The sequence below is a fragment of the Amaranthus tricolor genome, chromosome 13 (assembly GCF_026212465.1).
Source record: "Amaranthus tricolor cultivar Red isolate AtriRed21 chromosome 13, ASM2621246v1, whole genome shotgun sequence".
In the NCBI taxonomy this organism is placed as follows: Eukaryota; Viridiplantae; Streptophyta; class Magnoliopsida; order Caryophyllales; family Amaranthaceae; genus Amaranthus; species Amaranthus tricolor.
The window spans coordinates 5,963,517-6,101,953 of NC_080059.1; the positions used below are offsets into that span (position 1 = coordinate 5,963,517).

Genomic DNA, 138,437 nt, shown 5'->3' on the forward strand with positions numbered 1-138,437 from the left:
TGCTCAAGGAGGCATCGCCATGTGAAAGAGTAATTGCATACAAATTTCAATGCCCAAAAGAGTAATGATAGATAACCATTATATATGTTGAGGCCATCACATACTAGCAATTACATAGAGATAATTAAGACACAAGGGAGAAGCCAAGAATCCAAATTAGGGGGGCAAATACCAGATATAATCACAAATTTTATGGTTCAATGTCCAATACACTAAGAAAAATAATTTTATATAAAAACAAGTAAAAATTCTAACTTTTGTTTACAAGTGGGAAGTTTTATAATTCATGACACAAAATTTGTTACATTATTAGTTTAAAAATAATTATAACAAAATATAAATTTTTCTGCTTGTATAAGGATTTGAACTACAAACCTTAAGTTTCATTTTTACAACTTTAGCCACTAAACTTTAGTAACTTTTGTAATATTTGTTCGGCCTTTATATCATATATTCCCACCATCCTAAATTAGTTGCAACATATTTCTTTTTGGGTCATCCCAAATTAGTTGCAACTTTTCCTTATATAAGTAAACTTTTAATTATCAAACCTTAGAATTCAACTTAATATAATTAATCCAAGCTTACTTTATTGCATTTACACCATGTAATTGATTCAATTACCGCTATCAAATGATTCGATTCTATTTTTATTCCCTTACTCATAAAAATCATAAAAAATGAACATAAAACCTTATATTGCAACTAATTTGAGAGGGAGGGAGTATTATAAATGAGTAAAGGGAGCCGAATTAAATATACAATGTGCCGCGTGTTAGGACCGAGGTAGAGCCACATGCATAAAGACAAAGTTGTCACACAGTATCATCATGTCCGCAAAGAGAATTCCAAAACAGAACTAACGCACAAGAAAAGTTATGGCAATCTTTTATAAAAATCATCAATTATAGTGAAAAAAGATACCATGAACTTTCGGGGATAATTTGTCCTAAAAGAATAATCAACTTCAACATTTCAAAAAAAAAAAAACAATCAAATTTGAACAGGTTTTGGGAAGATGGAATGACATCCCACATACAATCTAGGTATGAGAATAGAGAGGTCAATAGACAAGACAATTTTCCCATTAAAGAAAAGCAACCTAAAAGGAGTAGGAGAAATACAAGCATACATTGTGATACATATCAGCACCAACACTAACCATGTCAAAGCCTTTCTCACCTCCAAGTGAAGTCAATTATCTCCCGTCTTCCTCCATAAAGATCTTCTTCTTCTATTCACTTTAATTTAAAGCTAACAGCTCTTTGCAAACTCATTTCCTAATATCACCCAAGACATTTTTCGATCTTTTACCCTTTTAAATCGCTGAGTTTTCCAACTCTTCACCTTCCCTATTGGTGCAATTTGAGGTCGATAACTCCAACCTTTCATTAAATATCCATATTTCAAACTATGCATCATAGTGTTTTTACACATTCAGGACAATCAGTTGTAATGCCAGCGCCTTAAAAATGGATGTATGCCACAATCATACAAGATCTTATAGCTGCATTCCATTTTAACCTCTAGCCTTCATCTAGTAACAAACTATGTTCATTGAAAAATCGAGTGCAGGTTGGATTTCATAACAAATTGAGTGCAGACACGCCATGTAACTGAAGTACTGAACTATTAGGTGAGATTTTTATTGTTGGCTGCCAGCAGCCATTCGACAAACAGGTATAAGGCAAGCTTCAAATCATGGTACAAGAAAACTAAAGTGGAGTCAAAAGTCTTCACCTGGTAATCAGTAGGGTTTTCCTCTTCTCCGCTCAGACCCTTAAACGGAAGCAATTTCACTTTAGGCTTTTCCAAGGAAAAAACCACAGGGATTCCACCTTCAATACCGTAGTCTCTCTTTAATCGATGCCGAACCTGGAAAAAAATTATACAATACTAATTAAACTCAAGATTTTTGAGATTGAAATTAGGGAGACAACTATACTCTAGTATATGCTCAAGATTGGGGCAGAGTGAAAAATAGCTTTGCTGATACGCATGAACTACAGAAGAAACATCAAACCAAAATAAGGAGAGCTACTAGTCCTAATTTTGCAAATCTGAACCAGCAAAGATATGTCGTCTTCTCTAGTTCAGACGCCCTAGTAAATCACCATTAAACAGGAAACTACTGAACAAAAAGATAAGAATAAAGCAGTACAGCTCGTGAAAGAGGGTCATTAGTTGATTCTCTCAAATCAGCCACACGAATTCGAGTTGGATCAGCTCTAGCACCTGCGCCTGTAGCAGATAAAACTTTTAATCCCCGACGAGTACATGCAGCAAGCAACGCTACCTACAACATTGATGAGTCAGCTAATAAGATGAGAACAAAATGGAACCAATAAAACATAAATTCTTAAAACAAATACATGAGACTGTATTGCTGCAGAAATATAAGAAGGAAAACCATCATAATATCACAGATCATAAATGCCAATTTTCATAAATAAGAAATAAAAACCAGTACAGATGGGTTAGTAAAGATTTTGTTGAGTTCATTTCAAAAAAAAAAAAAGATTTTGTTGAGTTCAAAAATGATTGTTCCACGTAACTAAAGCCTTCAATGGTGAGTGATCTTATTTCAACCTCATCTACTTGGAAGAGCAAGCTCATTTGGAAAATGCTTCCAGAAGAAGATGCTCAAAACATCCTCTCAAACTTTACCCGACAACTAGAGTGCGAAATCAAGCTCGCATCGTATAATATTGTCCGAGTTGTAAGGATTTTAAATCTACCAAACCGATGCTACCAGCCTACCGGCATAATAAAGGAGTAAAAACACCTTTTAGGCCGAGTCAAAGGATATCTCATGAATGCAACTGATATTTAGTGATACTACAACTGATCACTCCCTATTCCTGCATCAATGTAACTTTACCGCAATCACAATGGAAACCGCATTTTTGTACTACGCCTAGATCAACCTCAAGTCAAGAGGATTCAATAATTTGGCAACTCACTAAGGATGGGAACTATTGTGTCAAATTAGTGAATTGGTTCTAACAATTGGAAAATGATTCACAAGTTCAAAGCCCATTTACAAAAAATTTTATCCAAAGAGCTAGAACATGGAATATTCTTATGGAAAATCCTCAAAAATGCTCTTTGTCACTCATAACCTGAGACAAAAACAGGTAGAAGTTCAAGTCACTTGTGTGTTCTTAAAGAGAATATCGATAGCAATTAATGATTTAATATGTGCATTCACAAGATGGATTTGGCAGCTTCTCCCCTAGGTATCATTGCCATAGATTACTTTGTTCCTGTCTTTCACGAATGTGTACATAACTCTCTTCTTTAAATCACAGAAGGAACAAAGAGGATGTGGATAACTGGAGTTGGTTTACCAGCACCTTATGAAGTTAGGTGCATTGTAATAATATACTTTCAGAGGGGAAACTTCCCATCCAGATGAAATCCTATAGCTCATAATAGAAGGATATGCTAAAGTTACTATGCTTCATTTTTACTCCTTAAAAAAAGATACTAGGAAACCAATAAACAATATCCTTCAAGACAAAGTATGGGAAATAGTATAAAAGTAACCACTGTTGGATAGTGGAAAATGGAAATACAAGAACAATGTTCATACAATAAAACAGGGCAAAGATTCATTTTAGAAAAAAGGGAAAAGATTTATGTTTCTCAAGATTCCATAAGGGATTTCAAGGATTCTTGTAGGTAATATCACAGGCCAAAGCCTTCCTGATTTCCCACTGTTGGATAGTGCAGATGTGCAAATGCTTAAAAAATCAGGAAGTAATCAAAGTCGGGTGCATTCACATAGTCTAAGGCATTCTTAGACTCAATACAGAACTTAATGTTTTCCCTATTCTCGAAGTTTGAATGACTTATAGCCGTAAGCAAAATGGCAACTGGAAAATTACCTTTGTATCTATGTTGTCAATGCAATCCAAAACAAAATCTGGGTTGCCTGATAATATCTTTTCTTCAGAGGATAAGTCGTACAAAATCACTTGAGCATCAACCTGGCACTCTGGAAAAATTTTTGAAAAATGCTTCTTGAGACATAGAGCTTTTGGCATGCCAACATCCTCACGTGATGCAACTGCATGTCGGTTGAGTGATGAAAGTGAGACCTGTAAAAGTTTTTCAAGAGTAGATTATTACGTGCAAAACATAATCAACTTCATTCTTTCCATTTTACACTGTTGTTTCAAATAAATGTTACATTTCCAAATGACAAAAAGAATATATTAGTCAAGACTTGGAATCCACACCCATTTATAAAAAATAACTTGTGGAAGGAAAAATCAATGACAAAAAAGCAAGGAATGCAACAATGCACTTCAAGACTCCATGATGCCAACAATACAAAAAAACACATAAACTCTCAAGGTAAGGAGGTTTACACTTAAATTTGACTTATTCCATAAAGGTTGTGATGGAAAGAATACCAAAAGAAGCACAACTGCCAAGGTTTTTAAAAGATATCAATGGATCTTTGTAAGGGGTATTTTGACAATGAAAACACACGTACATAAACAGTTGCACACAAACAAAAACAACAATAAAGGAGAGCTTAATGGAAAATTGCAAACGAGAAGAAACCAAAAAAACTAAAGTTCCAATGTACTTGCAATATCATCAGTAGCTTAATACTAAGAAAATTCACCAACAATTATTTGTTAGTGAATAACCTTGTTCCATAAACGATGGTAAAGTGACCTTTGGTCCTGTGAAATAAACTTCTTAGAAAATAGAAAACCCGTAATGGAGTTGTCCTAAACTGGAGTTCTGATACTCGAACACAAAACAGAGAGAAAAAGAAAGTAGATAAAGTTGTATAGAATGTAAACCTGATCAAAATCCACAAGCAGTAGCCTTCCAACTCCAGATCTCAAAAGCATGGATGCAGCATGACTCCCCACGCCTCCAAGACCAATCACCACTACGAAAGATTTTGTAACTTTCTGCTGGCTATCTAGACCAAAGAATTGAATGTTCCTGAATGGTGGAAACAAAAGAGTTGAAAGAGGCTAGATGAATTGATGTAGACTAACAAAAGACTCCTATTCGCTAAGCTTAACAGACAAACAAACGAAATAATGTATCAGTCTGACTCTGAACTAACGAAAGACTCCTACTAGTTAACCTTTATATGTGTTCCATACTATCTTAGACTCAAGCTAGAAAACTGCCACTTTGTAACTAATATCTCCATACTATCTTAGGCTTAACCCTTACTCTAGTCCCATCTACAAAGACAATATTATCCACATACAGCATGCACCATCTTAAGTAGACATTATTGCTATCAAAATGAAAGAAAAACCCTATTGTGTAACCCAGTCATGATAACAAACACTTTTAGTACTCCTCCCTTGTTCTCACTACACGATACATATTCTTGTTAGTAAATACCCTTGATCAAGTCGATACACTTCCGAGTTAAATAATATACCCATTTTTCTTTACTCGTCAAAGCAAGCCACAGTTCTACGGCTACCTTGCCATAGGCCTTCTTTATTGGCATTTGAAGCTTCATTATCTGTCTCATAAGATGACTAGTGACAAACAAAAAAAGGGAATATGAAGGGTAAAACAAAAGAAGAATATCTTTGTACTAATCTTTTTGAGGTGAGGCATAAGGATATCTAGAATTTGGAACCCTAGCACAAAATATCAGATGCAATCATGAAACTACTTTCTTAGTCAATGTGGATAATATCACTATTCAACTAATCACTGGCAAAGTAAAACAATAATTCAAAGTTCGAACACCAGTGTACCTTGTTAGTTGCTCAGAGACTATCTCATCTTGCAAAAGATCAGGAATTACTTGACTTTCCATCCTATGCATATAGCATCCATCTCGATCTTCCTCAAGGATTAATTGTTTGTCTGTTAAGGACACTAAAGTATTACAGATCACATTTAAAGAGGTAAACTCTAAACGTCATCAATGATGCATAACATATTTCAAGGAATAGCAAAGACTCACAACACTGCATTCCAATCAGTTTACTTTCATCCCATATGCGTATTTTTACTCCCTCTGATCAAAGCTATAGGTACAAAGTAGAAATAAGACTTTTCATTAAGTAGCACATGAGAATCTAGTCAATGTTATTGAAGATTACATAACAACGTAACCAAGCATTTGATATTATTTTTCTATAACACAAGTTAACCAATATTTCTATGGAGACATTGTAGAATAACATTCAGTTTTGAGGTGCTATTTGGTATGATGGAATAATTAGATGCATAGCCATAACAAATGCTCCTTTTACAGTCAACTAATAGCATTAACAGAAAAACTGGATTAGGGTCATAAACCATTCTCCTCCACAAATAACACGGTCAAATCTACCCATAATTCTCTCTTCATATAACAAATGTGTAACAAACACGGAATACTCTAGAAGTGCAAAGAATGCAAAGATGAAAATAGTTAGGTGTGTATGTGTTGCATCTGAGGCAACACTGAACCTTGAGTTAACTGAAAAAATTGGAACTTCCTTACCATCGAATTTTACTGTCTTCAAACTGCAGCATTTATCTTCAACCCTTCTGCAAAATAAATTAATTACTTCTTTATCATTTGCAATTTACATTTCATCCATAACACTCCATAAAGACACCAACCACAAAAGATAAAATAAGCATACAGCAAAAAAGAGTCGAAGAGAAACACGACGTACGAAGTTCCAAATATTTCACAACCATACAAGCATACTACAATACACACAAAGGTTTATCAAACATGTTATCATCAATTTTCTTTACCAAATTAATAGTTTTCCACTTTCAGTTCCAAATCAATAAATTTTTTCCATCACATACCCTAATGGAAAACAAGTAACGCATACATTTCATTCAATATTGATATTATTGATCTCTATTTCAACCCGTTTTACATTTACTTTCCCTATTTCACTTAATCAAAATACGGCTAAATCTTACGGCCTGTTTGGTAGCTGGTATTAAACGGTGGTAATGGAAACGAACATTAGTGTAGTTTTTGGTTGAAAAATTTCTTGGCTACCTTGATGGCCATGCTTGTTCAACTTCAATCATCTCATTTTCTTCATAAAATTCATTCCAATGTAACCACTGGGAGAGGTGGTATTAGGTAAAAATGGAAATTTGTATAGAAAAACCTTTTTTATGATCATAGAACAACTTTTGAAGAAATTTTACACTATAAATCATTCCTATTACCACCATTTAGTACTACTACCCAAACAGGTGGTTAATGCCTATTATCATTCCATAACCCACCCTAAAGGCTCCACCACTCCCAAGTCCCAACCCTATTTCTAAGAACATCTCTTCCCCATTGACAATGCAAAAATGGGAACATCAACACAGCGCAAAGCGAGTTCTACACACTCTATGGCATACACAACAATGTCAAAGTCTTGATTCCAATCCCAAAACACACTATAAACCAATTCAAGCTCGGCTAATGGATCATAACAAACAACAAATCAACAATAAAAAAAAAGTTCATAAAAGAAAAATAACTGATGGGTTATTTCTATTGACAAACATCAATCAAGAAACATACTTAAACTATGGTTTTCACACAAACATATAATACAACAGCTACAACAGCAATAAGATTAATGACAATAACAAAAAGGTTAAAAATCGTAGAAGAAAGAAAAGGAAAAATACCTATGAAGAAGCTTGAGAAGAGTAAGAGTAGAAATGGAGCCTATGAATGCACCGGCGCCGATTAAAGTTACCCATTTCAAACGCTCCTCCATTGAATTGGAACTTGTTTACAGTTAAGATTTAGAAAGCTACTCCTGGTTTGAATTCGAATTCACTTTCAGCATAAAAGAGAGCAGTTTCTCATGTTCTTCAACTGCCACCGGAAAACCCCTGAATGCCACTGTCTCCTTGAAGCGCCAAGCGGCCACTGCCAAAGTTTACTCACTCCAAGTTCGAACTGTTTGGACTTTTTGTGTTTTTACTAATTTTTAATTAATAAAATCAAAGGTGGATTAAAATGATTTTTTTAAAAAGAAAAAAGAAAAGTTAGAATATAAAAATTCCACTTTTGTTCGGTTAGATAATAAAAATCTCCTTTTAGAAGTAAAAATCTCATTTTTATACCATTTATTTATTTAAAGTATTTTTTAGTTGTTATTTTTTTATTTAGACGTGTATAAATATGCTCAAATTTTTTCTTGTTATTGTACGATGTATATTTATATCAATTGAGATTTGAGACTCACACAAATCCATATTGATTGGTAACACAAATTATAAAGTACTTTAAATAAATGATGATATAAAGGTGACATTTTATATATCAACTAACAAATGTTTTTTATAAAACCGAGTAATTTAGTATTTCTAACAATAAAAACTCTTACAATCCGAATTTTTTAAATAAAATTTATAATTCTTCCAAACACTTATCGGTTTATTGATATAGAACCACTGAAAACCTCTTGATTTTAGTTCGATTAAAGTAAGACATCTTCAAGATTCATCATCAAACTCATTTATTTCTGGACCTAATAATTAGAGATTGCATATGTTGGCGGCTTATCGATGTCATAACCAATTTGACATCACGTAATCCAATAACACATATACAAATTATTGTATGAGATGGTTTCACCGAGAAACGTGCTTTATACATTGACTAATACATAATATGAGAATATAAACTTCTTAATTGAAGTAGCTTTACTAAAAGACAGTCTCTCATAACCCATAATAAAAAGTTCATAGAAATTTCAGGAGTTCTAACTCATAACTATGATGTGTACACAAATATTAGAGGGTATCCGTACTTTAGGTGGATCGATAAGCCAATGATAGTTTACCAAAAAGATTTGATGTTGAAGCTCAGGGTTGTAAGATATTTTACAACAATAGGAGAAAATATTGAACTAGTTTTCTAACACATGTAAAGTATACCCAGTATTTTACGCCTTATTTATAGTAAATTAATTTTTTATAAATAAATTTAACATATTACTTTTTTTATTAACTTTTTTATATACGGGAGAAAGAGGAGCTCTATGCGGTCGATCACCTCGCACACCCTCAAAGACCACTCTGTTTGTTTTAACTGATAGAGCTAACATACAGTATCAAGCTTCAGCCTTCAGTTGATCGCAACACCCGCAGAATATTTGTCGAATTGTAGCTCTTCTTCCAGCAGTGGAGAAAAGATTGTCCCCGAAAACAAAACAAATTGATAGTACAACGTTACAGCTTAGATCGAGATTTTTCTATCAGTACTCGTCTTAGAAGTTTTCCTGAAGCCGACTTTGGGATGGTGCTTAAAAACGTTACATTCCTCAATCTCTTATAAGGTGCAACCTGTAAAATGAAAGCGAGAAAGTCATTAACCAACAACCAATAAACGGGAATCATTTCATATTGTTACTACTAATCTCGAGTTGGCTATCTACCTGATCTGCTACGTACTTCATGACATCTTGTTCGGTCAAGGTACTTTTAGGTGATCGAACCACATATCCGATGGGAACTTCACCTGCTTCATCATCAGGGAAACTAAACAAGGGAATGAAGAAATTTTCAAGAGAGGTTAAACATAATGCTTATGCTACAACAAGGTTCTGTGGAACGCAAGGAAACGATTAGTAAGAGAAACTTACGGGATCACAGCAGCCTCTAGAATTTCAGGATGTGAAAGAAGAACTGCTTCGAGTTCTGCTGGTGCAACCTAAAACAAACAAATAAGGCAACATACTTTATGTCAACGTACAATTGTACCGAGTAAAAATCTTACATTTTTAAAGCATATAGATCAAGACAAACATATAAGCTACGATTTCCTTTGTTCTTTCTTTGTCTAATGTTTGATCTCGGGAAAAAAATAGCAGCCCTTTTGAACCTGTTGAGAGTAGAAGGTTTCGACAATTTATGTGAAGTCGGCAGCATGTGACAAACAACTCCCCAAAGATGAAAACAAGATCCAACTAAAATGTGGAGATTGTATAAAAACAAAAAAGGACAGGGGATGTGACCTCATAACTGCATAGGCATGGTTCTTTTTAGAGGCGTTCATTTGGTCATCGGGTTAATTTCAGATCAGGTGTTTGGGTCGGTTTGAAACCGGGTTTTGTGTCCATATAGTTCTTTGCATAATTATACATCGTTTTTAATGTCGGGTTAAATCGGATTCAGTTACAAGGTTGGGTAAATTTTTTGTTATCAAGTTTGTTTTGAACACCTCTAGTTCTTTTGATGGAAATTTTTCGGACCTACAAACCAAAAGCTTCGTGATTGATACTTATAATTATTAACATAAGAATATGCTTCATGATCTTGCAAGTTCTCAACTCGTTGAGGAAAATCATCAACAGTTTTTAGAGGAAAACCTTGTTTGTTTAGGAAGGAATGGAAGAAAACTCTCATTTTCCTTCCTAATCTTTCCGCTTTTTAACAAATTTAATTGTTAACAAAATTGAGGAACTTAATCCCATCAAATCCCTACCTTCCCCTCCAAAATTGATATCCAAACGAAGAAAGCCTATCACTCAAAGTCCCTCCCGTTTTGTCCCCTCCAACACTCAATCAAATCCTTGAGTACGCAAGAAATTTAGAGGCCAGGGAAAGCCAAAAGAGCTGGTAGGAAATGGCAATCAATCAATCAAAAGAACTCATTTTCAAAGAAAATAAATAATAGTACAGCTGTTGGGATGCTTTATCCCACATCGATGAAATAAAGATGGTTTGCACGTTTTATAAGTCATTGAAGCCCTTTCTCTTATTGACATATGGTTTTGGGATAATATCTCTTTGGCTTATGAAGTTTGTGTGCCTCGTGTTTCGCAATTATATGTTGGCATTCACAATAAGTCCAACTAAAACTTAACAACAACTCAGGTAATTGTTATGCAATAATTCCAGGTATGCTCATTTTAAATACCTGAAAACCTTTGTACTTAATGAGTTCTTTGAGTCTGTCAACCACATAAAGTTGCCCTTCCTCATCAAAATACCCAAGATCTCCTGTATGTACCCAGCCTTGATCATCAATAGTTGACTTGGTGGCTTTTGGATTATTATAATAACCTGTGCATTGGAATCATATCAAATATCGATTATAAACAATGAACCAAATACGATGTAGGGAAAATTACAACATAAGGTGAAGAATATAACTCTCATTCATTCTATAGTCTGACAAGGAATTCGATTTGCAGAGATTTTAGATGTCTTTTCTCACAATGCCATCCAACAAAGTCTGTGTTCGGAGGACTGCATAAGGCTATTCAGTCTCGCCAGATTTGGTGCCAAATAAACCTTTCAAGAAGCATGGGCAGACAGTTTTGGAAACAGCTGGTTGGGAAAATCAACTTTTACATCCTCTTGAGAGGGGTTAGAGGGGAAAACAAGTGTTAGGCCGTGACAATTCGTCACATAATCACCCCGTGGGCCTACTCGTGTGGACACACCCACGGGGCACCCATGGACTTGGGCCCACAAACCTACGGGTAATGAGTGTTGACTTGCATACACACTTGATGAGGTTCACTATTTCCCAAAACCATATGGTTTTAGGAGGATTACCCATCAAGTATTATATAAAGAAGGAAATGGAGGTAAAAGATGGGGAGGGATTCGGAGGGAGAAAGAATCCCTTGTTTGGATAGCAAAATGGGAGACAAGGGATTTGGAGGGGAGGAAATTAGAAGATTTGATTGATACTTTTTGTTAAGGTTTCAATCTCTCTAAAGTTGGAAAATTTTGAAAGGAAACTCCCATCTCCCTTCCTTTCCCTTCTATTCCCTCCTATACAAACAAAAGTTATTTTCCTTCCATCTCTCCCCCCTTCCTTTCCCTTACCTTCCTTCCCCTTCTCTTCCTTTCTTTTCTCTCTAAAATAGTTATCCAAACATAGTGTAAGAGTCCACAATCCATTATTTTAGCGATGTGGGATCTTCCTTACATGTGAAGTATATCAACACGAGGTACTGTTGAAATTATTGAAAAATGAAAAAGGCCAATTCGACTGATGCAACTCCCAACTAGTCTAAGAACATGGAAGGATAAAAAAGAATGAACAACGAACGAAAAAAGAAAAAAAAGAGCTAAGTCCACAAAAATGTCAAAAAACAGCAGGAGAACAAGGCCAGGTGAAAGTTTCGATATTGTACCATTATGGCATTGACATGCATTTGACTTCCTCAAACTATTTTTTGTTCACCTCTTCACTCAAAGCGAAAGTTGGTTCAAAATTCGTGTTCATCAAGCTTAAGTTTATATCGATCTGCTTAAGCAACAATAGACACTAAACTTTGTCTATTTTCAGGAGACTGTTTGGCTTCAAGAAAAAGTTTTTGTTGGTAAAAGTTTAGTTCTAGGCTTGGAATTACACACTTCTGCAGACCCGACCCATCATTTCCAGATTTTAGATTGTGAACATTATATTAAGCTTCTCTATGGTTTAAAAAAGCCGTAAAAGAGTGTCGCTTACTGTTAAAGATTGTTTAGTCTACATAGAGCAAGTGAAAGGAACTGTGCAAGAATCTTTGTTTCCCCAAATGGAAAAAAGTGAACATATGCAGCACCAAACTAATTATCACCTTTCATCATATTAGGCCCACGGACCCATATTTCACCCAGTTGCTTAGGCGGAAGAGGCTTTAATGTATTGACTTTAACTATCTGAGCTTCAATACCAGGAACCAGTAATCCGATTGAACCAGAATGTCGACCTCCTAGTCTTGGGTGCTCTATAGAGATGATTCCACAAGTTTCTGTCATTCCGTACCCCTGAAAGTAAATACTGAAACTGTATCAATGAACCCACGTACGTACAAGCAAATTACTCGTTCATGAAATGAAGAAAAGTACACTGCAGAAGGATGCCAATTCCAACAACAAGAAGCTGTGATAGGTACTCCACTATTAGTGATTTGCACATTGTTATACAGTATATCCTATTTATGATTACATTATTCCATCAAAAGTATCATCAAATACTGATTGCAATAAAGAATTGTAAAAGAAGTTACAAACCCAGCCCCAGAGTACATGATAATGTTCAAGGTCTTATCATTTCATAATATGCCTTTTAAAAAAAAGAATGACCATTGCAAAGGAAATTAACACCCCAATCTCATTAAATATTTCCGATTGAACCTTGACAGCAAATACAATCTGCAGCTTCACAAAAATAAATACACATGATGAAATGTATTTAATATAGTCAATTATAATCCAAACAAGGTAACTATCAATCTTTAGCCCTATTGAAATAAGGGAGAATTGCAAAGGAAATATCTTACACAATTTTATTATACCAATTCTCAAATGAGACCGTCTCATGATGAGAACATACACTCAATATCTTAATATTGATCACTTATAACCTTAACCTTATATAATTTTTAAAGTGATAATATTTTATAGTTTTAGAGTGATCACTTGGATCAATTTATAAAATGGGTTAATTATATGAGCTCGTCTTACGGTGAGACGGTCTAAAAACAATAACATGCTAACTATAACTAATTGTTGGAACAATATTTTTATCAACCAGTTTAAGCTTCTGAGACCATGATATTCATGGATATGGGTTGCCGCCTTCCTTCCCTGATCATAATTCTTATGAGCGGGATACACCAAGTATGATGATATAATGAAGCTTCTCAGACATTTCATAACCACTTTGCATGAATAGTAAGAATGATAAACAATATACCTGAATAATCAAAGCCTGAGGTACATTTTTAGAACACTCCTGCATTATCTCCTGCCCAAGAGGAGCAGCCCCAGAACCAATATGCTTCAAAGATGAAAGATCATACTTCTTAGCAGCAATATGTTTTGCAAATGCAAGCATAATTGGAGGAACAACCCACAATCTAGTAACCCTATACCTCTCAATAGCTTTCAACATCATCTCGAAATCGAATTTCGGCATACACACAACAGTATTACCTTTCTGCAACTGAGCATACAAAATCACAGACAATCCAAACACATGAAACATTGGAATCACACACATGAACACTTCATGAACAATCCCTTCAAATTCTTGATCACTTATTATCATTAATGAGGCAGTAATGAAATTCTTATGAGTCAATATCACTCCTTTACTTACACCAGTAGTACCAGATGAATACAAAAGTGCAGCAGTATCATTTTGTTTTATTGAAACTTTTGGGAAATCCACATAATCCCCATTAACCAAATCCCAAAAATAGAAAGTAGGAGTATTTGAATTTGAATCAATCTTTCCATTTTCTTTAGACCCTATGATCAAAACAGGTAAATTTAGACCCTTGACTTTGTCCCAAAGTTCAGGAACTGTTACAATCAATTTAGGGTTACAATCCTCAACCTGTTCTTTGATTTCAGAAACAGTGTAAATAGGGTTTACAGTAGTTGCAATAGCACCAGTTGCAATTATACCCAGAAAGGTTACTGGGTATTGAACAGAATTTGGGGCAAACATAAGAACAACATGCTCTTTTTGAATACCTAACTGGGTTAATCGATTAGAAAGGTTAGCAACCATGGATTTGAACTGGGAGAAATTCAAAGTTTCCCCAGAAGTGGAATCAATCAAGGCAGGTTGTTCTGAGTAAGAATCCATGTTTCTGAAAAGAAATGAAACCATATTAAGATTTGGAATTTTGGGTATCGTTAAAGATGGTCTAAGTGATCTGAAAATTCCATCTTTTCCATACCCAGAACGCTCCATAATAGATTGATATGAAGAACGAGAGAAGAGTATGGCGGTGTTAATGTTTAGAGGATTGAGTGAAGGGATTAATTTTCTTGGAAAATGAGCAGTGTAAAGATTTACACCATAGGAGTGATAGGTCTTCCTGGAAATGGCGGTAAATAACTAAATACTACCTACTTGACTTTTTCCTTAACTTGACAATATTCTTAATTTATTCTTAATTTGTATTTATTCTTAATTTTCAGTTTTCTTACTTTTTTTTCTATCCCATTATGCTTTGTTGCTTTTAATTTATTTACTATTTTTACTTATTTTTTTAACAATTAGGGGTATATTTTTATGAATAAGATAAATTTAAGTATTTTAAATACTTGAACTATTTTTTAAAAAAAATGTATTATTGGAATTTTTTTTAAATATTTGAAGGTTTTTTGTGTGACATTTTAACTAAAAAAAGAGGTAGAAATTAGCAAAGAAATGATGATTTTTTAAAATATTTTTAAAAATAGTAGTAAAATTGGACTCATTTTATAGATCTCGAAAATATATGACCGACGGTATACGTGTTTATTTTCATAATTTATTTTAATGAGAAAACAACTATTTTAGGAAAAAAAAAAAAAGGTTTTTTTTACAGCCAATCGAAATGAGTCGCGTGGAAAAAAAGGCTGCAGAGTATCAAAAGTTGTCTTCTCTTGAAACGCATAGATCAATCATGTGGTGAAACGTGACTTGGCTTTGAGAAAAAATAATGGTCGCCTAACATATCAGGTCATCAAGTGATCGATTTCTTCAATATTTTCCATGACCAACCTAATTCTAAATCGTCATTAATAGGATTTTTATTCCAATTTGGTCAAATGACCTCTAAAATGCTCGTGATTACTAATGCTCATAAAAAATGAAGAATTACCCTTTTGAAGTGGGATAATATCTTTTTTTTTTTATTGTTACAATAATAATTATCAATTCATATTGAAATAAAGTTAAAAGAGAATTTAAAGTGAATTTGAGATTATATATAAAATTTTAAAAAGTTTTTTATGAGTTTAAATAATTTTTAAAAGGTACAAATTAGTAAAAATCTAATGAATCTAAACATAGGAGTTAGAGTCCATGAATATTCACACCCTTGGTCAAGCTTAGTACATTTGATCATTCACTTGCAAATACATGATCGATTTTTAAAATTACAATTTTTGCAAGTGAGATATCAAATGAACTTATATTGTTCTTTTCACCTTTTCTTGAATCACAATTAATAAAAGGCTTCATAAATAACAAATGATATTTTAAGATCGACTATCAAATAGGAGTAACAATTAATCTCTACCAAACACGTTTAATTAACTTTGTAATTCTTAATAAATGGTTCCTTTAATCTTTCTAAAACTAAATACTCCCTCCGTCCCTAAGAAATTACCACACTTTCTTTTGTAGTCGGTTTCATTTATTTTGCTATTACTTCCTTTTATAGAAATATCCCCATGACTGTCTTAAATTCGCATCTACATATTTCAACTCTCTTCTAATATTATCTACACAATTTAAGCAGTTTTACTATTTTTAATCTTTGTGCAATATACAACTGTGATAATTTCTTAGGAATGGAGAGGATAAAGTCCTCCGTATGGGAGGGCAAGACACAAACTAAAGTACAAAGATGGCACAAAAATTTTATCATAAGATACATGACTATATGTGTATATAGGATGTTAAGCATAAAAAACCATAACAAATAGACATAGTAAATGCATGTAGCATCATCTAAAGCTAGTTATTCGGCAAATCACAAACTTACATTGTTTGCCAAATGCTTTTCTAACAAAATGGACCAGGTCTTGTAAAAACTAGAATATGGACTTAAATGACTCGGCCATTGGGCCCGGCCTGGCATGTTTTAAAAAGTAATGCAAAATCATAAATTTTCATTTAACGCAGTCTCATCAGGGAGTCTTGTTGAATATTAAATAGTTAACTAATTTAACTAATATATTAATTTTTATACTTAAAATATTTACTTTTGATTGCTTAATATTTAACATGTCATGTTGAATATTACATTGACACTTTAAATATTTTAAAAAACTCATTTTTTGAATTTGAGTTTATTATATGAACATGTCTCACTATAAGACGATCTCATACAAGAGTTGCTTATCCAAGAAACCGTTTTAGAGTATGGCATATATATTATACAAGTAGGAGTATTTGATTACACATATTAACATCTATTATATGTGAGTATTGGATCTTGTCTCAATTGGAGAGCAAATATCATTAAATTGAGATACGAGGTGCACGCACTTGATAAGTCAAGGAAATATCATCCTAAAATCATATAACAACGGGAAGATGAGCTTCAATAACTAATTAAATATACACAATATTTTTAATTCATTAATGTGGGACAAATAATTCCAACATAAAATCTTAAATTTAATTTTTACCCAACTTTTTATTTCTATCGACCTACCTTATAATTAAAAAAACATACATTACAATATAAAACATTTAGTTACACTTATTCATGTGTGATTTACTTATTTTTCTCAAAATATTTTAATATAAAGCCAAAATGCAAAAATGTGTATATTACTTACATTGTCAACACCTTTTTTTGTTATATATTATCCACATAAAATTACAATTTTTATCTTATTTTCTCAACTAAATTACTATCCTTTAATATGTATGTAGAATTCCTCGATAACAAACTCAGGGATATGTACAGGATTTTTTAAATGAAAAAAGAAAGGATAAATAAATACGAGTTTTTTATTTAGGATTTCAATTATAATTCCAACGTAGTAGGACCACAAGATTTAAGGGCTTTTTAGTTGATATTTGACATTTAATTTATTGGTTGGTTAAAAAGAAAAAAATATTTGATAAATGTTAAAATGTTGGCTTTTAAGCCAAAATGAAAAATTAGTTTTTTTTATCGACTTTGGCTTGTTAGCTTTTTTTGCTCTATAAACTAGAAACAAGTATATCTTACTTCCTCCGTTTCATTTTAGTCTCTACATTTGCATGGGCACGAGAATGAAGAAAAATGATTGACCTACACTGTAGCTAATTGTTTACTTTATAGAGTATAATATTTTATTAATATTAATTGAAAAAGAAAAAAGGAAAAATAGGTTATTAGGTTACTTTATAGAGTATAGTATAGTATTTTATTATAGAGTATAGAGTATAGAGTAGGATAAAAATAGAGGTAGGTAGAACTTTAAATGATTGTTTTATTACTAAAAACGGAAATATAGCAAGTAATATGAAATTGCCAAAGATAGAAAATATAGCGGCTATTATGGAACGAAGGAAGTATTTTGCCAAATACTCCCTCTGTTCTTTTTGTTCTTCCCATTTATTTTTTGTACAGTTTTCAAAGCAATTTTCGAGCCTCGATATCTCTAAATAAACATTATAATAAATTATAAAAAGTATATGATAAAAAAATATACATTAAGAAAAATCAAATGAGATCTCACATGGATATATTTTATCATCTATACATGTCTTAAAAATTTTAATCAAATTTCTCTCTCCAAAATAGAATATTCTAAACGGGAAAAACATTAGATAACGGAGGGAGTATCTCTCTAACTAACTGGCTTATTTAGCTTGATTGAACGCTAATGAATATAGTAAAAAAACTTTCAATTGGTTAAAAACACAACTAAAAAAGTTAACAGTAATCAGTGAATAACTAAAATTTAATTTTATCAAACATCTTTCTAAACAACTAACTTATCCAGCAACCAACAACACTTTTAACTAGTCAAACAAAACAAGTAAAAAAATTAACAACCAACAACTAATATCTAATTTTATACCAAATATCTTCCTAAATAACAAGTTTATCCAATTAGGTACTCTCTCAATTCTTAAGATTCTAACTACATTTTTTCACACTATTCATTATACTGCATTGATAGTTAATATCTATAATTATACACATAATACATTCTTTTTTAAAAGTTTATATTAATAAATCTTACATTGTGACGGTCGATGAATTACGCTCAAAAAGCAACGGTTGCAAAATGCTAGAAACAAATAGAGTCTAAAAATCTAATAAAAACAGTCAAAATTTTCAACTAGTCAAACAAAATAATTTTAAAAACCAAGAATGAATAATAATTTAGGGGAATGGGATTGGGGGGAGGGACGAGTGGTATAGTATTAGTGTTAGTAAAGGACTAAGGATGACATAATGTATGTCCTTTGAGAAAATGAAATGTCAATTTTAGCATGTTTTATTGAATCCAACAACAGCCATCTATGGATCTCATTCTTTCTCTTTCTCTTTCTCTTCACTGTCTTTTCTGCCTCTTTCCTGAGAATGTTTTTTGATAATGTGCACCAAATAGCCCTGCCCCTTATACAGATGAGGTAAGCACTCACCACTTTGCAGGCTAGTCCCCCCAATAATACTACTCTTCCTAATTTAAATTCCAACATGTTCGTGTTTTTTTTTTTTTTTTTTTATAAAAAAAATATTTTGGCTTTTTAAAATTGTTAATCATAGTAATATGTAAGGGAAAATAATAAAATATTTTTATTAATAGCAAATTTAAATGAGCAGACAGAATGCTCCTACAACTTAGCCATTTAGCTGATGATTGAATTATAATTTATCGATGAGATGAAAAAAAAATTAAATAGGTAAATTAGAATTAAAGATAGAATATAGGACACACAAAAAATTGAATTATAATTATTTTTATGAGATAGATTTAAAAATTATTATAATTTTTATAAGATAGAGGAAATATCTTTTTATTCTATAATCAAAAATTCACTCATTTTATTAGTGGTCGGAAAATCTCAAGTAATTAAATTTACTTATAGGAAAAAGTGGAAACAATGCAAATACATTATGTCATTTACTAGGTACCAAATGATAGTAAAGAAAATTATTTATGGTGTAAACTTTCATTAATTATACCATGTTATTATTCCATGGTAATGTATCTCCATGGTAATGTAAAATTGATCATAATTTTTATTTTTTTTAAAATTTTTCATTATCATCTAATATCACATCTTTAAATAATAATGTGTTAAAATAAATTTTATAACAAAATTGAGATAATTAAAGTTTACAAATACGCCCGTTAAACTTGCATTGTCAAGAGATTTTCCCACTATAACTGCACTATCACAAACATATTGTATGCGCAATTATAAAGGAGTTCGTACATTTTCCATTTTATTTAACTATAATGTCGCATTCATAAATTCAATCAATTCTTTTACCTCATCCACGTATCTAAATCAAACACTCGTTATTTTTATCAATTGTAGAATAATCTCACGTATTATCTATCGACTCTGAATAATTCCTATTATTGATTATTTCTTAAATAATTCAATCTTTATATATTATTTGCTGATAGCATCCCTTTTCACATTTTAACCAGCTACTGTAGGTACTTACTAGCCATTATACTCATTTCTTCTTCCCCTTTATGCTTCTTCGTTGGTCTTAACCTACTCCTCTTTGGTGTTGAGTACCTATAATAGCCGGTTAAAATATATGAAAAGTGTTATTGTCAATAAATAATACACAAAGATTGATTTATTTATAAATAATCAATAGAATATTAGTAAAGATTAAACAATAAGTTATGTAGTATTATTATGAACAATTTTTTTATAAATCTTTTTTTTAAAAAAAAAAAAAAAAAAAAAACTAGAAAGTAACAAAATGAGCGTGGCTAGGAAGAGCAGGAAAGACGGTAAAAGTGTAAAGAATGACGAAGTAGGATCCCTTTGCTTTGGTCATCATCCTTCGTTGTTCCTTCACCTTAACTTTACTGCTTGGAATGCTACCTACCTTTAATTTGGTTGTGCTCCCTCCTCTTCATTTATATTTTGTCTTTTCACGTCAAAAGTATAACAAAGGCAGTCAAGCCAGTGCTTTGCCAATATGCCCCACCTGAAAATGAACTTACATTCCCCTTTGTCCCTCTCTTTTAATTATGCCACTAATCCCATTCACTTTAAATTCAACATAACTAAATATTCATATTAACGTTACACAAAGATTGTTAGGTGGGGTTGAAATTACAAAGAGCATAGATTATTTCAACTATTTCCTTATGTTCACAATGACACAAAATAATGTTTAATTTTAACTAATGCTAACATTATCTGTGGACCATACCGATGATTTTTCAGGGTGAGTCACGACTAATATTTGCCCATGAAATATTAGATGTACGAGTATGACAAACAACTAATAGGTGATTTAAGTGGCTGATTTTATCACTTATTTTGAACACGCTGGTAAGAACAACATGTTGTATATTAGTTGATTTATAACTACAAGTTGTTTAAATCGATTAATGTGCTTATCACTAGCATTAAATAGGAAGTATGATTTAGCCACCCAATTATATATTCGCACGTAAATAAATTAAAATTATCTAACAATCTATTTTGCTAAATAGCCCGTACATCTATTAGATTTGTTTCATTGCTTTATCCTTATAATTGTGAAAAAAATTCAATGCTATAATTATTGATGGAATTGTGGTGGTGGCTTGAGAGCTTACTACCTGTCTTTCTTAGAAAAGAATAAAGATATTTCATGATTATAAATTCTTTATGCAGTACTTTTGTTGTTATTTATTTTTTTCATTTTTCCTAAATAAAAATTTCACTGAAATATTCTATTAAAAATCTTTCTGTTGATATGTTTTTAGACTAAAAATAACTTTATTTACTCAAAACATTTTACTAAAATTACATCATATACAATTTTATACCAAAAAAATAACATGATTTACTCTTTTTATTTGCGTAGCGTACCCCGTCCTTCTTATTAAATTTTAACAGAAATTTTTTTTTATATTTCTCCTTTTAGCTCATCTTATATGAGACCGTCTCACCATTAGACGGGTCCATATAATTAGGTCATTTCTTTATTGATTACTTTAAGATCGTAAGTGATAGTTTTAAGGTTAAAAGTAATCAATCTATGGCTATAAAAAGCGAGTATTTTAAGATTGTAAGTGATCATTTAACGTTATAAGTCATCACTTTAAGACAAAAGGTATATATTGGGCCGATCTCACCATGAGACCGTCTCATTTAAGAATTAGTGTTCTCCTTCAATTCCAAATTTCCAATTCGTAAGCCTATATTCATTAATTACTTTCAACAATCAATAACTTAATGGATAGAGCACCTGCATGTAGTGCATAAGGTTTGGGATTTGACCCCTACCGGGGGCAAGTATCAGCTAGGGAGTTTCTTAACTGCGTGCATCCCTCTTTACTCCCTCTTTGAGGGTATCGGTTCAAGAAAAAAAAAGCCACCCGAACCCTGACTTGTATGGAATACTGGAATTGTTTTTTTTTAATCAATAATTTAACATTGGAATCTTCCACAGTTTATTATTTTTCTTGGTTTCTTCTCATATTTCAAATGGGAATAACAAAAACAAACGGAGAATATACATTGTTTTATGATTGCAAGTAGGCTGAGAAAAATAAAAGGCTAAATGATAATCAAATTCAAAATTTTTCTTAAAAAGTGATATTTGCTTTCCTTTAGTTCTCCCTGTGAAACAAGTACGGGTATGCATTGTCCGTCACTTTCCCTCACCCAGACCCTACTTTCGTGCGGGATATTGAGTATGATGATGATGATGATATTTGCTTTCCAACTGAAACAAAAATCTGATTCTTTTGCAAATATGTAGTAGTTTAAACACATACAGATGGACATTATTTATGGATATTCAATTATCAAGTTACAAGATCACAATCTATACAAAATACTAATGAAGAAATGATTAGGATACATGTTGACTTTACAATAAAAATTTTCTCGCTCTTTTCATTTTCTTATTAGGAAAATATTTTTAGCATATCATGTAATATCTTTCTAATTAGATTGTATAATTGATTAGTTATAAAAGATTTTAAAACTTTACCTTATTTACTAATTTTTTACCATATACAATCATCTAAAATATGTAATATCTTTTAATTAGAATGGACAACTATCGAATAACATATTAATTATTTATGTAAATTATTAATTTTCATTAAAATAAATTTTTTATAAATTAAGAAAAGAAAATAATTTTAAAAGTTTTTCATAGATAATCCTATATATTACTTACATGGCTATATTAAAAAAACCGCACAAATTAAATAGATTGCACATTAATTATTTAAGTAAATAATAATTAATATTTAGGATAAGATATCGGCGAAATAAAATACAAATGATAATTTTATTACCTATGTTTGACAAGTTTATAATACATAAGTACTTAAATTAAGTTATATATTAATTATTATAGTAATAAATAATATATGTTTTTTAGGCTTAAAACTTATTTTAAGGTTTTTCAAAGACATTGAACATTTAAATTATTTTTATATAATTTTTTATGTGTAGAAATTTTCTATTATTTTATGTAAGTAATTATAATCAATATTATTTAGTGCATAATTTTATGATTATGTTTTATATAGTCTTATATTAATAATATGTATCTCAATCTAATAGTAATACTTTTACAGTTTTTAAAACAAATCAATTTATAGTTTCAATATACTTAAGAAGTTAAGGGTCATATAATAATTTAACTACACATATAAGATTATTAATTTTTTATTTAAATAATTCATAAACCGTGTTTGGCACAAAAATCTATCTAGTTTACATTATTTATTTTGACTTTTCAAAAACACAAATATATGTATATGTATTTTTTACAAATGTCACTATTCTTGTGCAAACGATTTTTTTGACTTTTTAAAAACAAAAATATATAGTTGCTGTAGTAACAAGACTAAAAACCACAACTTCATGAATCATGCAAATAATTGAAATTGACTTGTCTATCAACTTATTAAATTTTACAATTCGCCCCTTACGTAATTAGCAAATTAAATACTACAAATAAAAATAGAAATTTCTTTGTATAGATTACATTTGCTTTTTATACAATTTTCAAAATATTATTCAAATTTCAATGTTTATAATTACGATTAATTAAAAATCACAAAATATAAATATTAAATATATATTGTGGGCTGTGGCACTTAACTCTAGGTGGGGTAGCAAAGGAGCTGCTTTAATGCTTTTGCGCCACAAAAGTGCTCAAATGCCAAGGGAGAAGGGACTCATCAATACTCTTGTGTTCTACTAAAATTAAATTTGTTGTACTTATTTTCTATTTTGATCTTTTCAGGAAATTTGCTATATTTTTTAGGTTATAATTCATAATTTTTATGTCCGATTTTAAGCAATATTTTTAAGTTATTTGTCAGTAATCATGTTTTATATTTAAAGTAATACATCCTTTATTCCATTATCCATACTATATTTAACTTTTTACACAATTTAATGTGTTATTTTGATCAGTTATACATTGAATTATGCACTTCTAAAAATTATTATTAGTTAATATCATGAAAGTATGCGATTAAACGATTCAAACAAGATCTCACTTGCCTATATTCTTTCTTATATATTAGCGCAATATATAAAATAAGCTTGAACAATAAATTATGTCAAAAGTTGTTATGTAGCGAGTATTTTAAATAGGAGGAAGTATAATGTTGCAATAATTTTATCCGAAATTATTTTCTCTTGAAATGAGAAAAATTTATCTTTTAATAAATAAATAAAAAATTATTTTAAAAGATATTATAAAAATAAATAGGACTTTCAATATCTTTTCTCCCTATGAGACATTTTTATCAATTTTTTTTTATTTTTTTAAGTAGCAAATGATAAAAGCAAAAAAGAATTGCAGTAGTAGTACTAAATGAACAACTATAGTGTATTCACCCCACCACCCAAAACCCATTACATAAATTCTCATTAAAGATTACTACAGCTAGTTTTTTTTCATCAAATATATTCTTTTTTACACCAAAATTTTGCTATCTTCCTATCTCACTCTTTAGTCTTACACAAACACAAACCCTTAAAATTTGTTCCATTTCTTACCCAAATGAAGACAACATCACCACTCAACATGTCTAAAGCCAACTTCCCTTGGTCATCTTCAAGGAAAGTCCAAAATGATGAAACATTAGATCAAACTACCCAACAAATAAAGGACACCCTTAAACCAAATCACCCACTTAGTGATGATAATGAGAATCCCAAGAGTTTAATGTCAAAGAGAAAGAAGAAACTACAAGCAATTACTATTTCAAGAATCAAATCAGTTCTTACAGCCCTAAACCTTAAGAAATCATCCTCAAATTTCCCAAATTTAGGGTCATGCCCTAAAATTGTAGGTACCCTATTTGGGTATAGAAAAGGGCATGTTCATTTTGTGTTCCAAAGAGAACATAACTCAATTCCAGTGTTCTTCATTGAACTTGCAACCCCAATTACTAATCTTGTTAAGGAAATGACTTCTGGGTTAGTAAGAATTGCATTGGAATGTGATAAAATAGAGCAAAATCATGATCAGAAATGTAAGAGGAAAAGATTGTTGGAAGAAAAAGTATGGAGGACTTATTGTAATGGGAAGAATTGTGGATTTGCTACAAAAAGAGAAATTGGGGATAATGAAGCTAAGATTTTGAAAGCTATTGAACCCATTTCAATGGGGGCTGGTGTTCTTCCTGGGTTTAATGGATCTGGGGCTGGAACAGAGGGTGAATTGATGTATATGAGGGCCCACTTTGAGAGGGTTGTTGGGTCTAGAGATTCTGAAGCTTTTTATATGGTGAATCCTGATTGTCATGGTGCTCATGAGCTTAGTATTTACTTGCTTAGAGTTTGAGTATATTCAATTTCCCCTCCAAAAAAAAAAGAAGTTAGTCCTATGTTAAATATTGTAAGTTGGAGTAGTGTTTTCTACTTCCTCCGTTGTGAAGTTAAGTGAGAAAATGTCAGTATTAATAGTAAATATAATGTTGCGGAATTAATATTTTTGTTAGGCTTAAGGTTTAAGAACATGTTAACTAGGTGGGGATTAGTACAAATGAGTTGACAAGGTGTTTTTTTTTTTTTTGAATATATTTGGAGTAAGGAAAATCTCATATAGGCCGAAGAGGAGGAGAAATTGATCTTTCTGCACGTGCCGGTTTAGCTTCTTGCAAGTTAATGTGGGTTTTGAGCGAATTGCGAATTTTAAAAGTGAAATAAGCGGTGAATTGTGTTATGCGAATCAGAACGATGGAAAGAAAAAATTTTCAATTACGGATCAAATGATAAATTTTTTTATATTTTGGGTAAAAAGGAAATTGGGGAAGTGGGTTTTTACTGTACTAGTATTTTGTTAGCTTTTTGGGGTGGAATGTAATGGTATACTGGAAAAAAAAAACAAGAAGAATTGGTCTATTATGGACATGATGGTCAAAATCAACTCAATGTAAGATCTTTCATGTGATGCAAATATCTTCTCTCTAATTGGTTTATTATGGCTATTTTTGGTATTGTTTTTTGGGTGTTGTCATCCAACTACAAAGTATGCAAAAATGCAAGTACAAGACTTCCAATTTTCTTAAGTGAAAATTATATTTCATTTAATTTTCACCGTTATTTTCTTTAATTGTCACCTTTCTTCAATCTACTGTGTATTAAAAAAAAACTTTTAATACTAGCGAGTCTATATGTCTTCCTCGTCAAGGATCTAACCCATAGTAGTACTTTCCTACCTTTGGTGAGGATACTATCTAATCATTTTCATGTAGATTACTAGGATGCACATCCAAATCCAAATAGTGTATAATAATTTTATCATGATTTCTTAGAGTTATTTATTGTATTGTAAGAATCCTCTTAATTGAAAATATTAGGTATTGAAGTAGTTGTGAATACAATACTCCTCCAATACCAAAAAGAAGTGAATTAAAAACATAAAAATAAAGTTAAAGAAGTGTGAATGATGACTATTGAGGTTTACTTTCAACACACCATGATTGAAAATTGCTTTAATGCTTGATCTTCATATGTTAATCATAGTGATAGAGTATATAAGATTATTATTCGAGGTCTACTATAATAATGATAGAGTATATAACATTATTTAGGGCTTTAGTTATAATGTCCTACAAGTGTCATCTATCTTCCCAAAAAATGTTATTTTTAGTTATACGCATCGAATATATATTAGTTAGCTGTGAAAGTTACATGGACAAAAATTGCAAACCAAATCAATCTATATCGAATAACAAATACACCAATGATTTGGATTGGAAATTTAATACACTGAAACATTTTGGTTTCGATTAAATTTAAGTCATCTAGACAGAAAATTGAATTTCTAAACTAATTAATTACTTTCATTTTATTACGTGTTTAATAAAAAAAAGTTTGAACTGAATTTGGAAATTTCAAAAGCGTTGAAAATTCATTTTGCGGATGGAAGTTTTTTTGTAAAATCATATTAAATTAAATTTGGCTATAATCCTTCTATTCCTTTTAATTTGCACCATATGATTCAAATATGTGAGATCTTATAGAGTCATATAATACAAATTTAAATAGGTAAGGTGTATGTGTTAGAATATATAACATATTCTAGAGTCTCAATCATCAACTTAAATTTTTAGTTGAGTTGGTTTCTTCAAAGTATGTATTTAATAAATTTAGTTAATGGCTCAATCTTAAGATGACAAGCTTATACTTTTAGATTTAACAAATAAATAAAAACGGGGTTAGATCCAAAGACATGAGAATCAATGTCCAATTTTGAAGTATGGTCCCGTAGAAAGCAAAACAATATAATTTTCCAATAATGGTGGATTTTGTACAATATACAAGTATACTTTATAAAAGAGTTGCACTTTATTTTCAAAAAGACTCATAATAAGGCAATATTTATTACTTCTATAACAATAATTATAATTTAATTGTATTGGTGATTACTTTAGACATTGGTATTTTAAATAAATTTTTTATATGTTCTTATAATCGAACTCGACCTTAATTCACTTTAAAAAGAGTTTAAATTACTTAAAATCAATCTGAATACAAGACTCACCAACCAAAAGCACATAATTCCAAATTAATTCGATAAACTGAATAAATACCTCTACTTTATACCAGCTCTCCAAAAACATAAAGCGTTAACATTACATTAAATTAATAAAATCAATTTAAAAGTATTCTTTAGGTAATACTCATTCCGTTCCAAATTACTACAACATTAGGAATATTGTAATATTTATTCATCTTTCTTATATGATTAATTTTTAATTTATGAGTTAAAACATAGTCAACTGAGATCTTGTCCGATTCGTATTAATACACAATATATTATCTAAAGTTGTTAAAATCGGGATTCTACTTAGAATCGTTTACAGAGGTAGAATCAAATCGGTAGAATCGAATCGTAGAATCGTACGATTCTACAAATAAACTTAAATATATTAAAATATATAGTATCTTATCATTATTATCCATTTAAATTTATGAATTAAAGTTTTTTTGACTTTATTTTTAAGAATATAAAGAAAACTTTTTAATAATTAGTTTAAATCTTCAAACCGCCTAAGAAATTTATTTTTTAATGTTTTCATGATGATACATTTGAAATTTATTCATATAAGTGAAAGAGATTAGTGAAAGATGGTACATAAGAAAAATTAATAATAATTAATTCTAAATTAGTAGAATAGGATCATTAAATCGTAGGATCGTAAAATCGTGTTATGATTCTACATCTAAAAATTTTATTCCAATTAGAATCATAAGACTCTACAACTTTAAGATTCTACCTACGATTCAAGTCGCTCACTTGTTTTTGGATCGTAAAATCGTAGAATCGTAGATTAGAATTGCGATTTTAACAACAATGTATCTATCAATAATTTTTTATTATATATAATTAGAGATATCATAAGTTGAATCAGTTCATTAGAATACGTGAAAAGTTAAACTTTATAAGGGAGTATTTTGAAATAGAGAAAATACACTAATGCTTGTAAGAATACCCTACTTTATACTAGCCCTCCAAAAACATAGTACTTTCTCCGTTCCTTAAATAAATTTTTATTTGCCATTTTATGGTATTTCATTTATTATTTTCATAAAAAATCTTTTTATTTTTTATATTATAAATTTTGGACAAAAATAACCTTATGTATCCTCGTTTTAATATTTTTATAATGCTTATGAACCCCACATATCTCCAACTAATTTTATTTTAGCATTTTTATATTCCTTATGATTTCCACATGTTTCCCATTAGCTTTAATATTTTTTATTAGTTGTGGTCATCATACTTTTCCTACTAACTTTCTTTTAATATTTTTTAATGTTTATGGTTCTCACTTTTATTTCATTAAATTTATTATTCAATTAAATAATGTATCCACCATCTAAAATATTTAATTTTTCTTAATTTTCGTAAATATGCCATATGGGAATTTCATTAGGAAACAAAGGGAGTCGTCAAATACTTCACCCGTTCTGAAATACTCAATACATAACGATTGTTGACACTATTTATAGTTCAAACTTACACTATATATTGCAGCTAATATGTAAGAAAAAATATAATCAAGTGTGATCTTAATTGAATCATTTTATCGCACAATTTTAGAATATTAACTTTTTATAACTTTTAAATATACATAATTCAATATATAAATTATTAAAATAACACACTAAATGTCGTAAAAAGATAAATATAAAATATATAGGTGATAAAGTGTAATCATGAAAGTTCACAAAAGCAAATAAGGAGTAGCAATTTAGGTAGCAGGAAGAAAGAAAGTGTCTCCTATCAAATCTTGATTAGTGTGGGGCTGCAGCCTGCAAGAATATTGTGCTTTCCCATTTTATCATTAATTTTGTCATTATCTCTAATCTGTCCACACACACTAATTTACTCTCTAAATACAAGTATTAGTAATTTAGTATACTCTTAAGCCTTTACTCATGTTAGTAATTACTACTAGTAATTGATTGAGAAGGACCAAAGACTTTTGTATAAATTTGATTTATACTCACTTTTCTATTTTCCTGCAAGATTGCTCTTTAGAAGGTGTCCCAAAAATTAATAAAAATGTAAAGGTTGTTATTTTAGTGGGATAATTTAAATGAGATAATGTTTTTAAATGGGCTAATCATATATTTTAACGTAGAAAACACAAATAAATAATAAGTTAGTAATGAGACATATTTAGTGAAATATATTAAAATAATACATATGACACTTAGGGAGCAAATTGAATACTAATCTATCTATAATCTATAACTATTACTAAAACAAAATACTACTGACATCATCACTGTTTAAAATTGCTTACGTGTCACAATCTCAACAAAAATTTTCCCTCTAACACTCAATGATGATATCATTGTTTTTATGACTACCTTTTTTTATCTGTGACTTTATTACTCACATCATTTATTGTATTAGAAATCATATAGAAGTATATTATTATAAAATCTTTTTTAATTTATTTACTAAATGAGTATTATTACTGTATTGGATATTTTGAGATAGTAAAAACATAATATACTTTTGTTAGGACTTTTTGTTATCTATACAATTGGTCACTTAAATGCAATGCTCTATTCTAATATGATTCAAGTTGTGACTATTTTTATGTAAGTGAAATATATTTTTCATGACAAAAAATTAATTTTTTTGTTTAAACTTTTATAAAATAATTTTACATATATTTTTTGCTAAATTTAGTTTTAAAATGTGTCATTAATAGTTGTAATACATTTATACAAATTAATGTAATTTATGTTGAAAAAATTGTACATGGCACGGGTACTATAAACGCATAGATGTCATGAAGAAAAGGATTAAATATATATGAACGAAAATAAGTTAGACTGTATAGTGCCATTTCAATTTGAAAAAAAATTCAAAAAGAAACTGACAAATATAGTAGATTTAGTGGAAATAAAGAACATGCTTTTACTATTAGCGAAAATTTTAAATTGAAAAACAATACTATGAATAAAGTAAACATATATGGAGATGTTTAATAAATGAATGATAGTTGTTAACTAATTGGTAGTAGAGGTGTTTATGGGTGGGTTTGGGCGGATAACGAACTAGATAGTACCTAAAAAATCCACCTGCGGATTCAAATATTTAAAAGTCCGCCTGCATTTGTGGGCATATTTTTTTGTCACTACCCGCCCATTTTTAAAGCGAGCGGGACTCGCGGATAGGCGGGTATTTATTATATAAAAATTAAAATATAATTTAAATAATAAAGTTAAGTTTTAATAACAATTAAAATATAATATATTGTCCAAAATACTCCAAATACATAAAAAGTCTCAAAATATTCAAATTACATGAATATAAAACATTATGTTGGATAATCCAACAAAAGCATTGCATCAGTGATTTATCTTACTACGGAGTACGAAGTCCAGACATATAGATCTCCAATCATAATAAATAAATAAAATTATTAAAGTGGGTACAAACTCTAATTACTAAAGTTAGGTATGTAGTAGACTAGTAGTACTAGACATTAGACTACTAGTTTCATAATCAATAGAATTAATTATTTAATAACTAATATACTAAACTTAGCGGGCAAGCGGGTATACTCGTGGGAATTTTTTTGGCGTCACTACCTGCTTATTTATCTTGGCGGGCGGGTATTACCCGTCCAAATTTAAATTTCTTTTGAAAAACATTGTCCAAGTCCGCCTGTTTTTCGAGCCGGGTGGGTTGAGCCTGGCGGGTAGCCCGCCCATAAACAGCTCTAATTGGTAGAGGCATTTGGTCGGCTAACTCTATTAACTAATTTGACCAACTAATTTTAAACATATAAGTGAAGCAGATTTTGAACATAATAACAAGCTTTTCAATAAGATAATTACCAAATACTACTATGGTAGTAGTTTGACTACTTAACTATCTATTTGTATTTTTTGGAAGGAATAGGAAAGGGGTGATTAGTAACACAACTATATTAAGTCTGATAGGAGATGTGTATATGTCACTCAAGGATCACTACTAAGGATTTAAGTTGATGTCTTAAGTGTTGGAACCAAATGAGAAAGTTAATGTAATGAATTACAATAATAAAGAAAAAAATCAAAACAAGAATTTAAGGTAGTTCACCAATTAATGGGCTACATTCACCATCTAGCCTGAGATTAATATTAATGTACTTAAAGGAAAAATACAAAACTTAAAAGGAATTACAATGGAGGTTATGTGTAGATAGAGAGGAGCTAATCAGGGAGAAAAACAAAAGCTAGAAGAATGTCTACGTATGTGACTTTGGTGCACTAATAACTAAGGGCATGGAGGAGTATATATGGGGAGAGCAATGTATCAAAGTGAGGCAACAACTAAAACAGGCAGCAGCTGGCAGCATAATACACACATAAACAACAGATGCTTAGCACACGACAATGGCTTGATCGAGCCGCTCGAGCGAGCGGGCGGCCAACATTTTGCTGGTCTATTCTTGCTTCTCCACATACCCCCATGGTCCCCTTTGGTCCCCATTACTCTTATACCTTAGTACTTGCTCTAAATGCCTTCCTTGGAGCCTAAGACATACATCGACCAAGCATACACACAACCAAGTTTTCACTACTATTACTACATTGTACTAATATACTAACTTGATTTTCAACAAACAATCACTATGTGGTACTTCATATATTCTCTTCTAGCTTAACACTTACATAAATGATTATTTTTTTAATCATTATTTTAATTACTAAATGAACCAAATTACCAATAATCATAAAAATATCAATCCTCAAAAACCAATGCTTCACCCTTGAAAAGAAACAATATTCTTGTTCCATTGCATATTGGACTGCTTTACTAGTCTGGAATTGAAACTTAAAGAACTTCTTCAACTTACATAAGTAATCTTTTCAATTATTGAACAAGAAAATTTAGGTTATTTCATTGATATATCGTCAAAATAACCATAGGAAAATGCAATCTTTATATCCAAGTGCTTCGAATCTACAAATATGAGTACCCTATTAGAAAATACGAACTCCCTCTGTTTTCTAATGTTCTTCTCGTTTGAAATAATATTCTACCTTAAGGAAAGAGAACTTTGATTAATATTTTTAAGAGATATTTTAAAGATAAAATATATCCATGTGAAATCTCATTAGATTCGTCTTAATGTATAATTTTTTATCATATATTTTTTATAATTTTTTATTATGCGTATTAAGAGATATAAAGACTCAAAATTTACTTTAAAAATTGTGCAAAAAGTAAACGAAAAAAAAGAGAGGAAGTACTTATTTTTTTACTCATACTCATAGATAAGCCTAAAATCATTTATCAATCACAAATAAAAAATCCTCTATTTGCATGCTTTTCGTCTTTTCTAGATCGAGCCACAAAATTGCTAACTCAAACTAACAAAACGTAATTTCTAGTCTTGTACAAATCATATCATATCATACATAAAACTACCAACTATGTAATTTACGTACAAATCGATACAATAGCATACAAAAATGTAATAATAAGAAAAATCAATTTTTGTCTTGGGTATCATAGATTATAAAAGTGTTGAATTCTCTATCCTAGAGGCATTTATATGAGAAGTTTTACTTATACCCATAAAAAAAACACGGCTAAAAAATCTTTTTGTCCGGGAACAACATGGAAAGGATATGATAGAATACAATATAGTGATCATACTTATATTAATATCATGTGATACCTTATTAACAATGCATGTTAGAATCCAAATTCATGATTTGAGGGCTTTGAGTTTTAACGTACACTATGACTTATGATTATGCAATTTGTCACTAGAAAGTCAAGAAACACAAAGCAAAAGAAGGGCGAGATAAATAATTCCTTTTATTTACTATAAATGTCTTATTTGATTTTTTTATGCTATTTATCAAAAATTTTTAATTTATATTTTTTTCATAAGTTATTATAAGTTAAAATATGAAGTAGTCAAGAGAAATCTTGTTTTATTCTTATCTATGTAATTATTAAAATCAAATTTTATTATAAATTATAATTAAACACAATTTGAGATATTTACGATGAATATGTGCATAGGCAAACGTGCAAAAATCAAATGAGATAATAATAATGAACAATAGGGAATAAGAAAAATTACCTAGAATAATCCAATCCATTCATGATTTTCCTACAATAATCCCACCTATTAATTAATCATGAATAATCTCAATTTTAAAGGGTATTTTCCTATAGTAAATTTGGTAACCGAATGACTTGCTATAACAAGTTTTATTTTTTAAAAAAGATAAATTAAAATAAAATATCAAAAAAAATGTTTAAAAAATTTATGATTTTTTATTATTCATAATTTTTTATGTAAATTTTTAATTTTTTTCTATGATTTTAAATTCATTTTCAGTTTACTTTTTTGGTGAATTACCTACTATAGCAAGTCATCCGGTTACCCAAGTTTACTCTAAGCAAATACCACTAAAATTAGGATTATTCATAATTAATCAACAAATAAAATTATTATAAAAAAGTTTATTCTAGTTAATTTTTCCTAGTGAATATTATTTTTGTTCTTTTATATATTATAGCCAATCCCTCTAAAATAATACTATTCAAATTAAAAAGCTTATACTCTATATTTAAGTTAAATGTTGTTATTTGAAAAAGGAAAGTATTAGGCTCCTCTGGTGGGTCTAATGTTTTGAAGAAAAGTAAAGCAAATGATAAACTGACACGGCAAACGAGGATTTGGGGGGTTCTGATTTCTGAATGGAGTAATGAATATCATCTGCTCATCATTCTTCCTACGTCAAAAGTTTGTTGCTGCCTCCCAATTTCATTTCTTAGGCTGCCCGCTGTTTCCTACAATTATATACTTCTTCGGCTTCAATCATACTTACATTCCAATAATAATTTTATTGTATAATAGCATAAAGCAGTTTGATTGTGAGCATAATATTTGTTTTTATTATGCATAATTAGAGATATTAAGAATTGAATAAGTGTATTAGATTGCGTGAAAAACTAAACGTTGCAAGTAAGTTAAAATGGAGGAAGTAAAAGTACTTTTACCATCAAGATTTTTTTTAATATAGTCCGATCCGAAGAAGTAACGTCAAGTATAAATTAGTGAAAATAAAAAATAAGTAAAAGTGATAAACGAATTATTTTTATAGAAAAGTGAAAGATATGTATGAATGAGAATTAAAAAAAATGTATATTATAGCTAAAAATGAAAACGAAGCGAATTCAATAAGATAGCAAAAAAAGAAAAATACTAATATTTTAGGACCACGAGAATATTTTGCCCAAATAATTGTTTTTAAGGGTCTTTTTGGAAAATGGCTATTAGTTGGATTAATTGGCTGTAATCAAAAATAAACATGGATCTTGGATTTTAAGGATTTAGATCCGACCCAACTCAACTCTAATTTAAGGATTTAAATCTTCTTATTTTTGAATCCTATGAAATCAGGACAAATATAAGTTTATAACCTTAAAGTCCGGGTCCATAGCCGAAGTGAAAAAGATGTCCACTCATACCATTTCATCTATGTGTTATTAAACTAAACCCCTATGTTAATAATAAACGGGTTTAGTCAATACAACTTTAACATATTTAGATTTAGATAATTGCATCAATTTCTAAAATCGTATTTCATGTTTAATGTTTTACTTTAGGATTGCTGAGATAATATCCACTAATACATACCTTTTTGATGTAAATATCCACATACTTTCTTCGTTCTGAAATACTTGTTACTGATGATGACATGTTCAGTGCAAAAATGTCACTATCAATAGCAAGCAGTGGCGAAACTTAAATAAAATTTAAGGGGGACGGAGATAATAAAAAAAATAAAATCAACTAAAATATAGCCAATCAATAAAACCAAAAATTATAATGTAAATTTTGAATCAAAGTAAAGCTCGACGTACTTTTAGCATTTTAAAATTATCTATAATGTCATTGACACTATATTTCTTTACTATTTGTCTCTAAATGTATATTATTGAACTCTCAGCAAGAAAATCATCGCCCATTTTGTTACCAAGTCTTTTTTTTTTACTATTTTCATATTTAATTTTTTTTGTATGAGTTTTCAGTGATTAAAGTATTCACTTATTCAAACTAATTACTTTCTCCTATTCATAGATAAAGGGACATTTGAATTTTGCACAAAAACCAAGTAGGGGTAGGGGGCCACTTAAAAGTGGGTGAAAAACTCTTTTTCCAGGCATTGATACGTATGTATTGTTGTGTTGTTGTAGTAAGGGTAAAAGGGTAAAAAAGAATTAAAAAAATAGAAATGGGACATAATCAATAAATTGACCCAATAAGAAAATGTCTCTAAATCAATGAATAGGAGGGAGTATTAAATAAAGATAAAAAATTCAAATAAAAATATAAAATAATCATTTATCCTTCAATTATGGATGATAAGCTTAATTTTTTATTTTGTCGATTTCTCTTAAATCGCTTGCTTCTTTATTGTATTTTTCAATTGTTAAATGATAATTTCATTTCTAATTTGATAATCTATAATTACTTATAAGATTTTTTTTAATTATTTTTTTCTTTTAATTATATTGCTTTTATTTTTTTTTGACTGAAATTATAAAAAATATAAAATGACGTATACTATAAATAAATTTGCCGAAAATCTCAGGGAGGCAAAGCCCCTACCCGCCCCAACAAAGTTTCGCCATTCGTAATAAGTATAATGAAACAGAGGAAGTATTATATACCATCAAAAAGCTAAACTACCATAATATTGCTAAATTGAATAAAAAATAAAACATATTGTCAGAACATGACATTATGTCAATTTTTTTTTGACAAGTGAATTTTTTTAACACTAATTACTACCTTTATTATTGATCATAATATTTTGATCAAGCAGCTAATTTACCTTGAGCTTTTCAAATGGAAGCAAAAAGATTTTAAAAATATTGGCAGAATATAATAATGAATGACCAAAATGTATACTATATATTTCTCTCTTCTAAATTACTTGCAACAGTAGAAATATTACATTATGTATTTGTTTTCTACAACTTGTGATTAGTTTTTAATTCTATAAATTAAAACATATAGTAGTTAAGTGGATCTTATTTAATTCGTTTCAACGCAAAAATTATTAATATCTATTTTTTAGAATTTTTTATTATACATAATTAAAAATATTAGAGATTTTATTAGTTTATTGAACAGCGAAAAAGTAAAACATTGTAAGTATTTTAAAACAGAGAAAATACAATTGTTTACTTTATTTTTAGTAAATAGTTAATTTTTTGAAGAGCATGTGCTACATAATTATTTTCCAACCACTAATGTCATTTCATTTCTTAAGCCTATTTTAGAATAAAGCTGCTATTTGAATATTTTCACTTTTTTATTACATTATATCATATGCTATGCTATAATTGTATGCTATGATATGATAAAATTTTTCTATTTGTCAAGTCTCATTAGACGCTTAATGTTAAATTGACGACCTATCTCACCCGCTTAATGTTAAATTGACGACCTATCTCACCCGCTTAATGTTAAATTGACGACCTATCTCACCCGCTTAATGTTAAATTGACGACCTATTTCACCCTAAGAAGGTCTCATACAGGTGTTATTCATTCTTTTATATTTTTAGGTTGAATGAAAAAGGCTTATTTAAGTTATTTTTAATGACATTATTACCATATAATCATGCAGTCATTATTTTGTTATAAGCTATTAATATCGATTATTACAATTTATTGGAATACTATCTTTATTTCATGATATCAGTAATTATTGCATATTTCTTTAAAATTAATTTATATTTATATCTATTTAATTTCCCTACTAATATTAGTATACTTGGTTGTGAAAAAATCAGACGTAATTGTAGCATTATTTCTAATATAAGGTTTCTTTAGTATTTTAAGGTTTTATATTATTTTATAATTTGCAAACCAATTATACTTATACTAAATGAAAATTGTAAATTGTGCAACCAAAATGAATTTATGAAAACAATCCATAACTATTATGTAACTTTTAAAAATATACTTTCTCCATTTCAAAATACTTCTAACGTTTGACTTTTTACGTATGGACTATTTAAACTTCAATATCTCTAATTTTGTATAATAAAGAAATAATTAAAATTTGATATTAATAATCTCTAGAAGAGTTAAGCAATATCCCACTTGACTATGTTAAAAATTAATCACAAATTAAAAGTGATAAATAAATAGTGCATTAGCTTGTAACGTTGCAAGTAATTTAGAACGATAGAAGTATCTTATTAAAAAGAATTCAAAATATACCGCTTCATCAACCAAGTGGTATCTTGATTTTGATAATGTTTTATTTTTAATCTATAAGTTAAAAACATAGTTAAGTAAGATATTATTTGATTCGTCTTATTATAAATTTTATAAATATCAACTTTTTAAAATTTTTTACTTAAGCACAATTAAAGATATTTAAGATTGAAAACATACATTAACACATGTGTCATAGTGTTGAACGTTGTAAGAAGATTCTTGGCTATCCACCTACATTCAAACCTAATACATGGAGAAGACCTACTGGCTCAGCTCATGTTGCACATGGTGATTCTGATCCTGACATTGATGCTCTTGTAACTACCAAACTCACCACCGGTCAATACAAACATCTCTTGACTTTTCTTCAGAAAGAAGCCTCATGTTCCTCTGACCCTCCTACTACCAATGCCCTTTTTGCAAGTACATCTTGTTTTGTTGCTCACAATACATCTTCTTGGATTCTTAATAGTGGTGCTTCAGACCACATCACCTATGATCTCACTCTTTTTCATTCCTATACACCTATTCGTGCTCAAGATCATGTCATTACTATACCAGATGGGAGAAAGGTTCATGTTCAATGCATTGGCACAGTGTGCCTTAGTAATGGTGTTCACTTGAGAGCATGGAAGCCTTGTTGGTTATTTACATTTTTTTCTTGGCATGGAAGCCAGTTATAGTGATAAAGGCATCATTCTCACCCAAGAGAAATTTACTAAAGAATTGCTCGATGATAGTGGTTTCACTGATATTAAACCAGTGCTCACTCCTTTGCCATCTCAACTCAAGCTTTCTGCTCTTCAAGGAGTTCCTTTACCTGACCTCACAGTGTACAGAAGTCTTGTTGGCAAGCTCAACTTCCTTACACATACTAGGCCTGATTTGTCTTACTCTGTGCAAACCCTCAGCTAGTTCATGCAGAGGCCTACTAATCATCATTTGGCTGCTCTCAAATATACTCTTTCTTATGTGACTACTACTGCTGGCCAAGGCATTGTCCTCTAGGGTTCTAATAACCTCAATCTTCAGGCTTTTTCTGACTTAGATTGGGCTTCTTGTGTGGACACCAGGGAGTCTATTACTGGCTATCTTACTATGTTGGGTAATTCACCTATTAGCTGGAAGTCCAAAAAGCAATCAACTATTTCTCGTGCCAGTTAAGAGGCTGAGTACAAGGCTATGGCCTCTGCCTCTGCTGAAATGACCTGGCTTATCAGGCTCCTTCATGATTTTGGTCTCACTGATCTTCAACCTGTGACACTATTTTGTGATAATCAGTCAGCAATCCACATTGCTAAAAACCCCATTTTCCATGAACGCACGAAACATATAGAGATCTATTGCCATTTTACTAGGGAAGGGGCTCATCCAGCTGTCTTATCTCCCTACTCATCAACAATTGGCTGACATTTTCACTAAAGCCCTTCCTTCATCAAAGTTTCAAGATTTTCTCTCCAAACTAGGTGTCTCTCCTATACCACCTAGTTTGCGGGGGGTGTTAATAAGCACATCAATACTCCATGTTAGCAATCCGTGTGTAATCAACCCATGTACACCAATATGAAGCACAAAGTTAGTTAGGCATGTAACTAATTCATAACAAAATGTTGTTAGCTTTGATTTCCTTGTATATATAATCTCCTTTTCTGTGAGTTTGCAAAGATTCAACGCATTTACAACTTTCTGAGTCAAGCCAACTGGAAACCCGATGATGGTTCTGATAGTAGAATTTGGGTACCAACAGGAACCGATGATGGTTTGTGGATACCCCCCGGGGAATGTGTTCTGTATGATGACGACAATCTTTTCAGCTCAAGGTTGCACGTTTTATATCAGATAAACTACAGATCCAAATTGCTTGTTTTTTTCTCAAAAGCATTTGATGTTCAAAGCAGGCCGTCAACTGATGATTATTGCAGGCTTCGGAAGGATTGGCAAAATTCTAGGCGTGTGATATCAGTTTGTGAGTGCTGTGCCTTTTGGAGCCATATAATTACTTTCTGGAGCGAGTACACTGAGAAAATAGTTTCCGAAAGTGTGACTGAAATTCCTGCAGATTCCAATGGCTCAAAGAATCTTTTACTGCTAAGCAAACTGGAAATTTTCATCCCCGATGATCTTTTATTGGCTGATCTTTTCGAAAAGTCCTCTCCGTACTCTTTGTTTGCTTGGTTTCCTACGGAAAATCTGCATTCAATTCCTGTAGCTAAGCCTCTTGATATATATTCAAAGATCGGGGTCAGGAAAATTTCTAATTCTGTTAGGATCTATCTGCCCTGAACTATGGAGAACTGATACAGGCAGATTTGAAAGATGCTTATATTGTGAAATGGCTAATCATGATCATTTTAGGATTTTTAACCGACCCGTCACTGAATATAGATGTAAAGCAAAGGCGTGACACTGTTAATATGCTCCTTAAATTGAGAGTGTTTGAGACTCGAGATCCTGTCAGAATTACCTACAGTTTGAAGATGAAGTCAAGCAACATCACAGCTAGCACGACACAAATGGTGCGTTGGGAAAAAGAAGAATCGGAGTTCTTTATCCAGAAACTGGACACGCGGGTTTAGAAGTGTGATAGAATATGCAACAAAGTTTTCCGAGGTGGTGTCTCAAGGATTGCTTGGGGACATGGATAGTCATGCATACAGACTTTCTGAGCTCATTATGTACGGATTCTTGATGGATTTTGATGAGGATGGGGTTTCTTATTTTATGAAATCGAAGAATTTGCAGATCGTTCCAGAGGATGAGAAGTTTTGAACCTCTGACTCCCAAGGTAATGCATCTAAATTTTTTTATCTCAAAATTTATTTGTTGGGTATGTTGTATGTATGATGGTACAAGCTCTCATACACGGACAGGATATGCTTGAAACAGTAGGGGCAGAAGTCACTTATGTGGAGGAAAATTTACGATGAGTGGAAGAACACAAGAAAGGGAATGAGTCTTTCCTCTTTTTGTGGATTCTTTCGTATTAGTTGCGACTTGCGAGTACTTCCGACCCTCAAAACCACGCTTAAGCGGGAGCCACTTGGCAACAGGGTTATAACATGTTGTGTGTGTCCTGTTATATATTGGCCAACAGCATACTTAAAACTAAAACTTCTCTGAAGGAACAGTCATGAGAGATCTCAAGCCGATGCAGAAGTATAAAAATGATTAATCCTTTCAAAATTTGTTCTTACTGCAGCGTTCTGGTATTGCTCCTCATTTTGGTATTGCGCATATTGGTTGCTCCTCCGACTAGTTTTGGTATTCATCATTTTGGTTGATCCTCCAACTCGTATTGGTATTGCTCATTTTGGTTGCTCTTTTGACTCGTTTTGGTATTGCTTTTCTTGGTTGCTCTTTCAACTCGTTTTGGTTGCTCCTCCGACTTGGTTTGGCATTGCTCCTCCATAATTTTGTAAACAACAAACTACTGCTTCAGCGAGTATCGAAAGCTCCCAAATTAAACTGTGAATTGAACTTTTGAAGCCTTATACAAATTGATATCTCAGGGAATGGAGGAGTTGTAATTGACATGCCTTTTTGCAAAAGGTTCCTGGAACATCTATCTGATTTTTGTACAAATATATTGATTCTATATGTTTTAATCTTAGCATTATTAACTTAGTTAAGTACTCTTTCTTAAAAAAAACCCTAAAGCCTTTTTATAACGTGAAACAATTTCATTTTAATTCTTCCTTCCTAATGAAATCTGACATAGACTAAAACGTGGACAAATTAACTAATAAATATAAAAAATTCAAAACTATATTAGAATAAACAAATAATGAAATAAAATTGGAAAAATTAACATTAACTCTAAAATGAAAATTTGAAATAAGTAAGAAAAAAATATAAAAAATTTACACAATAGCCAACTTTGCAAAATAATTTTCAAGATAAATAATTTTTTTTCCAAAGCTGTGGTTTGGGGTTGTTTGCTGTTACTAACAGCGAACTGATGCGAACTAAAAACAGGATCCTTCTTTTTTGACCTTGTTTGACCAGATTTTAGCTTTGTTCGCTGTTACTAACAACAAACAAACTATTTGCCTTTTTTTGAACCCTCTGCATTGCTGTTACTAAGTGCGAACATGCTAAACCTCTGATCTAGGAAAAAACTGTTTAATTTGAGAAATAGTTTCAAACATTGGCTATAATGTGAATTTTTTATACTTTTTTACTTATTTGTTTCAAATTTTTCACTCTAAAATTTGCTATAATATTAACTCTAAAGTTTGCTATTGTAGTTATGATGCAGCCTTACTTATGACTAAAGGGTTATCTTTTGAATTAAAAAAAAAGGTTGTTTTATAATGCGAAAAATTTAACACTAGACATGATAAATTTTCATTATAAAATTAGTATACATGATTGATAAATTATATGATCTATTTACCTTGAAAAAAAAAAGATAATGTAGGAAGCATCCATCTAGCCTCTAGGGTTTGGTTGATACAAACAGATGCACAAAATTTTGTATACAGTGTATACTCTTATTGTGAATATATCAACATAATTATAGATAGCATTCACTTGTAAGTTGGAAGTCTTGAAGCGAACTTTTGTATAATATAGTTTACAGAAAAGATGGAGCTTTCATCGACATGTTTATATTCTCATATATAACGGGTTCACAATCAAAATTTCCAAACTGTAAATTGAAAATTGTACTTGTTCAAGTAAATCGTTTTCAGTTATTCAAAAAAAAAAGTAAATTAATTTCGTAAGTTTATTTTTATATCACATTTCCTAAATGAAAAGAATTAAACACAAGTTAACGATTCTGAGAAATTCAAAGCTTGATGTTCATGAGCAATGTCGAAAGGAGCAACACACCATTCACAATAATTTACACAGACAAAGGAATGCTTTTCTGGTTGATGGAATTGTGAGATGTTATCTCCCAAGAATCAACCTCTTGTTCTTCTTCAAGTAGAATGAAGGGTAAAGAAATCTCCTGGATCATCAACTCACCACAAAACGGGCATTCACTAGCAATTGCATCATCCAATTGAGCACGGACCTGTCGATGTCATTAGTCACATGTCAGATGAACAAGACCTTAATAGGCTGAAGCCATACAAATCTCAACCTGGATAAATGAATTTGGATGATGCATAATTCTTCGCTAAATATGCAGGAAAGCAAAAAAGTCAAAGCCACTTTCAAAGTCAAGAACGAGAAAATAAATCGACCAGTTCAAAAGTTGATTACAATAATAAAACTCATCATCTGAACGTCTTCGATTTGTTGATCCTAATTAACCACCAAACAGTGTAAATGCTCATTTACACAATCCTTGTGAACAGTAAGGATGGAAAGAAAATCACAACAGGGCTCAAGATTGTGGTGGGGTGGTTGGGTGGGAATGATTAGAAAACTATTACAAGTTATAACTACTTGCAAAAATATCAAATATAAGATAAGATTAAATAGTAACAGTATGCCACAGTATGCCATTACACACATTAGAAAATTGGCAGGGACAATTAAATTGTGTGGATAAGATTAAAAAGTAAGAGAAAATAAAAGATTTCTAGATGAGATTTAAAGAAGGTGGTAGGACCGTTACCCATATAAAATTGTAGCAAAGTTAAAGGAACGGATTGTAATCTCTTCAAAGCAGAGTACTGCCTACTCGTATTGTCTATATGGTTATCTCGTCTAACAATCAGTGCAGGTAAAACTATAGCTTTGATTACTCAATATGACTACTACTTGCAAAATATCCAACGTAAGATGCTATTGCCTATTGTTATTTTACCTGGATACCATACAAGTGTAAGTGGGTCAAACGCATGATTCAACATTTTCGAGTTGAATCCTTAAAAATTGTATATTGCTCTATAGTTACATCTAAAGATTTTACAAATATTAAAAAAAAATCCTTGACCATTTATCTCAACGCTAACTTGCTAAAATCGAAAATGGATCAACCCAAAAACAACCCTCTCGCCCGTTTTTACAAGTCTAAGGGAGAGCTTATTGACAAGTAGAATACTACAATTTATATCATCCCAATCTGGACCATGGGGTGTAAATAAAGAGTAATAATACACTCTAAAATGAGCCAAACCCCTGGTGTATCAATTAAATTGGAATGGAGAAAATAAAATGATTAATAATAACACCTAGATAGCTTTTGAATTCTTATTCACTAGCAAGCAGCAAAATCTACACATGTATGGTTCCCAAATACTGCATAGACAGGTTAGATGAATTCAGCATACATTTCATAACAGATGTTCAATGCTTCTACCCAACAACAGTGAACTATATGCAGGGTATAAGAATATAAGCGTGTCTAATTACAAAAAATTGCAGATTTAAAGGGAAGAAAGCAAACCTTATCGACTTGATTTAAACTAGTAACAGGTTCAGGAACAGTTACGCTACTGTCTGAACCTCTTCTCGTTTCACCAGTCACCAAAGTCAGCTGCTTTTGAAGATCAAGTATATGCTCAGCCTGCAAGTTTTGTGGGCAGTTAAAAAATCACAAATAATAACTGAAAGTTCAAAAAACAACCCCCATCCCAATAAAAGCTCTATTTTTGATACATTTGTCCCTCAAATGCTTGTTCATCATATCCCAATGGATTGAGGAGTTAAAATAGTTCAACAAATTAAGGTAAGAGATCAAATCAGCGCAAAACATTACACAAACAGTGTCAAGCCAGAACAGATTTGTAAACTAGTCTGAAATGGGCAATTGTGTGGCCTTAATGCACTATTCCTTCAGGGAAGCTAGGTTTGAGTTTCACATTTGCAAACAAGATTTACAAAAGCCAATTATAACAGTATTGCAAGCATCCAGATTCCAGAATGAAGCTTTACATAAAAAGGACAGCCCAAAATATCGAACAACTCAATTATCTTTTGCAAAATTGCCCGAGTAACCCTACAGAATTTTTGCACAGGTTCTACTTTTTTTTTTTGTCAAAATTTTCAGCCAAGTAGTCAAATACGAAAAAAGTAAAACCTTATACCAAAAACATTAAAGAAAATAGGCCATTGGCTTATCCCTTCTAGGTAACAGATCAATCTCCAAATAGAATACTGATTATACGATCTGCTTTCCTCTTTAGTTCTGGATCAATATATATCATCAAATGTCACCCTTGTCAAGTCTACAAGGATAAATCACTGTACACATCCTCTCACCCATAAAACTTTTGATAAAAGGAAGAAGTATAATTTTTATGTAAAGAACTCCCAAGAAAATAGGAGCATGCCACATCTTTTCTTGTTAGAGGCGAAGCCACATAATTGTGTATGGGGTCATTATATATATATATATATATATATATATATATATATATATATATATATATATATAAAGAAAGAAGTTAAAGTGAGAACCATTCTTATATGAGAACACTAAGAACCAATCTGGATGACAAAAAAGTGTTACTCTTGTACTAAAAAGGTGTTACTTTTAGGCAAAAAAGTGTTACTTTTTTTGGAATAAAAAATGATACTTTTAGGCAAATAAGTGTTACTTTAAGAAAAAAATTTCTGAAAAAACTCACAAAGTTGTGTTACTTTTTACATAAAAAGGTGTTACTTTTCGAAAAAAAAACATGCTACCTGTATTTATATTTTTTTTTCTGAAAGTAACACTTTTTTGCTAAAAAGTACCAAATTGTTTTTAAAAAACAGAAGTAATATTTTTTTTGTGTAAAAGTAACACCTTTTATGTGAAAAAGTAACACATTTTTATCGGAAATATTGGTTCTCACGGTTCTCATATAAACTTGGTTCTTATTGGAACTTGACTCTCTCTCTCTCTCTCTCTCTCTCTATATATATATATATATATATATATATATATATATATATATATATATATATATATATATATATATATATCATCATACCCAATATATCCCGATCATAGAAAACTATGGTTAGGGTCTGGGGAGGTAAGAAAGACGACAGCTCATACCCAAAAAGGAGAGTGCGGTGAAAACCAATTAAAATGGTAAAAACTAAAAACAAGTCTACATAAAAGTTTAAATAGTGTACATATTTCGGTGGCAATTTAGTAAACAATTGGACATTTGCTAAAAGGTGCACATACATGATTAAAAGGTGTAAGTATTCGGATGGTAGTTTACATGAATTTTTTTCCTTGACAAAAATATGTACACCCTATAAGATAGTATTTACGCCTTTTGCCACAATAAGTATATCTCAGTTTGGTTTTCAGTTTTCACCACTTTAGTGGTTTTCACTTGATCCTGCTCCTATATATATATATATATATATATATATATATATATAGGGTCAAATTCCAGTGAGAACCAAACTTATATGAGAACCGTGAGAACCAATCTACATGATAAAAAACTGTTACTTTTTTATAGAATATGTTTTACTTTTGAGTGAAAAAATGTTACTTTTTTTTAAAAAAAAAGTTGAAACTTTTTGGCAAAAAAGTGTTACTATCAGAAAAATTTTCAAAAATCAAATTATACAAAGTAACACGTTTTTTCCGAAAATTAACACTTTTTTATGTAAAAAGTAACACCTTTTTGTGAGTTTTGTTCAAAATTTTTGTTTGAAAGTAACATTTATCATCTTTAACACAAAAACTAACACTTTTTTTTACCTAAAAATAAAACCTTTGTAATAGAAAAGTAACATTTTTTTGTCAGATAGATTGGTTCTCACGGTTCTTATATAAGGATGGTTCTTACTAGAACTTCTTCTCTCTCTCTATATATATATAGGATCTAATAGGAAGGGGTTTGAAAGTAAGAAGAATAGGAAGGAATTTTATCCGTTAGATCTTAGATCAATGGTCCATCTTGCACGCGGTTTAGAACAGAAAATAAATTGTGATGTTTTCTTAATTAATATGTGATACTTTTTGTATAAACATGTGTCACTTGAAATTATAATGTTTTCTAAATTAATATGTGATGCTTTCTTCATAAACATGTGTTACTAGATCTTCTGTTAAGACAACTTTTTTTAAACTGCTAGATCTTAATCAATCAACGGTAGCTACTCCTTTCTATTTTGACACCCCTTTTTATTAGATCTCCACCCTATATATATATATATATATATATAAACAACACTATTGGATTATACGCACTATAGATAACTACAAATGTACTTAAAATTGAAAGTAGTAAATGCTATAGTGATTATTCTCAATCAATTTGAATGATTATAAATGTCAATAGGCTATGAAATTTTTTTATATCGAACAGCTAATAGTTTGTGAGCAAAAATAAATTAATTTTTTTCTTAAATAACTATATAGGCACAAATTTTAAAGTTCACAGTGAATAACTTTTTTGACTACATGTTAAGACTGAGAAAAGGGGATTGCTAGGCGAGGGGGCAACGAGAATCGAACCTAAAACCTTACCTAGGAAAAGTGGTATATGCTCCAACTGAGACAAGACTTAGTTCTCTTAATCAAACAACAAATATTTGACACTTCTAAGCTTTATATATTCATCCTTTTTAATTATGGTTATTGGACATGGTGTATATTACTAATTGCAAAACTTTCGGTTACATGATAATGAATTTACTAATGACTTTGATTTTGAGTGTTTGAACCCACTTAATATAATGTCTGGATCCGCTAGTGTTTCTTGTCCTTACAAGACAACTATTGGCTTCTCCTAAAGCTTTCATCCAGCTAAATAGTGTATAGGTCTCACCATATACAATGGTCAAATCAGTAAGATCAGCTGCATAATATCCGTAAATACAAATATGATCACAAAGCATAGGTAACGACACTTACTTGTTCTGGATTAGTACACCGTGTAATATGGGCAATCAGACATTGTGCATGAAAAGCATGACCACATGGGAAAACATAGAAAGGAGCCATAGGCCCAACAGATGCATAACCCCTTGAGATCCCAGCATCTGCAGCTAAATTTAAGATTCGTCTTCGGCAAACCTAAAACCATCGAAAAAAGATAACTCAGCCTAAACATTAAACTTGACATATGATGTCAGGAATGACTGAAATTGTCAAAGGTCACATAACTTATAAATTTTATTAAGTTTCTTGTAGAAAATACAAGGACAGGTCAAGCATCAAGTTATCAAATCACCCTTGACCCAACGAAAGCTAAGTATTCATGGTTCCATGGGATATTTAATTGAGCAGAAAACTCTTAGTCAACAAAGCTGAAAGGAGAAGCAAAGTTCCAGAACAATAATACAAACAAAAAATATATCACATGTAATGAAAGAATTTACCCCACAATCTTCATCACGCTCAATGATTGCATATCTCTGAGCAAGAGCACCGATATCATTCCTTATGTTATCTGCTCCACGAGTTGCATCATTCATCTCCTCTTTTAGAAGTTCAATTTGCTTGTTGTAATCCTCAAGTGATGAGCAAATTGCCTCCTGCAAAGCAGCAGAATGAATGATAATTTAGCAAGAGAAACTCATCAATGAAAAAAAAAAGTTCTAATAAGCTTGCATACCCTGAAATCATCAATTAAAGCAAAGTCTGGAAAGAATGGTAAAATATCCTCGATTTTCAACAGGCCATCTGTTTCCTTCAAGAAAGCAATTGCCCTCCGTATATTCTCCCTCTTAGTTCCCTTTTCTTGCTCAACAACATGCTTCGCAATCATGAGCCAAAGTTTCTTTCGCAATTCTTCATCATCTTCAACCTTGTCAGCTTCAGCCATTGCAAGCTCTGGGTCAACCTTAAATCCAATATAAGATCAGAATCAATAAAACTAAAAGCATCCAAGATTATCATTATTCTTGGGTGCTTCACAGCAACTAAACCAACCAAATTTTAAATTTAAAATTCCATATGCTCCTACTTTTGACCAAATTATAAAATAACAATTTGGATTAAATATGAGATTTACCAAACAATGCCAAAGTTGCAAACTTGTAATCCCAAAAATAGGGTCGACTACATTAAACAAAAAAAAATCAATGTGAGAAATCGTGGCTAATGTATATTATACTTTAATCAGCTGTATCACATACTAATGTACAACAAAAAAAAATCATTTCCAATTATCTACATATATTCTCTTTCAACATTTATTCATTTACATTCAGATGCTCCTCCAAATTCTAATGCTTCATGTCATTCTACAATATCCAATACATCTTCCGTCTAGTTCTTCCTCTTCAAAACTCCACAAAATTTCAATATTCAACTTTTCTATCATGTGAACTTTTAGGTCTTTTTTGCATGTGGTCAAACCAACATAAACAGTTCCCTCAATTTGTTTTCAATAGACGTGTATCAATAGCGAAGCCACCAAGCGCTGAGAGAGGTCTGTCCCCTGGTCCAAATATGCGGCTTATTGTATTTTTAATCCGCCTCCCCCCACTAATTATATACGTGTTGATTGAAGAATAAGTAGAAAGATGATAAGAGAATGAAAGTAGCATAGACAAGGAGTCAAGCACAGCACCATGCACACAGAGATATTAGAATTTTAGAAGAGGCTGATTACAAATACAGGTCAACAGTATACAAGTTGAAAGCTGAGTGTAACCAGTACAAGTAGAAAGACAAGAAACAGTAAACAGGCTCAAAACAAATATAAACATTACCTGTAAAGCCAGAGCAACAGCTTCTTCATGCATAGACATCATACTGTAAATGTGAACACAGGCCCGCATCCTTTTCTGCTTAAGGCAAAGACGTAATGCATATTTAGGGTCATAAAAGAATTCCGGGCCATTTTCCTTTCCTTTGTTAAACTTGGATTGCAGAAAACGCAGGAGAGCACCATCATCCTCCTGGACAAGGTCAAAACTCATATCAGCGCTATGACGTAAACAAAAAGTCTTAGAACAACCAAAACTTTTGAAGTATAATTATAAACAATAACAGTAACTAATCACCAATAACCTATGGCAATTGGCAAGTTATCAAAATCTTATGCAAGTTTTCTTCAATGATATCATGCACGTGGGCAGAAACAACAGCTGCACAGTTTATATTAGCAGTTTAGCACTCAAGTTAAAGACGTCAAACTCCAATGTATACATTAGCAAGGTTGTGCGCCCCATTTCTTCTTCTAGTTTCAATGACTAGTGACTAATGAGTTAGGACTAACAAGAGAATGTACTATAGCTGAGTCATACACCACATGATTTTCTCTAAACCATAAAAATTTGGTACTCTGTATACTAATTGAGTTTTCAAGTTCTCTTATATCCATTAGAAACATCACAACATAAATATACAGTAGATTTGTGTGTCCAACTAACCAATGAAATTCTTCAAATCAAATGACAATCTGATAAGTGCTAGTGTTTACCAAAAATATACTCTAATCTGATCATCAAGAAATTGGCTAACGACTAAAACATGTCAGCATGGAACTATAAGCCATAAGATATTCCTTTGTGCCCTATTTACCAAAAACCGGAAACTTATACCCAATTGGAAACTTTGTACCCAAAACTCTAGATTAACGTTTTGGAGACTTTGTTCCCTAAACTCGAGACTAAAGTTCTAATGAAAAAATGTTTCAATATACAACTGATTATAATTTTATATTATAAAGGACCCCATCATATGAACCCTTCATTCTAACTATATTATTCATGATCATTTGCAGTAAAAACTAATTAATAACCATATCGTATTTCCTTCTCTCCATAATCATGAGCAACGAAACGAAGAAGAAACTCTGTAAAACTTATATTTAACTGATCATTCTAAAACTCAGAAATGCATACAAACCTGTTTAGCATACAAAGAAAGCAACAAGTTATGAACCCCAGGGTCCTCGTTATTCAAATTATGAACACAGTGCTCCAAGTATCTGATCACTTGATGAGTCTCATTCCTGCACAAATTAGCATGAACACAAATTAATACAATATTATACATGATCTTTGTTCAAAAATCAAATCCAATATACATATGACTAGCTTTAACACAGAAGCTTGTCAGAACTATGTCATGCCAGCAATGAGGAAAATCCAGCTCATTACCTATAAAAAGTGTGGTAAGAGCAGAAATAATAAGAAAGGAAACGGACAGCTGTTAGTAGCTGTTATAGGTCTTAACTGAAATAACAGAATTCTGTTGGGAATAAATGTTAGTTACTGAATTCTGTTAGGAATAAATGTTAGTTACTGAAACAGCTACAAATCTTTCTGGTTACCATTATGCCATTGGGCCAAAGTATACATACCCATGATGTAATATTTTAGGGTTGTTGTTGAAGTAATAAAACTCTGTTGGAGTCTTGCAGCAGTCGAAGTACGCCCTACCTAGTTGATCTCTTATTTTCTGTCCATCTTACTTTCTCTCAGAATACCCACTGGGTACAGGTCTCGGAGGCAGTCTATCTCAAACTATTGTCTGGAAAAAACTCCTTTTGCTGATTTTTGAACAATGAAAAACCAACAATAACATGTGATAATCTTAGTGCCAAGTGGCCTGTGCCTAGGAGTTTGAGGGTCGGATGTACGTCTTATCCATGTAATAACAAAGGGGTAGTTTCCAATACACTAAAACTTGAAATACTCGATAAAATATCATGAGAATTCAGCCTTTTCTACATAACACACTAAAAATGGAATATAAGGATACTCAAGAGTAGAAAATAAACTTTACTTTGCATGTGGTTCACTTGAATAACGCATCATTGCAGGAATCAACTTCCTTGGATTAAGATCTTTCCTTATCATCCATGATTCAACAGTTTCATAAGCATCAAGCATAATAAGGTCCGGAGCAAATTTGTACTGCAAAATATCACCAAAAACCTTTAGAAATAGGTAAGCAGGCTGTCGAATACTCGAATACAATGCAAAGTAGCCAAAGAAGTAGAATAACGACCTCCATTTGACCAAGTTCCTTTTTCTCGGTCATAAAACGATCTCAACATTCCCTTTCTAGACCTTTCTCTCTTTCTCTCTCCTATAGGTTTCTTATCAAAAGTGTGTCATTTCTCTAAGTAAAATACATTGTGAAATGGAGTATGCTTCCTGACTCTACGCCGAAATTTTTTTAATTAAATTATGATTGAAGATATAAATAACATCCACACAGAAGAATGTTGAGGCACAAATCGTTTGGCACATACCTGCAGATGTGAGGAAACACCAGGCTTTTCAAGAACTTCCAAGGCTTTCTTTGCTTCTCCTTGCTAGAAATGAAGTAACCAAAAAGGATAAATAGTCAGTACAAGAAATGGATGTGGCTACGAGCCCAAGTATCCGGTAGTATTTTAATGAGAAATCCTTGACGTTGACCTATAATGAAGTGTCCAAGTATCATTCACGCATTCAAGTATCAAGAATTGGACACACATGCACGAGGTAAATAAAGAGTCCATGATACTTTTAAAAAGACAATATAGTTTTAACTTATAAGAAATCCACCTGAATATAATGGTGAATTACAATCTCATACTCGCCCTTCAAACTAGCAAAGAACACCAATTCGTCCGCCCTACCATAGCTGAAGAAAAAATTTAGGGTTAATCATGGAGCACATAGCAGGAAGGAAGAATAAATCATTTGAATATTGGAGTTTGCACCAATAAAAAAGAAAAGATCATGTCTTTCAGCAAGAAAATGGTTATCAACTAAACACTGTTCAGTCAAATATCAGCAAACGTGAGTTTTAAAAATAATCAAAGATTCACTGTGTTTCAAGGAAATTTAGCCACAAGAATTTTATAAATGAAGCTTCCAAACAAGGCCTTTTCTCATCTAAGGTGCTCACAAGATAGGAACTAGCTAAGCCATTCAGAGAGCAGTCTTCTATCACTCCTTAAACAGATGCCAAATAATTTCCTCACATCACATATTAGAATACAGATTCTTCAGACTTCTGACTTCTGAGTAGCTGATCCAGTAAATCAAATAAAAAAAGGAGTGCATAACAGCAACAAGAATTATGCCAAAGCCTAGTCCCTACAATATGGGACAAGCACACTTTATTTGAAGATGAAATTTATCAACATTCTTGTACTTCCATTTACACTAGAGTTCCCTACTTCTAAATTCAGTCTTTGGACAAGAAATTTTACAAAAGTATTGCAACCACAGAGAGTAATATATCATCTAAATGATTTTAGACAGAGTTCATTGACTGATGATGCGTCCAATGCTTATTGGTGAAATTTCTTATCTTTAAAAGAGAGTGAAATTTTCTCCCTCCTACCCCTTTCTCTACTCTACTCCCTCTTCCGCACTCAGTACTATTGACATCCATGCATGAATGAGTTCAAAATCCAAAAAGTATCTTGAAGGCCCAATATCTGATTGGTCTCTTTACTGACTAGCACCAAGGCTGTCTGCTAGGTCCCTTAACCAACTAGAACTGTAGGTGTCTAGGGAATGTTAGCCACAATCACTATCTGAAACTGGGTCTACTCATTGTCACTCCATATTGCTACATCTCAGGCAAGACAACTGCAGGATGTAACTGGAATGGAGTCCAGATTTGAAATCATTATGAAAAAAGAATTAAGAGTGCAGAAGAAATCGAAGGTTCACCAACTTCATAAACATAGAATACAATACCTCTCCAATAACTTCAATGTGGTAGCTTCATCCAAAACATCCTTAGAATCACTCAAAAAGGCACAGAACTCTTTAATAAGTGACCGATACTCAGAATTATGATCACCTGAAGTATCATCTTCCAACAGAAGCCGGTTTATCTACAGAAAGACATAGATCATACAATAAATAATGTAGAAACTCAACAGACCTATAGTAGGAACAGTTTTGGAAAACCCATATTCACACACTTTTATATGTGAGATAGCATAGCACAAATAAATACCCTAGAATTAGATCAATCATATCAAAATTTAAAACAAGCAAAGAGTCCTCTTTGTTATGTCGATAGGGCCAAATGTTTAGTTCTTTGGTATTATAATAGATTATAGTAAAATAGTTCATTAAATCATGTACATTTCTTATTTATGTTAAGTTCAACATAATGCTTTCTACCAAGGATCAATCGAATAAACCTTTTTGTTATTGCTAACACTAACAAGGGTAAGATTACGTACATCCAACCCCCAAACCTCACCCTCGGTGGTAGCCATTGAATGGCATTGGGGGAATGAAATGTTGTTGAAGCGTCCTCTATCTAAAATTTCACATATTCAACACTCAAATATTCCAAATATCAAAGGCGCATTTACTCATACCAGTTTATATCATAGAAGACACTTTCCTTTGAAATAAGTAATTTTGGGTAAAAAAAAAAAAGACATGCTCCTTTTCTGCTCAAGGGTACATTTTTTCCTGCCAACTTAATAGATTATAAGGAAATGTGTCAACAAGGGCATCATTTCAAAACTTTAAAAAGACTAGGCATCTCTGTTTGCTAGCCGGTCCCTCAATAAGAGTAAATGATATCAGGAAGCCGGATGAGCTCTTGGAAATTGGAATATTAGCTAGTTTTCTTCTATTTAGATAAAAAAATATACAGATAAAAAATGAATGAACAAAATACATCTTTAAGAAAAGACCATAAGTGCTCCAAACTATATAGATGATACTAGCCCCATTATTATTTGGTAGCATCATGGACCCATAAGACCATAAAGGCACACATAAAATTAAGTCTATTATATCAGACAAAAAAGAGCCTATATTGTAGTAAGATAAATCCAAAGGTTGTATTGTAGTGAAACCAACCTTAAGAAACTCCCACTGAATTAATCAAAATTTAGAATTAAATTTATTTTAAACATCCATACACTTCAGTTTAATGCAAGGCACATATAAATTCCAAAGTGACTGTTTTTCATTTAGCATGTTCAAACTCCCCAACAAAGACAGACGATCTTTGTGGCAATAAAATGCATCAACTAACTTGGAATGGAGATAAGATGCTGAAATATCCTGACCCTTGCCAGACCATTCAGAATTTACTGTCAACAATCACTTCCTGCTTAAACTTTTCCAAGATGGAAGAACGGAAGTAAATGTATGGACTCAACATGTAACATTAGTTATTTTCTCTAGATACAATCTGAACTATTAATATCAAATCTACAGTTTCCAATTGCTCTCATGCAAAAATAATTCACACATACAATAGGTATTTTAACATGAGCTTTTTCCACACACCCTTCCATACACAGACACACATTTATGATTCGCCATACAAGTAGCAATATGCTTAACTTTGTATTTCTTAGTTGTGATTCTTCTCATTTGCACACTATGTCCCTAACTCCCTATCTAACACACTATTTCGATTCTTAATATGTTTACTATGCATAATAAAAAAATAAAAATTGATATATGCATCAAGAAGAATCCAACGAGAGCCCACATGACAATATTTATTCTTATATAAACGTAAGGAAGAACAAACAGAACAAGATTAGTTGGTGAAAAGTTGTTGCTATCCAGACGTAGCAAACAAAAATAAACAGAAGTGGTCTTACAAAAGAAGTAGAGAAAAGCCTTTATTTTTCTGATTTTTTTACTAGATTGACAAAGTTTGTAAACATTCACATGGATTTTGGATCCTTTCAGTAATGCCTATGTTTATGTGATATCTTTCAGCTAATTATCACTGAGATTACTATATTTTCATAAATCAAACATAATACATTATTTAGGCCTTCTCCCCTATTTTTAAGAGCTTGCTATAGCCTCAAAATGAAACTCGAAATATTAATAGTGATCATATCTAACCAGATGAAGCATAGATAAGAAACATCCACAACTTCTCAATCATTCATACGATAGTCGATTAAACATAAAGCATTCCCAGGATCAAGTCGAAAAAATTAATCAGATCCAATAAGAAAATGAGGACAAGGTTAACATATTTACACCAACAGTTATAACGTCTAACGCAGCACCAGCCACCATAAGAAATTTTCAACTGAATTTTTGAACCACTTAAAAATTGCAGCCAAGAGTAGAGAATGGCAAACCTTATCCAAATATAGTTCAGTTGTCCACGTGGCAATCATTGTTATTTGGCATTTATCATCTTTTGAAAGACTGTCCAGCTTCCATAACAAGAAGGTCCTCAAAGCATCCTACAATGCAGCAAAACCTGAGAATTTACATCTTATCTGCCAATGCAACACTTCAAATGACACTTGATTTTGAATCCTTGTATATATCATACACCCATGACCAAAGTTCTAGTATTTATATTCAGCAAGTACTATCAAGGAAACCATGAAGGTTAACAAAAAGGTGAAGTTGCATCATCAGCAATGGTTTGCCAGAGCTTTGGTTCTATTGTCCACCAATGGAAGTGAAGTCGCTGGTGCACGTGATTTACCTAAAGTGATATTTCGACAAAGAGAGAAGGATAGGAGTATTTATTAGTTCTCTCTGTGAGCTCAGGTATTTTGTTTACTCACCATGTGAAAGGCTTTTCTGTTCTTCAGATATATCAGAAATTACTGGAGACCAAATACCTATATATATCCTTCTAACCCTACATATTATAAGCTGCCTTCTCAATCAGTGTGTGCAGATAACTGGAAGGGGTGATGGCATGACGCTGATCATATATGGGTGATCAAGCACGTTTGTGTATGTATGATCTCTTTTAAGAAACAGGACCACAATTTCATCAAAAAATCAGGAGATGCATATGTATTTGTTGAAATGCATATTTACCTGTTCATTTGCACTAATAAACTTCAAAGTGATTTCTTCAAAAGAAAGTATGTAGTTGATCTGAAAAAAATTATCCGGTCAGAGCCATTCTAATTTCTAATAGAAGAAACAGCTAAAAACAATTGTATACAAGCCTCAACAGAAGCATTCATCGCAAAAAACTTTCAGCTCATGCAAATTTAGAAAAATGAAATATGTTCGTCTCTAAAAGTTTTTGTTGCAATGAGCATATGTTGACACCCCTGTGTCTTCTCTTCGTCACAATTGTGGTCTTACTCTTACTATATAGTATAAGAGAGTGGGAACTGTAGAGTATAGAACCAGCTGCACTGGAATCCATAAATTTAGTCTACTGTCAGTTTGTTTGTACTTGAAGATGTGGTTTCCTGAAAATCTTCTCATGCAATTAGCTACAGTAGTTAATTGACACATAATCATTGTGCAAAATTGCAGTTTGGTTGCAGCCACAGCAACAGTCACAAATTGGCTTCCGCGGTCAATGATGATGGTTTAGCAGTTGTCACGGCCTATACTTTTGTCATGGAAAGCTCAAAAACCATTGCAATAGAGTCGTGGTATGATGATGCAAATGATACTAAGCACATGATACCAACACTCTGCTTCCAGAACAAGGAAGCCTATATTGCAGATTTGCAGCTTAAATTGCGTCTAGAACTTTTCTTGGTAGAAGTAATCAAAATTCAGCTAAAGAAAGTCGGAACAAAAACTTAAAAGATAAAAGAAAAATGCAGCAAGCAGCCAAACACTCCAAAGTCCAAACTTATGACATGAAAAAAGCTCGATAGAAAACTACTAATTCTCCAGAATCCATGTAGCTTATTTGCTAGAACTGGGTATATTTTTGCACTACGGTCCAGGATTTTGAACCATAATAATAGACCTTTACCTGTTTAACTAAAATAGATATAAATTTATAATTTTTAGCATAATATTAAAGGTTTAATGTTAATTATAGTTCAAACTCTTCTATTCCAAAGTTATTTATACAAAAAATTCACAAGTCTAACATAAAATTGATTCATGGCCATACGTCAATAACAATTTTTAGCTTAATAGACGCAACCCGACTAACCATTCAATTAAACACGTACAGTTGGTATAGGATCTTCACAATGTTATTTCTCAATAACTTTGACATGATATGATACGATACAGCTCTAATACTAAAGGAGCTACTTCAATCAGTTTTTCAGCAACATCAATGAGATATGCACATGAGTGTAATACAAAGCTCAGAAGTCAGAATAGACTTGTTGGCGTATCAATCACACAAGTTGCTAATGATCAAAGTCCCAAAGGCGAAAAAGTCAAACTGTTCTATGTTCCATAATGTTTACTTCAAGAAAGATTCAATGAAGAGCCAGACCTAGCTTAATCACATTGAACATTTGATTTAGTTGTTCATGTTTTAGTTAAAGCGTGTTTTCATCTTGAAGGTTCTATTAATTAAACCTTTTTGTGCTTGTTTTAATTCATAGCCTGTAGCTATAGCTGTAATATGCTTTAGTTTGCTAAAGATTAGTTAGTTATTTAAGCCAAGGATACATGAAGTCGAACATAGCAAATGAAGAAGTCACTCCATGAAGAAGTCAAGCTCTCAACCATACGTGCATAAAGGAGATTATAAGAAGAGATAACTATGTATGTGTGCATGGAGGAGTTACAAGAGATTGCATTTGAAAAATTACAAGTTATGCCTTTTATTGGACATGTACAAAAACAGACTTGGGAGGGATTTCTTGCCTTCTCTAGTCTCAAATCATTCAAAAACAAGGTAGTTATGCAACTTAGCAAGTTTTCCATAGAGAAGTTGAAGAAAGTGTGCAAGAAAGAGTGGAAGGAGGCACTTCATAAAGTTTTGTAGCATTCAAAGAGGTTGATCATATTTCCCTCTCAAAGGACATTTAAACTTTTAATTCTAAATTCTTCCCTAATCCCTCCAAAAGGTAGTTACTCTATGAGGAGAAAATTCAGAATTGACTTCCTTCCAAAGATGATCACAAAAGTAGAAGGAAATTACAAAACCTTCCTCCCATGAGTTGGACATGTAAAAGTAGTTAGGAGATCATATGGAGTTGCATAACTTCAATAAAGGAAGTTACACCTAGGTTTCACGTGTAACCATTGTTTTCCTTTCTTTTGTTTTCTTTTTTTAGTTATCCTATACATATGTACATATGGACAAATGTAATCCCTTAGTTGAAGTTTATTTAAAATTCAGCATTTGCTTAAAACCAGGACTTACTTTTAGTTCCTTGGATTAGAACTCAAAAGTAAGAAAGTCTCTTTGCTTAGTGTGAGCGGTGTGGCGTCACACTTGTGAATTTAGGAGCCTTTAAGTCTTCTTGTTCTGGTTAGTCACACCCAAGCATACAACAAGACTCTTCTTAGAAAAATCTCTTTATAACATAAACCATGATGGGGTAAGACTGTACATATTGACCTGGACTCCTTCCCTGCCAATGGAAAGATCATTAACAATTGGTGGCTGTTTCCTCGCCTCTAATATCTTTAAGCACTCAAGAGTCTCATCCCACTAGCCAAACAATTAATGTTGATTCTCTAATAACAAAGAATAACACAACACTTTTGATGAGTACTCAAGCTCACTGAAACATTAAAATAAAAAGTGAATGACATAAACCTTTGCAAAGAAAGATGCAGCTCTCAGAAAATCCTTGGAGGAGAAAGCAGCTTCAGCCTGCACAACAGGGTAGAATCCAATTAGGCACCTGAGTATGGAGCAGGAAGCCTAAAGGTACATGCATATCCAAAATAATGAACAGCTTTCATCAAAGGAGATAATCATTACACCTGTGCTAGATAAACTTGATCTCTTTGCAAAGAGTCACGACAATGTGCTAAAGCTGCTGCATACTCCTTCATGTCCAAGTAAACTTTCCACATATACCGACCTTCATCATTGACAGAAACCTAAGAAATAATTATTTCAGGTGATCAAATTTAGTTATTATATGAACTATAAATGGATGATCAAGCAAAAAAGTGTGTTTCCATTGACCAAACCTGGAAGATAGAATTCTGATCATATGCATAAAACAGACCAGCAGAAGCATCACTACAAAGGCCTAAAATACCCTTTGATGATGACTCTGATGTCAGATCAAAATGAAGCTCCTCTATGATTTGTTCACTGGTTCGGTTCACAACCTGCAATGCATTATAAGAACTTCAAATTGATACAAAATAGCAAACATTAATAGAAACATATTGACCTTTGAGAAAACTAAAGCAAAACTTTCTAAAAGCAACCCTGTGATCCTTGACACTGAAGCCATGACAGTTTTTAATTAGCTTTGACACTATGGAGTGGGTGGAACACCATACAATAGCGACAAGGGTAGAGCTGATCATTATTGGCCCCAACCCAAAGCCAGTCTAGAAGTAGGCTTGGCGCCTAAACCCAACAGGCTGACGCATTAGAAGAAACAGCTCAAGGGTTGATCACTTCTTTCTTTGAAAGGCTCCCATCTTCAGAACACTCAACTAGGTTGTTGATCCTTAGAGAGGGTACGCAATAACCACCTCAGTTTCTCAGGGTCAGATATTATTGTAAAAATATTAAACATTGAACTATACTAAACAACAATGTCAAAGTTGAGATCCCAGCAATAGAAAATAAATCAATATGAGATCTTCACTAACAAAGATGCTATGAACTGAGATTTGGATCAAACAGATAAATAGCAGACGAAGAAGAAGAGAGAAGAGTACATTGCAGAAGAAATAAGATAGATTACAAGAAGAGCTGTTTTTCGAGCAACAGAAACTCCAATACCAAAATGGTACTTACAATTTTCAGTACACCTTCTAGTACTGAATTGTCACATTATAATATTATAATACTGGATTTAGCTAAATGCCACCTCATTGAATACTAACAGATTCATTCCCCTAAATTATTCTCTTTCCTGTTACGCTTGCCATCAGAGTGCACAGCTTCTGCCCAAATCAAGCAGCGTCAGTCATTGCAGCTTCAACTGACTTTGTGGTGCCCACATTCTGTTTCTTCCTCCTTTGGTAGGTGACCTACTGCCTTTCTTCATTGAAGGGCACAGAAAAAGCTTACACTTTATTTAGTCTTATCTTTAATACTAATTAACCACTAAAAACATCAATTTGTATTGATCATCCACATATATTCCCTTCTTCCATTCATATCTATCTATAATTACATGCTCCAGCAAAACTCAATTATTCATGTCATTTTTCATTCTTTTATATCTAGGTTATCTTCAACCTACCTCTTCCTCTTCTGAGCTTCTCAAAGTTATAACATTTCACTTTTCTAAATGGTGCATTTTTTATCTTTTTTTACTCATGATCAAACCAAAGTACACAGTTATTCTCATTTTGTCTTCCATATTTACAACTTCAAAATCCTTTTATAGATCTTCTTTTCAAATTCTAACCTTTAGGTATATCCACTCATTAATCACAACAAACACACATCAACTTCCCCATCTTTACAAAGATTTCTCCTAAAAGTCAAACATTCCATGCATGTCATTTCGTACTATTAAACTGAGAGGAGTGGGGAGTGCCAAGTGGCAGTGCAATAAAAAATTTTCTTTGATATTAGTGGCAGACCTCAATCGCATAATTTTTGGATCGCTGCTCTCCAATTGCACCACGTGCAACGGATAATATACTGAACATCTCGATCAATATCTTCATTCTTGTGAATTAAATCTAAAGCAATTGAAACACTCATTTGAAAGGAGCTCCTTTGTATCTAAATTTATAATGCCTATACCATCCTTTGTGCCAAAATAACATTCTATATACTTTGTCTTTACCCTATAGTCATCTGCATCATTTTCATTGGTCAATAAAAATCATGTGCAAAATTTTGTCACTACATTTTCTCTTGTTTGATTGATCCCACGTTCAACTACACAATTGCTAAAAAGCGAGTTGCAATTGGAAGCGAAACTGAAATTTCAAAATCAGAATAATAGCAGAAACTAACACATCATAACTCAATTACAACCAACCATTTAAATGCGAAAATCACTGTAGCAGCAGAATCATACCTTAACTTTATTGCCAACAAGAAGCAAAAAATGAAATTCAGAGATCGCAAGAGAACTAGGTTTAATTGCTTCAGCACCATCAAATAACTTCGCATAATCCAGTAAGGCCTTGTTCTCCACAAAATTTTCATCACCATCCTGGGAACTATCCAAAACATTATCAGGCAATCAATGTGATTGAGCTAAGATATGGGAAATTACATATGACGGAAGACAGTAAATAGCTTTGTATTATAGATTTCACTTCATCTTCTAGAAAATACAGTAACTTACTATCAAAAACAATTTGACATAAACTGTTTGACCTACAAATACAATAATCATAAATAAATATCTGCAATCTTAGCTAATTTGAGTAAAACCAGTGAATTGCATAATCAAGAATCATTCAAATCACTGGCATAATGTTCATTACTTTTTGGAAAGATAAACAAGACAGTATATTTAGACATGATCAAATAAAAAGTTTGAGAGTTCACCTATGGCTTGCTCCAAAGTTCAGGTCACCATGGTAAATTCCAGCTCCAGAAAGCCATGCAAAATGCACTGCTCTTTTATGCTTTATAAAAAAATGCAATTCACTGCGAGATAAATGCAATTCACTAAGATGAGATTCAAAGGATAGATTACTATAGTGAATATAGAGGTGCAAAATATTTTCGACCCAATCGCTTGGTTCTCATCCTTCTTCACCAAATCAAAATTATACTCAGCTGGTCCTAGATGTCATTCGCACATCCTAAAAGCACCTGGGAATGTGATCAAATACTCTCCACGCAAAAAATATCACAGCCCTAGGGCCTACATGTATGAAAAAAGAAAGAAAAACGGAAATCACTAATGGATGACAGCGCTTAGAGCACTTCAGAGTCCAGATATCTTCATTCAAAGATATTTGATAATAGATCCAGTTCTAAATGTTTGACCGATCTGAGCTCAGAGTAATTCATTACAAAAAGAAAAAAAAAATTTGGGACCCAGTCACCAAATACTCCACACAAAGAAGGATTTAGTGCTCTTTCCATATAGTACTTCAAACTAATAGTAGGATAAGTTCGAGAGGTTCTCCACGCCTACAAAAGCATTAAAATACCTATTGACATTTTCACCAGGGAGCTCCATAAAGCGCACAGCTCGGTCTTGGTAATTTGCAAAGACACTCTGCAAATGAGTTTATAAGAACAAATACAATCAGAAACATATAATCTAATATGGGTGAACAGTTCAAAAGTAAACTATGAACTAAAAAAACAACTGAATTGTTAGATCGCTAAAATCAAAAAAGAGAAGTTCTTGACAAATCTAAAAAATAAGTTGGGCTCTTCGCATTAGTGTTAACCCAAGCATCATACAATTCAAGCATATTTCTGATCGACCAATATATGGATGTTTGGTAACTTTTAGGTTGGCTTTCTGGTTGACTGTGTTTGGTAAATGGCTCTGGCTTTTAAGCCAAAATGAAACAGATAACTTGGTTGGCTATTTTCATTGGCTTTTGGCTTAATGGTTTACTTTATCTCTAATAAACAGCCACCCGACAGTACCTAATTTTATCAAACATATTCTTAAATAATTGACTTATTCAGCTAGCTTAAAGCAAACAAAAGAAACCAAGTAAAAAAACCAACAACAATTAGCAATTGGCCAAACAACCATGTTTTTGAGCCACAACAGTGAGAATCAGGTAATTTCTCACAAGAACCAATTACTGGTCAAATAAGCCAAGTAAAAAATCCAACAACAATTAGCAATTCACCAAACAACCATGTTTTTGAGCCACAAAATTGAGAAATAGGTAATTTCTCACAAGAACCAAATACCAAGTTCGTATACACCATAAATCAGTCAAAGGATGATGGACCGTCAGAAAATTTATCTTAGAAACTCCACATTGGCTACAAATAGACATGGAGAGAGGGGAATTACTATTGAAGTTAATAGTTATATCTAGAAGGATGGTGGATGTAGATTTAAAAAGTTTAGAGGCCCATACACACCGATCCTTTACAATGTACTTATACATTATAAGTATAAAACAATATAATGTCCATCTAAATAGGAGAAATTCAATTACATACCCGTACACTACAACATATTTTCAGATTGGAAACATCTCCATCAAGGCGTCTAACACTGATTCAAACTTCATTTAACTTTTAAGGGGTTGTAATTGAGAGGTTACTGAGCAGGTTATGAGCTATTGAGATAGAACGTGGGAAATTTTAGTCGAATAATGAATATCCAAATGGGCGGTGCAAAAATTTGAGACACAAAGAGTTGCATATGACCTTCAATTGGAACTTGGAATTGAGAGGAGCAAACAAAGAGGAAAATGATTTGAAGAAACAGAGCAAGTAAGGATATTAATAGAAGAGGAACAATTCCCTTGATAGTAAAAGCTTTTCTCTTTTCTAGGAGACCATTAGTTCAAGCTTACCTCCAATGAACCAATCCCTGTATAAGAGTAAAGTCGCCTTGGAGTTACTGCCATCACATAATACCTAGTCCCTGTGCTAATGCTAGCTGTTTCCATCTAGAAAAAGTCAAATCACACAAATAAATCAGATACAACAAATACTAGTCTTGCAATGAGCAATGGAAGTTTTAAAGTTCAACACCCTTAGTATTAGTTCAAAACTTAAACATCTCCTCCAAGCTGCCTTTAAACCATAAATATTATAAGAAAAAAATATAATGGTTGATTTTAAAGTCTCCAACGTTGGTTGACTTCAAAATTGCACAAAAAGAGATTGTGAAAACATTCCAGTGGAGAAAAAGGAGTTGAACAACATATGACCAGCTCAGCAACTTTAGCAAGCAGAAAGGAAAGAACAAAATAATAAATAAACCAACCTGTATACCCATAAAAGCTTCTGGAAGCTCTGTAAGTTCATAGAGGAGCTTTATGTACTTCTCCCTTTTATCTTTCTCGTCCACGGCCATCTCATAAAGCTGACCGTTACCAGTACCAAGAATGATTTCCTTGGTTGAGGCTAAAATGACAACAAAACAAAACAAAACAAATTAAGTAAGGTTAAATATTGAGGCATAAGAAATCTAGATCATAAAAAGTACAATACGAATCATATCCAAACCAACACATCCTCGTCCAAAACAAAGCCAGCAGAGACACTATCATAAAACTAACAGACTTGGATGAGGTAGAAACATGAAATTTTTAATATGAAGTCTTGAACTAACCTTCTAAAGATTATTAATATTGATAAGAAAACTTAATGTGAATAAAAGAACCACACACCATCATATAGGCTCAACTAAGGATATGACAAACTATGGTTTGCATTCTTTTATTATACCAACACAGTATTTTGTGCAACCTTTTCAGCAAGATCCACATTTTATCATAGCTTAATTTGAGTTTTAGCCCTAACTAACTCTAGCTTGTATTTATGGAGCTTTTCTTCGCTCGTCTTAGTGGTCACGTCCTGAATGGCATATGGAAATTGACAATGAAATCACCAGTAAAAAAGTCACAAAAAAGAAGATATGATGGTATTGAACAAACAGATCTCCTGAAGTGCCTATCCGCTGGTTAATACTTGTCACCTAAAATCCTTTCGATGAACTTGTCTCAAGTCATTTTTGTATCACTATAAAACTTCGACAAAAACCCTTAATATTAATTGGATTAGACGAAGATATTGATGTTTCATTAAACTCTACAGCACACGAGCAAACAAATTAAGCCCTAATATGCAGTTTATAAGAATTTATGATTTCATTTAGAATGCTAGCAGTCATCAACAGGAACATAAAATTGTAAAGCACTAAAATAGATACTCCCTAAGTCCCCATGGAATAATTACTCAAAGATTAAATAATGGTGGAGACAATTGAATTGTGTGGATAGAACTGAAAAAATGGAAATGTTGGCAAACTCATGGCGATAGAGAGAGTATATACAATAAAAACCACTTCTCAAGTTGTTTTAAAAAACCAACAGATTCAAATCTAAGTTGCGGTCAACTCATGTATGAGACCAACAACAAATGAATTATCATAGGAAAGCCAAGGGAAAGAATTTTCACATATTCTAGCAAAGAGAGAAGAGAGAGAGAAGAGAGAGGGAAGAGAAGAAACTCTTTTTCTAAATGTAAAACAGTTCAAACCAACAACAACCCACTACATCAATTTCATTAAGTGGAACCCACTTAAGCTCCGGCCAAAGCTAGGTTGAATGTACTGTACATAACCTTACCCTTGAAATAATAAAGAGATTGTTTCCAATTGACCCTTGATATCAAACATCATCTACATGTCTACAACTTCACATGAATATAATTTAACAAATCATTGAATCCTACCTTCGGTTATGTGCTGTCTATTCCACGCAACAGCATTCACGACAAGGCCTTTCAATTTACTCAAGACACGGGGTTTGTTCCACTTAGCATGTATATAGAATGTTTCGGCACCTCCATCGCCAACAACTGTTGCAATACAGTGGCTCCCACCAGGATCAACAAAAACTCTGTGAATAGACTGATCCCCAGTTCGACCACCAGCAAGATCAATACCTAGCTTACAAACAACGTAAGAGGTCCACCTTAAGCATCAAACTTAAAGTTCCATAACAAGCATCAGCACACCTTGAAATATCAAGAATTATACATTAACACAGAATTCACCTTGAAACAATCATGTCACAATGAACATCTATTATAACAATGTGCATTGAGAAATTTTAGTTTTACAAAAGCACTATGGTGTTTTCAGCTACTACAACAACATCACATTATCCCAATGCCATCAAGTGGCACCCACGTAGGTGTGATTTAGGAATTGGATATATGCAACCTTATCCTTGTTAGTGATAGTGAATAAAGAGGTTGTTTCGATTTACCCTAAGTAGGAAAAATTCATATGCAACTACGCACACATAAAGTAAGATACATTCAACTTAAATTCTTGAAAGTGTGAGAACATTGATCATTGCCTAAACTAAAACAACCAATTACATTTTACATAAACATAATTCATAATTCTTGCCGTGCATTGAGCCTCACATATATCTGAATTATAGTGAACCATACGTACCATAAGAATCTCCGAGTCCAAAATCATGACGGATCATCCAGCCTTTACTAGTTCCCCAAACGGTTACATCATTACCAGCAGCCATACAAGTAACAACACCATGTCCCTTAGCAGCAAATCGTTCAAGAAGATCGACAGTAAAAACTTTACCGCCTGAATCCATCTTATCTTAAAATAATCACAAACAATGCAAAAGTACCTAATCAAAGATTAATGAAGTAAATTAAAACAAAAAACTAAATTTCTGATCAAAAACAACCTACAGGTTTCAATCAGTTTCAATTCAGCTCTAAAACATCAAAATTGGCACCTCTAAAACTGAGAGAGAGATTCGTGCGGCAGAGGACGGAGGAACAATGGCAACAAAAGGCTGATCAAAATTTATGCACGAAGATCTGATGATTTTCTGTTTGCAAGTGAGATAATCACGATGGATGAAGAATGGGGCTTTTGAATTTAAGGATTTTGATAATTTTATTTGGCTTTTTTTTTTTTTCTCTTTTTCTTGGTCATTTGACATGGATCTAATCATCCAAATTGTAAATAATAAGTCAAAAAAATAGTTTTGCCTAAAAAAATGCTAACTTAACTCAATTTTTTAACATATGCATGGAGTAATAACCAAATCAATCCATTATTTATAAAGTACTAGTTTTTTTACATCCAATAAAATTTCTTTTGTCAATGTCGTGATATATGTGGCCGGAGAATGAAGATTGTTTCAGGCGTCGACATAGAAACACTAAGCAAAGAATTAGTCGAAGTTAGAAATGAATGGAGCATAAAGGTTGTGATATGACCAATACTAGATTGGGTAGAGTGTATATATATAAGCACGTCAATGAATCAAGGAGATTGTACCATTAAGAATGTGATCCTTCTATCTATTTGATGTTTACTACTTTTGTTTTTATTTTGATTCATCTCTTAATATTAGGGTAATTTGTCAATAAATAAATCAACTTTTGTTCGATCCGTTAAAAATAAATTCACCTATTGATAATATTTAAATACATCCATATATGTAATATAATTGCTGAAAATAAATCTACCTATTATTTATAACAATCATCAAAGCTGTTATGTGATTAAACAATTAGAAATAAAGAATGATTGAGTTTATTTTCAGAAAATTATACCAAACTACTTGGATTATTTAATAATAATCAATACGCGGGTTTATTTTCAGCGGATCGAACCAAAATTGATTTATTTTTGACAACTTACCTTTAATTTAATATATTTATTTTTGTTGTGATTTAATATTGTCTTATAATCTAGCCCACAAACATATTTTCTCTTTTTATTTTATCCCTGATTTATGTCCTTAATGTCGTCTATAAACTCATTATCTCTCTTTATTTCGTTCTATCTATTTGTTCTTTGTGCAATTCAAAAAAAAACTTATAACATACTCCATATAATCTGACATAATTGAATCAAAAAGAAAAATATAGGAGTAAATTTTAAGGGGACAATGGGAAGTTTAATAATGTAATAAATGTGATTAAATGAAGAGAAAAAATGAATTTCGTGGATGATATTAAATGATAATTTGAAAATGAGAATGAGATTGAAAAAGGTGGTGAAGATGGACTTAGCATCCACCTCAATTGGAGTAGGTATGTAAATTTGGTGGATATTGGATATGTGGATATGTATGAGGTCTTCCTCACCAAACCCACTCGAACCACCCCATACCTACACAATCCATGTCAATGTACTACTTTATATCAATTATATATACTTTTATTTAAAACCTTCGACAAAAAATTAAGAATGTTAATATTATTATATGATAGTATAAGGTTTTAATAAAATTAGATATATATTAAATATTAAAATTTGTATGGAATTGTGACTTTATGGAGCACATATAATATGAATATGGAGTAAATATGAAGAGAGTATACGGATTGATTATATTGGATATATAAGTTTGAATGCATTAATATAAAAATTCAATCCATTTTAAAGCGGTGGTTAAATGATATTTTAAATATGGAACGACACATCAACCCGTAGGCCAATTTTACTACTTGTAAAGCCATAAAATCCAATTCTAAATAAGAAATAAATGAAAAATGAGTATCTAAAATAAATTATGTAAATTAAAAGGTTGAGACTAGAGAGAACCAAAATGGCAAAATATCCATGTATCAATGTCCAAGAGATGAAAGGACTAGTTTGGCATCTCCACGTCTACTAACTACTAAGTTCGCCAAGCCGCCAACAATGCTTATGCAAGGAACTAGCAAGGGCATTGACATCAAATTTTTTGGTAATGATTTCTAGATCAATTTTTTGATTTTATTCATAAATTTTTAATTTTTATTCTTATTTTATAAAGCAATTTTTATTGCGAAATTTTTTTTTCTTTTAATTTTTCGCAAAGTTGTCAAAATAACTTTTTATCTTCTATATATTGCTATAAAATCTAAATGCGCAACCTAGTTTTTTTAAAAGTATACTACATCTTTATAAAATATTAGTTAATTATTTTAAATAAAAAGAATATTTGTAGAACGAAGTAATAAAGAGAAACATGAAACTGTAGAAATATTTTTTCGAATTATCGAGTTGATTTTAAATTTCAAATCGATTTAAAATTAAATTTTATATCCATATTAATATTAGTTAAATTAAATTCAATTATAAAATCAAATAAATATCGAATTATTAAATCTATTTTAAAGTCTAGTTGGCATTATAAAAAATGTTCTTTTCCGAGTCTATGCCCTCGCAGCAAAAAGTCTTTAAAAGCGAAAAAAAAAGAACATTTTACTTTTAAAAAAGAAAAGGCCTTCGTCATCTATTATTCTTCATTTTCAAAATAATAGAGGAAAGAAAGGGGAAAACGCCTCTTTCTTCTTCTTCTTCTTCTTCTTCTACTCCATAATTGGATATAATTTCCTACATCGAAGCAGCTCAATATCTTTTAATTGTGGGAAGAAATCGAAATTCGTCGAGCTGCTTCATAATAATTGATTGATTATTTGTTACTTTTGTTGTAATTTTTGATTTGAAATTGAATTAAAAAGGGGAAAAAATGGTGTCGGCAAATAAAGAAATGGCGGTGTACTGTTTTGATACTCTCGTTGCTCATTACAATAACAGTGATCAACTTCCTTCTCCTGCTTTCGAAGAGGGTGAACAGTAATTTCCTCCCTTTATTTTTTATTGGGTTTTCTTTTATTGATGGATTTATCAAATATTTGTATTGTTATTATTTCATCATCCTTTAATTATGTAGTATTCTGTTATTTTTGTTACTTTGTGTTTGTTCGAAGCATAAACATTGGTTTTTTCTACTTGCATGCCTTTCCTGATTTCTTTTTTTTTTTTGTAGGAGTAACACTTAGTACCATCAATTCCCTTTATTGGAATTTGTTTAGCTTGCTCTTGGGAATATGTAATTCATTTTAAATTATATATTTCAATATAAAATCATAGATGAACGATTGAGAATGGATAGTTTGTGTAGTCATTCTCAAATTAAGAGTGCCCAATAGAGATTCTGTTTCGATAAAAAAAATTTGGAATTTGCCCAAGTACAAAATTATTATTTTTTTTTGCCAAACACTAAATTTGAGCCAAATTTTGTATTTTTCTAATGATAAAATGGTTCCAAACACTAACATTAGCTAATTTTGTTATTTGTTATTAAGGATATAATTGAAATGTTCTTATTTTAATTTTATCTATTATATATTGCTTTGTTTTTGTCACAATATCTTTTCAATAAATGCAATAACTAAAGTCTTCAAGTGGTGTCTGGCAATTGGCCGTTAAGTTGTAGCTGGTTCAGTTGGGTTGTTTTACGTCCGTCAAAGAGCTGCCTTTTCATTTTGGCTATTTTGGCTTAAAAGTAAACTATTCCATTTTGGCTTTAGAGTAAACTCTTCCATTTTTGCTTAAAAGCTTAGCCTTTTCATTTTTGCTTAAAAATCAGATCAAACTTAAAAGCCATTTATAACAATTTTCGTGGATAAGCAACAAAGGTAAAAACCAACAATAAGTTGAATAAATAGTCATTTACCAAACATGACCTTTAACTAAATGTTTAAAGTTGAATATATATAGTAAATAGGTGATAAGTTTGAACTAACTACATGTTTTGTAATTGTTATGCTGTGGTGTTGTGTGCAGCCCGTTGTTTGTAACCTGGAACAAGGTAGTTAATGGAGGCGAGCCTCGTCTTCGTGGCTGCATTGGTACTCTGGAACCTCGTGCATTAATCAATGGGTTCAGAGACTATGCTCTTACTAGGTATTATTTGATATGTCAGTTGCATTGAGTGAGGGATTTTGCATTACTGTAAACATCTGACGTTGTAGTTTCTTTGCTTTCTTATGCTTTTTTTTCCCAGCTGCTTATTCATGTCTGGTGCTATATAATTGCAAAGTAATTGGCTATTTCAGTAATATGGTGTGATCCATTGAGGCAGAACTGTTGTCTTTCTGTTTTTTGTGGCTTGTGAACAAGAAAGCCCTGTATGCATTGCAAATTGGTTTCCCAATTTGCTCACAAGGAGTTCTTTATTTTTATCACCCTTTCATGCTTTTGGGGAAAGAGGGCGTGAGAATCTTTGAGGCGATCACGGTGTCGCTGAAGTTGCATATGATATCAAGATCAATGTGAAATAACCTCATTGTTATTGAGGTTATGCTCATCCGATCTGCTTCTGGGTTGAAGCCACTCAGGCTTTGGGGTAATGGAATGTTGTTCTAGTGTAGTTGTACTGACGATATATTTATGGCTTAGCATACTAGTATAGTGCTCGTATCTTTTGCTCAACTGAAATCATAGAAACTGACTCAGTGAGCTCTACTATTTTAGTGCTTGTTTCTTTTGCTTAAGTTAACTCTGTGAGTTTTAATTTTTTTAGTTAACATTTACCGATGTCTTAAATTTTCTATCTTGATTTTCTTCATTCCTACTACTGTCTAAAACCTTTTTTTTTCTGATGGAAACTGGTTTTATAAAGTTGAAGAGGACAGGAACTGAGTTATAATTTAGTTTTCTTCCACTGTGCTGGTGAAAACTCTTGCCTGTAGTCTTTTCAAATTCAAAATCAACTTGAGAGTTGAGACTCAATTTGCAAATTACCTCAATTGGTTATATTGGACATTTCAATCTCAACACCTTTTTGACATTGGACTTTTTTGGAGATGAAAGTGAGTTTGACAGCTGACAGAGAAAAGATTATGATAACAGCAAAAATGCAAAATTTGTTAGTATGGGACTCTGGTTACAGTCTGTCTGTTGATGTCACCCTTAACAACTTATTTTACAATTCTTATTCCTAATCAATAATTACTTACTGAACTGATTAGCTGATTTAGACTTGTATTGATCATGGTACTTGTCATGCTCTTTGGCTCTTTGTCAGAAATTTCTGCATGCTTACCCTCTTATTGCTTTTTCAGAGTAATGTATCATACTAATGTTCTGTCTTTTTCACCCACCTCATTTCTCTGAAACTAAATGGTTGTCTGTTTGACCTATATATTATGTCACAGTGCACTGAGAGATCGCCGTTTCCCCCCGATTCAAGCAAAAGAATTACCCCAATTACAATGTAAAGTTTCAATTTTAACTGAATATGAAACTGCTGCTGATCACCTTGACTGGGAGGTGTGTGCTCTTCTTCCTTTCTTTTTCCGTATAAAATTATAAAATTGGATTTTGTTCAATGATCCATAGTGTAATATGATACGCTAATCTTGCACATCGCAAATCGAAGAAAAGCACATTATGTTTTTTTTGGCTATTTTTGAGCCATTGTGAGCTAATCGCAAATTTATAAAGCGAATCAGCAAAGGTATTATGTTAAAGTATAATCCATCAATGCTATTAAATTCATGTAGTCATCTTTTGGGTAATTTCTAAAAATAGGCATTCTTTAAAATTTTCCAAATATGCTGACATATTGATTAAAACAAATATACAATGAGCTGTGTGAGGGGTTTTACTTTTCAAGTGGTTGAGCTTGCTGGTTAGAGGGTTGATTGAATCAGGTCTGTTACTCTTTTCTTAGTATGAGGGTTCCTCTGTGCAATTGTCACTAATTTCAAATATCTGAACAGACTCGTCTTTTCTAATACTGCTGTTGTGTTTGGGATGGGGAATGGGGGTATAACTATATTCTTATACTTTCGCCTTTTTTTGCTCTCTTTATTTGGGGGGTGAGGATGCTTTATGAAGCTACTTGTGATTCCTGCTACAACTACAAGTGATGCAACATGCAAGTGCAAAAACAAGGCGACATCATATCGTATCGGCTAACTTGTATTTTGTAAAGGTTCTCAAATCTACCGTATTGATACTACGACTCACATCGTAGAGGTGTAAAAGCTAAGGTCGGTTGAAGGGATATCTCATGGTCTCGTCCAATGTGTTTATAGTTTGTACAATAAGCACATGAACCCCGTCACCACATCACTATGATTGTCACCGCAATCATGGTTGAGACCACATTTTTGCACTATGCAATTATGGATGCAACTGCCTAGCTTTGTACATCTGGCTTCTGCGAGTTCTGATTGCCTTTGAAGAAAGTGGTTATTTTGAAGAAAGGCAGATCAAGTGCAGACGTTACAATTTTACTGCAGACCTTCCTTTTCTTGGGCAAGGGACTTGGGGGTGTTGTTGACTTTTGATTGAATAATCCAATTAGAAGGAGCAAGTGCCAGCAGAAGGAAGAATCAGTGGAATTTGATTTCTGGTGATTATGGATTAGGGAAATGCATGTCCACAATTTACATTCTCTTCGAAGTATTATGTATAAATTACAGCATGAAGTGACCAATTTTTTAAATCTGTTCTCCCTCATGTGAATATAGCATGCTGCATGGTCATAGTTTTGTTATGTTAGGACTTAGGATATTTCTTCAATAATATTGGCCTGTTGATATATGATCTGTTCTTTTGGCAGGTAGGAAAGCACGGTATAATAATTGAATTTACTGATCCTCACTACAATACCAGGCGAAATGCCACATACTTGCCTGAAGTTGCTGCACATGAAGGTGTGTTGCATATTGTTAGTTGTTTCCAAAGCGCATTATTTATTTAGAATATATTATTATTATAATACTTGTTACTACTTAATGCAAAGCTGGCCATATTGAGGGATCTTATTTTCTGTGAACTACCTTTTATGCACACTTTTTTTTTTTAATGTAATTTTCAAATAAAGCTAACATGGTAGCAGTTAAGTTTTTGCTACCACTTGATGGGGTGCACGTCAACTAGGCTGCAATAACTAAAATATACTGAACTTGCAAGGTAATTTGTCGATTAAGAACGGTTAAGGAAGGTATCTGAATAAATGAAAATAAGCCGCCAATTGGAATGGATACGAGGCACTTCTCAAAATAATTGAAGGATTCCATGAGGTGGTAGTTATATCTTATTATGAGGAGCTTAAATAGAATTGGATTGAAATTTTGTACAAAAGGTAGTTATTTTGATTATAAGTGTGTTTTAGACTTACTTATGGGAAGAAAAATCCTCTTATTAATGGTTGCATGATATTGAAAATTTCGGTCCAAATTTCCTGATAGTTTTCTAGTCTTTCTCAAGTAAGCTACCGTGGCATTCGGGTGGACAAAATACTACTCTGTGCTCTCTCCAGAGAACGAAACCCTATTTGTGTGCAAAATAAATCATACTTCCTTTCCCAAGCATGAACAACCGACTTTTTGTGGGAGTTTTGTTTGCTAAATGTTAAAGTGAGGCGTAGGTGAAATGCTATGGTAGGATTTAGCTTGAGCAATCTTTGATGTTGTGAATCAATGTAATGTCTTTAAACAGGATTGGTTTGTAGGGAATCATCGAAGTACAATTTGGGTGAATATAAGTAATTTTCGATAATAAAGACAGATATGTTATATTGCCTTATTATGTTTGATGATAATGGTAGCTTTGTATGATGACTAATGTATTATAAGCTCAAATAATGGTGTCATTAATTTTAATGCTTTCAGGTTGGACAAAAGTCGAGGCTATTGACTCTTTAATGCGAAAGGCGGGTTACAATGGTGTTATCACAGATGCTTTGAGAAAGCGCATTCGGATGACTCGTTACCAGAGCACAGCATTTACGATGCACTATGGAGAGTATATTGCGTATGTGAAGAATACCCGAGGCACTCTACCCCACTATTAACGGGTTGAAGCTTGGCAATTGATCTAACTCAATTTGCTTTCTCTTATCTTATTTCTTTGAATGAATTTCATTGAAATTCTGCTTTATCTTTACTTCCACATAAAGCCCATTCATGGCTGATTTGAAATTCTTAAAATTGGAAGAAAAATGATTACTTTATGTAATGTAAGTGGTATGATATTGGAGTAGATTCCTAATTTTCAACTCAAAATTTCTAAATGAAGCTTGCACTATTTTATTAATCCTTTATTCCTTAATATGTATTCTAATTCTATATTCTTAAACAAGGATTGCCTATAAATAACTAATGACCAAATCCAAATAATGAAATAATCTTGATTTGTAGAGTAGAAAATAGCTTGACTTTACATTTTAAGAACAAGTTAAAACATGGGATCATAAAAATCTCAAGCTTTTCTTGCGGTATCTAGAGAATAATTATAGTCTGATCTTTTGGCCCACCTTTCTCTTAAGTTGTAGCTTCACTAGTGCTCGGAGTTTCTCCCTTTTTAGTTCGAGCAACTAAAATTTTTGGGTCCTTTAGTTTCAGATCATTCTCTTCCATTTTGGCTTTTGGAGGAAACACCTCAAACATAGAGGGATCTAACACATCTCTTGAACAATGAAGGGTAATACCCAATTTCTCTGCTTCATCCCAAAGCTCTTTCCCTCTTTCAAAATCACCTCCCCTACAAAGCTTTGGTATCAAAACATCATACACTGGACCATAATCACCCACTGAGTTTATCTTCATACAATCAAGCAACTCCAAAGCATAATTCACTCTGTCAACTCCACAAAGAACACCAATAAGATCATAGTAAAACTTCATTGGCGGCACTACCCCTTCTTCTACCATCATATCCACCATCCGATTACCTTTACCGAATCTTCCTGTCAAGTATAACACTCGAATAGCAAGATAGTAGCTAATCCAATCAGGAACACAACCCCATTTTCTCATCAATTCAAAGGTTTTGAGTGATTCTTTCACTCTTCTAACTCTACCTAAACAAGATAGCAAGATGTTGAAACTTATTGAATTTGGTATGATCTTGTATGTTCTCATCTCCATAATTACATTTAGAGCTTCTGGTACAAGCCCAGATGGGTTATGTTTTAGATTATGCTCACAGAGACACCTTAGGTACGTGTTGAAGCAATAAAGATCGAGGCTAAATTTCTTCGATTTCATCTCTTGGAGTATTCTTCGAGTTTCCTTTACATTTCCCTGCTTAGACCATCCATATAAGATGCTCCTATAAACACAAAATTCGACACCAGATATCTTATCCGTGTGATGATATACAACCCCTTCTGCCCTTTTCGCGTGCCCTTTAGCACAGAGTGCATTGACAATAGCAGTGACAGTAGTTTTGTCCTGTGAGCACTTGAACAGATTCAAGTTCTTGAAAATTCCCAATGCATCATCTTCTCTCCCTAACTTAACAAAGATTTCAGCCACTGTACTGAAAGTATGGGCTTCCAAAGCTCTCTGATCATTACGGAGATTTTTCAGCAAAATGTCTACTGCTCTATGATCCTTCTTCTCAGCTAAAACTCGAACAACATGGTTATAATCCTTGTCCTCTAAAGCCGAACCCAAACTCTTGCAAGACCATGTGAAAAACCGAAGCAATCGTCTTGTGGGTGCTTCATTTTTGCAATGATTTATCACTTGCAGAACCAGAGAAGGGGTCAATTGAACTTCACATTTTCTAAGGCTTGATTCCAAGTCATCTAGACCACCAATTGGAGTACAAACAAAGCTGCATAACTCTTCAAACCCAGGTAGGATTAATGGATTAAGAGGAGGAGTTTCCAAAGTGTTGTATAGAGAAAAACCAAAGTATTTCAGACGTCTAGTTTTTTTATCATAATGGTTTCTTAGGCAATTCATCGAACAGTTGGTGGGCGTGAATCAAAATAATTAGGTCAACAGCAGATTTACGATAGACTTAAATGAAACAAACATCTAAATGTCGAATCATTACTGAAGTTTAAATAAAATTTTCCATGATGTTGATGAAGCTTCTACCCAAATGAAATTGAGAGCGAAATGAAGGTAACATGGGATTTGCATGAAAGCGCCGCAATTGAGAAATTGACGAGAAATGGGAATACTTATTTTGAGTAAAAATATTCGATTTAAAAGATACTTCAATTTTGCATTGAATTAACAATGGAGGAATATACGGAGAAAGATGAATAGAGGTAGAAGAAGACTGGAAGTGTAGATTTGCGGAGGAAGATGGAGTTAATGAAGGTATTCTTGTAATAACACAATTTATCTTGAGCTGAAGATACAATTAATCAAAGCAAAATTGGTAAAATTATTTATCGGACAATTTTAGCTTATGTTGACATAAATTGATTAGTTAACTGTCAAACCAATTGATAAAATTCAGTGATCAAATAAGTCACTTAATCAGCTATCAACTATTTAACGTTTCCAAGCACCCCTTGTTATGATGAGAACCATACTTGTTTTGCATTTTCATGGCTGATTGTTATGATGAGAACCATACTTGTTTTGCATTTTCATGGCTGATCAATGATGTTATATCATTAGAACAAAGTCTTACGACTTTTTTTTGTTATAAGTCTTACGACTTTTTTTTGTTATAAGATAGGCTGAGAGAAAGAAAGTCAAGACTTCTACGTTTCCTTCCTCTTTTAAGCTATGCTTATCCTTTATATTTTCTTTTCTACATTTGTTTAGTCAATAGTAATATTAAATGGTGATAATGTGAAAGAGTTTTAGTTAAAATTTCAATGAAATTAGTATCTCGTTTCTACGGTGATGAAGCTCTTATCTTCATACATATTTTTACATCGTAGTTTCCCAATACTACCTTATAGTTTATACCTCATTCTCAAGTGGTAATAGATGTGAATAAATTTTTGTGAGAACAAGAATTGATAAGAGTAGAACAAGCATGAGTTTAAATCTTGTCAAGTAATTATTCTAACTAAATTTCAATGTATTTTCATTATCAATTTTATCATTTAGTACCAATAATTAAATAGTTCGTTATGCTTGTTTCCTATTGTTTCTCATGATAAGGTTTTCTATAATTATTAATGTTATTATGTTACCACTAACCGTAACCTCCTTATCTTCTTTGATAAGAGTATGGTCTATTGTCTTCCAAACCTTTCTAGACCCAATTCGTAGCTTCTATGAGCGAGATATACTGAGTATAATGACGAAGATGATGGTCGTTTTCTTAGCCATACTAGTGACTAAATCTGGCTAGTTTTGCATTTTCAAAAAGCAATAAATTTGTATTCTAATACACCATTTATTCACTCTATATAGCAAAATTTTGAACAAGAATGAATTTAGTGAATTTCCAATGTCATTCAAGCAGACCACAATTTGTGATTATCACTTTCGAGTACGGCCGGTTGAAGCCCCTTTCTGCTACTACAGCTCTCTTGTCTCCAATCAACTTAGCCACCCTGAAAGTTTTGAAATCAAGCAAGCTTTTTCAGTTCAAATTTAGACAACATTCAATATGTAATGTAGTAGTTAATATAATCAACAAGTGTATCTCGTTACTTCTCTTTTCTAATTACTGATTTTTGATATTTACGTGCATTTCTTATTCATGTGAAAGCTGCACATGATATTTGTTATCAAGGGTCAATCTGAATCAACCTTTTTGTTATCTCTACAAGGGTAAATGCTGCGTACATCCAAATCCCTCACACCCAACCATTTAGCGACCATAAGTCCAAATATGTTTTCTTTTCTAATCTATGGGAGTTTTTATGATCCACAACAAGTAGTTAGTTTATTACGTTAAACTCAAAAGAAGAAAGTATACTCTTGAATTTTTGGGGTGTTGAATGTTAGCTTTTATATTGGCTTTTTGGTTGACTTTTGGCTTGGTTAAATAGCCTACAAAAGTATTTGGTAAAATAGTTACTCCAGTTAGGTTTTTATTGGCTTTTGACTTATTGACCCCCACTTTTTCTCTAATAAACAACCAACAGCCAACAGCTAAATTTATCAAACATCTCCTTAATCATATTTACTGAATTGTTCTGCATTACCTGAAATAAGGAGAGCTAGTATTTTCTTGCACAGTCTTAACTTGAGCAACCTTCTCCACAACATCCATTCCTTCAATCACTTTACCAACAACCAAAGCGGACGAATCAAGCTCAGGCGAGTCCTTTATAGCAATAGTAAACTCGGTCCCATTTGGCTCGATCCCGACCTCCTCCTGATCAATCTGAAGCTTCCCTTGTCTAGCAACCAACTTCATTTTTGGTGGCGGTTTCGTAGGATCCCTTACAATAATACTAACTGTTCCTGCTAAGTTCTTAGTCCCCGGAACTTCCTCATTCTCTCTTTCCCATTCACCAACCAAAGTATCATTGCTTAAGCTCTTCCCTGTTCTATTAGCAAGTTCAGCATCCACCCCATATGACCTAATCCCACCATGTTGAACATAATTTGGCATGATTTTTACAAACTCTTTTCTTCTATAAGTTATGCCTGCTTTCCCACTAACAAGATCACTGAATCTAGCTGCTCCAACAGGCACTTTTTCATCATATAATCCTATCACAATCCTTCCTATTGGCTTCCCATCAATGGATATATCTAAAAATGCCCTTTTTGTTTGATCCTTATTAGGACTAGTTTCTGCTACTTTCTGCTCATTTTCTCCTTTGTTATCTAATGGGTTTTCCTCTGCTTGCACATCAGACACTTCTCCTGTGGTATCCTGTGTGTTTTCCTCCGCTTGCAATGGGTTTTCCTCTGCCTGCACACCCGAAAACTCTCCATCACTATCCTGCGTGTTTTCCTGCGGTGGGACAGGATTTTCCTCAGCCCGAGCATCCAACCGAGAATATGGGTGTAAAGTCTGTGCAGTCAAGAGCAGCAGTGAGGAGTTGGTGAAGATTGTGAGGTCTCGACGTGAAATTTTACAGCATTGTTTAGAATTTACAGCAGAAATGCTGGTGTGTATGATCTGATTTTGGGTATGCAGAATCTGTGTAGTAGATTGTATGAACTTTAGGTGTTGTATATGCATCATTTTTGTAGTTCTAAGGATGAAAATGTTTGTGTATGAATATGATCTGGTTCAATAGTGGGTTTAATTTTGCTCCATAAGTTTTGTTTTGTTTTGTCAAAGAAAAATACTAGAAATGAAATTGTGGATAAGATGAAGTTCATTACTGTTGTGCATCAGCATATGACGTTCATTTCACACCACAAAGAGAGTGTTGGTAGGACATATTCTGATTTCCTTTTCCTTTATGGACATCTTCTGATTTCATCTTTCCTATACGTCCGATTGGCCTCAATATTTTTTTTAATTATTTAAAATTATATACAATTAAAAATATAAAGGATTAAGATAAATATTAGATTGCGTGAAATAAAAAGGGTAGCAACTAATAAAATCAAAAGTATGATTAAGCATTGAAGTACTAAGTTTGTGTTTATAACTTGTATTGATAATGATTTTGTTGTTCTAACTTTAGGTGCAATATGAAAAGGACATAGTGTGTATCAATGTAGAAAATTATTTTTAGTTGATTGTTAGTAAAAGAATAAGATTAGAAGGGACACACGAAAGGACTATTTGGGTTGCTTGAAAAACTCTTGTATTTTTGTGGAATACTTCAATTGACTGAATATCCCACAAATTTTATAGATATTCAATAGAGCTATTTTTATTGGTTAAAAATATATCACATGAAAATGCTTTTATCTTTTATCACCTTAGATAAGGGTATGGATCGTCTTCCAACCTTCTCAAACCTGATCATGGTTTTCATGAGGTGATATACTAAGTATGATCATGAAGTTAATAATATCGAATGAAAATAGCTATCTGTAAAACCAACAGTGGAAACATTAGTATCAATTAGTACGCTTTTATTTTCGAATTTTTTTCGACAAGCAAGAACATCCAAGTACCCAAGTTAAGAATGTTGGAATGTCAAAAGCAATCATTGTAGGAAGATGAAAGTACGGTGATGTCTATATTAAAACGGAAGAGTCGACATACTCTAAAGTCACAATTTAAATAATGATATCAAAAACATCACTAGAGAAGCCATTTATGTTGATTACTTGATTTGATAATGTGTGTAGAAGACTGGAAACTACTCCCCCTTGGCATGGAATGGTGTGTTAAGTGCCTCTTCATTTTTTTTTTTCTCCATTACATTTTAACACCTAATTTATTAGTATGTATATATAAAGCAAAAGGTAATTCAACCCAAAATAGTAAGGAAGGCTTGAAGGGTCACCAATCACCATTCCTACTCCAATCAGAATGGGCAAGAAATTATGCTGTAAAGAGGCACCAGAAGTGGGCATCCAAATTTGTGTATTCCTAATACATGAATTGAGAAAAGAGAGCACATAATTCAGTTTATCAGAAGATTGTATACAACATTTCAGACTAGCATTATGGACACTTGAAAACCTGAACAGTAAGTCTTTCTAGCTCCACATCCTTGGAAATCATCTTAAAAGAAAGTGTGATCACTGATAATTTCTCACTCAGAAATACCCAACACCTTTCAGCTCATTTACAGATGGCAGACTGAAGTCGCCACCATTTCCAAGAAAGACGATACGGCCTGCAACCACCAAATCACGATATTAATTAATACATCATGAAAAAAATTCTTGCGCATGTAAAAATCCAAATCGATTAAAGTTGATCATGGTAATAGACAAATAGTTTGAAACTATATAGCACATCTACTGCAAGCGACAATCATAAGGAAGCTCATAATTGTCTTCAAAGGCTCAGAAGTCACACCTTATGTACCATTGCCTAAAACGAGTTAATTCACTCCCTTAAACAAGATAAAGTTTACATAAGAGAAAAGAAGCAGAGGGGCAAAGGCAAACAATACTTTATGCGTAAAAGTGGAAAATGACCAAGAAAAACTTCAGAATACCAATCCAATTCTTACCATTTCTCCGAATCGCAATTTCCCTCACACGTTTGACAAGACCAGTTACTTGATCAGTAAAGACTTTTGTCTCCAGATTTCCTTCCAGGTAAAGAATTGAACTAACAAAAAAGAACCAAGCACCAATGTCAATTTTCCACCAGAATGAGCCATGCAATAGAAGCAAGTACATTATACAAAACCAATACAAAGACACATGAGTAGATGATAATTGATAACAATTAAAAGTACATTAACCAGAATGAGATCAATAATAAAACAAACAAATTGTACGGTACTACATTGATAAAAGCAATTGCCAAGGTGATAATTTTAAATACGATCAAGTTCATTTCAAATAGGGATCGGTTTACATACTACCAAACTTGGTAAATCCCAGAAATGAAAAAAAAATGGACCTATATTAGCATGAACTGGGGAAGGTATAGTGTCACTATTTGTTCATACAAGTTCCTATGATACAAGGACTCTTCAAAATATGGACAATATTGATATATAGAGAGTGAATAAAGCTGATGCATGTATACCATCAATGATTATAATGCCCTATCTAATAAGGTGCAAATATGGTGCTTCAAATTTTGATGATTCCACATCATCCGAATAGAAGCAAAAGTTCCCATATGGCCATGTCAATCATACATATTACAGACAGACCTTGTATGACAGACAAAGCAAGAATGGGCAAATTAAGTTTTTTCACTACGAGTGTAAGCCACAAGCATAGTATTCCCGTGTACTTGGTAAGATTGAAACCAAAGAAGTGAAGACCTATGCTACTAAGATCTTAGTTTTAAAAAAGTGTGCCAAAGGCATGAGACATGAAGCGTGTGATGGGTTGGGCGCTTTCATAGGGCTAGGCAATGCAATTCCTTGGGGAAAACGCCCAAGTTCATGTGATACTCCAAAACAATCATGGTAATGGCAAATAATGTGTACATTGGATCCACACACTTTGCATAACAGCCCATGGAAAATTTTTATGTATTATCTGCTTCACAAGGCCTTCACTAAAGAACACTCTTATTTGATAAATTTTTGAGCAAACTATTTTTTTAGTTGATTGAGTATCGACAGAAGAGTCTGCTCTTCATATATGGATAACTAATTATCTTAGTATCTTAGGAAATTCAAGATTTTTTCTGGATAAATTTTTTTAGCAATAATGTAACTTTTCTAAGTTGTAGTTAGTGATAAAAATGGGTTACATGAAATTACTTTAACAAGAGAAACGCATCAACAATCATGATACCAGCTTTAGCCCTCAAAATGAAGCTATTTTCAAGCTGCATAAAGTCTCAAGAATAAATAGTCCACAACGATCAAGCACACATTGGATCTCTTTAAAACCATGACTTTACTAGGAATACAAATCGCTATCTCTTTCCTAAAAAGTCCAACTTTTTACTTCATTCCCTCTCAAAAATACCAGCAGAAATCAATCATTACCAGCATGCCAAGACAAAAGTCTAACAGAAAAGATCAGAAAAACTAGCAATGACACAGATGAAAAAAAGAATTTACCCAGGTTGAGCATGTTTTACCAATAGATCACCCAATTTTTCAACATAGATTGCAACACGATGCCATTGGACGTTACAGCGATCAGCATATTCCCTTGGTTCTTCATTAGGAAATGGAATTCGTTCATTCCTTATCCCTCCTGTCCCAATAGTAGTAAGTGTCATCGATTTCCCATTTTTCAGTCTCTTCTGTAAAGGTGTCTGCCCGACTTGTCCAACCAGTATTGCCTATTTCGAAGCATTTGTTAATCAATTAATCAACAAAACTATTCTAATAGACAAAAAACCTCCATAATTACATGTTCACATATATTTTGCAATATAAAAAATTTTCATGTACTGTAAACTTTGACAATTAGTATTGCAAAGAATTATATCTTTAGAACACAGTTTTCTGAGATTCATCAGCAATTCCGAAAAAGAAAAAGATAAAAGAACAACTCCAAATCTCCAATCAAATAGATAAAGAAAAGAACACAAAAAACTAACAAGACCTTGTAAATGCCGATGTCTAATCCTTCTTCAAAGACCAGATGAGAGGCAGAACGCTGCGTAGTTGATTCTGAATAAGTTGAAGAAGAATCGGAGGTGAAAGAACCTAAACGAGTAGGGGGTGACTCACTGGTTTCAGTGTCCGAGTTGAGAGCGCGAAACTCGTTTGGGGATGAGTCGGAACTGTATTCGGTAGTTGAAGGTCCATTGGAGAAGAAAAAATTGGTAGTTCGTTGATGATAACAAAGAGGTTTTTGATTGGATAAGAGAGTTCGACAAAGTGTTCTGGAAATGGCTGCCAATGAATTCGATGTCGCCATAGATAGCAAGCTTTGATTTCTAAGTTAAAGCTCTAAAACCCTAAAACCCTAACAACAAGGGCCGTTTTATCATACCATATGTTGTTAATCATTATATTCTACCGATTTTCCTATACATGTTTTTTCATTAATCATAATCTTTTAATTCTTGTCCATTAGGTTATTTTTTATTTCATTACACATTACTCGATTTATTTATTACATATCATTTTCCTTCGTTGCTTGTAAATTATGAAATAAATTTTTTTTTTTTTTACTATTAATAGTTTTAAAATGGTTGTTCATTATAGAATCTGATTCGATTTAAATTAATTTTTAATTATAAGTTTATTTTGCTGTAACTTTTTTATATTATAATAAGGCGATATAATCACCTACAATTAAAGAGGGAATGGAGAATTAAATCTTTCTGATGGATAGTAAAAGTTCTAATGGTATCCATTACATTAGTGTTGAATGTTGATAATGATCGTACCCTCATTTCATCGGATATAACTTAATAGTAGTAACTCTTTTAATTAAATTTATCATATTTTTCATTTTTATGAGTACTAGTTTTACATTTTCTATTTTATTCCCTTATTATTAGTACCTCTTTTCATTTGATTCATATATCAAAATTAATGAAATAGCCTTGTCCATTTAGATTAAATTCAAAGATACTTAAAAAGAATGCCATCATTGCAACATAATTAAGGGAGTATTTGAGATATCAGTTTAAGCAGCAACTTAATTCATTCAATGAGACTAAAATACTATTTTTGTAAAAAATATCATTGTTTGATTTATATAATAGCAATTTAAATAGTATTTAATAGATTATATAGTTATTTTCAAAACATTACAACTTATAGCATTTCCAAATTAAAATTAAGGATTCAAGATTTTCTCTTCAAAAAAGCATTCTCCAATAAATAACATAACCGCTGCTTTTACCTCTACAATATACTGCCTCCTATTCCCTTTAAATGTCTCATTTAGTTTTTCAACACTATTCATCAATCACTTGTATTATGTATTTTTTTTATCTTTTATTCAAAACACAATCAAGTGGAATCTTGTTTAGTTCATTTTATTGTAAATTTTATTAATATCAACTTTTTATAATTATTTCTTTATAATAATTAGAGATATTTAAAATTAAAATAATATATTGACAAATCTACAAAAACAAAATGAAAAAATGGGACATTGAAAGGGGTAGGAGGGTATATATACAATTACAAGTCTACAACTACTCACAAAACCCTTATAGGGTACACTAAGACATGCAAATCTAAACTACTACTATGTATAAATCTCAACAACTAGTTTCTTGAGGGATCGTCTCTTTGAAAGACATATCTTAAATCCAGCCCATTAAAAATTAATATCTACTTATCGTATTCTTAATGTCTACTTACCGTATTCTTAATGACTACTTTCAATATCTTAAATGTCTATTTACATCATTTTTAATGGCTACTTACATTATTCTAAAAAATATATAATAGATCGATCCAATTAAATATGATCTCTCAAAGAGACCGTCTTACAAGAATCTGTGATATCTAATAACTAGACAACTTTATGTATCAAAAAAATACACTTTTACACATAATAATTAAAATAACAAATTTTTTTCATTCCTCAAAATAAAGTCACATATTAAGTATATTTGCTGAAAATAATAACAATATATTTATTTTTTTATTTTATTTTATGATTTAGAGCAAAGCTTGTGTAGTAAGATGCAAGCTTGCGGTTCCAATTCACTCAATCCGTTTCGTTGCAGAAAACTCTCTTTATGAGAATCATTTTCGAGCCGGCGGACTATCTGGCTGCATTCTTCTTTAAAGGTATGGGTTGCTACCTTCCTTTCCTCCCCAAAATCTAATCATAAAACCTATAAGCGAGATATACTGGATACGATGATGATGATGCTAAAAATAAACTCAATTATCGTGTATAACTAAGTTAAGAAATTAGAAGAAACAATAATTAGATATATTTTTAGCAATTATATTACATAAGTAAATTTATTTAAAAAAAAAACAATAATAAAATTTATTTTGAGTGTGTTAAAAAGAGCTTGATTTGTTTTTGCCTTAAAATAATTATCCTCATCTTGTTTGCACCTTCCTCCATCTAATCCATCCTGATAAAGACAGTAAGACACCCTTTTCATTTCCGAACTTAATTTTATACACACCCTCTCTCCCTACTCCCAACACTAAAACCCACAACAATTCATCTCCACCCATCAAATTACAAAAAATACTATGAACGAAATAGAGCACAGAAAAATTGTGGTAATTGTAGAAGAATCAGAAACAGCAAGAACAGCTTTAAAATGGGCACTTCAAAACTTGGTTCGGTACGGCGACGTTTTAACCCTTCTTCATCTTTGTCCTTATTACCCTCCAAGGTCTTCGCGTAACAAGAAGAAAATTAGACTTCTTAGATTAAAGGGTTATCAATTAGCTCTCTCTTTCAAAGACATTTGTACTTCTTCCTCTTTCAATGTAATTAATTAATTCACTTTTTTTTTTAATATTATTTTTATATTTGCGATTATAATTTATAAATTAAAATTATAATTTATTTATTATACAGACAAAAATAGAGATAGTGGTGACAGATGATGATGCAGAAGGGGAGAAAATCGTGGGACTGGTTAGAGAAATGGGAGCTTTTGCCTTAGTTCTTGGCCTTCATGATCGTAGCTTTTTCTACAGGTATTTTTTTTTATATATTTTTTTCTGGATGATTAATAAATGTCCAAAATAAAAAACTTGTTTTACTGGTCACAACTTTCTGTATTTTATCCGTATAGATTAAAATTAAAGGCAGAGTAAAAATTTGACGAATTTTTTAAAATTTTTCGTGTAATTTTAAAAATTATATATTTTTCTAACAACTATATATCTTTAAACACTTAATATTTATTATGTAATTTATTAAGGCCTTTAATATTTTGGATCTTATATGATCGAACATGTTGAACATGAATAGAACCTCTTCTAATTAAAATTAAAATACAAATTATAATTAATCAATGAATTTTGTAAAAAACTAAATAAGAAAGAAATGAATAAAGGAATATATATGTTAAAAGATAGAAAAGAGAAAGAAAAGAATAGTTGATGAAGTTGATTTGAAATGGTCCCTAAAATGGAAGAGATTAGAGTAGAGAAGAGTAGTTGAAGAAGGATAGAATAATTAAATTAAATTCACATGAATGAAGTATAGAAATAGGAATATTACTCTTAAGTTATGCTGGAGTTACCGTGAATGTCAGCATATTAACGAAAAAACACAAAATGTACACACTTTATAAGCCGAGGAGATATATACCATCCCAAAATTATATGACAACGGAAAGAAAGGCTTCAATAATTTATATAATGTGCATATTATTTTTAATTTGTCGATATGAAATAACTCATCTCAACAATTACTTCTGTTTCATTATACTTGTTATTGATAATAATATTTTCTTATATAATATGTTACAATCGAACGCAAATATTTAAAAATGGAAAGTAAGAAGTATAGGAAACATGAATAGGATCATCAACGATAACAACTCGTTTGCGTCAAGAATCCTATTCCTTTTCACGCGCATTTCAAATTTTTTTTTTTGCTTTTTTTGCTTTGAAGAGTTTTACTAGTATTGTGAGTCTATAATATAAGTTTAAAATGAACTTAGTATATTATTATTTTTATTGTGTATAATTTTTTAATACTCCGGTTAAAAGTCTACAGTTCTCACTTCTTAGTTCTTAGTCTATTAAATCACCTTTTTTAACTGGTGCCCTTTAAATTTAAAGTTGATACCCGTTTTTTAGTGTAAATTAAATTTATACAAAACCAACTTTTAATTGAAGATAGAGTAAAAGTTAAAATTTTTTTAAAGATTCTGTGCAATTTTAAAGATTATGATACTTTTCTAACAATTTTGTTTAAATATATTCTATGTAATTTAACATTAAGATCCCTAATTTTTTAAGGCGGCCCTATGTAATCGAATATGCTCAGAATCTCTCCTGCCCTCGATCAGTGCACTAACCCAAAATTCTCATAAATGCCAACTTTATTTAACTATTTGGAGTAAGAGTATAGTGGTAAAATATGTAACAAAAACTAACAAGCAGTCATGATAAGCAGAATATTACTCTTTTATTTTCTTTGAATTTGACGTACTTTAATTACCTTTTTTTTTTACTTTGACATTTTTTTTCAAAAGGTCTCATATCTTCTCTTAAGATTTTATTTATGAATTCGTTCTCTGATCTATTCTTCTCGTCTTTATATTTTTTTTTCTAATTATCTATTTTTGTTATATTCTCCGAATTCTAAACAAAAATTAATAAAATAATTCTATGATACACTATAAAACATAATCCAGAGCTTTGATCATTACCTTAATTTTTTATTTTAGATGATCCCTTTGAGATAATATAATAAGCTAATATGATGAAAGATTATGAGTTCATATCCCATTAACTCGATCTTACAAAGCGGAAAAATTAGCATCCACACTTCTAGCGCCCAATGTAAATGGACGTGATAAAGTCTATAACATATGCAATATTTCAACCATTAACTTAAATTTATAGTCGAATCGGTTCCTTGATAATGAGACACTACAAAAAAAAAGCAAACTTTCAACTAGACAAAACAGTTGAAATTTAGTCGGTATAGGACTATGCCGACTAAATTCTGACTAACTTTGTCTAGTCGGCTCAGAATGGTCGGAAATTTGCTTTAGTTAGTATATTAGTCGGAATTCCGACTAAAAAAGCGGTGGTAGGAATTTTGTCGGAATTCCGACAAAATCAGTTGGTAGGAATTTTGTCGGCATATTCCGACTAATCTCCAACTAGCCTTCAATTGCAAATTTCCGACAACCTCTATGGTCGCAGATTAATTGGAATATTAAAAAATCAAAATTTTCTTGGTTTTCAGAAAATTGGTTTTTATGATATTAATTTAAGTTTCCGACTAATTAATAGTAGGACTTTAGTCGGAAAAGTCAAACCACAAAATTGACTAAATCTGACCAGAAAAAGGCGGCTAAGGATTCCGACTAAATTGCTACTAAATGTTAGTCGACAAATGGTCGAAAAAGTCAAAAATGAAATTTGACTGTATTCAACCAAGAAAAGGCGGTTATTTCTTCCGACTTAATTCCTACTACTTTTTAGTCGGAATATAGTCCGAAAATTTTATTATTAAAATAATTAATCTGGTCAAATGTGGTTAATGATATTGACCACTTTTGACCAGATTTCTTATTTTATCGATAAAATAAATTATCGATCAAACAAAACAATAAAACGATAAAAATAAAATTAAATACGGACGAAACTAAATATATATACAAATATACAAAAAAAATAAAAGTATTTGCCAAATAAATTATACAATTCCAAATTGTTCCCAAACATAATTCAACATTAAGAAATTTAAAAACAATGGTTTAGCTGGATGGTGGAGGCGGAGGAGGTTGTTGGAATGCCGAGTTAAACTGAAACAACGTGCGCACAAAGGATAGCAAATGGTTCACCTTTTCCATCGTTTTGCGTTGCGCTTCCACAAGGGTCATTATCTAAGACTTCCTGAAGATGATCTAGTCTCTCATTAACCATTTGGATCGGTGGAGGAGTGGCTTGGTGTTGGAATTGCGGCGTCACAAACTCGGCACAATAATGCTGTGTCGCGTCTCCAACACCATAGACAGCCTTAAAGGGCTTCTTCTTCCTTGGCGCCTGTGATTCGATATTTTTAACGGCGTGAAAATAGGCATCGTTCAAACGCTCGACAGGCGCATCTACAGGGAGAGGTGCAATGAGGCGCTTGTATTCATCCTAAACATTTAAATAATAAATTTGTAAAAATTTAGGCAGAGTTTCCTCTGTAAATTAACAAAAACCAAAACTTAAGTAACCCCTGAAATATAAACCAATATAGATTACTATATATCTAATTCGAAAACAGCTAAAAATCCAGTATTTCCTCAACATCCAATATCAGTTATTCTAAAGAATGTTCTAAAACAGCTAACCTACCAAAAGCTAATCTAATTTTTTAGGTTAACCAAAAATGCTAACCAAAAATAAGGTAGATAAGAAATTAAACTTACACTTATTCCTCGGACTTCTCATTGACCCACTGCAAACCATCTCTGGTTCGCACTTTATGAGTGTGAAGAAACAACTCATAAGAAGAAGGCGTCCTTTGTTGCTCTTGCTCCTGAAATTAATTTCATGAATGATTATTATATATATATATATATATATATATATACATATATATATACATATATATGTAATATATATATACATACATATATATATATACATACATATATATATACATATATATATATATATATATATATATATATATATATATATATATATATAAATTAAATAAATGAACTTACAGAAATTAAAACTTATACCAAAATGCGCAACATCCTGCGCGCAGACATCGAACCGCCGGCATGGGTGACTTCCGCCGCACCCTTTTCTTCCCTCCGGCGGCGGTTCCTTCTACCTCTGGACCGATGAGATTGAAACTCTTCGGACTTCCAGAAACCGACCCACCTTTCCCAAATCTCCTTCGCCACCCAGCTCGGCTTGTAGTCATCATTTTTCTCATAGGTTTTCCTATGAGTAAAAATAATGTCCTTGTACCGGATCTTGGCCTTCTTCTCCCACTCCCTATACACTAAGGGAGTAATAGAAGGATCCCAAGACCATTGTTTCTGAAACGACAAGAGCAATTAGTATATTTATAAGAAGTTACAATGAAGTCAAATAGATAAATGATAAAGTAGTTATCCTTACTTGAAACTGCTGCTAGTAGAACTCGATTGTTTGTCTGTCTAGGTGCCTCCATGCCCATCCATTAGGATCTTGATAAGCCTCAAAGGACCTACACGGATGGAGGTGGCTAATTGGTTGCCACCGTCTGTGGCAAACCTTCAAAAATCAACAAGTTTTAATTACTTTATTGACTGATTATAACTATCAAAAAGCCACAAATAATAAAACGTACCCAGAATTATCAGGCATCTATGGGAGGGGTGGTCGTGTGTGCTCTACCGCAGGGGAAGAATCTTCGCGCGGCGGTCCCTGTGGAGTGGCAGACTCTGGTGGACGTCGCGAACCACGCAACGTCACCGGAGAAGGAGTGACCTCCTTCCTCATAAATTCATTCCTCAGAATATGCTCCTATGATGCTTCTTCTGTAAGATATGCATTACAGATCGAAGCCTCAACATGTGCTTTATTTTGACGTTAAGCTTTAAATGTCGAAGGTACCTGTAATTTTTGACATTAAGCTTTAAATAGTAATAATTAAGACTTGCTGACTTGTAACTTAAATAATTTTTAGTTTTAAAATTTACCTCTCAAATGGATACATCCACCTGTATTGTACCGGACTAGCAATCCTTGCCTCGTAAGCCAGATGAACAGGGAGTTGTTCCATGACATCAAAGAATGTTGGAGGAAATATAGTCTCTAATTTACAGAGCACCATTGCAATTTCCTCATCCAACCTCCACATATCAGCTGCAGAAATCTTTGAAGAAGTAAGACTTCTAAAGAACAAACTAACTTCTGTTAGAGCTTCTCATACTTTAGCTGGCAGCAATTCCCGAAATGCTATGGTAATTAATCGTTTCATGAACACATGACAATCATGACTCTTCATCCCAAATATCTGATGTTTAGCCATTTCGATGTTCCTGGCTAAATTTAAAACATACCCATCAGGTAATCTTAGAGTTTGAAGCCACTCTAAAAGGCAACCATTTGTTGTCTATTAAGTGTGTATGAGGCCTTGGAGATGGTTGAACCAACTAGATGCAATTCCGAATGGATGTCGAGCTCAGCTAAATCTTGATGTGCCTTCAGATGAGCTCAGCTAAATCTTGACGTGCCTTCAGATGAGCTCAGCTAAATCTTGATGTGCCTTCAGATGATCCTTAGTTTTTCCCGGCACACACATCAAAGTGTTGAAAATGTTATTAAAAAAGTTCTTCTCAATGTGCATCACGTCCTAGTTGTGACAGATCATGTTTGTTCTCCAGTATGGTAGATCCCAAAAAATGCTTCTCATCTTTCATCCAACACAGTACTTACTGATTTCAGCGTTGTACTCAGATGCATCATCTTCAAATACCCGTAAAAACCCAAAACGATCCAGCTCCTCTAACAGTAACAACTCATTTCCCGTACATATGTCGGGTCTAATATCCTTCTCAACAGCTCCATGACTGAAATTTATCCGATTTTTGCAATACGGGTGTCTCCTATTTAAAAATCTTCTATGTGAGTCAAACCAACTCACTTTTATGTTGTGTCTTAAATTGACGACTTTTGAATCATCCATACAGTACGGACAAGCGTGCATGCCAGATGTACTCTACCGCGACATCATCGAATAAGCTGGAAAGTTGTTGATTGTCCATATCAAAGCCGCACGAAGTTGAAAGTTCTCCCTCTTAAATACGTCGTATGTCTGGATCCTATCTTCCCACAACAGCTTCAATTTGTGTATCAGTGGCTGTAGGTACATGTCTATCTTATGTTTTGGATTGTTAGGACTGGGGACGATCAACGTTAAAAACATATACAGTTTCTTCATGGACATCAAGGGAGGAAGATTATATGGAGTTAATATTATGGGCCAACATGAATATTGTTATCCCGAGATGCCAAATGGGTTGAAGCCATCTGTATACAACCCTAGTCTCACATTTCTTGTCTCCCTAGGAAAATTCGGATGGGTCGCGTTGAATGTCAATTAGGCTTCACTGTCCGAGGGGTGACACATCTCTCCATCTTCTGAACGGTGCTCCGCATGCCACCTCATATGACTAGTGGTAGTCGTAGAAGCATACAGCCGTTGTAGCCTAGGATCGAGGGGAAAGTAGTGGAACTGTTTTCTAGGGGTCTTATCTGTTATCCATCTAGAAACCCCACAATCATCGCATTGTTTCATACTCGCTGTGGGGCCCCAATAAATCATAAACTCATTAATACAACAGTTAATCCAAGAGCCGAAATTTTTTTTTTCGTATCATAAAAACTGGATGTCATCCAATTATCTTTCGGCAACACTTCAATAATCAATTGACAAATTTCATCGTAAAGTCTCTCGAGAATACGAAAGTCCGTCTTCAGATTCGCCATCCTTCCTATTATCGACATCTGAGTATGAGTTTCGCAACCAGGGTACAGAAGTAAGTTGGCGGTTTTTAACATTTCAAAGAACTGTCTTGATTGAGCGTTCGCATCTTCTTCAATATGTAAGGGCGAGTGTGGTACATTAGCGACGACATCATCATAATGAGGTAGAAAATGATGATGTGTATCAGGAAAATTACTCTCTGCTGCATCGTACACCATTTGTGCATACGGATTTTGAACTGCGTTCTGCTATTGCTCTACCGGAGCCAACACATTAATTGGTGCACCTTCATGACATTTATGCCGGTACCAATCATAGTAGTTTTCAACAAAGCCCTTCTTTAACAAATGATCTATAACGACTTCTAGAGCAAACAGTCTACGGTTATCATACCGTTTACACGGACATCTAACCTCATCTAGTTTTTTTCTTTGCAAATTGTATAAATTCTTCGACCCCTTCTAAATATCTAATATTATAAACTCCTTTACCACTTCGCTAATACATCCAACATCTTTCACTACGTAAGTCCATTACTCTGCGAAATAAGTAGCACGTATAATATTAAAACAAAAAAAAATAATCTTTAACAAATGGTCGGTACCTGTAAAGCTGAACCCAATAAATAATCACGTCAGAGCATCTTTGATTGAATTTCAAATTTTGAAATTCAAATTTCCGACCAACTTGTGACTAAATAGTAGTCGGTGTCTGGTCGGTAAATGTTTTAAAAAAAATTTAATAAGCTTTTAGGACGGCCATTTATTCGTAAAAATTGAAAGTACTAAATAGAAATAGTAGTTTTTCTTAAATATATCCTCGTATGTACTATAAAAAAGTGCAAATGTTAAATATTTGTTTCTCAAATCTAACAAAATTCAGCATTGGAAAATTTACTTATTGGTTTTGTTGCAAGATCAAATTTTACTAATAATAATTTGCGAATGAGAGCTTTAAAAATACGCTCTTGTACGAATTACAACCTTAAAAAATAAACATACGGGCCATAATTAGCCCAAGAGCGCAATTTGAAGCTCCAACTCGCAAAGAATTATTTTACTACTTTTAGTAAGATTTAATTGTTGCAACTTAACGTAAGTAAATAATAAGATGCTAAATTTCATTAGATTTGAGGAACATATTTTACTCATTTCTAACACATTTTTATAATACATATACAAGAATGTAATTAAGAAAAATTACTATTTCGGGTAAGTACTTATAATTACTACAAAAAAATGGCCGCACCTAAAAGCTTATTAACTTTTTTTTTTTTCAAAATAAATACAACATACATCATACCATATAAAATAATGCATATAACAAAAATATAACTAAAATTAAATTAATGAAAATATAACTAAAATTAATGTACGGATAAATAATGTAATTAACAGAAAAAAAATATATCTTAATATTGTAAAGAATACTTGTTAATTTTGAGAGATAATGTAAATATAATAATTTTATATGTAAGAAATTAACGTATTTAGGAGAACGAAAGTTTTATATAGTGTGAGATGTGAAATGAGTGAAAAAAATTATTCGTTGGTGGAGGGTATTTATAGAAGGAATTCAAGATCTTCCGACTAATCACCAACAAACTTCCGACAAACATTTCCACTGCAAAATTACTGACCAAATTCCTACTATTTCGTCTGTCAGAATATTTCAGACCAATTTATTAGTCGGTAAATAGTTGGAATTTCCTACCATTTAACAGTTAGTAGAAATTTAGTCGGATATTCCAACTGTAAGTGTTTAGTCGGTATTTTGGTCGGCAAATTCTGATTGTTTGGCGGTAGTCGGAGATTTTAGTCGAAAACTTGCATTTTCTTTTTTGTAGTGAGAGTACTACTTCATGATAATTAAATAAAGAAAAACAAACCACCTCAATCAATGAATTTGCTATAATTCTTTTCGATTAGTCCATAATATTAAATATTCATATACTTCATATTTTAGCAACGTTTCTAGACTCCATGTGATAGTCTCACCATTTTTATACTTCATAGCTCTTTATTTCATCTCATTACACATTTTTAATACGAATTAAAAAATATCTTCATCTATTCTTTTATATTTGCTATTAATATTAGGCTGTGACAATTTGTCACTTGATCTCCTCATGGGTGTGTGGATACGGGTATGGGGCACCCGGAGGCTCGGGGCTCGGGCCCACAAATCTACAAGGAATGAGCGTTAACTTACATACAACACATGATGACTTTCGCTCTTTCCCAAAACCACATGTTATTAGGAGAATTACTCATCAAATATTATATACAATTCTACAATCTACTATTTTAGCGATGTGAGATCTTTCTCACATGTGAGTATTTTCAACAATTAATATTGATATTTTTCAAGTAAACATGTCACTATTAATTATAAATATTTCAAAACGAAGATAGTACAAACTATTAGCCAATGTACCTTCTCTATTTGAATACTCTCATAATTAAACCTTAAAATTAAGTGTATACCCTCCCAAACACAAAAAGGAGTATCAGAACGTACATTTGCTAATAGCCAAATGAAGTAGCACATAAAAATGTAATTTATACTATTAAATAAAAAAATAAAAAATAAAAAATTTATTTGTTTAAAAATGATTAGGTAATAGGGCAGTAAACATTTCATTTATTTAATTTAATATGGAGGTTGTGGTTTAATTAATCACTCTAGATCGTCACCGAACCCTACTTTTGGAGTACTTAATGTTCTTAGGTAGGAGATTAAGAATTAGCTATTACTCCTAATCAAAACTTCAGTTGTAATCTGTATCTAATTAAGTTAATTCCAATTTTGTTAATAATATTATAATATTGGTTATTAAATTTAATATTTTAAACGAATAATTAATAAAAGTAATTATAAGATTTTTAATTCAATTTGTGTTTTATTAATCTCTGATTTTCTTATTTGACTCCTTGAGTAAACAATAAATTAAATGGACCAATAAAATTGCTTTATTCATTTTCTCAATCAATTAGAAAATTTTTTTATAAAGAAAAAGATTCTTAATACTTATAACAAAAAACACCTAAAACAGAATACATAACCAACATTTTGAAACCGAAGGGTAGTAATTCAAGAGTAGTTTTTCTTTTTATATTTATGGTAAATAAAGAGATATTCAAAGTTAGATATATGTTTGCTTGATGGTTGTACCTAACTTTAACTTATGATGTTGTAGAATTAATGTTTAGTTTAGTAAAATCCAATATTATTGAGTCCAATAAAAGTATTTGATTTAAAATTATTTTTTTATAGTTGAAATAGTTGAATTTAGTTCAAATAAATAAGCGAGGCAAATTCATATAGACAGGTTAGTATGTAAAATAAGGTCAATTAAATGGAACAAATGAGTAAAGGTTTGACTGTTTGAGCACGGAAGAATTAAAATTATTTGACTTTCGAGAGGTAAATGAAGATATAAGGAAAAGAAATAACATAGACCATGGTTTTGGGAGTTGGGATTGATCAACTAATCCAATATGATGATCTCACAAATATGAACTTTAGCTTGTTTTTGTGTTTCATGACACTTCAAAATGCACATACATACAACTTACAAGCATAACCAAACAATAAACTTATAATACTTTTATTGCAAATTTTGGATCATTTATAGATCATTTAATCAAGTGAGATTCAAGTAATATTAAAATTTAATGAGGCCAAAATAATGGAATAATAAGTTACCAATGAGTGAGCCTCATAGGAATGCTTAACTAAATCCCCCTTTTTTAATTTTGATGGATGTAGACTTTGATCATCTTATTAACCATATATTCATACCTCATCTTAATCACAACAATAATTGTGAGACGCTCTTTATACATCAATTAAATAGCCCAACTAACATAATTATTAATTAATACTTCCTCTGTCTTATTGAATTTGTATCATTCTTTATTTTGGTCTGTCCCATTTAATTTGCATTATTTTTATTTTTAGACAATGACCCACCACTTTCGTTTAATCTCATCCATACATTTTAACTCTCTTTTATTTCATTCTCTCTTTATTTATCACCACTTATTTAAAACTTATCCACTTCCTCTTTCATGCAATTCAAAGAGGAGAGATGAGTATATACGCTTCTTATTTTAAGATTGTCTCATCCACAAACGATTTCTCACAAGATTAGCTTCATCCTAATACTCATTTTTCTATTTTTATAAGCAATTTTTTTCAATTTCTACTATATATGGCCGGCCATTCTTTTTCTCGCTATGTTAATTCATCATCTCTTTTACATTTAATTTTTCTTGAAGAATAAATGATAGTATACGTTTAATTTTTAATGAAATGTTTTTTTTTTTTTTAAATCTTGAACAAATAAAGGTATGTTAGTATATGACTTATCTTTCTTCTCAAAATTTCTTTTATTTTAAATTCAAATAATTGAATTTGGAGAAGAAAAGTTTACACCGAGACGCAGGGGCACACATATATGGACATGTTCACATGTTAGTTTTTTGGGCAATAATTGTTATGCTACCCATTAATTAGTACTCTCTTTGTTTTTATAAAAATTATAACACACCTTTCATAATAATGAAGAAAATGGTGAGAATAATTATATTGTACGGATAAGATTATATTTGTAAAAAAATATAAAAAAAATATATAGATGAAAATTAACAAAAATAACGAGAATAAAGTTATTGCAAAATAAACAAATAGATTGATATAAAAATATTGGCAAATCACAAGGAGAGAGGGACTTACAATTTTCTTTTTAATCCCTTCTACCCAATGTTGTTGTTTGTCTTATAAAACTAATTTACATCAAAAACAATGACTAACTGTTAAATAGGACTTAGGACTAACTTCGTGTACACTAGAATTACATAATGACATTAAGATAATAAAATATATTATTTTTTTTCTCTTTTATATCATATACGTGTTGATAGTCTAATCTATACTTAAAATATAAAGGTAAATTTATTTGAAATATATGAATTTTAGGATTATAAAAATCGAAAATATATCTTTTATGTTCATAAGAAGTTAGAAAAGAGTAACTCCTATTAATAATCTTATACTAATTTTTTTGACCTTGTTTATATAACATTTTAAAATTTTAATTAAAATTTAAAAGTACAAAATTAAACTAAAACATCAGTTTATACTAAAATTTTTGCCACTAATTTAAGATTGGACGCAATATATTTGTAAAAAAGAAAATGGATAATGATCATACGATTGGAATGTGGTTTAACGTGGGTGCAGATTGGCAATGAGACATGATAATATTACAAAAACATTAAACTGCAAAGTTCTAACTATCAAGCAATCGGCTAGACGAACAATCCCTTTGTCAGGTTCAGGTTCAGGTTCGAGTTCAAATTCAGGGCAACTGATGAAATACAACTCTTCCTTTACACAACTCGAAGCTTCACTCAATTTAGAATTTACTCAAATTGAAGTTGCTCCGTTGCAGTAAGATTCCCTCTTTTTTTTCCTTTTATCTTTTTAAAATATCAGTCCTAAATTACCTAATATATCGTGAACGTATAACCATCAAATTAAACTTATATTTTTAGTTTCATTTTACATGAATTGCCAATCTGACAATACGTCATTAGTTTGAATTTTATCCGCATTATCACCATTTTGAATGCAACTCATTTGTGCAAATTGTTAAAATTTTGTGCCTTATTTTATGTTATCTTTGGTTCTCTTGATTTAGTTTATGTTCCATGCTCTGTAGTTTGGATTCTGGACCAATTATTTGAAGCATTATTTTATTATAAAATCACTTTAGACTACAATCATTTGATGTCTCATTTTTTAGGGTGACATTATTGTCATTTAGTATCCAATAATGACAAATTATGGTAATTGTTACTTTTGTAGTTTTGTTAAATTATAAATTCTAATCATATCATCATAATCATAATCATATTCTAAATCTTCTACTGATAAAAATATAGAAAAATGACAAATGTAATTTTCTAAAAGCATTGACACAGAAATTTAAAAATACTTACTTAAAAATTAAATTTAAATGTATTTTCACATTCTCAAAAACATGCATTGCATGGACATCTATACATACTAGTGCATTTATAATATTTTGATAATCCTCTCAATTTGCTATTTTTTGATGGATGTTACGTTATATTTGATTAATTTATAAACATCGACCTACATATTATTCATAATCTCGTCTACAAAATCAATATCGTTAGTCATCTAATAATCAAAACACTTAATTAAATTCCTTACACAGATTTGTTCTTGTGTTTGTAGTCCTTGTTTGGATATATTTGCCTCACTTTGTATTTTTTATTGAAAGTGATCATAGGATTCTTTCATGTAGTTGCTAGAATAAGCAAATCCTACATACATTAAGATAGTAACTATGTATGTACATGCATTTGCAAAGATCCAAATTACACACAATCTGCAAATGTCAGGCATATGCATCTTTTTTACTTCCTTTGAGATCCTTACAATACAACACTAGTGTTTCTTAGCTAAATTCAAGTTATTTGCACCAATTTGGACCCATCAATTTTAAATTTTAAAATCGGACAACTCGATCTAGATCTGAATGATATGATTATTTTTTTAAAAATTTAATGAAAATTTTATCATACAATTATATTATTGAATAACTACTTTTTTCGTCAAATTAATTTGAGTTGATATTCCATAAGACCTTAGCTTTAAAACACTTTTTAGGCTAATATAATAAGAAAATCTAATTTTAAAATTTCAACAAAAAAAAAAAAAAAACCATTGTGTTTTTAGTTATTTTATTGCAACAAAAATAAAATAATAATAAATCTATGATTATTGGGTTAAATCTGACCAATTCTAAACAGATTAGACCGACTAATTTGACATGTTTTGCACCATAATTTGGTCATACACAGCATCCATGTTACTTGTTCCATTATATCATGTAATGTACTTAAAATTTTGACACATATAACAAGCTTTAATAATGCAACATTGAGAGTAAGACATTACTAAGTAACAAATACTTTCCTCATTATTTCTTTTTACTAGCAACATTTCTAAATATACGCATGTTTATGTATTTTTTGAACAATTTATATCTTTAGTTACGTATAAATACAAAGTCTAAAATCTGCGAATATAAAAAAAGGGAGAAAGTATTCATGTATGTTTATTGAAATGCAGACTCCCTGATATAACTCCACAGAAAATACCATACCAAATATGTCCAAGCCCTTCAGCAATTATATGGAGATCTAAGAAGACTAGGAGGAGACACAAGTGACAAGACCAACTCTATTTCCTACTTTATTCATATACTCTTTTTCTTTATTTTAAAGTTTTGGGTTTCTTTACTACTCCATTATAGTCTTTTTCTTGCTCATTATTATCTTTTTTTTTCTCTAATATGAATGATACAACTGGTTTTAGTTAGTTTTCGATTTGTTAGTTGGTGCAAAAACTCGTGAAAAAAAAGCGATGGAGAAGTTAAATCATGCAAATGGGTGGTTTTTTTGAAAGTGTTGTTATTTTATGTTTGTTGCTTGTTGTATGACACTTTTTGTGCAAGGGTGAAGTTGGGTATGTATAAGGCAACCAATCGTATATAATCCTTTAGATTTAAAGGTCTCGTAATTTATATATTAGTATAAATTGCTTTTGCCTCGGCCTTTGTGTATGCATGTAAGGCTGAACAAAATTTGATCTAAATTGCAAACCAAACCGACCAAACCGTAGTTTTAGTATGTGTTCTGATTTACAATCTTAAACGGTCTGGTCCCTTTTTTTTCAAAATAATTCAATTTCCGATTTGGTCTCAGTTTTTTATCTTTCAGAACATACTAGACCCAAATCATAATTTTTTCCAAAAAAAAATAATAAATCACTACCTAGATATTTCGAGATTTAGTTATTTTTTATAGTAATATATTACAATTTATTATTTGGTGATTATTGATGCAGAATATTTGCATAAACATACATAATAATTTGAAAAAATATAAAAATAAAAAATCGTAAACCAGACCAGACCAGGTTGTCGTAGAACGGTTTGGTCTGATCCAGTCTCACGACTTAAATGGTCCAATCTAATCTGAAAGAACCCTTATTTTTTTTATTTTCTTTTTTAAAATGTATTTTTAATAAAACAAATAAAAACTTCAAAATACAAAACCACATCCCACCCATCCAACGAAAATTTGAAAAAACTAAAACTTTTTCAATAAATTTTTTAAACAAGCATGGAAAATTTAGTTTACAAGCATGAAAAATTTAGTTCCCAAACTAAGCATCTTAAATTAGAAATTGCCCGTTATCACTAACAACATCTTAAATTAGAAATTGCCCGTTATCACTAACAACGGGCAATTCATGAGTCATGACTACCTTGGTTGAAACTTGAAAGAGAAAGAAACATCATCTCCAATCTCCATGACTACAATGGTCGAAGTTGGAACAATTTCTTTTTAAAATTTTCCAGATATTATATAAAGCTTGAATCTTTTAAGTGCAAAAGATTTAGGAAACCTAATCTTTCCAAATATTTCACAATTTGTTGAGAAAATTTTGAAAGCTCTACTCTTCATGTTGCAACGATAAAACTTATAATTGTCTAAAAGTAGCCACCTCCACCACCAAATGCTAACTAAACAAGGAATGATTTTTTTGAAAGTAGCAATTTGACCTAATCAAACTAGCAACTAATTGGTCAAATACACCCTGAATTTCTCACAAAATAATCACATACTCTTCTGTTCCAGCCATTTACTCCATTACTTTTCACACAAATACACACAAAGACTAAAAATACTGTAACCGTCGCAATTGCAATCATGGAACGTTGATGCAGTAACGGGAGTAATACGGTTAATATAACGCCTAAATATCAATCGAAATCAAATCATATCCCTCGACTCGGCTGAAAACACGGTTTTTTACACCTTTTCAACACGAAAAATATCGGTTTGTATATTTTGAAAACCTTTACAACGCAGCCGATGCGATGCGGCCTTGTTTTTACACTTTAAGTAGCAGGATACTTAGAAATAAGAGGAATAAAAAGAGTAAAAGTGGTGTCATCCAAAAATAGAAATGAGCAAATTCGAGTCCACATCATATCCTAATAAGTAGTGAGTAGCAACTATTTTAGCAAAAGTTGCTTAAATAATGATATAACTTATTCTAGTTCAACTAACCAATTTTACAAAAGTTGAAGGGTACATGGACAATGATATTATGTCAAATAATACTGGTATCAAAACTGCTTGGTGCAGAAGTGCATCGGAGTATTCAGTCGTAATCAGGATCAAATTTGCGACATATAAAATGAAAGCTGAACCAAATACCTTTACATTAGTTAGCATGTTGTCAAAGTACGTAAACCTTTGCACATCAGAACAAATGCTCCTTCCGATATTCACACACAATCACTGGTACACTTGTAGGTGGAACCTGATCACGACAAATTAGATATTAGAAACTATCATACTTGTTTCAAACTCAGAGATTGGCACTAATTTATCGTTCTTTGTTTCATGGTTATAATGATCATCACCCGAAAACTACAAATCACATTATTTGTTGTACCGGGGAATGGAAAAAGGCGAAATTGGATCAGACTATAGGAGACAGCTATTTGATGTGGTTTATCATTAGGAGGCACAACACAGTTCAAGTCGGATCAAACTATCAGATTTTGAAATTGAATTAGGGTCGGATTCAATCTGAATTTCCATGCCTGCTTTACATACTACAACAGCTAGTACCAGAAAGATTTTGCATTTTTGAAGGGCTCTATCATTAACAAAACAATGCCAAAGCCTTATCCCCAAAAGATTAGGTCGGCCATTCATGGGTTCAATAAATATTTTAAGTACAATGATATATCTTTGAGATGCATAAGCTCTGTGTGTGTGTGTATAGAGGAATTAATTGGTTCGATAAACTTGACAAAGATTCAAAAAGGCACATTAAGTCGGTTATATAAGTTGTAATATTCTGAGGAACACCGAATAGGAAACTCATATAATAAGCCTATTTCATTATTTGTCATCTCAAAATTTCATTTTTTAAGAGTATAATCGGAGGAATACTCTAAACTCAAAGAAAAAGCATTATTATTTATACATACCAAGCCATAGTCCGTAATGATCAATGATATGTAATCTGACGGAGTGGCATCATAACTGTAAACGGCGTCAGCATCAGCAATATCATTAGGTTTGAACAGGCAAAATTAATTTCTTTATGCAAAAGATCAAAATAAAACAAGATACTCACAGCAAATTCAGGAGTTGTAAGTTTTTCATATTCCTATAATCCTCTAAATAATTTACATCCTTTTTGCCAGGCACCTTACACATAGCATCAGGATCACCTGCAAAGAACACGCTCATCATTAGGAAATTTAGATGGAGCCTTCAAAAGTATCCTTGTTAAGCATTTTTCATTGGACAAGTGCATTACCAATTTCATTGGAACATATGGAATCAAGTAGTACTCTCTCATGAAACTTATAGGCTTCACAACAAACTAACACTGGAACACGAAACGAATGAGCAACCATAGCAACACATGCTGTTCCGATCCTTGAATAAACAGTTCCATTAGAAAATATAGACGCAGCGCCTATAAAAACTCTCGTGACTTCATGCATGACATTAGAAATAGCATTAATATGAGTGTAAGTACAGCTCAGACCTTTTGCAACCAGCCTACGAAGCAAACCTTGACCTTCAAACTTAGGCCGTGAATCAACTATTACAACCCGAAATTTCTTCCCCAGATCATGAGCATATATCAAGACCATTTCAACAACACTGGAACAGGCATAAGTAAGAAGAACATCACCGTCCCTTATTTTGGTGGCAGCCAATTGCATGATAACCTTGTCTGCTATTACTATTTTTTCATTAATGTAACGATCAATAGCGGAAGACAAATTAGCTTTTGTCTCTGATTCCGAAAGACTTGAGGGTAACTTCGCAATGTGTGTCTTTAGGTACCTTATTGCATTACCCATACTGATAGAGATAGGCCTGCATTCGTTCAGGAATGACACATAGCTACTGATCCTTGTGGTCAATTCCCTAGTTAGACTTTTATCTGCTGGGGCGTTAAAGTCTTCAATGGCTTCTTTAAATGCATAGAGCATCACGATACATCTTGCAGTACTACCAGATATATTGCCTGACAAATATTGCATACCAACCTGACACAAAAATGCAATGTTGTTCAAGCAAATAGCAAGTACATGTATGTTAACAATTCTAATTAGTTTTCTTTCGCAGAAATTTTCCAATCCGCTTTCTAAAAGTGTAAGACACAGCAATCAACCTCCATAAGCACACTTGAAAATGTCATGCAGTTGGTGAGCTGTTTGTTAACTAAAATGTTCTAATTTCAGGGCTTTGTTTTTCTTTCGCTTATTTGCAAATTTAGCCAGACAGATGTAAATACTCTCTGGTAGAAGAGTATAACTCAAACATAATTACAAATATCATTCAGTTCCTAGTGCCTTAATAGTCCTCCCAATAGACCAATTAATGTAGAGTTCGAACAAGGAAAAACTGCATTTATTAATTTTTAACCTTATAGGCGGCTTGAAAGGTGAAATAGCTTTAAGGGCTATGACTAAACAATGGAACTTGAATTTGTACTCCATTCAATATAAAATCAACTAATCCTAATTCCTAAGTGACTCTCATTAAAGAAAATATAAATGGAAAGTTAGTGGAAAAAATATAGAGACTACAACTAATAAAAAATATTTTTATAAAGTTAGTGGGAAACACGTGGGAACCATAAAGAATATAAAAATGTTAAAAATAAATTTAGTGGAAAATATATGGGAACCATAAGCATTTTTAAAATATTAAAATAAGGATGAACAAGGTTATTTTTGTCCAAAATTTGTGATATAAATGGAAAGATTCTTTATGGAAACAACAAATTGAACACCTCAAAATAGAAAGTGGGAACTTCTTTAAGGAACAGGGGGAATACTTATTAGTTATTACTATATTGAATATACTTAAAACCTATGTTACTCGGACTCTTCATTTTGCTTCACGTACCCGTGTCCGATCCTTGATCCTCGGACAATGGTATCATAGTTACATGGAACGTGGAACGTAGCCATGTTTCGTGATCCGGGAACGTTAGTCCCCAATCACCACGAAACGCGATCCAAATCGCTCAAGGTGATGTCCCGGTGTTAAACACCTTTTTAAAAGGTATTTTGGCCTTTATTTACAAATTAAAGAAAAAAGAAGAGAAAAAAAAACAAGATGAAACCTAGAATTCTAAAAATATTTCACATGAAAATAATTTCTTAAAACCAATTAATCATTTTAGTTTAATTTTGTTTTCAAACATATATTTTATGCATAATGTATCTCGTACCCAATCGTTCCCGATTCAATCTAGGTTACGTTTCGTGTTCCAGTTTTCGTTCCCTGTTCCAAACCGAATGTCGTTCCAAGCAACAATGATTGGTATGGCACTTAGACACTTCATTTTAGGCGTAGAATTAAGTATTTAGACGTATTCGATACTTGGACACGTACCAGTATCCAACATCAGTACCCGAGTCCAAGTAACATAGCTTAAAACTAAAACCAATATATTTTATTCAAATTTTTGTATAACATTTCAAGTAACGTGCACTATAATTACGCTTATATTGTTATGGAAAAAGTACATAAGATTTATTAAGGTAGGCGCGGCATAAATAAGCCAAAGGCACAACACTGAAGAGTATGGGTTGTGGGCTCAGGTTGTGCCGCAGGCTCACCATTCAACTTTTTTTGGCTAGACACAGGTACAAGCAACGAAGAACACTTGGATCTTGCCTAGGACTAACAATTGAAGCCCACTAGTATGAAAGCACGACATAAAGCATGGTATGGCACGACACAATCCAATAACACTAAGTTTTGGTACATGCAATATTAAATTTTCAAAAAAAATTGAGAACATATAAGGTCAAGGATCATACTGAAGGCATTTTTTAACTCGAAAACCAAACTTTTTGATACCCCACAACTAATGTTGGTTACTCCCTACGATTCAAAAAAAATACAAATTTGTATTGTTCCCATCGGCATGGAGTTAACAAATAGTTACCAAATTCGAGTGAACAATGTCAAAGTGAGTAGTGAAAAATAATAAGGTGAGAGAGAGTGTGTTATAATAAAGTCAACGAAATTGAGTCAACATTGAATATCATGAACGTTCTATGTAGCCAAAGGGAATATAGCATTACCAAAGTTCGAGTAGCTAGATAATATAACAATTAACATTTAGAACCTTGTCCGATTACCAGGTTAAGATGTCTGCTATTTTTCTTAATACTAATAAAAAAATAAAATAAAATCAAAATGTTTGGTAAATTAGAGTACCTTGCACACAGCAGGATGAACTGGATCCAGATTGAAAAACTTAGAATCTAGATCATGGAGCTGATTTCCATATTCATACTGAGGTAAATGCCGAAAGAGCTCAACTCTGTTTTTAGCTTCAACTTGCTTAACAAGAGAACGCTTTTTAGCCTTTTCCACTCTGTTCTTCTCATCATACTGCATCCGAGGAGGAGGGATATCCTTTCTCTTCTCCTTCTCAGTTGGACGATCACCTCCTTTTGTTTCAGATACAGGCAAGGAAGATGTTGCCTGAAGAACATCTTTCTTTTGCGAATGCGGCTTTAATGCCTTTGTCGACTTTTCAGTGACACCAGCAGCCACACCTGAAATAATCATACCTAATTCTGGGTTAGAACTCAATAAATGGCAATACATACAAATCTTTCCTGAAATAATCATACCCAGAAAGCAATTCTTAAGATACTAAATTTGTTTCCATAATCAACTCTATTAAACTAATTATCCCTTCACAAAGAAAATAAAGATGGTTTGGCTTATCACAGATTCAAAGTCTCTAGTACCAAACTTTGAAACCTCTTAAGATAGAGAAGGACTTGAGAGAGGCTCCCAAATCTCAAGACTCAAAATCCACATACCTCTGCTGAGCAACTTCTACTAACATCAAATCTTTAATCCTCTCCAATACAATTTTCTGCAATATTTAAGAATTTATCTTGTTTCTTAATATTTTAGCCTCAATGAATGGTTTATCTCTAAATTCGCATCAATTCTGATCTGGTCATTTTTGAACATACCAAACTTGCCATCATGTATGGGTCAAGCAAGTTCCATGATTAGAAAATAACCCTAGCCACTCATCTCACACAGTATCTGTAGTCACTGTACCCTCGTCATCAGCTGAAGTGTACGTACAAAAATTCTTGCTGCAAAAAATCCCTCTTTCCCATCTCAAGTCAACAAGTCACTAGCAGGCATGGCCCATTGTGATGAAAATCTCTGGCAACTTAGGCCTTTTCTAAGCCATTTAAGTCATAAGTTTGGGAAAATGGCATAGCACTCACTCCTGTTTCATTATAATGTTAATAGACAATATTTGTAATTTTTGTCGCCATTTTCTAGGAGATGAAGGCCATATTAATCGTGTTCATGGAAATTACACCAGAATCAAATTGTGGCCTCCTTATGTTTGTGTCTGGTGGTTCTGCTTAATTTGATTTTGTCCTCACTGATTGTGGTTTTGTGGTGCCTTCTATAAACAGGCTACTTTAAGATAATAATGGCAATTTTGACTTTCTAATGGATATTGCTGTTGAAACTTAAAAGCTCTAATGAATGAGCAAATGCTCAGAGAAAGCAAAAATACCTGTGTAACTAAGTATGATGGGTCACAGTAGCCCAAAAAAAAATCACACACACTTATATACACCATACTGTCCTTTTATCACCCAAAAGAAAGAAAATGAAAAAGTGTCTGACCTTTTTTAGCTGATTTGGCAGCTCTTTGTGCTTCCTGTAGAGCACGCCTTTCAGCTTTGCTGGTTTTTTCCTTCAATGGTTTTGATGCTGGATTCAAGCCCTCATTAGACACTTCTTCATTCATTTTTGCTAACTTCTCTGTGTGATTGTTTTCATTACTAACTGCAATGTGGATCATGTAAACAAACATGCATACTCACTGTAGGCGATTTATAATGAAAGTCATATGGAGTTTTTGCGACTTATGTACCATAAAAGAAGGATAGAAAAGGATCAAACAAAAACCCAAAACAAATAAGGCTACAGATAATAATACATTTACATATACTAATATATGGTACGCTATAACAACTAAAAGTGAATTAAATTCCATAATCGTGTATTGATCAATTCTATTTTCTAGTCAATAAATAGACCATGATGACATATTCCAAACATCAAGTAATAAAGCCACATAATTAGGGACAATAACTTTGTTATCACAAAGGGAAAAGTTACATACATCCGACCTCCAAACTAGAGCTACTTAATAGATTTTGGTAATGGTATGTTGAAATGTTAATAACAATTTAGTTTGCACAATAACAAGACAAGGTTGACGCAAAAAAAGTGAGTATCACATACCTTCATACATGGCTTTGACAGGATTCATTAAGCTACCAAAACACAAGCAATACAATCACAGCCAGAAATAAAAATGTTTGCATGAGATCAGATTTAAGAGGAATGCAATTCCCTCTCAACGAATAGCTCCCAAAAGAGGAAATGGTAAAGAAAGTTCACTATTCTCAGAATATCTTATCAACAAGAATCAAGAATAAACCATAAAAGAGAAAAGCAATCTCATTGGGTAGACATTGACAAGAACTTAAATTCAGACCGCTTGTAATCCCTTAATATTCCCAGTTATGCCTCCAAAAAAGCATCGAAAATTTCACGTTATCATACTTATTAAAAAAATTGCACAAAAACCTTAAGAAATGTAGCATCTAGAGTATCTTTCACACCCTCCTGAATGGAATTTTTTAAACTTCCCCCCACAAAACCTCACATAATTTTCCCCATCAATAAAAGTCAACTCTAACATGGGATTGATTTCAGAGCAAAGGAATTGGTCAAAACTTGAATCTTTTTCTTCATACTTACTTGCATTGTTACAAAAACCCCACTTGCCAAACTAAGCACAAACTATTTCAATTCAACCGATATAGGAGTAAAAACTAATCAATATAATACCAATTTACATATAATGCCCATCAGATTATCTCCTCAAATCTCAACCCATAACTTGAAAAACCCTAATCCCCAATACACATAAATATCTAAAAAAAAAATGAACTAACCATGATTAATAACAGTAGTTTCATCGTCGGCAGTAGATTCAGGATTAACAGGGGAATTAAGCCCAGACATATCAAAAGCAAGGCTATACTTCCCAGAACTACTTCGAACCCATTCTTCGGAATAATCAGGGTGAGTTGACTCGGGGGAAGAACCGGCTAGGTAAGAGTGGGAATCGTCAAAAACTCGGCGAGCAGTAGAAAGAGGAATAGGGAGAGAAGTAGAAGCGTCAGTAGGGAAATTAGAAAGAGGAATCATGACAGGAGAAAGCGTCGAGTTTTCGCCGGCGCCGGGAACGGAAGAAGGAGCGTCGGTATGAGTATGAGAAGCGTCGAAATTGAAGGTGAAACCAACTTGACGGATTTTAGGATCGATAATTGACCTATTTGGGGGTATTCTTCGAGGTTCCATTTTCTTTTTTCTTTTTTTGGGGAACTAAATTTTTGGGTGAAAGTGAGAGAGAGGGGGGTGATTTGGAGGAGACTCTACTCGGAGGTAAGAGAAAGACAAACTTGACTTTGCTTGTTTTGTTTGTTTATTGTTTTTCTTATTTGTTTGTAGATCATTGGCAAACGGTTGATAACTGATAAAGGTTATTCTGTTAGTTGATAGTTGTTAGTTGATTATCGATAGGTTGATTGAAGTGGACGTTTGGATTAATTGCTTCTATCAAGTGATTTGACCAGTTCATTTTGAACACGTTAGGAGAGCATATTGTTGTAAATTGGCTGATTGCAATAAATTGTTTTAGCTAAATAATTTAACAAACATTAGCATTCGATGATTTGACTACCTAACCATTTTATTTATATGTAAATAAATAAACTAAAATTGTTCATCGGTAATGAATATGCATTTTGGGATTAATTTTAATGAAATATGTTATTTGGAGATATATGTTTTCCTTTATAACGTTTCATTATTAATCAATATATCACTAAGTGCTGATTGATGAAAATAAATTTATTAAAAAAATGTTTAATGTAAAACAAGCATATGATTAGAAATCCTTTATAATGATTTTTCTAGTTAAATTATATTTAAATTTTTATTATCATTACTACCATTTAATTAATATTAACAATAATATATGTGGTTATTAAGGAAGTTTGGCAATAGGAGTGAAATTGTGAGAATCAAGCGTGGGACTAAGGTAGGGATCGTTAGATTGTAATTAATCACATTAAAGTTATAAACTATCATATTATATCTATAAAATTTGTCACTTTAAAATAAGAAGAGATCAACGTAAGATCATAATTAGTCAATTTTAAATTATAATTGATCATTTTAATCTATAATAGAAACAATCACTTTAATTATAATTAATTACTTTAAAATTATAAATAATTATTATTTTAAAACCATAAGTTTACATCACATCACCTCAATATTAGAATGACCATCAACAATTTGTGAACCCATATAGCATTGTTACACGTGCAAGTTTGCATGTCCCTAACACAATACATACCCACATTGATCCAACTCTTAACGTGTCATCCCTCCCCTACATAGCATTCTTCCCTTAATGGCCTAATCTTCTCCTATTCCCTTGGCAATTGGCATCAATAATGGCCATTACAACCACTACATCTACATTACACACCTTCTTACGCCGCCTTCAACACACCTCCGCCTCTAACTCCACCCAACATCTTCCCCTCCTTACCCTCCTTATCTCCACCGCCATATTCCTCCTGCTCGCCACCCTCACCCTAACCGCCACCCTCATCGGCCTCGTCTTTTTCGTTCTCGGTCTCATCGTTTTTGTTCCCTTCATCATCCTTTTTAGCCCCATTTGGCTCCCTATTTTTGTGTGTGTTTTTGTTCCTCTTCTCGGATTTGTATCTCTTTGTGGGTTTGGTTTCGTCGCCTTGGCTGCTTTGTGGTGGGTCTACCGGTACTGCCGGGGGATGCACCCACCAGGTTCCGACCGGTTTGATTATGCTAGGAACAGTATTGCCAATACGGCTCGAGGCGCCAGGGATTATGCTAGGGAGTATGGTGGGTATCTTCATTCTAAGGTTAAGGATGCGGCCCCTGGTGCTTAAGTCATGGCGCTTTTAAGTCGGGGGTGGTTTAGAGCATGTTAAGATGTAAGATCGTATAGGAGCCTTAAATATTTTTTCGTTTTCTATATAGTTTTAAGGTTCAAAATTTTGAGACATTGTAAAATAAATGGGATATGAAAATTACTCATCCCGATTTTATATGTTCTTTTCAAATAAAATTTATGAATTTTAGTGTTAAACTTTGATTATAATTTTTGATTGATCTATAAGGAAAAATATATTTATGTAGAATCTTATTAGATACGTCTTAATATATATTTTTTAAATATCAATGTTTTTGAAATTTTAGAACTCATATAGTCAAAATTATTTGATTTGAGTCACCATTAAAAACAATCACCACCTTGACGAAAATTCATAGTCAGCAAACGATCTCACCAACACATAGTGAATATATCTCAAGCCAAAACCCGATGCAAAGCTCATACATAAGTCATACATCACGATAAGTCTTCAACTAAGTCTCATCCCGAAAAGTCTTCAACCAAGACTCATCACACACTCGTCATCAAGTATAACAACTCATAATGCTCCACCTGCATCACAAGTTTCGGGCAAGCTCCACCTTAAGGCCAACATGCTTACAATAGGAGCTCCCCAACACCGCCCCAAAGGGCCTACTGAATCACATAGTAATCAATATTTAGCAAGTCTAAGCAATGTTTAAACTTACTAAATGGAACAAACTTAGTAAAGAAATCAGTTGGGTTGTCAACGGTCCCGATCTTCTTTACCTTTACCCTCTTGTCAGTACGCAAGAAATGATACCTGACATCAATGTGCTTGGTCCGATCATGGTGTACTTGGTCTTTAGCTAAGCAAATGACACTTAGACTATCACAATACACCGTAGCAAAATCCTGTGCAATACCCAGTTCACCTACAAGGCCTTTGCGCCATATAGACTCCTTAGCTGCAGAAGTTAAAGCCATGTACTCAGCTTCACTAGTAGACCACGTAACCGAAGACTACAATGTAGACTTCCAACTAACCACAAAACCACCTAAAGTAAACATACCCGGTCACCAACCTCCTGTTATCCACATCAGCTGCATAATCAGAATCACTATACCCAGTTACCAAACACTCCTTACCATTCCCATACACAAGACCAATATCAACTGTTCCTCTCAAATAGTGAAAAATCCTTTTCACCCCCTGCCAGTGCTCTCTCCCAGGTCGAGCCATGAACCTACTCACAACATTAACAACGTGCGCAAAATCCGGCCTAGTACAGACCACTGCATATATCAAACAACCAACTGCGTTGGCATAAGGGACCCTAGACATATACGCCAACTCCTCCTCGGTTAGAGCTGACATAGACAAAGACAATTTGCAACTCACAGATGTTGGTGTACTTTATAGGCTTCGATTTCTTTATCCCAAAACGAGACAAAATCTTTTCGATGTAACTTTTCTGAGTCAAGAAAATTTTACCCTTAGCCCGATCCCTATAAATCTCCATACCCAAAATCTTTTTAGCTGGACCCAAATCTTTCATGTCAAATTTCGAGCTAAGCAACTCTTTAAGTCTAGCAACATCAGATTTATTCTTTTTGGCAACAAGCATGTCATCAACATATAACAACAGATAAATCATGGAACCATTATCTAACTTACAATGATACACACAGCAATCATACGAGTTTCTATCAAAACCATGCGAAACAATAAAAGAATTAAACCTCTTGTACCATTGCCGAGGAGATTGCTTAAGTCCATACAATGACTTTAGCAATCTGCATGCATAGTGCTTTTTCCCTGGAATCTCGAATTCCTCGGGCTGTTTCATCAAAATCTCCTCCTCCAAATCACCATGTAGGAAAGTCGTCTTAACATGTAGCTACTCCAGCTCAAGGTCATAATGTGCTACAATTGATAATAGCACACGAATAGAAGTATGTCGAACCACCAGTGAGAATATCTCCACAAAGTCAACCCCTTCTACCTGACTGAACCCTTTTGCAACTAGCCTAGCCTTAAAATGAACTTTCTCAGATTCAGATGACCCTTCTTTCTTCTTAAAAATCCACTTGCACCCTATAAGCTTCCTCCCCTCTGGTACCTTCACAAGTTCCCATACTCTGTTCTTGTAAAGAGACTGCATCTCTTCACCCATTGCAGCAAGCCATTACACCGATTCACTACAACTAATTGCTAGTTTATACGTGGCAGGTTCATATGACTCTATATCATCAGCTACACTCAATGCATAACCTATCCAATTCTCAACAAAGCAATTTCTTCCTTCCATCTCTTCAATCAACCTAACAGAGTAACAGGCTTCTTGATAACTCGTTTAGGTTTCTCAAGAATGGTGTCAGAATGACTAGATGACTCCAGATTAGACTGCTCCACCTCCTCCACAGAGTTCAAAGAATATGGAACAACCTCAGGTTTAGGAGTACTCGGCACTGGAACCTCAGTATCATCATCAATAAACTGCACTCGAGGTAAATCAGCAATGGATGACTGATGTACCTCAAGTACTCCATTTGTCTGCAGCAAGTTCTCCTCTTTTTTTCCCAATTCAGAAGACTCCGAGCTCTTCTTGGAATATATGGTGCTCTCGTCAAAAGTGACATCCCTACTAAGGATGACTTGACCCTCCGAAGGTGAATAGATCCTAAATCCCTTCACACCATCACCATACCCAACAAAACACCCCCGTCTTGAATCGTGGATCCAACTTACCCTCACTAACACGATAATAAGCAACACAGCCAAAAATCTTGAAATTAGAGAAACTAGGCAACCTACCACTCCAGATCTCAAACGGGATTTTGAAGTCAACTCTCAAATGAGGACCCCTATTGATGATATAACAAGCTCTCATCACAGCTTCACTCCAATATTTCCTCCCAAGCCTTGCATTAGAGAGCATGCATCGAACTCTCTCAAGTAGTGTCTGATTAACCCGCTCTGCAACACCGTTCTGCTGTGGTGTCATCCTGACGGTATGATGCCGACCAAGACCCTTATCTGCACATAACTAATTAAACTCCTCTTTGCAAAACTCTAGCCCATTGTCTGTTCGTAGCTTCTTGATCTTCCTACCCTGTCGATTCTCCACCAAAGCTTTCCATTACTTAAAAGCTTTTAAAAACCTTATCCTTTGACTTGAGCAACCTAAGCCATATGTATCGGGACTTGTCATCTACAAATGACACAAAATAGGGAAAACCTCCGATACCTTCAACCCTAGATGGACCCCAGCAATCTGAATGGATATAATCGAGCACATCATCAGTAATGTGAGCACCCTTGCTGAATTTTGACCTGTGTTTCTTCCCAAACACACAATGCTCACAAAATTTAAGGTTGACAACCTTGATCCCGGATAGTAGACCCCTCTTAGTCAATAGCTGTATCTCCTTCTCCCCCATATGACTAAGCCTCATGTGCCAAATCTTGGTCATCTCCTGGTGAGACACTGATGCGCAAACCGCAGAATTAGACAGTGTGACACCCTCTAAGACATAGAGGGTGTTCCTCTTGATACCCTTGAGTACCAACTCCGAACCTTGATAAATAGACAACTCCCCATCAAAAAACACTCCATTGTACCCCAAATCATCCAAGGTACCCAATGAAATCAGATTCTTCCCCAAAGTAGGGACATGCCGCACCCTAGTCAATGTTAACTTTCGCCCATCACTAGTTCTCAATCTCATGGACCCAATACCCGTAATCTTACAAGGTGCATTGTTACCTACAATAACTTTACCCCCATTGCAAGACTCATACGTGTCAAACCAGTCTCGATACGGACTCATATGGAACGAACACCCCGAATCTAGAACCCAGTCATCAGAAAGATTCCTCAGACTTAGCAGAACTCACTAATGCCAAGTCTTCCTCCGAATTATAGTTCTCCTTCGGTTTTTCCTCAACTACAGCAACTTGGGATTTGCCCTTCCTCACCGGATAATTAGCCCTAAAGTGACCCGGTTCCTTGCAGTAATAACAGGTTTTTCCCGCAGTCTTACCAGATCCCTCATTGCCGTTTTCAGCACCCGACCAAGTATTGTTGCCCTTGTTAACCCCCTTCTTCTTTTTAAATTTCCCGGACTTAACAAACAACCCACTGCCTCTCTCCCCATTATCACCTATAGCTTTATGACGAAGTTCCCTAGTATGAAGTGCTGCCTTCACTTCTTCTAGGGTCAGAGAGTCATTACCAACAACAAAAGACTCAACAAAATTCTCATAGCTAGACAGTAGAGACACAAGTAAAATCCACGCAGTATCCTCATCATCTATTTTAACATCTAAGTTACGCAAATCCAGAACAATAGAGTTAAGTTTTTCAAGATGTTCCCGTAAGGTAGTACCTGACTGCATTCGGAGGCTGAACAACCGCTGCTTCAACAATGATTTGTTGGTCAGCGACTTAGTCATATACAATGACTTCAATTTCATCCATAATTCCGCCGTTATAGCCTGATTAGCGACCTCCGTGATGATATGATCATCCAAACTTCGAAAAAATTGTAGAATGAGCCTTTTCCTCCATTACTGCTAATTGCCCGTCAGTTAATCCGTCCTCCGATCCCGTAGTAGTACTCTTTGGAGCCAATGGACGCCAGATTTACTGCTGTTTCAACAGAGCCTTCACTTTATTTGCCGTAGCCCGAAACTTTTTTTCCCGGTAAATTTCTCGATTCTTATTGTAGAATCTCCAGCCATTGTTTCACTCAAAAACTCTCCAAGGACTTAAACCTGAGCTCTTGATGCCAATTATTGTGCGACAGCGGAAGCAAGATCGATGAACAATAATGAAACAATAAGAAATTCAATGCAAAAAATAAGAAAATGACACAAGAGATTTAACGTGGTTGACTATCAATGTGATAGCTACGTCCACCGGCACGATATCAAATAATTTCACTATGATTGCATATAATTTACAAGATGAATTACAATCACACTCACGTATTATAATGGCTCTCTTGTGATCTCTCTCAATTTGTGAATCATCATGTATTAGCCCTTAAAATGGGAGTTTATATACTAATGCCCAATAAAAGGAAGTTATTATATAATAAACACAAAGTAATTGTCCCCAAAGACACCTCCCGTGAAAAGAAACCGCCATTTCGCGAGCCGTGTACAACTATGCGAGCCGCGAAATGGAGACAGAACGCACTCCACGCCCCGCGGACCTGGACAGTAGCTGCTCCGTATCCCGCGGATTACTTTTTGACCCATATTCATGTTCTTCAATGGTGCTTGCTAATTTGGTCACCATTAACAACATTGAACCACTCAGTTTTGATGAAATAATGTTAAGAAAATATTTAAATAAAATGTCGATTAAAAAAAAAAAAACTAATGTCACGTCAATAAAAAATTTAAGTAAAATGCATCCACTTAGCGGGTTTTAAACCCTGGTTGATTTTATTTTGGATTTTAAGTAATTTCAATTAATCTCAATAACAATCCACAAAATCTGCCTATGCTATTATCCCATGTTGTTTGGGGTACATGACCAAGTAATGTGGCTATATGAATCACATGGAGACTATTAACAACATACTCTATGGCCAAAAAGTATCTCAATTTAGTTTAGTCTTCAAGACTTAATTTAATTTGTTGTTGATCCCATTTACTCCTTTCTGTTATTTTTTTCATTTTTCACAAATTTCAAAGTAAAGTTTAAACCTCAATATCTCTAAATACGCATAATAAAAAATTATAAAAAATACATAATAAACAAATATACATTAAGACGAATTTAATGAGATCTCACATAAATATATTTTATCTTCTAAATATGTTTTAAAAAACATTAATCAAATTTCTCTCTTCTTAAGGTGGAACATTCCAAATGGGAATAAGAACATTAAATAATGGAGAGAGTATGAGATGGTAAAACAATATAATCAGCTAGAAATGTTTATTCGGGTTATTTGGTCAATTTCAAATTAGATAGTTCGAGTCGGTTTAAAATCGAATTTTGATTTATTTTAGTTTTTACAAAATAATAAACACATTGTAAAATTTAGGTCATATCAAATTCGATTACAAGCTGGTAACTATCAAATCATCAATTGTATTTTGAAATGACCTTTATCAACAAAAAAAACAAAATGCAAACTAGTAGAGGTTAATTGTGATAGGAAAATCATTTGTTGCTCCTTGACATACCCTGATATTTGTCTTTACTTTTCAATGTAAATTTTGTACTATATTAATGTATTTTAGACCATTAACTGAAATACTAATTTTTTCTTATCTAAATTATATATTTTAAAAACGGTAAATGTAATCTGGGAATATAAAAAAGTTCTATACTATGATTGGATTGTCAATTAGTAGGAATAAAAAAGTACATTAAATACGCCTTTAGTATAAATGTATAACAATAATTGAAATTGTCATACAAATTTAATAATTAATTAAATAGTTGAACAGTTAAAATATATATATATATACTAAAAAAGGTGGTAACATATTAAATTAAATTTTCGACTATTTTAAATAGTCGGAAATTTTCGTTAATACTTTGTGTTAATCGAAATTTCTGCCTAATTTTGACTAAAAATGTATTGGTCGGAAGTTCCTACGACTTTTCTTACAGCACAATCAAATAATCAGATTTTTTCGACTAAATTTCCAACTAACACAATTTATTCGGAATTTTTTAGAAACTTAAAATGAGAAAAGGAGAGAAATTACTCATCCTTCATTTTTGACTATTTTCCTATTATTTCTAAACAAAATTTTGGTCCAAAAAAAAAATTATTTCAGACTTTTCGATTGATTTTCAACCAAATTTTTGTCCGAAAAAAAGTTTTTTTCATCTAAGATTTCAATAAAAAAGCTTTTTCTGACTTTATTATATAATTTTTAATCATTCATGATAAACTTAAAAATTTCATTTTATTTTATTAAGCTTGATAAAATTTAAAGAACTAACACTAATGACTATACTAATACGTCTAAAACTAAACTAATATAACTAATAATACACTAATAAATACTACATTATACAATTACGACTAATAATATAAAACTAACACTAAACTAATATTCTCCGAGTATCATGAAAATGATGATGATATAATATGATGAAGAAGATGATGTGATGATGATGATGATGGAATATATGTGAATCAAATAATACCTTTTTCTACTGATTGTTTGAAACAAATATCAGTTCTTTCCTTATTTGTGGTTTAAGAAACTAATATTCTCTCCACAATTGTTCTATTTAGTTTTTGCATACTATCCAATGCACTAATTTAATTCTAAATATCTCTAATTGTACATAATTAAAAATTATAAAAATTTAATATGACGTGTATATTTAAGAATAAAATACAAATTAAGAGTGATTGATAAATAGTATAAATAAATTAATGAGATATTTTGTTTCTAGTAATTGTTATTTATAACAATTATTGATTTATCTTATCTTACCATTAATGGAAGAATATGAAAAAATTGCTGAAGACAACTTTTAATTGATTATGAAGAGACTAAATAAAATGAATGACAGAGAAGTGTTTTCCAAGTCCATCTAAATATTAGTTGTTAATTTATTACCATTAGTTTGATACAATTACATTTAACAATAAAATAATATTATAATATTTATGAAATAAAATTGTAAAGTTTTTCATAAAAGTCACTACTATAAATAAGTTTTCCCCTGCTTATACATACTCGAAAAAAATCATCTCCCACAAAATCCAATGGCAAGAAAGAAAACAAAATTAGCATACATAGAAAACCCGACTACCAGAAGAACAACCTGTAGAAAAAGAGTGAAAGGGCTTTTAAAAAAGGCAGGAGAATTAAAAATCTTGTGTGATATTGATGTTTGTGTTATCATTTACAATTCTAAGAATGATCAAATCCCTGTGGTTTGGCCTTCTTCTGAGGCTGAAGCCAAAAGAATTATCTCTGAGTACCAATTAAGATCAGAGTTTTATCAGTCTCAAAGAAAAGTTGACCAAAAATCATATGTTCAACAATATGTAAACAAAGTTATTGAGAAACTGACAAAATTACAAAGAAAAAACCGAGAAATGGAGATGAAGAATCTTATCGGTCAACTTTTTCTTGGGAAAGCTATAGAAGAAGTTCAACCATTTGATATTGTTGATTTGCTTTCTGCCATTGATGATAAACTTAAAATGGTTGATCATCAAATTAATGTTTTAAAAGAAGTTCAAAAGGTTGATGATGGAGTTGGTCCTTCTCAAATACATTATATGATCCCTTAAATTGTGTGCAGGGAGAGCTATTTTTGTATTACAAGTTTTTTGTTTAAGCCACCAATCCATGTTTGTCATTGTCTTAATACATTCAATATCATAAATACTGAATGTTGTTATTGTTGTCGTGTATACAATCACTTATGAGTACTTTATGGGTAAGAGCCAAGTATTTAATTTGAAGTAGTATTTAGAATCATGAAATTTGTTGTAGATTTTTTTTAAATTGTTTGTTATTGTCATATATCCAATATCATATATCTTAAAGTAGAATGCTGGTGTTTCTGTTGTAAGTGTCACAGATGATAAGAAAATTTTACTTACTTTTAGCTTTTTATTGAATGAAGTTTTTATCTCTTATGGTATGTTTGGATTGGGCCATTTCATTTGAATTGATGAAATTGGCCCAATTTCATTGTTTGGCTAAGCTGCAAAATTGAAATTGAAATTGGTCCAATTCCAACCCAAGTAAAAAACAAATTTTTTATTTCCAACCCATACCTTCCCTAATTTCAATTCCTATTCAACCCAAATATTTTGTTTATTAAATATATATTAAAGTTACTTATCTTGGAAAATATTTTGACACTTTGGCTATTATGTAAATTTTTCATATTTTTTTGGCTTTTCATTTCAATTTTTTTTTTAAAAAAAAAGGTTCAAAATGGGCCCATTTAAGCATTTGGGTCGACCAGTCTAAAAAAATACAAATGACCAGTGAATGGGATAGTGAATTGGACTTCATGTCCACCAACAAGAATCACCCATAAATCCCTTGGGAGTAAGAAAATTTGAAAAAAATAAGATTATTTAACAACTTTATTTCAAAAATAAGCTTCGTGAAAACTTTATTCCCAAAATAAGCGTACGTACATCCAAACCTAGGCTTGGTGTAATGTCACTGTTACTAATAACGAAATAAAAAAAATAGTAAAGTCTCAAGTCGTTGTTAGTAACAGCGACTCTAAGGTTGACTGGTCAACTCCTTAATCTCGTAGGTTGGAATGAGGAAGTAACTGAAATGACGAAGAAGAAACTTAAAACACATTAAGTCGCTGTTAGTAACTGCGATTTGAGGCTTTACTAAATTTTTTTTTAAAAAATTTTTTTTAAAATTTTTTTTAATTCGCTGTTAGTAACAGCGACATTACACCAAGCCTAGGTTTGGATGTACGGACGCTTATTTTGGGAATAAAATTTTCACGAAACTTGTTTTTGGAATAAAGTTGTTAAATAATCATATTTTTTTCAAATTTTCTGAGAGTAACTCCACAATTTTTGTGATAGACGGTCTCTCTAATAGATGCATTAAATATATGGGCTAAATAACCCAACTAATACAAATTAAAGTGAAAATAAAAATGTGAACTTCTTGTTTTGAGGTCGCTTATTTGAAAAACGGTCTCTTATAAAAGTAGTTGTTTACTCTGGTAAAGCAACTACTTTTGCTTAATAGGTAGCAATGGGCCCATTTGATCAACGGTAATAATTAGCACAAATTCTTGTGAGAGGCGGTCTCTTTGAGAGACCATCTCTAATTGAACCAAACCATTATATATTTTTTAAAATATTATAAATAGGCATTAAGAATAATGTAAGTAAACATTTAAGATATTAAAAGTAGGCATTAAGGATATGGTAAGTAAGCATTAAGAATAATGTAAGTAGACATTAATTTTTAATGGGCTGGGCTTAAAATATGTCTCTCAAAGAGACGGTCTCTCAAGAGACTAACTGAATAATTAGTGGCAATGGAAATAATTTTGTAGTGTAAATTTTCATGATAATTCCCATGATAATGAACGTTTAATCTTTAAAAATTTAAATTTAATATTTTTGGTTGAATGTAATTACAAGATTATCCAAACAATGCTATAGAATTTAAATTTGAGAATTCAATTCCAATATTTTCCAAAAAACTATGTGGATTTGAAATATAGGAATTCAATTCTTTGATTTCCAGACGAGATTGAGGAATTGGAATTGGAATTTAAATTCATAATTTCAATTTCTTGAATTGAATTACAAAAATTCAAATAAAATTCGTGTTTTCAAACGCTACCTTAAGTTAATTTGTTTGTTGGTTTTTTAAAAATCATGTAATATGTGGGTTTTAACAGGGGTATACAAAATAAGATATCAAATATAACTCAATTCGATATTTTGTATATTCGATTTTTCAGATAGTAAAAAATGTTTAAATGGTAGATTATTCAATTTGCATTTCGAATTTTCTGGATCAAAATTATCTGAATATTTGCATTTCAAATTATCTGGATCAGAAAGATTATTCAATTTAAATGGTAGAGATATTCAAATTTTATGAATATATAAATATTTAAATATATTAATATGAAATCTTATTAAATTTGTCTCAATAAACATAATTTTAATATCTTAAATTGAAAATTGTGACTCAAATTATATTTGAAAATTATGCAAAAAGTCAATGTTACAACTAAAATGAAACGGAGTAATGTTTTTCATGTATTCAATCCTTCATATCCTAAATTGCTCATTGTAAGGACATGCTTGTATCGAAAGTAAATAATTAAGAGAAAAATAAAAATTAAACCATAATAATAAAGCTAACAATAGGTGAATATGAAAGGGTATATATGAAAGAAAGATGATAGAATGGTGTGAGTAGGATGAAATAAAGAGGATATTATTATTTTATTGGGAGTGAAGGGGGAAATATTCCCCTTCTTTCCCACTAAATAAATATTTACCCTAAAATGATAAGTCTAACTCCTTAATTTTGAGAATCGAATATTATTTTAGTTGTAGAGTAAATACCATTTTTGAAGAAATATTTAGAATTTGATTCTCAACTTATGTTTTTGTCCCCCTCTTTCCCTCAGCCTGCGGTATAAGATCAATTTCTCTTTCTTATTATTTTACAACTAATTGTTACCTCGAACAATAATTAATTTCTTTTAATTTTATACTTAAAATTGTCACCTCAAACAATAATTAATTTCTTTTAATTTTATACTTAAATAACATATAATTTTTATTTATCAGTATATATATATATATATATATATATATATATATATATATATATATATATATATATATATATATATATATATATATATATATATATATATATATATATATATATATATATATATATATATATATATATATATATATATATATATACCCATAACAGGCATCTCCTAAACATATAATTACTTTATTTTTGTTTCCTTCAAAAAGTCTTCGGTTATAGGTTTGATGGGTAGCGTTCCAAAATTTGGATATAATATTGCGGCATCTATCAAATAAAGGTCAACCAAATAACATAATTTAGTTCAAATTATAGTTCAAAATCATATTCTTTTTAAAAATCCTAATTTCTGTTTGCGCTTAATATATATATTTTTATTTTTTTTATTATATAGTAGACTTCAAAAATAGAGAGAATTACTCGAGAATCGATACCATAACCTTTTTAAAAAAAAGTAATACTTACTATAATTGAAAAAAAAAATTCAATTTTTTATTTTTTGCGCTTAATATAGTTGTTCTTGCATGTGTTGCTTATAAACAATTTGCAACATTTAAATTCTAACCTATTGATAATTTGGAATTTACTACAATTTAGTCTATTTAATAAGTCCAATTTTTTGCACTTAAAAGCACTTTTTTTTTTCTCCATTTTTCTGATTCGTGGTGAACTATTCCAAAATACACTTAAGTTAGCTCTATTTATTAAGGAAACATAATATTCTATATTACCCTTCCTACCTTTTATATCATATGTTAACATATTAGTCTCCTTGTAATCTTCTTACTAGAATTATCTCCTTCTTTGACACCTTTTATTTGGGAATGTATAGCTGTGCATATTCATAAATACAGTTTGTTACTGTATTTGGTTCTTAGCTTGTATTATTTATAACAATTTCCAATGAATGAAATGAATATCAAATTACCAAAACCTTTACATGGTATTAGGATCGATCTACACCATCCAAACCATAGCAGCAACTTCATCATCCCAAATTCCTAGTGATAATCTAAAAAAGCCTCTACTCTCTCTCTACCTTCATCATATTATCAAGCTTAACCCTACAAACTACTTATCATGAAAACTTCAAACTGAGGCCATTCTATTTGGCTATGACTTACTCAAATTTATTAATGGCACATATCAGTCCCACTCACCCACGATTACCACGGATGAAAAAGAAACCACTAATCTTGATTATAATTTTTGGCTTCGACAAGACAAATTGTTAATTGGTGCTCTCATAGGCACACTTGATCATGATCTTGATTATAATTGGTCCTCTAAAGCCCTATGGGACTCCCTTGCTCATACATATGCTACCCCGAGCCACGACAACATCAAGCAACTAAAAGATAAAATTAAAAACATTAGCAAAGGTTCTCGCTCCATCACAGAGTATATGCAATCAATCAAAGTTTGTGTTGATAAACATGCCGCTCTTGGAAAAGCTATGGATGATGAAGACTTGGTAACCTTAATGCTTATTTAAGTTACATTCTCAATATTTGCAGAAGTTCATTACTGCTACTAAATACTTGGTAACCTTAATGCTTATTTAATCAAATTGAATTAAGCCTCATAACTTTACCATCATAGCACATCACAAGATCACAACAATAATGACAACTGATATATGTAAGGGTCTGGTTAGGTGAGGACCGTAGTCCTAAACCTTAACTGTGGTGGGAGTCGTCACTCCTCTCAATACTGTTATGCTCGAGACTTCACAGGATGGGTTTTTCTCGGACCCCCTATCTGACACCGCATTTTACGTGCCGGCTAACACGGACGCCGGGATTTTACATGTCGGTCCATGGTTCGACTTTACCTTACTATCAGAGTCATACAATCAATATCATGCAATATCAAACAAGACTGTAAACCGAAATATTTTACATTCTTATAAGTCAAACTTCCACTAGTCAAAATTTTGACAATTCTACCGTTTTAATATAAACAAATTACTAGTATCTAATAAATTAATATTAATTAAATAACAAATTTTCGTAGCTATACTAAGATTCCTGAGGCTAAACTAAATCATTATTATGTCATAAATAATCATAAAAGTCAAGAGTAATATTAATAACATATTTTATCAAATAATCAGTAAAATAGTAAAACGGATCTATCATAACTAAAAAAAAAAACATAATCCGACAAGTTATTAAAGGTCCAAAATCTAAATGAAATGAGTTTTCGAGAAAAACAACGCTAAGCATTTTAACAAATTTGTTTGACTATTTTACCAATAAACCGATTAAAAATTTATCAAAACACCAAGATGATATGAAATCATTTTAAAGACATAAGTTTATTTAACTAGTAAAATTCATATATATCTATATTATCATATTAATCAAAGATTTTCATATATATGACTTTTTTTTTTCGAGTGTCCCAAAAGTATTATTGTTTTGACGAAAATATTACTTAACTGGATATGACTTTAATATTACCATGTAAAGTTTTAATGATTAAAATAAAATCATGTTGATCATACTTTTATATTATGGAGTAACCATAAATAAATATCATATAACGAGAGAGTTAAGAAAATGTATACCATTTTCCTCCGACGGTGGTGCTAAACCAAGTAAGAGAATAATAATAAGAAAATAAGAACTCAAAGAAATAAGCTCCAATAGAGAAAGTCTTCAAGGTTCCATGCTTCAAAAAAGTAGATCTTCAATCACCCAAAAGAAAATGATATCCAAGCTCCAAAAGATAATACTTGACTTTTTAAAAGTTGATGATTATTGGCTTAAGAAGTGATAAGATCAAGCTCCATCTTCATTTGATTCTTCAACAAATAAAAAGGGTATAAAGTTTGTAAGATGTTAATGAAGTGAAGATATAAGAAAGAATGGTAGAAAGATTTGATGATGGGGGTGCAAGTGATCTCATGGCTAAGGAGGGGTATTTATAATGGATTTTGGGCAACTTTTTAGTTCATAAGATTGTATGAAAAAGAAGGTTAACTTGTGTAAGTGATTTAGAGCGTGTAAGTGAATGTGTAAGAGTTGGAGTGTGTAAGTAGATGTGTAAGAGTTTGGAGTGTAGAAGAAGGTTAACTTGTGTAAGAAAGTGGTGATAGCTTGTGTAAGTGATGAACATTATGGATTGATGTAGAAAGGTTTTTGGTTCATCAAATTTTTGTTCTAGTTTATACTAGTGAAATTGTTTTAGATTAATGTGAAAGTATGATTAAGGTTTGATTATGAAAATATGATAGTTTACTTAGAAAATTTTAGTTAAAACTATACTTAAAGTTAATAAGAAAAATATAGTTAATTTTTAGGTATAAAATAATTAAATCAAAGTTGTAAGGTTAAAATGATAAGTAGTAAAGTTAGTTTAAGGAAACGAAATTGAAATGTAACGTTTTAATAAAACCGTAAATATAATATTTAAATTTTACTTTTCGTAGTATAAAATAATAAAATAATATTTTAGTGCTTATAAAGAAATTTAAGAATATATATACATAAAAATTTTTTTTTTTAAAGTTTAATATTTGGAAGAAATTACAAAAATCGGAATAAAGTTTAGGAATTAAAGGTGATTTGAATTAGATAACCAAAGGATTAGGAATTCGAAAAGAAATTTCGGAATAATTAATCGAAAGATTAAGATTAAGAAATTCGAACCTGTTACAAATATAATCTCTGTTTCCCAACTTTATAGAGATAATTATATATCTATACTTTTCTCACTAAATTTCTTTTTTGTCAAGGACACCACTTCACAGCAGATTCTCTTCCAAGGTCATCCTAGTCATGGTACCTACTCCATTCGCTCAACATAATATCTAGAGTAGTGCAAAAATTATTTAGCTTCTTTGTGTTAGACCCGCAGCTACAAGTAAAACGTGCACTAACAATAACTTTTTTATTACTATTTCTAATTAGTATTCTACTCACTTTGTAGACAAATCCTTTTAATTTCATCTCTAAATCATAAAAAATGAAATAGTAAAATACAATATTTTGAAAACTCTTAAAGACATATCATTCTATATACGTGTTTATGTAATAATCTATTTTCCTAGTAATTATGATTTGCAAGAATCAGGTTTATCTTATATTTCCTTAAAAATAAAATGAAAAAGGTTGAAAACAGCTGGTAAATTGAATCTGAAAATACTAGATGAAATGAATGACAGAAAAAGCTTATCCTAATCCCACTAAATATTAGTTGTTTACTTATTTCCCATTAGTTTCATATAATTATATTCAGTAATATAATATATTTATAATATTTATCAAATAAACTTCTAAAATTTTTCATATAATTCACTACTATAAATTAGTGTCCCTTCATACCCTAATCTACACATTTATACCTATCTTCCCACCCTGTTAATCCCTCTCGCTCAAATCCTTTGATTCAATTCTCATTGCCTTTTTTCTGACCCCTTTTTCTCAACCTATTATGTACCTGAAAAATTTTTCACCCCAAAATCCCAATGGTAAGAAAGAAAATAAAGCTAGCAAAAATGAAAAATTGTGCCACAAGAAGAATCACCTATAGAAAAAGGTAAAGATTCTAATGAAAAATGCAAAAAAATTAAAAATCTTATGTGATGTTGATGTTTGTGCTATCATTTATAATTGTAATGACCAAACCTTTGTGGTTTGGCCTTCTTCTATGGTTACTTGGAACCCAAAGAATAATGTCAAACTACAAACTAAGACCAGAGTTTGACCAGTCTTAAAAGGGAGAGTTGACCATAAAATCTTATCTTCAACAATGTGTAAATAAAGACCACGTTGTTAGTTATTGTCGTAAATATGATCCCTTAAATACTACATGGGTGTGAGCTATTTAACTGTATGGGAATAATGAAATTTTGTTATAGATTTTTTTAAACCAGATTGTTTTTTATTGTCGTACATTCAATCCCTCAAAACTGCATAGGTGAGAGGTAATGAAATTTGTTAAAGATTTTTATAAACTACATTGTTTGTTATTGTCGTATATTCAATCTATAAAATCCCATGTAGGCGAGGACCGTTTAACAGTTGAGATAATGAAATTTTTTAGTAGACTGTAGTTTTTGTTGTAACACACATGTACATTATAATAAAGTTTTATTTATATTAACCTTTAGTTGAATGGAGTTTTATCTCCTAAGTTGAATTAGTTCTTTGTTTTTGCGACATCATGTAATGATTTGAGTAATTTTTGGGTTTTCGCTTCAAACTATATTTATTAACAATTAAGTAGGTCTATCTTTTAAATAGTCCAACAACAACTAAACTTGACCAATTGAATCAAATTTAACTCATACTCAATTTATGGATTTAAATCCTAAACACATATAACTTGACTCATCCCGTGAACCCTTTTAGATTCAAAAGATCTAGATCCAATAATCTTAAACCTGATAGGTCAGAGCCTATTCCTGTTCTTATAAAAAATTATCAATAAGGGTCAATTGTATTCAAATCATATCTAACTCTTGAATTCTATCCAACCGTAATTTAAAGATATTGTCTAATTTAAAGATATTGTCCTTATTTTTTGATATTCAATGTGTTTGGATCAGGAGTCTTAGCCTAATAAGAAAATGACATCAGCCTTGAATAATCTATCACCATGGAATGAATCATTTAATTGGCTTTATCAAATATCATTTTAAGTATGGATTGTCGTTCCAAAATAAATGCTTAAATCTAAAAACGTCCAAAACAATTTAAAATTACATATATACGAACAACAAAAACAACGCAACAAAAATACCTTAACAAAAGCTGGAGATTAAAATCCTCCACCAAAAAACATATACAACCCAACAAAGTAGGATGTGCATAGAATTAAAATCTTGTTGTATTGAAAAATATTTATATATAACGCATGTATGCGCGTTCACAATCTAAACTCTTTAAGCTGATACATGTGGGCATGTGGCTGTCCTTTAACGTGAGAGATAACCTAAAATTTTAACCACTTGAACTAAAATTTCAACCACTAAAATAATCAAATATGTAATTTAATCTAAATTCTTTGATACTTTAATGGTTATAATTCATAAAAAAAAATATTTAAATTATAATTCAAAAAAGCCTTAAATCTTAAAGGTTGTAATTTATTTCTTTTAATTATTGTTATTTGATACACTACTACAATGCCCAAAATCAAATAGCCCACAATAAGTGAGTCGATATGTTGCTTCCACTATTGATAATTTAAGTTTAAAATGTCTTAATTTTAAATCATATCCTACAATACTATAAAAAAATTGTAAAATTTCAAAATGGTGATTTTATAGACCTTTGTCAAATAGAGTATTATTACAGGTTAAAATGTGATCTGTGTAACTTTTAAAAAGATTTTATTATGAATACATTATTATGATTTTAAGTATCATATCATCATATCATATCATACAATAATATAAAAAACTGTAAAATTTCAAATGGTGATTTTATAGAGTTTTGCAAAATAGGGTATTATTATAGGTTAAAATGTGATTGTGTAACTTTTAAAAAGATTTTATTGCATTAATATAATTTTATGTATTTAAAATAAGTTTTCAAAAATATTTTATAAGATCAAATATGTATAACTTATTTATATCCTACGGAAACTTTACATAGCTATGCATGATTTTGTGAAAAGTATATTACAAGTAATATTTTGGAGACAACTATTAACTATTATATAAAGCAATGCATATCTTTCATAATATAAAATATTTATTTAATTTAAATAATTTTAATATTACATTTTGCAAATATCATAATTTGATAATTATATATGCAATTGCCTCTGTTTTTAAATTTATATTTATATGTATTTTCATACCAACGAATTCGTGCATAACATAAGTTTGTATACTAGTAAATTATATCTTTCCGCTTAAAATAAGTACATATAAGCATATACTTGTGTGTGTGTATATATATATATATATATATATATATATATATATATATATATATATATATATATATTAAATAATTAAATATAAGAATAAATTATTTTTATAAGTTAAATCTCTTACAAAAAAAACTAAAAAAAAATATATAATAACATCATAAAATGATGGGGTGTTACACTTAACCCATCATATATGATATTAACTTTGAATTTAAAATTTTCAAATAGTATGAGTTTGAACTTGTGTTTGATACTTAAAATGAGTGAATTTGTCTAAAATCTAGACCTATATCAAATACGTCTCTAATAATTCAAGATTGGTAAATTCAAAAGTAATATGTTCAAGTAGTATGGTCAGATTATTTTTTTTTAAAAAAAGTTGTTTAACACAAACATATGCTGAAAAGGAAAATCAATTATGTATTTTTAAAAACATAAAAAAATAAATGATACCAAATTTCCATATGCCATGTTTGGGAATGATGATTTCATTTGAAATTTGGAATAGGCTCAAATTTATTATTTGGCAAATCAAAAATTTTCAAATTTAAATTTGGATCAAATTTCACCATTGTTTTTAAAGTAGTTAAAATTGAGAATTTGAGAATGACTACCCAAACCTTGTCATTTTTAAGAATTAATTTAATAAATATATATGTTCATTGTATGAATTTCTATCTAATATTATAAACAAAAAATAAAACAAATTCAAAGAATTTGAAGTATATGAGAATCAAATAATACCTTTTTTCTGTTGATTTTTTGAAAGAAATATCAATTTTTTCTTTATTTGTCATTTTAGAAAGTAATATTGAAAATAAATGGAGACAATTATTAGATTGATTATGAAAAGACTACATAAAATGAATCATACAATATTTTTTTCCTAGTTCCTTAGTTTCCTAATTATTAGCTGTTGAATTTACCCGGCCATTAGTTTTAAATAATTTCATGAAATAAAATACTACTCCATAGCTAATTTTAAAATCATAATGTTTTCCACGAATACCCAGGATGAGTAATTTAGTTTAAACTATATTCCCACTAAAAAAATTTAGAGTTTTTTTTTTTTACTTATATAGTAGGTTAAAAAAAGATGATTAAGCGAAAATTGAAGTCATGACTTTATTAAAACAATGATATTTGCTCTTGAATTGAGATAATATTTGATTTTGTTAGAGTATATAACATATTTTAAGGCCTCAACCATAAACTTAGGATTTTGGTTGAGTTGGTTTCTTGACATGGTATCAGAAGCCAACGTGACAAGAGGTTACAGGTTCGAATTTCAACCACCCCTCATTTAAAATGGAATATTTAGCGCCAGGTATGAGGAGAACCTGTGTTTCATAACTTCTATTTCTTGTTAATATAATCTACCTACACTTCGTAGCTAGACAAATTCTTTTAGGGTCTCTAAATCATTCAAAATAAAAAAATAAAATGTAAAATAAAAAAAATCTTAGGATACATCATTCTATATACATTTTAATATAATAATCATCTAATTTTCTAGTAATTTTCAAACAAAAGGATTATTAGTTTATCTTATCTTTCCTTTAAAGAAAATAATATGAAAAAGTTGAGAACAACTTATAGATTGATTATGAAAAGACTACTTGAAATGAATGGCATAAAACTCTTATCCAAAATATTTTTTATAAATATTTATCAAATAAAATTTAAAATTTTTAGATACAATTTACTACTATAAATACGTACCCCATCCTACCGTAATCTACACATTCTAAACCTATCCTCCCATCGTACTGATTTCTTTTCTCCAAATTTTTGTGTTTAATTCTCGCTGTTCTAATCTACTAGCCCTTTTCTTCAAGCCTTCCCGCCTCTACTAAAAAATATACTCTCCCCAAATCCTAATGACAAGAAAGAAAATAAAGCTAGCATACATAGAAAACCCTACTAGTAGAAAAACAACCTATAAAAAAGAGTAAAAGGACTTTTGAAAAAGGCAAGAAAACTAAAAATATTGTGTGATGTTGATGTTTGTGCTATCATTTACGGTTTACCATTCTAAAGAACAAATCCCAGTGGTTTGGCCTTCTTTTGAGGCTGAAGTCAAAAGAATAATATCAAAATACAAACAAAGACAAAAGTTTGACCAATCTGAAAGAAGAGTTGACCAAAAATTTTATCTTTTACAATGTATTAAAAAAATTAGTGAGAAATTGATGAGATTACAGAAAAAGAATTGAGAAATGGAGATGGAGAATCTCATTGGTGAGCTTTTTGTGGGGAAATCTTTAGAAGAAGTTTCACCATCTGATATTATTGACTTGTTATCCGCCATTAATGATAAACTTAAATTAATTAATCATCAAATCAAGGTTTTAAAACAAGTTTCTAAGGTTGATGATGAAGTTGGTCCTTCACAAATTCATTCTATTTGAATAATGTTTGTTTGCACCATGCATGTCCACAATCCATACATGCATGTTTTTTCTTAGAATTTTCATAATTATTTTATTTCAAATCACATTATTTCTAGTATATTTAATCTCTTAAAACCTGCGTGGATAGAGGCTATTTAATAAGATCGAGATAATAGAATTTTTGTTAATATAAAAGTCTTTTACTTAAATTAAATTATATTGTTTGTCGTACGTATAATTCTTAAATTCTGCATGGTGAGAGCTATTTCACGGTAGGTGAATAGTGGAACATTGTAATAGAATTCTTTTATACATACTACATTGTTTCACATCCTATCCTTAAATCCTAGCTTGTGTAGGTGAGATCGATCTATGAATGGTACTTGGATAATTGAATTTGGCCATTAAAGTTTTTTATTTGAACCACATTGTTTGTTAAATTGTCATATACATTTAATCTCTTAAATACTGGGTAGGGGAGCTATTCAGCGATATTAAATTTTTGTAATAAAATGTTGTTATTTTGTTGAAGTCACAATGATTATAATAACTAAAATTTTACTTATTTTAGCTTTTTTAATTAAGTTTTTTTTTATTGGAGAAGAAATCTTCACTATACATCAGGTAAATTCATTTATTTATTGGGATTTTTGCACAATCATGTAATATATGGGTTTTAACTTCCAACTCTAAGAACTACTAATACGAACATTCCGTAAATACACTACTAATGTATACGGATGTATTTTGTGAGATGGTTATAATATTCGTAATTTTTGATTTATAGTAACTATAATTTGTAAGTATTTAAATGTTTCAACTATTTAATTAATAATAGATCTAAACATTATGGCTGTAATTTATAAATGATTCTGTAATTTATAGAAAACTTATTGACAAATTTCTAAAACAAATTTAAATTTCTAACTTGATCGGTGATCCAAATATATAAAGTCCATGTGATCCAAATATATAAGGCTGAGTATAAGACGACAATGCTCGTGATGAGTAGACATCAAAATTGTTTAAGACCGAATTGTTGTTTCATAACTGATACTTCATCTGTCTTTTTGAATTTGACGTTTCTATTATATTGTTTTGACTCTTTAAAGTTTGTCACATATTCATTTTCATAATAATCCCACATTTTAACCCACTTTTTTATTTTTCTAAGTTTTTATGTACCAATTCAACTAAACATTTAAGGGGTTGATCGATAAAAGTATAAGATATATGTTATATACTCTATCGATAACATACCCCTTCATAGGAGATTTTTTCAAATTAGAAGTGTGGATGTAAGCATGTAGCACATACCCTCATTATAATTGAACATAATATTTCACTTGATATGAAATTCGAACTTATGAGATTTTTATCATACTGACTTATAATACCTTAATGGTCGAAGCCCCTTCAAACTTATGACCCTCCTCAATTAACGCTCAAAAGTTCTTTTTGAAATGAGGTTGAATAAAATCCGAACTTATGATATTCTATTATGTTTACTTTTAATGTAATGTTAAACAATGAATTAAATTAAAAGCTTAATTAAAATTTTAATTTATGCTCCACGATAATAAAAATATATATACTTTATCATCAATCTCATGCGCAAACTTCATTTTTGTCTTCATCTGATCATCAACTTATTCAATTATCATTTTTTACTTCTACTTAATAAAACAATATATGAAGTATATTTTTATTGCAAAGTCAAAGTCTAATAGTTTTTAATTTTTCTTCCTTTGACAAGGCAAAAGCATGTGACTCAATGACTTGTGAGTGGGTGGAGCCGCAAATGAAAGCCAGAGTTGACCTGAAAATTATTAGGCTTGTACTCTTGTAGCTAGCCGGTCAGTCCAAAAGACAATGTTTTGAATAATTTATTTTTTATTATATTTTATTTATTTTGTTATATTTAACATATTTGACTTTTTATGCAATTATAATAATATATTTATTAAATTATTTATAACTAAAAATCACTAGTATATTTAAGGTAAAAATATATGATTAAACGATTCAAATATAAACTCACATGACTACACATATATATTAGTGACAGTATATAAAATATAACTTTAAATGATAAATAATGTCAGTAACATGACATAACAAGTAGAAACTATTGGTACTTTGTTGAATTGTGACCCATATTAACAAGTGCTTTAATTTATTAAAATTAATTAGGAGATCGTAGAACTGTTGGACAATTAATTGTTAATTTGCAAATAAAAACTTCAATTTCATTACCTAATAATCATTAATCATAACGAAGGATGTCAATCTCCGTATAAAAATGCTATTTTAAATATAGTACTTTATATTTATATATGATGTTATTTGTTCTCATTTTTTTAAAATAAAAATCTCACATATATCTTTTCTATTATAAAAATCTCCATATAAAATAAATTCATTTATCAAAAACATTTTACTAATTATAAATTTTTACAATTAAGCATGGCAAATGAGCGGACAGGTGCGGTACGTATACCCTCCCTTATACTAATATCCACCTAAATTTCCATACGCACCAATCATAACGAGTAAAGTTTTCATACTCACACATGCCTATAGGGGCATGCATTTAGTTTAAACCCCCGATCCCCATCGCCCATGGAGGCATGCATTTAGTTTAAACCACCACAACCCATGGGGGCATGAATTTATAACATATTATAAGCTTCAACCATCAATTTAAGCTTGATTGACTTGCTTTTTTGATATGGTATCAGACCCAGCATGATAAGAGGTCACATGTTCGAATCCCAATCACACCTCTATGTTACATCCATTCTTCCAGTCTTAAGAGCTCTCATGTGAAGGTGCATGTTAGAGTATATAACATATTTTAAACCCCAACCAACAGCTTAAGCTTTTAGTTGAGACTTAGAATATGTTATTTAATCTAACATCGTCCGCACCCACTATGATAACAATATACACACCTTATACACCCATCTTAAATTCACTAGATCTATTCTGCATTATATACACATCTAATTTTATTTAAGCCTTCTAAGATTTTACTAAATCGAAGAGAGCACTATATATATACATATACATATTATTATAAGGCCTCAATCTATAATTTATAATAGGCCTCATCCAAAAATTTATAAATAAAAACTTAAATTGCTGATTATTAAGATCTAATATATGCTCCATTATTAATTAATTCTATTAATTTTATTGACAATGGCAAGAGTAATTGTGACATAAATATATTTATTTATTCAATAATTTGAAAATATTTTGTAACACAAATTCGCATTTAACGAATTAAAATAGAAGTATGCAATTTTGGTCATCAAATGCCAACTATTGTTCTATTTGACGTTTATATCAATCTGACTCTTTAATGAATTATAATGTCATTATATTCTTTCAAATATGGTGTTCTATTTCTACTCTCTAGTGCGTGGTTTTTGGTCATCTTTTCTTGCACAGGGCTTAGCCTTTGACGGTTGAATCATTTAATTTTTGATGCACTAGAAAACCGCTAAGAAGAAAAAAAAAATTATTTAAATAGCGGATGAAAATAAAATTTTTATTGTAAAGGTGAAAGAAAAAATCTTCAACTATTAAATCAACTCATAATTCTCTAACTCTTATAAATTTACTATTAAAATTTAAAACAATAATCAAATTAGTCATTTTAATAAACTACAATTTATAAGTCATTTGCCAAACAATATATCCAGGGCCACCAATTCAAGTTTTTGGGCCTCTAACTCTAGTTTCAAGAAATAGAAACATACTGAAATAAAAGTTAATTTGTTATTATATAATACTTTACCATTACCATGGTTTTTTTTTTCCATTAATACAATTAGACTAGTCTTGATATTTTTCATTAAATAAAATTTCACTCTACATTGGCATAATAAATAGCTAAATAAATTAATCTATATTATGTTTGCTTCTTTTCTTCCAACAAAATGATTTTTATCAAATGCAAATGGACATAAAAAGTTGCATATTAATTGCATCTCTATATTATTTTTATTTATATATACTATATTATGCAAATGGACATAAAAAGTTGCATATTAATTGCATCTCTATATTATTTTTATTTATATATACTATATTCTTCCCATTTGTTACATAGACAACCTAACTACAAATTTAAAATAATAATTATTTTACACGATAAATAGTGCATTTTCAAAATAAAAAGCCAAATTTTAATTCTTTGAATATCAGGGCCTCTAAAATATGAAAGACGGCTCAAATCTTTTAATTATGAAGTCGTAGTAGGGTAACCATAACCGGGCACAAAAGGACTAGCACGAGGAGATTTAATCGGAGGTTCAGACAATTTATTACCATTAACATCATAATAAATAACCCCTGAAAAATTCAACGGCTCACATTTATCACCCATCAAAATCGACCGTCTCCATAACCCACCATCCCCAAAGCTTTCTTCGCCAAATTCTTTCTTCCTCCCAATCATTTTCTTATTACTCGATTTCATACTCGTTTTCCCCACGATTTTCCGCGAAGCTCGGCGTGTGTATTTTGCGCATAAAAAGGCTAAAGCTGCTACTGATTCTAGTAAAGACATGGCTACCATTTTTGATGATTTCATCATTTGCTTTCCTTTTCTAGAATCATTCATCGTTTTTATTCTTTTTTATTTCTGATCGTGGGTAGTCTAGAAAATTCCTAAAGGCATATACGCAGACAATTAATTCTTTCTGTAGGTGATGACCAATATCCAATTAAACACTAAGATTTGATTGTTGATTGTTTTGGGTGTTATGTGGGCAATTTGGTTGACTTATGATATTGGAAGTGTGAAGGGGATATTGGGAAATTGGGTAATTCTAATGGGTTTGAGAATTGAATATTGAAGTGTGCTTTAGTGTTTATATAGAAAGAGAAAGGGAAAGAATGTGTGGGGGATGATGTGTAAGGTGATGGGTGACCGGTATTTTTTTTAGTTAGTTATGTTGTTAGTTGGTTTACCACCTTCTTCTTTGCACTTCTCTTCTCACCTTTTCTTTGTCGCGTGTAGGATTCTGATTAGAAGGTTGGGTGAATATTAAGTCATTTTATTTTAAACATCTTAAAAATTTTATTAGGATTATATCAATTTTTTTGGGTTTTATGATCGAGAAGGATAAGCTTATACTCATTTATTGATTTTTAGTTATTCATTTAATTTTTATTTTAGTTATCTTGGTATGTACTTTTGGTGGGGTGTGGTTTAACTAATTTTAATTTAATACTTCTATATTAATAAGTATATGATGATTATTGCATATATTTTTCATATGGGTGTTTGATTAAATTATTATTTTTTCTTAAATTGTTTGTTGGGCTTTTTCATGCTTTATTGGTTGATTAAACAGTTAAATATTACAAAATATTTAGTAAATAGTTTTTTTAGCTAAAATCTAAGTTATTAAGACAAAATGAAAAGTTAAACTTTTAGTTTTACCAACACAGTCTTTAAAAACTAACTTAATGTACATCTAACAAAAACCTAATTCTACCAATGAATTTAATTAAATAAGGCAACTGAATCGATCAACAATCAATTAAACAATTTCCGAATGCCGAGCATGAGGCATGAGGTCGGTGTGATTGGTTTTGGCAATGGGATGGGTCGTCGACGCCGGTGAAATTGGTTGGAAACCGGCAAGACTGAAAAGGCTATGAACGGGATGGGGTGACAGTGGGTATCAGGGTTAAGGTATAGGGGAGTGATTTTATTTAAATTTTTCTTTTTTTTAACTTTATTTTATCTTTATGTTTAAATCAAATTACCTACAATATTAGGTTGGGTAACTTGTTTAGATGCTAGTGGCAAATACCCTTTAAACTTGGTATTATTTATGATTAATTGAAAATTAGTATTATTGTAGAAAAATTAGTAAAATTTTATATTATTTATGATAATTTTTTCTAAAATTAATTGGTCAAATTAACTACCAGCTATTAATTATAGTCGTTTTTCAAACACCACTACGTAGTATTAGTTAAATACTTCTACAAACAATCTTAACTAGACTTATTACGTTTACTTATAAAAAAATCAATCCTAGCTCCTTTCTTCTCTCTTCCAACTCTTCTCTTCCTCAACTCTTCTCGTTTCTTTCAAACCCTAATTTTTAGGAATGAACGCAGTTTATACCGTAGATCAGACCAATCACTAAAACTACAATTTGATCCGGTTTGATTTGCATGTTAAACCAAATTTTATTCAGTCCTACTAATTTTCTTGAGCAAATTTTCTACAAAACCTTCTCATGGTGAGACATGTCCAAACACTCAGAATTCAAAAAATGAGTCTTTTAAATCAAAAGTGGATGTTTCAATTAGTCTAGCATATTTATTTTATT

At 31.7% G+C, this 138,437-nt stretch overlaps 13 protein-coding genes and 1 long non-coding RNA gene across 22 annotated transcripts in view; 5 read left to right on the forward strand and 9 right to left on the reverse strand.

Moving 5' to 3' along the window:
- Nucleotides 1–7,964, reverse strand: part of LOC130798436 (tRNA threonylcarbamoyladenosine dehydratase) — a 12,730-nt gene extending 4,766 nt beyond the window's left edge. The window contains exons 1-7 of the mRNA XM_057661419.1: nt 7,651–7,964; nt 6,494–6,540; nt 5,757–5,868; nt 4,824–4,971; nt 3,891–4,103; nt 2,162–2,296; nt 1,741–1,875 (exon numbers count right to left, since the gene is read on the reverse strand). Coding sequence (XP_057517402.1) covers nt 1,741–1,875; nt 2,162–2,296; nt 3,891–4,103; nt 4,824–4,971; nt 5,757–5,868; nt 6,494–6,540; nt 7,651–7,742 — 882 coding nt within the window. The 5' untranslated portion in view covers nt 7,743–7,964. The remainder of the gene's footprint in view (nt 1–1,740; nt 1,876–2,161; nt 2,297–3,890; nt 4,104–4,823; nt 4,972–5,756; nt 5,869–6,493; nt 6,541–7,650) is intronic.
- A 333-nt stretch (nt 7,965–8,297) lies between these two features.
- LOC130798435 (probable CoA ligase CCL7) lies at nt 8,298–14,817 on the reverse strand. Its single transcript, XM_057661418.1, has 6 exons — nt 13,676–14,817; nt 12,555–12,744; nt 10,895–11,040; nt 9,618–9,685; nt 9,411–9,513; nt 8,298–9,318 (listed from the first exon to the last, which is right to left on the reverse strand). Exons 1-6 carry the CDS (start codon nt 14,681–14,683, stop codon nt 9,205–9,207), a joined length of 1,629 nt encoding a protein of 542 aa, XP_057517401.1. The 5' UTR covers nt 14,684–14,817; the 3' UTR covers nt 8,298–9,204.
- A 9,667-nt stretch (nt 14,818–24,484) lies between these two features.
- LOC130798437 (protein MIZU-KUSSEI 1-like) lies at nt 24,485–26,368 on the forward strand. The gene has a single exon (XM_057661420.1). It carries the CDS (start codon nt 24,660–24,662, stop codon nt 25,443–25,445), a length of 786 nt encoding a protein of 261 aa, XP_057517403.1. The 5' UTR covers nt 24,485–24,659; the 3' UTR covers nt 25,446–26,368.
- A 16,233-nt stretch (nt 26,369–42,601) lies between these two features.
- Nucleotides 42,602–67,150, reverse strand: LOC130798439 (vacuolar sorting protein 18). Of its 3 annotated transcripts, none has more exons than XM_057661423.1 (24): nt 66,939–67,150; nt 66,629–66,796; nt 65,896–66,108; nt 64,424–64,563; nt 64,008–64,103; nt 62,664–62,731; nt 62,050–62,151; nt 61,571–61,715; nt 59,541–59,684; nt 59,328–59,447; nt 59,158–59,214; nt 56,493–56,552; nt 55,790–55,897; nt 53,403–53,542; nt 52,254–52,332; nt 51,956–52,018; nt 51,484–51,614; nt 50,602–50,707; nt 49,461–49,649; nt 48,359–48,586; nt 48,123–48,278; nt 47,656–47,817; nt 44,233–44,352; nt 42,602–42,909 (listed from the first exon to the last, which is right to left on the reverse strand). In XM_057661423.1, the coding sequence occupies exons 2-24, from the start codon at nt 66,789–66,791 to the stop codon at nt 42,736–42,738; spliced, it is 2,964 nt and encodes a 987-aa protein (XP_057517406.1). In that variant the 5' UTR covers nt 66,792–66,796; nt 66,939–67,150; the 3' UTR covers nt 42,602–42,735. The 3 variants fall into 3 exon arrangements, with proteins under 3 accessions (XP_057517406.1, XP_057517405.1, XP_057517404.1); XM_057661422.1 differs by having other exon boundaries at nt 66,892–67,150; XM_057661421.1 differs by having other exon boundaries at nt 66,629–66,827; nt 66,939–67,149.
- Nucleotides 67,151–69,415: 2,265 nt separating this feature from the next.
- LOC130798441 (uncharacterized protein At2g38710) lies at nt 69,416–75,043 on the forward strand. The gene is given in 6 exon segments (XM_057661426.1): nt 69,416–69,784; nt 70,778–70,897; nt 72,151–72,265; nt 73,566–73,659; nt 74,620–74,788; nt 74,790–75,043. Coding segments are annotated over 6 exon segments (639 nt in total). The 5' UTR covers nt 69,416–69,677; the 3' UTR covers nt 74,824–75,043.
- On the reverse strand, nt 75,042–77,317 carry LOC130798440 (pentatricopeptide repeat-containing protein At5g61370, mitochondrial). The gene has a single exon (XM_057661424.1). The coding sequence runs from the start codon at nt 76,699–76,701 to the stop codon at nt 75,271–75,273; it is 1,431 nt and encodes a 476-aa protein (XP_057517407.1). The 5' UTR covers nt 76,702–77,317; the 3' UTR covers nt 75,042–75,270.
- A 352-nt stretch (nt 77,318–77,669) lies between these two features.
- LOC130798442 (peptidyl-prolyl cis-trans isomerase CYP26-2, chloroplastic) lies at nt 77,670–80,102 on the reverse strand. Its single transcript, XM_057661427.1, has 2 exons — nt 78,864–80,102; nt 77,670–78,266 (listed from the first exon to the last, which is right to left on the reverse strand). The coding sequence occupies exons 1-2, from the start codon at nt 79,856–79,858 to the stop codon at nt 78,164–78,166; spliced, it is 1,098 nt and encodes a 365-aa protein (XP_057517410.1). The 5' UTR covers nt 79,859–80,102; the 3' UTR covers nt 77,670–78,163.
- A 1,044-nt stretch (nt 80,103–81,146) lies between these two features.
- On the reverse strand, nt 81,147–84,200 carry LOC130798443 (single-stranded DNA-binding protein, mitochondrial). The gene is made up of 4 exons (XM_057661428.1): nt 83,779–84,200; nt 83,286–83,512; nt 81,762–81,862; nt 81,147–81,419 (listed from the first exon to the last, which is right to left on the reverse strand). Exons 1-4 carry the CDS (start codon nt 84,094–84,096, stop codon nt 81,340–81,342), a joined length of 726 nt encoding a protein of 241 aa, XP_057517411.1. The 5' UTR covers nt 84,097–84,200; the 3' UTR covers nt 81,147–81,339.
- Nucleotides 84,201–86,204: 2,004 nt separating this feature from the next.
- LOC130798446 (uncharacterized) lies at nt 86,205–100,895 on the forward strand. Its single transcript, XM_057661436.1, has 4 exons — nt 86,205–86,600; nt 86,692–86,813; nt 98,533–98,742; nt 100,456–100,895. Exons 1-4 carry the CDS (start codon nt 86,358–86,360, stop codon nt 100,553–100,555), a joined length of 675 nt encoding a protein of 224 aa, XP_057517419.1. The 5' UTR covers nt 86,205–86,357; the 3' UTR covers nt 100,556–100,895.
- On the reverse strand, nt 89,445–93,870 carry LOC130798447 (uncharacterized). The gene is made up of 4 exons (XR_009039053.1): nt 90,933–93,870; nt 90,545–90,850; nt 90,224–90,333; nt 89,445–89,948 (listed from the first exon to the last, which is right to left on the reverse strand). It is a non-coding gene; the product is annotated as an uncharacterized LOC130798447 (long non-coding RNA).
- Nucleotides 100,896–101,610: 715 nt separating the features above from the next.
- LOC130798444 (uncharacterized) lies at nt 101,611–110,194 on the reverse strand. Of its 7 annotated transcripts, none has more exons than XM_057661432.1 (7): nt 109,472–110,194; nt 108,129–108,266; nt 106,671–107,014; nt 103,735–104,479; nt 103,549–103,645; nt 103,400–103,454; nt 101,611–102,720 (listed from the first exon to the last, which is right to left on the reverse strand). In XM_057661432.1, the coding sequence occupies exons 1-7, from the start codon at nt 109,878–109,880 to the stop codon at nt 102,661–102,663; spliced, it is 1,848 nt and encodes a 615-aa protein (XP_057517415.1). In that variant the 5' UTR covers nt 109,881–110,194; the 3' UTR covers nt 101,611–102,660. The 7 variants fall into 7 exon arrangements, with proteins under 7 accessions (XP_057517415.1, XP_057517413.1, XP_057517417.1 ...); XM_057661430.1 differs by having other exon boundaries at nt 108,129–108,290; XM_057661434.1 differs by having other exon boundaries at nt 108,129–108,290; nt 108,753–110,194.
- Nucleotides 110,195–110,624: 430 nt separating this feature from the next.
- LOC130798448 (oleosin G-like) lies at nt 110,625–111,574 on the forward strand. The gene has a single exon (XM_057661438.1). It carries the CDS (start codon nt 111,044–111,046, stop codon nt 111,521–111,523), a length of 480 nt encoding a protein of 159 aa, XP_057517421.1. The 5' UTR covers nt 110,625–111,043; the 3' UTR covers nt 111,524–111,574.
- Nucleotides 111,575–119,160: 7,586 nt separating this feature from the next.
- On the forward strand, nt 119,161–119,975 carry LOC130798449 (agamous-like MADS-box protein AGL80). Its single transcript, XM_057661439.1, has one exon. The coding sequence runs from the start codon at nt 119,248–119,250 to the stop codon at nt 119,779–119,781; it is 534 nt and encodes a 177-aa protein (XP_057517422.1). The 5' UTR covers nt 119,161–119,247; the 3' UTR covers nt 119,782–119,975.
- A 16,137-nt stretch (nt 119,976–136,112) lies between these two features.
- Nucleotides 136,113–137,029, reverse strand: LOC130798450 (uncharacterized). Its single transcript, XM_057661440.1, has one exon. It carries the CDS (start codon nt 136,706–136,708, stop codon nt 136,328–136,330), a length of 381 nt encoding a protein of 126 aa, XP_057517423.1. The 5' UTR covers nt 136,709–137,029; the 3' UTR covers nt 136,113–136,327.
- Nucleotides 137,030–138,437: the final 1,408 nt, after the last annotated feature.

Coding starts and splice junctions, on each gene's coding strand:
- LOC130798435 (XM_057661418.1), bottom strand. CDS start 14,683: ATGGAGCGTTCTGGGTATGGAAAAGATGGAATTTTCAGATCACTTAGA. Junction 9,514..9,617: donor CTAGAGGCTGCTGTGATCCC/GTAAGTTTCTCT, acceptor TCCCTTGTTTAG/TTTCCCTGATGATGAAGCAG. Junction 9,319..9,410: donor TGAAGTACGTAGCAGATCAG/GTAGATAGCCAA, acceptor TTCATTTTACAG/GTTGCACCTTATAAGAGATT.
- LOC130798437 (XM_057661420.1), top strand. CDS start 24,660: ATGAAGACAACATCACCACTCAACATGTCTAAAGCCAACTTCCCTTGG.
- LOC130798439 (XM_057661423.1), bottom strand. CDS start 66,791: ATGGATTCAGGCGGTAAAGTTTTTACTGTCGATCTTCTTGAACGATTT. Junction 64,104..64,423: donor AAGCTTTTATGGGTATACAG/GTTGGTTTATTT, acceptor GACTTTTTCTAG/ATGGAAACAGCTAGCATTAG. Junction 61,716..62,049: donor AACTTTGGAGCAAGCCATAG/GTGAACTCTCAA, acceptor TGTTTTGGATAG/TTCCCAGGATGGTGATGAAA.
- LOC130798440 (XM_057661424.1), bottom strand. CDS start 76,701: ATGAATTGCCTAAGAAACCATTATGATAAAAAAACTAGACGTCTGAAA.
- LOC130798442 (XM_057661427.1), bottom strand. CDS start 79,858: ATGATGCATATACAACACCTAAAGTTCATACAATCTACTACACAGATT. Junction 78,267..78,863: donor ACTAGCTCTCCTTATTTCAG/GTAATGCAGAAC, acceptor CAAAACTTTCAG/GGTGGCTAAGTTGATTGGAG.
- LOC130798443 (XM_057661428.1), bottom strand. CDS start 84,096: ATGGCGACATCGAATTCATTGGCAGCCATTTCCAGAACACTTTGTCGA. Junction 83,513..83,778: donor TAGACATCGGCATTTACAAG/GTCTTGTTAGTT, acceptor GCTTCGAAATAG/GCAATACTGGTTGGACAAGT. Junction 81,420..81,761: donor AATTGCGATTCGGAGAAATG/GTAAGAATTGGA, acceptor TGGTGGTTGCAG/GCCGTATCGTCTTTCTTGGA.
- LOC130798446 (XM_057661436.1), top strand. CDS start 86,358: ATGAACGAAATAGAGCACAGAAAAATTGTGGTAATTGTAGAAGAATCA. Junction 86,601..86,691: donor GTACTTCTTCCTCTTTCAAT/GTAATTAATTAA, acceptor TTTATTATACAG/ACAAAAATAGAGATAGTGGT. Junction 98,743..100,455: donor ATTGAAGTTGCTCCGTTGCA/GTAAGATTCCCT, acceptor ATTGAAATGCAG/ACTCCCTGATATAACTCCAC.
- LOC130798444 (XM_057661429.1), bottom strand. CDS start 109,880: ATGGAACCTCGAAGAATACCCCCAAATAGGTCAATTATCGATCCTAAA. Junction 108,291..109,471: donor AACTACTGTTATTAATCATG/GTTAGTTCATTT, acceptor TCCACATTGCAG/TTAGTAATGAAAACAATCAC. Junction 103,646..103,734: donor CATATGTTCCAATGAAATTG/GTAATGCACTTG, acceptor TGTTCTTTGCAG/GTGATCCTGATGCTATGTGT.
- LOC130798448 (XM_057661438.1), top strand. CDS start 111,044: ATGGCCATTACAACCACTACATCTACATTACACACCTTCTTACGCCGC.
- LOC130798449 (XM_057661439.1), top strand. CDS start 119,248: ATGGCAAGAAAGAAAACAAAATTAGCATACATAGAAAACCCGACTACC.
- LOC130798450 (XM_057661440.1), bottom strand. CDS start 136,708: ATGAATGATTCTAGAAAAGGAAAGCAAATGATGAAATCATCAAAAATG.